The 139,662-nt window shown below is 48.6% G+C and overlaps 5 protein-coding genes and 2 long non-coding RNA genes across 30 annotated transcripts in view; 3 read left to right on the top strand and 4 right to left on the bottom strand.

Moving 5' to 3' along the window:
• The window catches only part of Fads2 (fatty acid desaturase 2), a 38,739-nt gene extending 2,573 nt beyond the window's left edge, over nucleotides 1-36,166 (top strand). The window contains exons 2-12 of the mRNA NM_019699.2: nucleotides 7,080-7,190; nucleotides 9,826-10,023; nucleotides 10,128-10,229; nucleotides 16,241-16,366; nucleotides 28,307-28,367; nucleotides 28,583-28,659; nucleotides 32,319-32,416; nucleotides 32,583-32,679; nucleotides 33,250-33,329; nucleotides 34,120-34,245; nucleotides 34,617-36,166. Coding sequence (NP_062673.1) covers nucleotides 7,080-7,190; nucleotides 9,826-10,023; nucleotides 10,128-10,229; nucleotides 16,241-16,366; nucleotides 28,307-28,367; nucleotides 28,583-28,659; nucleotides 32,319-32,416; nucleotides 32,583-32,679; nucleotides 33,250-33,329; nucleotides 34,120-34,245; nucleotides 34,617-34,668 — 1,128 coding nt within the window. The 3' untranslated portion in view covers nucleotides 34,669-36,166. The remainder of the gene's footprint in view (nucleotides 1-7,079; nucleotides 7,191-9,825; nucleotides 10,024-10,127; nucleotides 10,230-16,240; nucleotides 16,367-28,306; nucleotides 28,368-28,582; nucleotides 28,660-32,318; nucleotides 32,417-32,582; nucleotides 32,680-33,249; nucleotides 33,330-34,119; nucleotides 34,246-34,616) is intronic.
• A 2,651-nt stretch (nucleotides 36,167-38,817) lies between these two features.
• On the bottom strand, nucleotides 38,818-58,076 carry Fads3 (fatty acid desaturase 3). 3 transcript variants are annotated; one of them, XR_003952799.1, is made up of 12 exons: nucleotides 56,975-58,076; nucleotides 46,619-46,729; nucleotides 45,898-46,095; nucleotides 44,810-44,911; nucleotides 44,582-44,704; nucleotides 44,265-44,493; nucleotides 43,748-43,824; nucleotides 43,237-43,334; nucleotides 42,844-42,940; nucleotides 42,635-42,714; nucleotides 42,381-42,506; nucleotides 38,818-41,046 (listed from the first exon to the last, which is right to left on the bottom strand). XR_003952799.1 is itself a non-coding variant. In NM_021890.3 (12 exons), exons 1-12 carry the CDS (start codon nucleotides 57,197-57,199, stop codon nucleotides 40,995-40,997), a joined length of 1,350 nt encoding a protein of 449 aa, NP_068690.3. In that variant the 5' UTR covers nucleotides 57,200-57,383; the 3' UTR covers nucleotides 39,260-40,994. The 3 variants fall into 3 exon arrangements, 1 of the variants encoding a protein (NP_068690.3); XR_003952800.1 differs by having other exon boundaries at nucleotides 44,265-44,384; NM_021890.3 differs by having other exon boundaries at nucleotides 39,260-41,046; nucleotides 44,265-44,325; nucleotides 56,975-57,383.
• On the top strand, nucleotides 51,008-52,667 carry Gm29917. Of its 4 annotated transcripts, none has more exons than XR_386545.3 (2): nucleotides 51,008-51,680; nucleotides 51,997-52,667. It is a non-coding gene; the product is annotated as a predicted gene, 29917 (long non-coding RNA). The 4 variants fall into 4 exon arrangements; XR_386546.3 differs by having other exon boundaries at nucleotides 51,008-51,754; nucleotides 52,114-52,667; XR_386544.3 differs by having other exon boundaries at nucleotides 51,008-51,754.
• A 2,474-nt stretch (nucleotides 58,077-60,550) lies between the features above and the next one.
• Nucleotides 60,551-97,262, bottom strand: Rab3il1 (RAB3A interacting protein (rabin3)-like 1). 18 transcript variants are annotated; one of them, NM_001378857.1, is made up of 14 exons: nucleotides 96,714-97,206; nucleotides 86,274-86,348; nucleotides 84,980-85,051; nucleotides 83,888-84,049; nucleotides 83,646-83,700; nucleotides 72,146-72,401; nucleotides 71,452-71,547; nucleotides 71,294-71,371; nucleotides 70,428-70,646; nucleotides 68,653-68,781; nucleotides 68,450-68,562; nucleotides 66,479-66,578; nucleotides 65,121-65,187; nucleotides 63,475-64,474 (listed from the first exon to the last, which is right to left on the bottom strand). In NM_001378857.1, the coding sequence occupies exons 6-14, from the start codon at nucleotides 72,203-72,205 to the stop codon at nucleotides 64,392-64,394; spliced, it is 945 nt and encodes a 314-aa protein (NP_001365786.1). In that variant the 5' UTR covers nucleotides 72,206-72,401; nucleotides 83,646-83,700; nucleotides 83,888-84,049; nucleotides 84,980-85,051; nucleotides 86,274-86,348; nucleotides 96,714-97,206; the 3' UTR covers nucleotides 63,475-64,391. The 18 variants fall into 18 exon arrangements, 15 of the variants coding, with proteins under 15 accessions (NP_001334358.1, NP_001334359.1, NP_653121.1 ...); NM_001347429.1 differs by lacking the exon at nucleotides 86,274-86,348 and having other exon boundaries at nucleotides 63,344-64,474; nucleotides 96,714-97,262; XM_030251119.1 differs by lacking the exons at nucleotides 83,646-83,700; nucleotides 86,274-86,348 and adding an exon at nucleotides 69,311-69,457 and having other exon boundaries at nucleotides 63,470-64,474; nucleotides 96,714-97,257.
• A 35-nt stretch (nucleotides 97,263-97,297) lies between these two features.
• Best1 (bestrophin 1) lies at nucleotides 97,298-113,759 on the top strand. Its single transcript, NM_011913.2, has 12 exons — nucleotides 97,298-97,473; nucleotides 101,717-101,904; nucleotides 105,609-105,703; nucleotides 105,932-106,165; nucleotides 106,720-106,874; nucleotides 107,217-107,294; nucleotides 108,305-108,457; nucleotides 109,249-109,329; nucleotides 109,658-109,809; nucleotides 111,937-112,280; nucleotides 112,560-112,734; nucleotides 113,509-113,759. Exons 2-12 carry the CDS (start codon nucleotides 101,753-101,755, stop codon nucleotides 113,543-113,545), a joined length of 1,656 nt encoding a protein of 551 aa, NP_036043.2. The 5' UTR covers nucleotides 97,298-97,473; nucleotides 101,717-101,752; the 3' UTR covers nucleotides 113,546-113,759.
• A 60-nt stretch (nucleotides 113,760-113,819) lies between these two features.
• On the bottom strand, nucleotides 113,820-118,331 carry Fth1 (ferritin heavy polypeptide 1). Of its 2 annotated transcripts, NR_073181.1 has the most exons (5): nucleotides 118,041-118,331; nucleotides 115,948-116,563; nucleotides 114,604-114,750; nucleotides 114,246-114,371; nucleotides 113,820-114,150 (listed from the first exon to the last, which is right to left on the bottom strand). NR_073181.1 is itself a non-coding variant. In NM_010239.2 (4 exons), the coding sequence occupies exons 1-4, from the start codon at nucleotides 116,059-116,061 to the stop codon at nucleotides 113,989-113,991; spliced, it is 549 nt and encodes a 182-aa protein (NP_034369.1). In that variant the 5' UTR covers nucleotides 116,062-116,285; the 3' UTR covers nucleotides 113,820-113,988. The 2 variants fall into 2 exon arrangements, 1 of the variants encoding a protein (NP_034369.1); NM_010239.2 differs by lacking the exon at nucleotides 118,041-118,331 and having other exon boundaries at nucleotides 115,948-116,285.
• An 8,994-nt stretch (nucleotides 118,332-127,325) lies between these two features.
• On the bottom strand, nucleotides 127,326-128,214 carry Gm41806. The gene is made up of 2 exons (XR_877718.2): nucleotides 128,163-128,214; nucleotides 127,326-127,722 (listed from the first exon to the last, which is right to left on the bottom strand). It is a non-coding gene; the product is annotated as a predicted gene, 41806 (long non-coding RNA).
• Nucleotides 128,215-139,662: the final 11,448 nt, after the last annotated feature.

Genomic DNA, 139,662 nt, shown 5'->3' with positions numbered 1-139,662 from the left:
ATCTTCAAAGGGAGCTCCACGAGATGTGGGGACCCCTCCCCAGGCTGTTTCTCAGGGAACTTTGCCGCTTAGGGGTCTTGCCTTCTTGAGAAGGGTGATGAGAATGGACTGTCAGGTTTGGGGACGGACTGTTCAGCAGATAGAGGCTGGATCCCTAGAGCCCTTTCATTTGTTACCACTCAAAGGATATCTGTGATATGCTGACAAGAGGCTGGAAGGTGAGGCCAGAAGCCAAGGAGGCCCATTTTGAGGTCAATCTAGGATATCAGTCAAGAATTTTCTGTTCCTGAAGGAAGAAAAAAAAAAAAAACCTCAGAAGTGCTCACTTCTTCTCTAGAAGGATGGAGCTGTTGTTACTTGATCCTTCTGTAGTCAGACCCTGGCCTCACTTGTACTAAAAGCCACCTAAGTGGCATGTGCTCAGAGTCCCAGATACGCAGAAGACTGGAGCAAGAGGATTATTTGAATCCTAAGTTTTGAGGCCAGCCTGGTACCCTAGTGAGATTCCATTGCTGAAAATAAACAGTGTGAGTTTTGCAGTTCACAAACCCATGAGATTGGTATATACTATCTCATTTAATTCCCAGGTTAGCCTTGCCGCTGTCCTGTCCTGAGGCTCAGAAATCCTGGTCAGGTGGTGTTCAGTCATAGTCGGGATCTGCTGGCAGCACTCGCTGCAGCCTTACCTTCCTCTCTCCATCTCCCTCTTCTTATTTTTCTATATCTTTAGTCATTTCCTGCTGGTCCCCCCAGAGCTTTTTCTGTCTTAGATTTGCTGTAGGCACAAAGAACTGTCACCCATGCCCCAAGCCAGTGTTTGCACTTTTCTCGGGAGTCTAGGCAGTACAAAATGAGCCCACTTGTGACTTTTCATCTTCAGCAAGAGCTCATGAAACATTCATTGAGCGTCTCCATGGCTCTGAGCTGGGCTCGCATCAGGGCCTCAACACAAAGATGAATAATTCACAGACAGTGGCCTCCTCTACTGGACTGTTCCTCCTTAGTTTTCCTTGCTTCAACCTGGATTCTCCACCTCCAGACTCCCGCCTGTTCTCCAGCCTATCCGGTTTTGTCTATGCTTTTTGGCCCATCTGCCTTTCTTTCTTACCTCTTAGAATCAAAAAAAATAAAAAAGACAAAGGGGACCAGAGGTGGGTTCCATCTTTGAGCTGCTCCTATAATGTTTCCGTGAATAAGCAGCAATTGAAGAAATGGAATTGTTGGAATTGTGTCCCTGTAGACAGAGCAGGAGCATCGGTATTTTCTAGGCCTGAAGGGCAGCGCCCCCCCCCCCCCCTGCCGAGTGAGAGCCATCTGATTCCTGCCCATCATAGTTTGGTGAGAGACAACCTCCATACCCAGCCCCAGCATCTCCTGTAACGGCTCTAATAAAATGCAAATGGCGTTGGATTGTGGAGATGGCTTAGGGCTTAGTAGTTATGCTTGTTAGTGAGAGTGAAACTCAGATCCCATAACATACCGGATGGGGTAGTAGCTGACTTGCAATTCTAGCCCCTGAGTGCAGAGGGGTAGGATCCCCAGAACAAGCTGGCTAGCAAGACTAAGCATGCCGGTGAACTCTGAGTTTGACTGTGAAGCCTGCCTTGATGGATAAAGTGGAGAAGCAATCGAAGATGATTCTCAACATCAATTCTGTGGGCCTCCGCACGCATGCACAAGTATGCACATGCACACGTGCAAAAACATTTACGCACATGTCCATGAAAACGGAAAGGGGAGAAATGGCATCATGCTCTCAGGCCCAGTCTGCCTCTGTGGGGATTTACTTCCTGTGCAGCCAGGGAAGTCCACACATCCCGTGCTAGCCAAGGAGTTCACGGGCCACAGAGTACTCCTCAGCCTCTTCTCCTTGGAGGGGGCAGGACCAGTGGACTTTCTGCTCTGTCTGTACCTATGTGCTGCTAAAAGTAACTCAGAAGTCAGTATCTTCCGTGGCTGCCATCTTTTTAATCTCTACCTATAAATCCCCAGGTCCCTCCTGATTCTCTTCCTGCTTTGAGCAATCGTCAAAGAATCGTGGATTGCTGCATGGATCATCATGCATCCTTATTTATTGAGCCTGGATTTCTTAAATCCTGGGCTAAATTCCCAGATGTGGAAAGTTAACTTATGGCTTTGCTGTGCAAGAGAGCCTGGGCACAGTCAGAAACAGGTTTTGGTACCCTAGGGTCTGTGCAAGGGCAGAACAGTGAGTTCTGCCCAGAGGTGGCAGGGGCAGGGAAGCTGTGCCTAGAGAAGTCACCACCATGACAGCTGAGAACAAACAGTGCTTACGGGTCTGGGCCTGACCCCACTGGGTACCTGCTCAGGTCCCCTGCACCTGTTTGCCACCTCTTTCCCCATGTCTTGGCTTGCTTCCTAGAAAGACTTTGGCTTCTCTCCCTGTCAGAGAAAGAGAGCCTGCTTCTAACTCTTGTTCCAAAATCATCATTTGGGTTGGCCCAGTCTTGCCTTGTACTAAGGCCTACTCTGCAACCTGACATCCCTGTAGCCAGACAGCACTTCGGAGTTAATAGTGTTCAGGTGCAGCTATGACCCCTTGAAGCAGTGACAAGTGAAGTGAACAATTCCCCAAGAAGAGAAAGTTCATTTCAAGGGAGGTCTTCGTCTTAACAGCAGAAAAATTGATGGTCAGCCATCTAGCCCAGGCTCTGCCCACTCAGTTCCTGGGGTGTGACCATGGACAAGTGAGGTTACCAACCTAGGTCTCTTCTTATCAATGAAGCAGGACCTGAAAAGCTAGGGTGGTATAGTGCTTGTTAGCTTGTGAAAGCTCAGGGTTCCATTCCTAGTACTGCGCAAAAGAAAGGCAACAACAAAACGACTCACCTCCCAGAGCTGGGAAAACAGGCTGATGACACAGGCCACCCGCCTGGCTTGCTGTCTCACCTGTGCAGTGTGACAGCTGCCAGAAAACCAGCCAGAAGTGTGAGTGCCTATAGTGATGAAGAGCTCCATGTTCCAGAAGTATTGATCGGGTTGTATAAAATGACAGACAGCAGAGTCTATACTGGACGGCAGGATGGAAACATATCCTGGATTAGAGGGTTCACAGCCACTGGGCCCTGGGTTTCTCTGAGCCTTGTCTTGTGAAGCAGGTGTGGTCACCACAGGCTAGATGCGATCCTTTCATCTCTAGGTGTCAGGTGATAGGATTTACGATGAATATGCCACCCAATTTGTGCAGTTTTGTGTGTTTGTTTTTTGAGACTGGATTTCATGTTTGAGGCTGGCCTCAAACTCACCTTGTAGCTGAGAACAGCTTAAATTTCTGACCCTTCTGTTTCTACCCCCACACCTGTCTTATGCCATGCTGGGGATTAACCCACACACAGCATCAGGCACACCAGGCAATTTCTGTCCCAAAGTTTGTGATATGCGCGTGTGTATGTTCAAATGTGCTATGTTCACATGTATGTATGACTGCATGTGTGTGCATGTACTTGTAGAGGCCAGAAGTTGGTATCCAATACCTCCCACTATCTCTGTGTACTTTATTTACTGAGGCAGGATGTCTGTCGCTCTTAACCGGGATCTTGATGAATCAATCGGCTAGTCTAACTCGCCAGATTGCTATAGGGATCCACCTTGGTGCTGGTTTTACAGACAGGTTGAATTTTATGTGCATGTTGGGGGTTCCAATGCCAGCCCTTATATTTGCATGGCAAGCACTTAGTCCACGGAGCCGTCTCCCTGACCTCCTGGTTTGTGATCCTGACATGAGTATGAAGAGGAGCGATCAGCAGTGTCCCTGAGAAGCCTAAGGCTAGAAAGGGCTGTTTTCAGACCCGTGGCTGAGAAAAAAAATTCCTTGAAGGTAACATTGAAGCAGGCGCCACATCTCTAGCACAGGTGTGGGAAGAAACTTGATGTATTAAAGAGCCCGTTCTGGAAGCTAATAAGTCAGCCAGGACAGTAAGCTGGTTCCAAGGAGCAGCTGATAAGAGGCACAAAGGAAAGCCACTCCCTGAGGCAGTTGGACTGGATGGCAGTCTGGCTGCACTCCCTAGCCTTCAGAACCTCACTGCCTGGGGACTTTGAAGAGATGAAGGGCTTTGCCTGGCCTGTGACTGTGTGCCTCACCTGATTTCAGGGAGCTGAGGTTGTCCCAGAGACCTGTGCAAATGGCTGAGGAGTGACAGGGCTCTCATTTTGCCATTAGCTGGGGGCATCCAGGACGGGTGTGTGCGTGAGAGTGATCTGAAAGAGCTAAGGTGAATAAGGCACTTGCTAGCCTCCACCAAACAAGTGGAGAGGAAATTTATAGGGAGCTTCTTGTCTGTGGGGAGGGGACCCTGCCATTGGCAGCTCTTGCTGGACTTTCTTCTGAGTTTTGCTTTGTGTGTGTGTGGTGTTGGTGTTGTTGTGTAAAGAAGCCTGAGCCTGGGGCTCACAGAACTGATCCTTCCTCCTCACAGTCTTCCTGAGCCTCCTTGGACAACAGGCTTCTCTCTATGAAAAGACCCTTGGTTTTGATCTGACCCTGTGATTTAATCTCACCTTTTCCATTCAGCCAGGGGAGATTCTGTTTGTACTAAACTCTGCCCATTGTTCTCTTGTACAAAATGTTACTTTGCAGGTTCATATACAATGGCCTTGCTGGGGTTATCAGAGATGTGAACCTCTTTCCAAATGTAAAGGTTGAAAGATAAAGAAATACTGTCTCTTCTGAACCAGGAGTCACTAATAGTAATGTTTAATCTCATTTGCTTTCTCTGTATGTGAAGACAGTTTTCTTTTGAAATTAAGTTGTTTGATAGTGCATGCCATCAATCCCAGCACTCAGAAGGTCGAGGCAAGAGGATCAGCGTTTCCAGGCCAACCTTGGCTACATCAGTTTGAGGCCAGTATGAGTGACATGATGCACTGTCTCAAAAGAGCAAACCAGGGTAGGCAAGACGAATCATCAGTTGAGCCACTTGATGCCAAGCCTGATGACCTGACTTCAGTCCCTGGGACCCATGTGGCAGTAGGAGAGAATGCACAACTCACACATTGTCCTCTGACTTCCACATCTGCTGGGTATGCATGCACACACACATACACGCACACAAACACAATACATACATACATACATACATACATACATACATACAAAAAAAGTTTTAAAGTAAAACAGGCTGAGAGAGAGGGTTCAGTAGTTAAGAGCACTGTCGGGTCTTCCAGAGGACCTGAGTTCAATTCCCAGCACCCATTTGGTGGCCAAGAACCATCTGTAACTGCAGTTTCAAGGAATCTGATGCTCTCTTCTGACCTTCTTTGCCCCAGGCACACACATGGTGTACATACGTACATGCAGGCAAAATGCTCATACACATAAAAGAAATGAATCTATTTTTAAAGTAAAACAGCGAAAAGTTGCAGCATCTTCTCCCAGGAATAAGAGTGCTCTGTGATAACCGTAATACCTCTATCACATTAGAGGCCAGAGCTGAAGTTCGTCCTGCAAACCGTTTGCCTAGCATGCTCCTCAATTTAGTCCCCAGCAGTGCATAAACCAGACATGGTGATGCATGCCTGCGATCCAAGCACTTGGGATGTTGAAGCAGGGGGATTAAAGTTCAACTCTTTGACCACATATGTTTGATGACATATGAACCTACGGGTCAGTCTGATTGATAAGAGGCCCTGCTCTTAAAAAATTAATAATCCCAGTTGGATCAAAAGCCCAATGCCCATTTTGATTTTGACATCTACCTCTCAAAACTCGTGTGTACCTTTTCTATTTCCTCCAAACAGGAACCTTTCCAGTGAAAGGGTGTGGTTTATATGTCTGCATTCAGAGGCGTGTCCCCACACTCACACCTCTCTCTGCCTCGTTATGTTGATTTCTCTGGTGGTTTTTCCTGGTACCATATGGCTTGTTCAGCTCAATCTTTCAGTGCTTCATTTTGGATGAGGTGGTGGGAGGCGGAATAATGTGAAGCTTCCAATTATACATCCTGGGGACCTGGTGCAGACCACCTCGGAGAGATGCTTGAATTTGTAGAGACAATTTTTGTTATATATGTACTGTGTAGAAAAGCTGGTAGAAATACTATAATATTAGCATTGACGGTCTTCCCATGTGATGATTGTCTTTAAAAAAAAACATTTATTTATTACTATATGTAAATACACTGTAGCTGTCTTCAGGCACACCAGAGGAGCGACAGATCTCATTACGGATGGTTGTGAGCCACTATGTGAGTGCTGAGATTTGAACTCAGGACCTCTGGAAGAGCAGTCGGTGCTTTTAACCACTGAGCCATCTCTCCAGCCCCTATTTGTCTTTTTTTATTCTTCGGTGCATTTCTAATGTTGCCAGAATTAAGTATGTTTCCACTTCATCTCCGGAATGAGAGCGATTAAAATGCAAAACATCATAGTAATGTTACGGAAGGTTTGCAAACTAGTGAAAATAAAGTAAGGTGCAACCCGTGTCTTCAGTAAGAGTTTTAATCCATGACACCCTGTGCCAGATTTTCCAGGAATTCTTTTACATAATTCCATGCTATTTTTTTCCTCTTGTTGTTTCATGTCATCTAAGCATATTTTCCATGCTGCGGTCATTTTCTAGGTGTTAGGGACCAAGCTGGGTGCCTCACACATGCCGGGCAAGTGTTTTTTTTATCACTGAGTTAAACCCCTTCACTGAGTCTTTATCTCTTCCCTGATAATTGTGGCCTTGTGGAAGAGGACATCTCTGGGGTGGTAGGTAGTGTAGTTTGTGCGCTATGAAAGACACTCAGCTCAGGAGCAGGACAGGGCTGTCTTCTCTGAGTCCTGTGCCTATCTGCTCTCCCTGGAGACCCCTCTGTCCACAAACCCTTGACCAGCTCAGTAGGCCTGGCGCCAGTACAGAGGCTCAGGGTGGTTACCGTTTGCTGCTGGAGTCCTGCACTAGGAATATGTCCTGGGGTGGAGTCTGGAGTAAGCATTTGCCACTGGGTGGTGGGAAGCCCCACTTGCTGTCTGAGCAGAGACTAGAGCTGCTGCTAAATGCCCTCTCCCCTAGAATGGGAGAAACCAGCAGAGGTTTGAGGTTCAGCCTTACAAACTGCTTCTCTGTTTCCCAGGATGCCTTCCGTGCCTTCCATCTGGACCTGGACTTCGTGGGCAAGTTCTTGAAGCCCCTGCTGATTGGTGAGCTGGCCCCAGAGGAGCCCAGCCTGGACCGTGGCAAAAGCGTGAGTGGGACTTGTAACATTGATGAGGTGGGATGAGGCGGGATGGTAGGGGTCAGGGCTGTGGCAGGAGAGTCCTTGAGCCAGTCCAGGAGGAAGCCCTAAGGAACTAGGTCAGGGAGGACCTCAGAGCATCCCCTGAGAGCCACCAGCTGGGTGACAGTAGCACCCCCTCTCTCCCAACTGGTCCTTTTGCTCCTCTTATTTTCACAAAGTTGTCAAATGTCAGTGTGCTACCATCTAAGAAAGGGCAGAAACAGCAAGGCAGTATCAACTGTTGATAAGTGTGGCTGCTTTGGAACGAATCGCTTTGAGAAAGAGTGGCCATTTGTCACTGAGTCAGGCACCCCACTAAGTGCTGCGCTTCAAAGGTCTGCAAAGAGAACTTCCAGGCTGAGTGGTGAAGCAGCCTGTGTACCAGACCTGGCTTGCATGATGGAGTTGTGTAGAACAGCTTGCTTTAGAGTTTCTCTGACCTTGGAGAGCCCTTCCCTTCCCCTTCACCCAATGCTTACCTTTCCCTACCAGAGTCACCCTTCTAGTGGAGCCTAGGCATCTCCTGGCCCTAAGCAAGGCTGAGAGTACCCATCCTGGCATCCTGAGCCCGTTGGCATCTTGGAGGGTGGAGTGGTTAAGTCCTAGGAGACACACTATGGTATCAGAGCTGAGGTATTTTCCCCTTTAACAGGCATACTATGTGTGCCAGCAAGAGACGGTGGGCCGCCATCACCCTTGCCTGTCCTAGAAAGATGGCACTTCTGCCTGCCATCCAGAGCAGAGAAGCTTCCTGGGGGAAACCAGACCAGGCCAGTCCCTCTTGCTCCCTGTCTGAGCTGGAGTAATACTTTATTAGCTTCTACCTCAGGACCTCAACAAAGCTAGGCAGGACAGAGGCATTTTCCTGGCCTGGATTCTTGGCTGGTCCTCCATCGAGGACAGTCTGCCTCCCTGGCTGCTGTGCTCGGCACTCAGAGGCCTCTGAGTTGGACCCTGTCTGCGCCTGCACAGTCAGGTGGGAAAAGACGAAAGGGCTCTCTCCCGAGGTGTGGTGTTCAGTGGAACGCACAGCACTCGCACTGTTGCCAAACCATCCCTACCACCCAGTTCTAGAACGTTGACATCATCTCCAACTGACGTTCTGTGCCCTTCCCACCATCTCCTCACTCCCTTCGGCCCCTGCCAACTACCGTTCTACTGACTCTAAGCATTTAACTCCGCCAGGCACCTCATAAGAAATCATACTGCATTTATTATCCTTTACAAAATTTTATTAGAGAATATTTTTACCGTTTTGGTTTTCTTTGTTGTTTTGATATAGGGTCTCATGTAGCTCAGGCTAGCCTTTAACTCCCAATCCTGCTTTCACCCTCTCAAGTGTGGGACTGCAGGTGTGCACTGCCTCATCTGGCAGCTTGTATATACTGATTATACAGAATAATGGGTTTCATTCCAACAGCTTCATGCAAGCTTTTGTCCTTTTATAACTGGCCTATTTCATTTAGCATAAACCTTACCCATTTTAGAACACACAGTGTACTGACATGCCAAACTTTCCTTTGTTTTTAAGGCTGAACAGTCTGTCATATATGTAGACCACAATCAGGCATAGTCAACCTGCAGCCTAACACAAAATTGTAAACTTACTAAAACATTAGTGTGTGTGTGAGAGAGAGAGGCGGGGAGGAGAGAGAGGGAGAGAGAGAGAGAGAGAACATGTACATGTGGGTGTCCATGGAGACCCAAAGAGGGCATCAGGCCCCGGAGCTAGAATTATAGGCAGCTGTGAGTGGCCCTACATGGGTGCCGGGAACAGCACCAGCCCCCTATAAGAGCTGCACTCACTCTTAACCACGGAGCCATTTCTCTGGTTCCGAGTCCTTTGTAAATAATGCCCCTGAGAACATTGATGGAGAAGGTACATGCTACTTATTATTAATTATAGCAATTATCACTACAGTTATAGGAGGCCATTTCCACACATACATACTTGTATATACACAGTGTACTTAGGTCTTATCCCATATCCCTCCACTCTCTTCCTAAGCCCTCCTTTAGTCCCTTACATTTTTTAAGCTTTATTTTTATTTTCTGTGTTTGAATGTAATGCCTGCATGTATGTCTTTGCATCACATGCATCCAGTGCCCTTGGAAGCACAGAAAAGGGTGTTGTATGCCCCTGTGACTAGAGTTATAGACAGTTGAGAGCCACCATCGGGATGCTGGGAATCAAACCCTGGTCCTATGGAAGAGCAGCCAGTGCTCTTAACTGCTGAGTCATCTCTCTAGCCCTGTTAGTTCTGTTTGTCGCCATACAGCTTCACTTCTACGTTAGCGTCACCTGTACATAAAAGATGTCATATGTGCATGAAGTCTCGAATCCACAAGGGAACTGAGAGAAAGCACAAGCTAGTTGCCTTTCTGAGACTGACTTAATTCACTCAGTGTGATTCAGGTCCGACTCTTCTGCCACTCACCCTGATGCATTATGGCTGTGGTAATGGTAACCACTGCAGGACCTAGTAGCTGGGCTCACACAGAGTTCAAGGTGCTTGCCACAGCTGTAGTGTGTACCGTGCTCGATCACATGTCCCCTTGGAAGGTCTCGGGGCTCATTGTCTTCTGTGCCCTTGCTCAACAGTCTCAGATCACCGAGGACTTCAGGGCCCTGAAGAAGACTGCTGAGGACATGAACCTCTTCAAAACCAACCACCTGTTCTTCTTTCTCCTCCTGTCCCACATCATCGTCATGGAAAGCCTTGCCTGGTTCATCCTCTCGTACTTCGGCACTGGCTGGATTCCTACCCTCGTCACAGCCTTTGTCCTCGCTACCTCTCAGGTGAGGCCTGACATCCCTGAGCATCATTTGAACATCCCCACCTCTCAGATCCCTCCTGGCTGTTTGCTGATGCTGCAGTGACATTCACAGCCCTCTTTCCCTAGGCCCAAGCTGGATGGCTGCAACATGACTATGGCCACCTTTCTGTCTATAAGAAATCCATATGGAACCACGTTGTCCACAAGTTTGTCATTGGCCACTTAAAGGTAGGTGTTGGGGCTAAGGGGGATGGCTTGGGCAGTAAATCTCTTGGGAGAACCTGAGTTTGATACCCACAGCATGTGTACCAATGCTGGCCATGCTTGGAACCCCAGCACTGGGGAGGCACTCACAGGGGGAGCCGTGGGGTTCAATGGCCATGCAGTTTGGACTACTTGCTGAGCTCCGAGCCCTGTCTCAAAGTAGGTGGATAGTGTTCCTGAGGATGCTACCTAAGATTGTCCAGTCTCCGTGTGCATGTGCATACACTCAAGCCTCCCCTCAAACATGTAGCCACATGTGCACACATGTGGACTTGGGAGAGGACTTGGGGCTGGAGAGATAGCTCAGTGGTCACGAACAATAAAAGAAGGAAAGAAAAGGAAGGAAAGGGAAGGGAAGGAAAGGAGAGTCTGAGGGATGGTGTGTGTGTGTGTGTGTGTGTGTGTGTGTGTGTATCAGCAGCAGCCTGAGTGACCATCCCATTAGAATGTCTCTCTGTAAATAGAAAATATCCCATGTTTAAAATGTATGTAACTTCATACACCAAACCTCACGGCTTAGCAACAGAAGACAGTATAGGGTGACAGTTGGTTAATGGCTGTGGCTTGCTGCTTCAGAATCCAAGGCCATTATAAATCAGGAATGGCAAATCACCTCTACTGTCATTTTAGTAGTGACATCACATTAGGTAATACTTAATTAAACCAAAGGGCAAGTTGATTAAAATGCTCACGAGGCCATGACCCATGGAGAGAAGTGTTAAAGTTAGGCGAGTCCGTAAAGCCAACCTTGCCGGTGACCTTGAGCTGAGCTGACTGGTGCCCCTCTACTTGGAAAAGCAACATAGGAGAAGGAAGACTTCTTTCAGTAGCTTGTGGTTTCAAAAGTGTCACTCCATAGTCCCCAGCTCTGTTAATTCTGGGCCCATGGTAACCCTGCTGGTAGAAGCATGTGGCAGAAGCCACTTAGCTCAAGGCAAGCAGGAAGGAGCCAGGGAGGAAGAAAGGGTCCAGGGTGCAGACCGAACTTTCCAAGGTATCCCTCCTTGCACTGAATACTTCTTCCCACCATCTGCTGAAGCAGTGTCGTCCGTGTGGGACTGCGGATTCAACCCGCAAGTTCGTGGTGATGTGCCATATTCCAACCGTAACATACTCTCTCAAGCAAACCCTAGTGCTTCCCACAGTCAGTGCTATTGCTTCCTCAGAAACGCTGGGTCCCTAATATTACCCACCTGCCCTCAGCTGGGGAAGGGTCCTGTTTCCAGGTTAAAAATCTCCACTCTGTGCCCCCCCCCCCCACTGCACCCTTGGCTGGCCAGCTGTGGGTTGGATTATGGGTGAGCCAGCGATGAGTTCCCAGCTAACAGTTTACCTGGACCTGAGCCTCGAAGGCTGGGAACCTGGACTCTTCCCAGAACCTCAAGAGGGGAAACACACAGTGCATTGTTTCATTCTGCACTGCACTCTGTGGCTTAAAATCCTCCTCTCCGTAGGAAAGAAACATTTTACTCACTACCCCTGTGCTCCCCAGGCCATAGACAAAGATAGACTGTGTTCTGTTTCCAGGTCCTGGCAGGGTCCTGAGGGCCTTTTCTGCTCAAGGTCTTGTGTCCTTGATGGACAGCTTGAAACATGGCTCTTATATCAGACAAACAAGGGCAGGACAGAGGGCTGGCTTCCTTATAGAAACCTTTGCTGGTAAAATTGGAACGCTGGGAACTGGGGATGTAGCTCAGTTGGTAGAATGCTTGTTGAGTATCTTGAAGCCCTGGGTTCATTCCCAGCACCATATAAACTGGGTGTGGTGCACACAGATGATCCCAGCACCCAGGATCTGGGGAAGGAAGGTCAGAAGCTGGAAGCCATACTATGCTACATAACAAGTTTAGGGCCAGCCTGGGCTAAATGAGACCCTCTCTCAAAAAACAAACATGCACTCCTATATCTATAATATGTGGTGGTGTTCTCTCTCTCTCTCTCTCTCTCTCTCTAACCTCCCCAACACCACCACATAGGTCAGATTGGCCTCAAATTCATGGAGGCCCACCTGCCTGCCTCTGTTTCCCGAGTTCTGGGATTCACTGCACACATTGCCATGCCCAGCCTTGACATATCATTTCTTAAATGAGCAATCCTTTTAACTCCAGGACACCAAAATATAAAATGTTCAAAAATTGAAGTCTGTTAAAAGTATTTTATTTATATCAAAACAAAAAAAATTATGCCTTTCCTTTATTAAGAAAAAAAAAACTTGGTGATGCTGAGGATTGAAGGAAGCCAGGGCCTTGCTCATGCTGGGTAGGTGCTCTACCACCAAGCTATGACTCCAATCCTTTGGCCAGACCTCCATTTAGATATAAGATAAAGTAATTGAAAATATCTAAGTGTCTCACTTGAAAACAAGATGAACGCCAGCGTGGATGTTGAAAGGATCATAGGTGCATCTGCTGGAGTGCATGATGTTTCTCATGCCCCAGGCCATGCTATGACTGCCCAGCTCTGCTGGCTGCAGCTCTGCTAAGGAGACTTCTTGCCAGGTGTGCTGCTGCTGCACTCCGTGACCCAGTGCTAGGATATGAGAGGCCAAGGCAGCCTGGCCCAGATAGTCACATCCTCTCTCGGCTCACCACCGTCTCCCCTGGGCCCAGCCCAGCAGGCTTGGAGCAGATACCATTCATTCAGTCTTCATTCTGAGAACACGGAAGGCTGATCGTTGCTCCTCCGGTAGATGAGGCACCGTTGTGCCATGGAGGAGGAATTGCTGATTGGTAGGGCTTTGCCTAGTGACGAAGACAGCATAAACCACCAAAATATCCTGGTGCCTAGTCCAAAGTTTGTGTCCCATCTCCATGACTTTCACTCCTCATCTCACAAATATCTCTAGGTTGGTGGGCTGTCCGCTGGCTTGTTAACATCCTCGTTCCTCAGTGTCGCTGTCGGGGACTTTTCCTTCTGATGCTTTTCTTGGCAATTGTGTTCCTTCTGGCTTTCGGATGTAAACACATCATTTGACTCCGTAAGCCTGGGACCTTTCCCACACTCTGACATGCTGCTCTTTGCTGTGAGGGATTTTGAAGCCTGCTGCACACAGGGGCCAGAGGTCGCTGCAGAGACCACAGCTGTTCCTAACTATCTCCATCCATGCTCTCCAAAACACTCCACAAGTGAGAAGCTTGTTTTGAGCAAATAGACCTGCTCACAGATGGTCAGAGCCGGCCATGGGCCACCGTTTCACCTGCTGAAGGGGAAGAAAAGACCTGAGTCTTGCTTGGACCACTTAGCAACTTTGTTGAGTGACACACCTCTGGGGAAGGCTTTGAGAACAAGTGATAGAGTAGTAGCCTGTGGCATTCCAATTAATACAAAGATCCCCTTTTCCTGTATCGTGGGACCACAGTGTCATCTAAATATTGGCTTTTCCCTGGCTATCAGACCACATTTATTGGAAGGGGCTCAGGGCAGGCAAGAACTATATCAACTGAGATACACTCCCCCCAACTCCCCCAACACTTAGGATCCCCTCCACACTCAACTATTCTCTCTCTCTTCTTTCTTTTTCTTTTCTTCCCTCCTTTCTTTGTAGGCTTATGTTAACTTTTCAGCATTGTGACTTGTAGGAAATACTAGATTTTATCGGGCATTTTCTCCCATGTGTAGGAGACGCCATTCATACTCACCCTCTACCACCTCCTAGTGTTGGCTTCTCTTCTCCTTCCGGTCTCACTCCTTCCCAGATGGTCTCACTTTACCTTAATATCTTTATTTTAAAATCTGGAGTCCATGTCTGAGAGAAAAATGTGTGGCTTATTTCACTTACATGATCTCTGTTTTTGTTCCTTTTCCTGAAAATGACATAATTTCATTCTTCAGGACTGAATCATACTCTGTTGAGTATATATCATATTTTCCTTTATCCATTCACCCACTGAAAGGTGCCCGGGCAGACTCCGTAACTCATACTTATTTATTTGAACCCCCGATCTTCCTGTCTCTCCCTTTCAAGTTCTGGGTTTACAGGGGTTCTTGGCTGTTCCTAGTAGCGCTTCAATGAACACGAGTATCATGTGCTGATATTTATCTCAGGAATGGTAGCGTTGGATCATGTAGTACTTTTTATTTTAGTTTTTTTTTTTCGAATCTTTATGCTCTTTTCTCTACTGGCTAGACTAACCTACATTCCCACCCCCACCCTAACACACACCTTCATGAGAATTTGTTGTTTGTTTTCTTTTTCTCATTAGTTTATTTATTCACTTTACATCCAAGTATGCATCCCTCCTCCGCCTACTCCCTCCCCCCACTGCTCCTTCCCCCATTCCCTCCTCCCCTTTTCCTCTGAGAAGCCAGAGGCTCCCCTGGTATCACTTCACCCTGGCACATCAAGTCACTGCAGGGCTAGGTCTGTCCTCTCCCACCGAAGCCAGACAAGGCGGCCTGGTTAGGGGAAGGGGATTCACAGACCTGCAACAGATTCAGGGACAGCCCACACACCAGTTGTTGGGGACCCACATGAAGACCAAGTGGCACACCTGCCATATCTGTGCAAGAGGCTGTTGTTTGTCTCCTTGATGGTGACTATTTTGGCAGGGATGAGATGGAGTCTCAGAATAGTGGTGACTTGCGTTTCCTCTGTTGCTGAGGATGGTGAGTGTTTTTTCCATAGATGGGCCGTTTATACTTGCTTCTCTGACAACAGACTCATAAATTCATCTGTCTACCTATTGAATGGATTATTCTCTTGATGTCTCATATTGTAGCCTTTTTATGCATTCTGGCTGTAACTTCTGTCTGATGAATAGCCAACAAAGGTTGTCTCCCATTCTGTCTCGTTCTTGCCAAGCCCCTTCAGAAAAATAGACTTTGAAGTGTTTCCCTGTATTTTCCTCTGGCAGTTTCAGGTGATACACAAAGGCCTTTGATCCTTGGGAAACATTTGGATAAAATAGTGGTGTTGATATATATATAAGATACACGGAGGGCCATTTGCCCATTTCAAGCTTGCAGAAGATTCCATTAACACCTCTGGCCTACAATTTTAGAGCATCGTTATCACCCACAGCTTAAACCCCCACAAATCATAGCCACTTAGCCGCGTACCCCAGTCCTGTCTCCTCTTCACTGCTCACTGACCAGGGATACCTGGGCCACCAACTGTGTCTTCCACCGGGCTTCACATCACTGAGATCATGAGGAGTAGAATTTTGTGGTTTTTTTTGCTTTTTCTTTTCTCAGCTTCTTTTGCTTTGTGTGGTGTTTCTAGGATCATCTGTGCTTATATCGTGTGTTAGGGGCCTATTGTCTTCTGACAGAAAAGCTTTTTTACATTTATTTATGTATTTATTATTTAGGGGAAGGGGCACCATAGCATGTATGTAGAGGTCCAAGGACAACTTTCAGGGGTCCGTTCTCTCTTTTTACCATGAGTCAGTCCCAGGGATTGAACCCAGGGTGTCAGGCTTTGTGGCAGGCACCTTTACTCACTGAGCCCTCTTACTGACCCAGTCCATTCCTTTTTATAGTTTGCCTAAACCATTCTGTTGTAAGGATATCACATTGTATTTTTGGTTCGTGGACATTTGAGTTGTTCCTGTCCTGACTATTTTTGAGAATTCTTCTTTGAGTGTGTGTGTATGTGTCTGTGTGTGTGTGTGTGTGTGTGTGTGTGTGTGTGTGTGTGTGTAAATACCCTAGTTTCCTTGGCCCACAAGTCAGGAAGGAAATTGCTGGCCCCTGGTAGAGATTACTTCACTCTTTCTGAAGTGCTTTCTCCTTGGTCAGTCCTGGGAAAACTGAGGCTGGAGAAGTGACTGGACTTCTTTCAGAACTGAACAGTACTCTGGGCTCAGAAGTGTGTGGCAGAGTTATAGTCTGAGTTCCAGGGACTCCAGGCACAAACCCCATGTGTGATGGGGAAGCTGGCTATTGGTGGTGTGGGTACCAGGACCTGGTTCCCATCAGGGCCCATCACTGGGTCACTGGTCTCTGTGGCTCTCCTAACTCCTCTCCCCTTACAGGGTGCCTCAGCCAACTGGTGGAACCACCGACATTTCCAACACCATGCCAAGCCCAACATCTTCCACAAGGACCCGGACATAAAGAGCCTGCATGTGTTTGTCCTTGGCGAGTGGCAGCCCCTTGAGGTATGAATCGTGTTGATTAGGAGGTGTCATGGGAGGAGGGAAGGAGTCCTGTAGGCTCAGCATGCCACTGGGATGTCAGCACCTTCTGCCACCCAGAAGAATCCTTTCCTAGTCGTCTCAAGTTATCCCAGCTGCAATCTACATAGAGTGCCTTTCCTCCAGAGTACTGGACACAGCCTCTGAGCCTCTCAGCATGTCCCTCCGGCCCACAGGAAAGTGGGTCAAATGTTTCAGGAAGGCAAAATTCTAGGCCTCCAGGATAGGTCTAATGGGCCAGCTCATGTGGAGGAAGCATTATCTGGAGAGCAGCAGCCTGTTTAAGCAGATGAGAAAGCAAGGCTCGAACAGACAGGAAGTGATAGTATGAAGGTCTGGTCATTTACCAGTTAGGCCAGGACAAGCCTTCAGATCTTTGGCTGCTAGGACACTTCCTTCTATTTACCCACACTTTCTCTAGTATCATTTTACTTTTTATTATAAATATAGGACCTACTTGGTACAAACATTGACGCAGTATAGAAATATATACTTAGTGTCTTAACCTCTCAACATCAGGGTTTATGGACCCAAGAGTAAGTAACCACTGTTAATGAGACGCCAGATAGCTTTGTAAGTGCCTGCCGCCAAGCCTTGACTTCAGCCCTCAAAACCTTCTGTTTGCAAGTGAACATGCATATATCATGTTTTTAAAAAACTATACAAAACAAAAACACTAGAAATGAAGCACACCTTCTATTCTGCAGCTCTCTGCTTCTCTTAATGCAGACCTTGTTCCACAAGTCCAGGAAGACTGAGTCATCTTCTTGGGGACTGTACAGTATTCTACCTGTTTGTATCTTACAGCATGACATTATTTCATTTGACAGTGCTACTGATTTTAATTTCCCTCTTTGGGGGAAATGGGTTCAGACTCAGTGCCTGTCACGTGGTAAGCACATGTTCTACCACTGAGTCCTGTCACTCTCCCCCTCTGATGCTCCATACCATCACTTAGTAAAAGTACACGCAGCCAGGCATGGTAATAGGACATAGAGGCAGGAGGATTTCAAATTCTAGCTTAACTTGGGTCTAGATAATGAGACTCTTTTCAAAGTCAAATGTCAAAAACAAAATAAAGGACCAAGCAGGGTGGCTGCCAGGGCTGATAATCTGAGTTTCATCCCTAGGACCCACATGATGATGGAAGGAAAGAAGCAAACCCCCTAAATTATCCTCCAACCTCTGCACATGCACTATGCACTGTGACACACACACACACACACACACACACACACACACAAATGAGGGGTTAAAAATATTAATTTTAAAAAATACTAATTTTAAAAATATATAGTATGGCTGGAGAGGCGGCTCAGAACTTAAGAATACTGGCCTCTCTTTTAGAGGGTCCCGGTTTGATTCTCAGTGCCTGCACAAAGCAGCTCACAACCATTGGCAGCTCTAGTCCCAGAGGGTCCTACACCCTTTCTGGGCTCTCCAGGCATTCGAGTAGTGCACAGGCACACACACAGGCAAAAAAATATCTAAACACATTAGATTAATCAATCAATCAATCAATAAGCAAACAAACAACTCTATAAGCAAGTTAAATAAAGCACCCTCATTGCATTTAAAGAATGTGTTCAGTCCAGGCATGGTTGTATATGTCTCTAATCTCAGACATCAGGACACTGGGAAGAATTACTGTGAATTTGATGCCAGCCTGGTCTGCATAACAAGATATTGTCTTTTAAAGAGGCTACAGGGGAATTTTTAAAAATTAGAGCCTTTATATTAGGGTTTAATTTATAAAAAGTAAGAGAAAAAAGCTACCCGTGTGTGTGTGTGTGTGTCTGTGTCTGTGTCTGTGTCTGTGTGTGTCTGTGTCTGTGTGTCTGTGTCTGTGTGTGCGCGCATGCGTGTTGGATGGAGATAATATGCTGAGGATGAACACAAGACAAGCTGTAGATGTAGCTCAGTGGCAAAGTCCTTGCGCAGCATGCTCAAGGCCTTGGGTTCAATGCCAGTATTGTGAAGGAAAATTACAGCGCTGGGCAGAGCAGAGCCCTCAACAAGCAGATATGAGAGAATACAAACTTACTCTCAATCAACAGGGTCATAGAAAGAGTACCCTAGCTGTGTTGGCATCCAAGACTTATGACATAGACAAAAGAGAGTCTGTCCCCCTCGATTCTGGTTTGCAGCCCTGTCTGATCCAAGGTGCACAGGACCTCAGCCTCAGTTCTGAACTTTGGCTAGGCAGGGATTTTATTTTCTGCCCAACACCTGTCTCTGTTTCTCTTCTGGGAAATGGCTTGTTAGCTTTGGTTAGAAGTGTTTGGATAGTAGCATTGATTACTTAGAAGTCTTTTGATAGCAAGGACAAAGACTTCCTTAATGCCTGTAGTAAAGCTGTTGGTTCTCACCACACAGCCCTGAGTTTCTAACAAGTAAAGGAAAGCCAGGCTTCCCAGCTCTGTAGACCAGCTGCACAGTACCTGATGAATTCTGTCCCATCCCACTTCTCCAATGCTGGGATGTTGGCTTTTGGAGGGAGATTGTGGGAGGTTGCTGATCCAAATGGCAGTGGCATTTGAAGATGGCGGCTAGCATCACCATAGAAAGTCTCTCTCGGGCATTCAGACGATCACAAGAGAAACCCCATGTTTCCTGGGTTTCTGGTTTAACTTTGTGCAAGTGCCCAAGAGACCATGCTGGCTGAAAGGAGCCCTGGTCTCTACTTGAAGTGACAGTCCAGCCCATCTCAAGAGAGCCCCAATCATCCCAACAGGAATTGATTCCTGACAAGGCCTTTATCTCAGTGTAGATGACCAGAGCAGACCAGCCACAAGGGCATTTGACTCACAGAAATGTTAAGAGCAGACTTCCACCATCTGGTCATATTTATGATTTCTGGGAGGGCGTTCTGAGTTTGTTTTATGTGGCAGTATGCATTCAGTTTCTTTTCGGTTTAGCAAAGTTCTCCATACAGAGTATTTTCAGTGTTTTATGGCTTCACACCTCAGCTTTTAACCTGGGGTGGGGGTGGGGCAGTTTTTACACGGATGCATTTAATTGGCATGTGGTCCATGTGTTCGGGTGTGGGCCCCAGCATGAGGTCAGAGGACTACTTGTAGGAGTCTGTTCTGTTCTCTGCGTTGGTTCTGGGGATGTAATGAAGTTATCAGTCCTCGCAGCAACTTCCTTTAGCCTCTGAGCCATCTCAGTGGCCCTCAGTTTGTAATTTTTCCCCAGTAGGATTTGGGTGTGAAACAGTCTGCTTTTACATTCTCTGGAGTCGGTCAGTGCCCTCAGCCACTAAGGGGCTTCATTGCCCTTCCCAAACAGTAGCTTGAGCTCTCTTGTACCCCAGTGTCTGCTCTAGACTGTTGATCCTCTCTCAGGAGGCAGGCTGTGCGGCCTGGACAGAGCTTTCTGCTGTGCTTAGTACTTCATGCATGCTCCTCTTTCAATGTGCATGTTGCCTTTCAATATCCAAGCTTCTCCAGTATTCAGGATGCAGTTGATGGCTGGCTCATTGTGCCTACGTGGAAGACAATCAATCAACCATACTCGTTTACAGATAAGGAGGCCAATGTCTCTCTACTGGTACCACTGTGTCGTTTCTGCTTGGGGTCTCAGCCCTAGGTGTGAACTCTCAGCCTAGTTAAACTGTGGTGTGTGCAACAATCTTGTTCGCTTCCCCAGCCCTTTGCTATGTCACTATCCTCAGAGTCTAGCCAGTGTGCTCCTAGAAGTGCTAGCAGCTTACCTGCCTGAGGGCTTCCTTCTCCACTCACCTAGGAAACACATTGCTTTCTCCTTATCTCCCTGTGTCTAGCAGACCTTCAGTCCCTACTGCAGTTCCTAGGACATACGTGGCTCTCTTCGTGGAGACTTGGATGAGCATCTAGCATCCTGCCAGTGCCTGCTCAGGCCATGTGGCTCACTGCTCTGTATATGCCTTTGTCAGTTCCCAGTGGCAGCAACCGACCTTGTGGCAACTCCTGCCAAACTGCCCCTCGGCCCTAGACAGACAAAGGAGGCCCTTGTCACTCCTCAGACACTTCATTTCAGACCTGAAACACGACCTTGCCTGGGTCTGATGTATCATTTATTTTTCTTCTTGCTGCCACAAAATGCCTGATTTAAAGAAGGAAGGGTTATTAGGACTTAGAGTTAAAGGCGATACCCTCCATGGCAGTAAGAGGAGGCGTGGCGGTAGGGAAGGCGTGGCGGTAGGGAGCTGGCCCTTCACTGCATCTGCAGTCGGGCACAGAGGAGGATGCTCAGCTCAGCTTTGCTCTGCTTGCTTTCTCCATTTTATCCAGCTTAGGACCCCAGCATGAGGAATAACACTGCCTACAGTTAGTGTAGGTCAGTCCACCTCAGTCCACCTCATCAAGATAATCCCTCACCATGTTTCTTGGTGAGTCTAGGGAGCCTGTCAAGTTAATAATCAGTAGTAACTGTCGCAGTGCCATCTCTTAATGCCCAAACACACCCCTTTTTATGTTGCAACCCCCGCCCCCTGCTTGTTCTTGTTGTCTCATGGCATCTCACAGGCAAAATGTGTTCAGTCCAACTTCAACAGTTTCCATTGTCTTAACAGTTTCAATACTGTTCATAAGTATAAGTGCAGGAGCTGGTTAAAATGGACTGTTGCTCTTCTAGAAGACCTAGTTCCTAGCTGAGTTCAGATCCTAGCCAGCCATGTTGGGCAGCTCACAGCTGTCTGTAACTCCAGCTCCAGAGGATCTGACACCCTCTTCTGGCCTCCATGGGTATCTTCACTTACACATGTGCACATATACACATACATAAATATGAAAAATGCATCCTTTTCTAAAGTGTAAGTGCACTCGTCTCATCTGAGACTCGGGCCGCCTCTTCACTGTGAACACCTGTAACATCAAAGCCCAAGTTCCATGCTCCTAACATAAACCGGCACAGAGCAAATACCCACATCCCCAGAGGATGGGCACAGCAACAGGGCAGAACTGTGATACCCAGCATGGCAAACACCAAAATCTAAAGCTCCGTTGGTAGCATCTGGGGATTGTGACAGAATCGTCTGGGCTTGGAGGACTTAGGTAGCCTTGCCACTGCAGCAATGTTGCCTGGAAACCTCCCAGCCTCTCTCTTGAGCTGGCTCGCCTTGTACATTCAGTTTCCCTCTGAGGGTATCACAGCTACAGTCTCAGCCCCTGTCACTATCACAACCCCTGTTACAGTCACAGCCCCTGTCATAGCCACAGGCACAACCCCTGTGAACAGTCACAACCACAGTCACAGTCCCTGTCATAATCACAGCCACAGTCACAGCCCATGTCACAGTCACAGTCAGTCACAGTCACAGCCCCGGTCACAGTCACAGCCCCTGTCATAGTCACAGCCACAGTCACAGCCCCTGTTATAGTCACAGTCCCTGTCATAATCACAGCCACAGTCACAGCCCATGTCACAGTCACAGTCAGTCACAGTCACAGCCCCGGTCACAGTCACAGCCCCTGTCATAGTCACAGCCACAGTCACAGCCCCTGTCATAGCCACAGGCACAACCCCTCTGAACAGTCACAACCACAGTCACAGCCACTGTCACAGTCACAGCCCCTGTCATAGTCACAGCCACTGTCACAGCCCATGTCACAGTCACAGCCCCTGTCACAGCCAAAGTCTCTGGTTACAGTCTCAGCCTCTGTATTAGGTTGAGAGTCAGCTACAACCTTTTCTTTGTTTGAGATGCACATTTCTAATACCCCCTCCCCCATCACTCTTTTTGCTCTAGATCTGGATAAGAACAGTAAGAACCATGCCACAGACAGTCACCAGAGACTTCCTCCACCAAACACATTAATTAACCCATTTTTTTTTTAATGCAGCGTCACACAAGTTCTCAGAACACGGGCAGAATGTGCTCAGGTTCTTCGCCAGAAGATCACACGAGCAGACTATAACCCAGTTACTTTAGGAGTCCTTGCTTGTTCTGAAACCTCGTGAGCCATCCCTCCCACTCCTCACTCCTTTCAGCCTCCCGATCTTCCCAGCAGAACAGCCTAGTAAGCCCAGCCTACAGCAGTTCAGGGCTTCTTAAGCTTACAGATCCAAACTCCACATTCCTCCCAAAAGCCAGTCCCAAGCATCACCAGCCACCTGGTCAGGATTATGACACAACGGCTATACTTCTTGGTACTAATTTTATATATTAAGAACTTTTCTCAGTGCTACAAAAGCAAAAACCTAACATGAAGCCATCGAAGGAAGAAAGGATTTCTTCTGGCTTAGAGTTCCAGGGGAGTCATTTCACTATTGTAGAGAAGGCATGGCAGAGGAAACGGGAGACTGGCGGTCCTCATTGCTTACATAGTCATGAGGTGGAAATGGACGCTATGCTCAGCTTGCTTTCTGTTTTATATTCAGCATAAGGGTTGGTGCCACCCACATGTAAGTGGGGTCTTCACCTCAATTAACCTAATCTAAATAATCTCTCACAGGCATACAGAGAAAGTGGTTCCAGATCTTGTCAAGTTCACACTCATTACTAACTACCACACATGGCCTGCGGCTGGTGAAGAAGCTAGTCACACTGGCTACCAGGGCTGGCAACACTTCCTGCCCACTGCTCTTGCCTGTTCCCCAGCCGTGGGCTTCAGCTGTCCCCGTTCAATAGCAATTCTGTGTGTGCCACCATCTCCCTCTTGGGCTCTGGCTACAAGCCACACTTGACTAGTTGGTGAAGGTACCATTTGTCCTTCTGGCCCCCTCCCCTCTAATTGTGCTGTCTCCCAAACTTACTTCCTGGGTTAGACAGGAAAGGGGATGAGCAGAGGCCTCTGTTCCCCACATTTTGGCCTGGCAGCCCCCAGCGAGAAGGAAGAGTAACTTGTTGAGTGAGTCTGTGGACCTGCACCCCAAGGAGTATCAGGCATTCACCTCACTTACTCCTTATTTAACCTGAGAGGCAGAAGCTGCCATCAACATTTTGTAACTAGAACCACTAGGGCAGAAAGGAAATGACATACTCAAAGTCATGGTAGAACTACCATCCAGGCCACCAGCTTGCCAGCCCTTGGAAATATCTCTGTTGGTTAAGTCCAGCTTTCTGAAAAGAAGCCAAGTGTGCACCCTCCTAGCTCTGCATTCTAAAACACTTCTCTCCATCCTTTCTTCAATCTCATGACTTAACAAGCTATTGGCCAAGTAAAACAAGCTTCAGAGTCATCAGAGGGCAAGGCCTGGTGTCCCTAAGACCAGGTTGTGCTTTGTGGGCCATATCTGTTTCTTTTCTCATTGCTTTGACTGAAAAGAAGCAACTTGGTGGAGGGAGAGTTTCTTTGGCTTACAGTTCAAGGGGAGCCAGTCAGGAATCAGAGGGAGGGATAAAAGTTGGTGTTCACATTGCTTTCTTCTTCTTCTTTTTTTTTCATTTTAAGACCCTAAGCCATGTCATGGTGCCACCTGCATTTAAGGTGAATCTTCCAACCTCAATGAACTCAACCTAGAATCACCCAGGAAGTTGACAATCAGTATTAACCATGCAAATGAGTTTTAGATAAGAGAGTTGGTTCAGCCATACCCTAACACACCTCTCTGTAGCTGTCCTTCAGAGGACATTGAGTGGCCACACATGCAGTGCTATGTCAGCGCGTCATTTTGTGCATGAAGATGAAACTGGAATTGACATTCTCTCACCATCCATCCAGTGGGCTCTTAGAATCCCTATGAAGTACACATCATACCTCCACTTTGCAGCAAGGAACTCAAAGGTCAGGGAGGTTAAGCAGTTTGGTTTAATGGAGAATTGTTTCCAGTGCTGAGTTCCTGTAACCCTAAGGTTGAGCATCCATAGGGGCTGGCACTGAGACCTGCCACTGCCTGGGGTGGCCTGGCCATGTAGGTGGGTCAGTCTGGGATGCTGAAAAGCACATGTGGGAACCAACAATGCTTACCAACTGGAGGCAGCCCTACAGTCTCAGCCATCCTCCACAGTGATCATCAACCAGTGGAAACAATACTTGCTACAGAAACACAGCCTTCAAATGGTCTCCCCTGACAACTCCCTCCAGTGGTCCTTTAAGGGGGCCTTCTGACGTCTGCTGGTCTGAAGATTCTTCTTGATGCTCAGACTCTGTCTTAGTTAGGGTTACTATTGCTGTGATGAAGCACCATGACCATGAAGCACCATTGACCATGAAGCACCATGACCATGAAGCACCATGACCATGAAGCACCATGACCATGAAGCACCATGACCATGAAGCACCATGACCATGAAGCACCATGACCATGAAGCACCATGACCATGAAGCACCATGACCATGAAGCACCATGACCAAGTCGGGGAGGAAAGGATTTATTTGACTTAACTTCCACATCATAGTTCATCACTGAAAGAAGTCAGGACAGGAATTCGAGCAGCACAAGAACCTGGGGCAGGAGCTGAGGCCCAGAGGCCATGAAGCAGTGCTGCTTACCGGCTTGCCCTTCGTGGCTTGCTCGGTCTGCTTTCTTACAGAACCCAGGACCACCTGCCCAGGCATGGCACCACCCACAACAGGCTGGGGCCCCCGACATCCATCACCAATTAAGAAAATACCCTGCTGGCCTGTTGATAGGCCAATATTACTGAGGCATCTTCTCAATGAGACCCCCTCCTTTGCAGTGATTCTGGCTCGTGTCAAGTTGACATAAAACTAGCTAGCACAGTCTTAAGCAGGAACAGATAAACTGTGAGCTTGAATTTGATGGGAAAGGGAGGCTACGAGGACTAGGAATCCTGTATTCCAAGGCTAGGCCTGCATGCCAGTTCCTTGGCTTCTGGGAGGTGGTCAGAGCAGGACCCAGGGCCTGTCTACACATTTGCCTAGGCTGCTGCTCTCCCCACTCATTGGGCACTTTAGGCGTGTGTGTCTATCTTTCCTCTGTGCCAGCATTTCACATCTCCTCTCTTTACTGTAAAACCATCAAAGGCCCCTCTGAGGCTTCCCTGGCTCTGACCTCTCCAAGGCTAACCTCAGGTCTGACCCTAATGACAGACTTAGTGTACATGACATACTTTCTGGGAAATCATGAGATCCTTGCCAAGGCACAGGAGGCCTCAAAGAACAAAGGAATCATTTCTGGTTGTTCTTCAGCAGGCGTGTGAGCATAGCCACTGGCACCAAGATGCACATTCTGGGGACAGGCTGGACTTTGTTCCTGCCCACACTCCTTGCTTTGTGGGAACCCATGGACCTCTGTGATTCTGACATACACGTCCCACTCCATGTTCTCACTTGGAGGTCAGAAGTGTCAGCCTAGGAGACATCCAAATTTTCTTCCTTCTGTCACTAATTTTGCTCTGCTGACCCTAGAGAGTACGAAGGAACAGCGATGACATAAATCTTTGGGTCTGGAGAGGGAAGGGTAGCATTGTCCCGGAGTCAGCTTGTCATTATGTCCAAGTTCCCATTGGCAACACTTAACTACTAAATGACTTGCAAGCTGAGCATGCTCAGAAAGGCCTGGGAACCTGCATGGGCTCTGTGTTGGCAAGAAGCAGCGTTTAAGAAGTTTGGATCTGTTGACTCCAAACATGGGCTTATTGTAGCTGGTCTGTGCTGCTTTGTGGGTTCTTCTTTCTTCCACCTTTTTCTCCAAACCCCTAAGCCTAGATAGGAGAATTAAAAAGGATAGAGACAAAAGAAAAGAGCTCTCTGACTAAAGTCAGGGATTGGAAAGCAGGCAATGGTATTGCTCGGCTACTTCCTGCTGGTTGGGTGCATTGAGTTCCTTGGGGCAAGTCTGATCTTTGCCATCAGGATATCTAACTTCTTGTTGTTTCTTCTTTGCATACGATTACTTAATGAATGGTGGCCACCAATGACCACCACCAACCAACCAACAATCTACCCTACATCTCAGGGCCCTAGCATTTATACATACCCTCTGAAAAGTCTCCAGAATTCCAAATGTCCCACAATTGCAGAAACTATCTGCAGCTGGCAAAAATCACACCCTTGCTAGAGCACGAGGCAAATCATAGTCAGCTGCTGTGTACAGTCTGAAGCAGCCCAATATCTCACACCTGGAATTAAAATGAAAACCTAATCTTATAATATTTCGGGGGGCGGTTGTTTTTTTGTTGTTGTTGTTTTTGTTTTAGATTTAGATTTATTTTATTTTTATTTTGTGTATATGAGTACACTGTAGCTATCTCCAGACACACCAGAAGAGGGCATCGGATCCCATTACAGATGGTTGTGAGCCACCATGTGGTTGTTGAGAATTGATTTCAGGACGTCTGGAAGAGCAATCAGTGCTCTCAACTGCTGAGCCATCTCTCCAGCCCTATTGCTGTGCTGTTGGTTTAAACAAAACAAAATTCCAAAATTGTCACTACAGCTTACCCTCCCCGCCCCACCCCCACCCAGCACTGCAAGGAGCAGAGCAGGTGCTTCCTGAGCCACAGCTGGTGGCTGCGCTGCTTGCTCCCTGGGGATTGGGCCCTGGGATGAAAAGGTGTCTGCTGCTGCTGCTGCTTTCATTCATTTCATGCAAATTATCTAAATAACTGTTTTGCCTGCTCGTGTGTCTGTGCACTGGATGAGTGCAGCGTGCCCACAGAGGTCAGAAGAGGTCATCAGAGCCCTTGGAACTAGAGTTATAGTTGCTTATGAGTCACCATGTTGGTGCTGGAAACCAAGCCTGGGTCCTCTGGAAGAATAAGTGCTCTAAACAGATGATCTGTCTCTCCAGCCCTGTATGGCCTCTTCTGTCCATTTGGCTTCCTCATGTGTCAAGAACCACTGGGGAAAGGTGATTAGCCCATAGAAATGACACAAGATCTCACAGACTAGATGTTCCCAGGACGGTGACTGTTAAGGATTCCTGGTCCTTGTTTGGGTTCTCTTAACTGTTAACAGTCTCCAGGGAGCACCTCCATGGAGACCTGGGAGCCTCTGTTATTCCCAAAAGGAATAAAGATGGCGCCAGAAGCTCCCCATGGGGTGCCTAGGCTTGTGTAAGCATTTTTATTGTTTATGCCCCCAAGGGCTAGGTCTAGTGTGGCTCAGTGGTAGAGGACTTGCTTACCATGGGTTAGGCCCTGGAGTCCATCCGCAGTACTCCCAATAAAACCACAGCAGAAGAAAACAACACAAAGCAGGCATACTTCTCACGGCCTTGGGTAGTGATTAACTGTGAACCTGAACTTCAGCCACCAACCTGAAGGCTGGCCAAGGTTTTGGCCTCACAGAGCTGGCAGGAACGAACTTATTTTGAATAGAAGCTTCTGCCTGATCCCTTTGGCTTGCGGACTATTGAACAATAGTCCCCTGAGAAATTGGAAATTCCCCAGGAATTGCATGCTGGGAGAAGGAAAAGCTGACGCCTAGTGCCAGCCAGAGGCACAGCTTGTCTCCCAGAAAGAGATCTCCCACAATTCTGAGAACTTGTCAGAATACCTTACACGAAAGACTGGAACAAAGACAGATGGGTCGGTGATGAGCAGAGCCACACGTGACCAGGTCTGCTTAGTCCTATATACCTCTTGCTTTTGATTTAAACCAAAACCTCATTTTAGGACCCCCCCCCCCCAGAAAAAATGGGTGAGGGTGTGGTGGTGACAGGGTTTACTTAATCCCTATTTTTTCTTCACAATGTGACCACATTGACTAAATATCTTTTCTCTGTTTTTTTGTTTTGTTTTGTTTTCTGTTAGGCATTTATTAATTGGTCCACTGAGGGCAGGTAGCTGAGCATAGGTCACTGGGCTGCCAAGGCCAGGGGTCTGATCCAAACTCTAATAAAAATGCTAGCATGAGCAGCCAAGCCCAAGGAAATTGGCAGCTGCTAGCCTTGTTGGACCCAGTTACAGGTAGATTGGAAAGAGACAAGGTCTCTGCTGAGAAGGTCGATGCATAAAGTGGGCTGGAGGTAGGGGACCAGATTCTGGTGTTCACTGTCTCTCTTTTTCCTCAGTATGGCAAGAAGAAGCTGAAATACCTGCCCTACAACCACCAGCATGAATACTTCTTCCTGAGTGAGTATGGTTGCCTGAGGGCCCCAACCCTGCTCTCACCACAGCATGCCCATCTGGCTCACTTCCTCTCATACCCTTTTCAAACTGAGAAAATGATTGCAAACCTATTCAAGAGAGGGGAGCCAGCAGTCAGCTTGTGGAAACACCTCTGGGCCCAGTTAAGCATCGTCTAGGCTCCCAGGCTCCTCTCTGACAGGCACATGTTCTCTCTTCAGTCGGACCGCCGCTGCTCATCCCTATGTACTTCCAGTACCAGATCATCATGACAATGATCAGCCGCAGGGACTGGGTGGTAAGTCAGGAAGTGACGGCTGGTGGTGGGGTAGCGTGACTAGGGCACTTTGCCCCTGCCTGTGGATCCCCAGACAGCTCCCCTAAAGTGTAGCTGCTTTGTCACTCTTGGGAAGAAACGGTCTCTGAGGCCACCAGAGCCAAGAAGGCCATAGCATGTCAGGTCTAAAGACACCTGGCAACCATTGCCCTTGCAGAGTTCCTTAGAAAGTTCCTGAAGGCAGTGTGACAAGAGGCTAACCTAGCCCACCAGTAGTGGATAACCTTAGCAATAGAAACATATTTTCTTTCTCACTCTCACAAAGTCTAAAATCAGTTGCCATCGGGCTGGGGGGTAAGGTGGAGGGGTCCAGGTCCCTGTCCTTGACTGGTAGGTGACCAGGTTCTCTTTGTCTCTCTTTACATCATCTTCCCTCTGGGCCTGTCCACATCTGTGTTCAGATGTCCCCCTGTTTTTCTAATGTGTATGTGTGTGTGTCTATGGTTGCATGTAAATTTGTAGGTGTGCTTACATGTGTGTGCATGTGGAGGCCAGATGACTGTCTTAGTTACTCTTCTATTGCTGTGAAGAGACACCATGACCAAGGTGACTTGTAAAAGAAGGAGTTTATTGAGGGATTACAGTTTCAGAGAGTGAGAGTCCACGACCACCATGGCAGGGAAGATGGCTGCAGGAAGGCAAGCTGGAGCTGAAGCTCAGAGCTCACATCTTGAGACACAACTGTGAAGCAGGGTGCTAATTGGGAATGATATGAACCTTTGAAAGCTCAAAGCCCACCCACAGTGACACAGCCCCTCCAAAAACACCACATCTCCTGATCCTTCCCAAACAGTTACACAAGCTAGGGACCAAGCATTCCACTAGAGGGGCCTATGTGAGAGCATCCTCATTCAAACCACAAGAATGTCAGGTGTCACCTCTTTTGAGATACGGTCTCTCACTAGCCTGGAGTTTAGAGATTAGGTTAGACTATCCAGCAAGGCCCAGGATCTGCCTGACTGTCCCTCCCCAACACCAAGATCACAAGTGTGTGCCATTGTGCCTAGCTTTTGTATGGAGGTTTTGGGTATTAAAGTTGCAAGCACTTTATCAATTGAGCTGAACCCCTAGTTTGTCCCTTTCTTATAGGATGACACTAGTCCTGCTGCATTAGGACCTATCCGAATGAGCTGTCTTAATGAGTTCTATTAGCAAGGACTGTGCTTTCAAAGATGTTGTCATTTGCTGGAGGTTAGATGTCACTGTATGAGTTGGGAAGGTATGTCAGAGTTTTAAAAGAGCAGAAATGATAAAACGAACACACACACACACACACACACACACACACACACACGATTACTAGAGTAGCTTACAGACAGTGGTCAGAATAGCACAATGGCTGTCTCTGACAGAAAAGCCAGAGATCTGCATGTCTCAGAAGTCCCAATTTGATGCTAGAGTCCCAGAGGATTCCTAGAGAGTAGGCTCTAACACCGATGAAGGAATGCCACAGCAACAAGGTGGATGAACTTGCCAGCAAGAGTGAGGGCACGCATCGAAAAGCAAAAGCTTCATTCTTCTGTGATTCTTTTAGTTTATTCCAGATGTAGTCAAGTTGACAACCAAGATTAGCCATCACAGAGGGCATGCTTCTACCCAAAACAGCAGGCTTAGAGGTACCTCCATGGAGGGAGGCAGGCTGTGTATAGGTTTGAGAAGGTAAACTTGGGTTTACATAGAAGTACAGTTGTGGTTTTTGTACACCTCATGGTAGAGTAAGCTCTAAGGAATACTCACCATGAGCAAAGAGTTGTCTATGATGAAAACATGGTCCCTGCCCTCAGAAGAGAACGGACAAGTGCATAGGCCCTTAGTGGATGTTCTTAGCCTTTTAAAGCCCCATCAAAGGCTAGGTGTGATAGCACACACCTTTAATCCTTCACCTCTTGGGCTCTCCATACTTTTATTTACTTAATTTTGAGGTGGGCTCTCATTATGTTGCCCAGGCTACCCTTGAACTCAGTCTTCCTGCCTCTATTTCCCAAGCCGTGTGTGTGTGTGTGTGTGTGTGTGTACCACATCCTATGCATATCCACACAATATACACACATACATACTTATGCAATAGATTAAAGTGGGACTGGGCATGTGGCTTAGTGGCAGAGTGCTTGCCAGCATGCATGAGACCTTGAGTTCAAACTCAGCACCAAAATAAAAAATAAAAAAGAAGGAAAAAGGAGAGAAAGTAAGGATGATCAAAGGACAAGTAGAACTGCTGTGCCTGCTTCACTTGTCCCCGACAGCCACCTAAATCTGAGTACGTCGTATTCAGCCACTCCTGGCTGTTGTAACTGCTCCTACACTGGCCCTCCCAAGGTGCCCACCCCCTTTCTTACTTAGCTGGCAGCACTCTGACAACCTGGAATGACGCCAAGGACCTGCTTCAATTTCTTGCATCCAAGCAAGCACTGAACAAGGGCCACCCTTGTCCCCTAAATCGTTCTGGAATTTGCCATGTCTTCACTAATGTGATCTTGGTTTTGTTCTTCATTTTCTATCTGAACTAAGACACCGGTGTGCCCGATTCTGTTGTCATTTTAAGATCTTTTGTTTTGTTTTTAAGTTCATGTGTATGTGTTTTGTCTACATGTGCACTGTCTGGTGCCCACAGAGGCCAGCATATGGCACTAGGTCACCTGGAAGTAAAATTACAGATGGCCATGAGCCTCCGTGTGGGTTCTGGGAATCGAACCTGTGTCCTCTGGAAGAGTAGCCAGTGCTCTTAACCACTGAACCATCTCACCAGCACCTCTGTGTGGGGTCTCCCTTGCCTCAAAGAGGTGGGTCCTTGATGAAATAAGCTTCTGCATAAGCATGGCTGCTTATGAGCACTCCTGACTGCAGAAAGTTTGTGTAAAGGTCTAGAGAGAGGAGCAGAGAGCTTAGGCAAGAGGACCTGTGGGGCCTGTAGCCTGTGGCCTATGGCCACTTGGCTTATAGGGGAGGGGGTTGTAGCAAAGAGTTGGGATCTGCTACAGGTCATCAGTTGCCCTGGATGCATGAGGACCATCAGGTGGAGAGCAAAGGGAGGCTCTTGCTGTGGCCCAGCCAAGACACACAGCTTGAGTAGCAGAGGAAATGGAGGCATGTGGATTTCTCAGCAGAATGACTGCTTGTGAGGCTGTGACAGAGGGCAGAGGCTTCCTAGGGGAGTCATTCAAGCTTGGGACCTTGCTACCAAAGAGAAGCAGACAAAGTGATGAGAGGAGAGGGGCCAAGAAGAGAATCTAACCTGAGAAGAGACCTAGTCTGGGTCGCTGACAGGGCTGGGGTATGTCCAGAAAGGAAGGAAGTCCAGGTGCCCGAATAGGGGCAAGGCAAGGATGACCAGTGACCTGGCCACATGTTAGAGGCTCACATCAGAATCCTCTGGACCTACTGGCTACCTGCTAGTCAAGATCCCATTTCTTTCCTGAAACTCACATCCAAACTCGATGCAAAGAGGTGGTTGAGGCAACTGTATGACTGGGCACAGTGTCCAACTTCCTAGCAGTCTGCTGTGGTTTCTTATGAACACCTGTGACAAGCAGTGTCAGCTGTGTATATACATGCCCCTGTGGTCAGCTGCACCATGCCAAGGAGGGTGGGGCAGGTTAAGTCTAATCTTATTTACCCTACAGGACTTGGCTTGGGCCATCAGCTACTATATGCGTTTCTTCTACACCTACATCCCTTTCTACGGCATCTTGGGAGCCCTGGTTTTCCTCAACTTTATCAGGTACCCCAACTTTGCTGGTTCACCCTGTGCTTTTGAGAGCACTGGCTTTGCCGGGGCTGTGATGTGAACCCTGAACCAGCCATGGGGGTAGGGTAGGTACAGTGGCTTTTTGTGGCTGCCTATCTCCCACCCTGAGGCTTCGGCACTGAGCTCTGCTGTCTTCTAGGTTCCTGGAGAGCCACTGGTTTGTGTGGGTCACACAGATGAACCACCTTGTCATGGAGATTGATCTTGATCACTACCGGGACTGGTTCAGCAGCCAGGTGAGGGGAGGCAGAGGTAGTCACGGGGGCCCTGGAAAGCTGTCCCATGTCCTTGCCTGCACCCTGCCTCTGTGGACCCAGGGCTATACAAACCTTCCCTAGGGCTACTTGGTGCCTGTTGGCAGCCTCAGAGCAAGAAAGGATGGTAGGAAGATTGGGGACGCAGCTCAGTTGGTGTGGCAGCCTCAGTTAAGCAAGAAAGGAGGGTAGAAGGTTGGGGACGCAGCTCAGTTGGTGTTTGCCTAGCATGCATAAAATCCTGGGTCTTATCTCTGGCACCCAATATACTCAATGTGGCGACCCATAATATAATCTTAGTACTTGGGAGGTGGAGACAGGAAGATCAGGAGTCCAAGGCCAGGATAAGTTAAAAACAACACAGAAGGAAATATGGAAGGAGTGATAAGAATCTACCAGAGGAAACTTGGGGAGTCTGGGAGGGTGAGGCTAGAATGGTATGACCTAGAGAGAGGCCCTAAAACCCTGGTTAAGGTGACCTTTATGGGGTAAGTCCAGGTCCTTTGGTTTTGTTCTTACACACCAGCCACTGATGCCCTGTCCCCTCTGCAGCTGGCAGCCACCTGCAATGTGGAGCAGTCCTTCTTCAATGACTGGTTCAGCGGGCACCTCAATTTCCAGATTGAGCACCAGTGAGTACAGCCCAGCAATGTTGGGGGTGTGGGGGGAAGAGGGGAGACAAGGAGCGGGAGGGCAGTGGCCACTAACCCACAGGCCAAGGGTGCCATGAGGTTTATCTTCTCTTCTTGGCAAAACCACCACCACCCCACCCTAGAGCACAGCTGGGCAGGAGAGGGGCTCTGGGATCAGCGTGCCCTGGAGGCATTGCTGTCCAGGCTCTGTGCCACATGGGCCATCCTGGGGACTGCACTCCTTCACGTGTGGCCTCTTTGCAGATATAGAAAGCTTACAAGACTATCCTGCAGACCTATAAGGGGCCTGGTTATTGGCTGGGAAACTGAGGACCAGCTAGATAGCATATCTGGTACACAGGGGCCCAAAGGGTCCCTGCTGCCTGCTGCCTCTTCCTGTATCTCTCATCTTTTCTTATTCTTCTCATCTTCCATCCGTTTCTTTCATTTCCTTTTTTTTTTTTTTTTGGCTTAGTGTTGAACTTACATAGGTCTTCTGCCTTGGCCTCCCACATGATGAGGCCAGGGGCGTGAGCCCTGATACCCTTTTTCTTTTTGTTTTTTAACATAAGACTCTTGTGTTTGGCTGTTCAATTCGGCTTTCTGCAGTGCCCCTGTTCATAAATTGCCCCTCTACACACCACCAGTAACATCTTCAGGCAGTTGGCAGGAGCCACAGTCTAGTCCTGGTTTAAGATAGGACCTCAGCCCTGCCTGCCTCCCTGGGTTGGAGAGGAGGTGGAGAACATGGGTCTTGGGTTGCACTCACTCTGCCCACCTGCTCCCCCAGCCTCTTCCCCACTATGCCACGTCACAACCTGCACAAGATTGCCCCACTGGTGAAGTCTCTCTGCGCCAAGCATGGCATTGAATACCAGGAGAAGCCGTTGCTGAGGGCCCTGATCGACATTGTGAGGTGAGGGGTGAGCTCCACAAGGGCTGAAGCTCTGGAGCACTGGAAGGGGCCAGAGATGAGGTGGGGCTGAGGAGGTGAGAGGCACATGGCTGGCCTTACTCACAGTAGGGACTCTAGCTCACAGTGGGGATTCCTGTCTACCCAGGGCTAGAAGAGGACCTCCCCTCTCTCCTTTCCCAGGGGTTTCTCTGGGGTGTATTAGTCAGTAGCCCACAGCTCCTGTGGTATCCTGTGGTAAGTGGTGAGCCCTAGTCAGTAGCTGAGAGGAAGCACCTGCCGCCCCAACATGACTTCCCACAAGTCTCACTGCCTGGAGGCCGAGGTTCCTTCCATCTGGTTCCTGAGCCCTGCCCCCCTCTCTCTATTTGCAGTTCACTGAAGAAGTCTGGGGAGCTGTGGCTGGATGCTTACCTCCATAAATGAAGCTGCCGTCCTCCGGGCACCCTCGGGAAAGGGGCACTGTTGGGTGACAGCCAGAGGGAGGGGAGGGCTTTTGTTCTGAAGGGTTCTCATGAGACTGAAGTGTCTGCTGCCTCACATTCCCCGGGCTTGCATCCTTTCTTGTTATTCCTCTTCCCTCACCCCTACCTACTCCATTCTCATGGAGTTCCCCCTTTGTCAGCCCTGACCCCATCCCCTCTGCCTCCCAGTCCCTTCTCCCAGAGAGCCGGAGAGGTGGTTGTCTCAGGTGGTTACGCGTCTGCCTTTAACTTCTGCACCTAAAGATTCCTGGTATGAGATTCTGCTCCTGGCAGCCTAGTCCCCACCCCCTTCTGTCCCACAGACACTCTGGGGGCCTGTGGAACAGGAGTCCAGGACTTGGCTCTACACTCCCTGTCAGCATTATGGTGTAGTCATTTGGGTGAAGACATGCTTCGTTCTGAGTGTCTTTCCCATGGCTGGGATTGGTACTTGAGGCTTCTTTCCAGCTGCCAAGGACCACCTTAGACTTTGAGGACCAAGGAAAAGTTCTCTCATGCCCACCATCACAACTCCAGACCATAGGGTTTGTACAGGTTCTATTTCATCATCTACCCAACTCCAGAAACCAAAGGGAGTGTTCCTTGTGCGGGCTCAGGAGAGGCAGTAGCCAGGTTGAAGGAGGGACTGACCAGCCTGGAACTTTAACCTCTCCCACTACAGTCAGGTGCTTCTGAGTTAAAAGGCCCAAGATTCTAGAAGGATCAGATCTTTTTCCAGATCCTCTGGCCAGTTCCAGATGCTTGGTCTAGAGAATGTGGACCTTGCAGGAGAGCCCCTGAGCAGCTCTCCCCAGGATAGAGCTGCCAATCTAGCCAGCACTTGGCTTCTTTTTGGCTCATCCCTGTCTTTACAGATGTTTGTTTGCTTGTTTGTTTTAGCTGTTGTGTTAACATTTCCTACAGAATTCTTCTTAATAGGAGAGTAGCAGAGGGCTGGCTGGGTCTTAGGACAATCCATCTTTACTAGATGTCCCTTGCCCTTCAGGTAGAGCTAGGCTTCGCCTTCAAGGCCACAGTATACGCTGTGGCTTGAGGTTGCTGCTATCAGAAAGGCAGGAAAAACAGGGTAGGGTGTGAGGTCTCAGGAGGGCTGTTGGGGGTACCCAGTGAGGCTCAAGCAGGAGTGTAGAGGGAAGAGGAGGCTGAGGGCATGAGGGAAATGTGAGGGCAGGTGGGAGGGGGGACGTCGGCTATAGCAGGAGGGGACCCACGCTATGTCATTCTGAGGTCTAACTGGACTAACCAACCAATATGTAAACTGGAGGAAAAGGCTGGGCCTGCACAGGGCAAGCCCTCTAGGACTCCATGAGCCAAGAGAGACCAGTTGGTATTGTTCCACAGAGGCAGAGAACCCATAGGAGATGGCAGTCATTTGTATCATCTTGTTCCCCGCCTCTACTTTTTTGGGAAATAAAAAAAAAAAAGTAATTTTATTCTCACTTGCCTGTAGTTCAGCAAGATCAATGGATGGCTAGTGTTCCTGTATGCTGATGTCACAGGTGTGGTAATGCAGGGTCTGGGAGGAAGGGCGGTGCTGCCCCACAAGAGCAGGGCCTGACTGTTAAGGCGAGTGGTGAACAGAACCCTCCCTGGTCCTCTCTCTAAGAGGACGGTGACGGGTCTGGAGACTGAGGCTTTTATTTTGTGTTGCTGTGCCCATGTGGAGTCTCTACAGCCTAGGGAAGGTCTATATCGTTCCAGCCCTGGTTACAGTTCCTACGCCCTGGTCTGACCTCCAGCCTGGGAAGCCAGAGTCATCTGCACCTGAGGTACCTGCCCAATTCACCTTGCAATTGGACCCATGCTGCATCCATCTCGGAACAGGCTCAAAGGGCCATGTCACTCCAGAGGTGTCAGAAGAGCCATCAGGCATGGGGTGGCCAATACTCCCGAGGTTTCTGTTGGCCTTGTAGCTGCTCCCAGCAAGGTTGGGGAGTGCTCCAGCAAAGATCTCATCTCCATAGGTGACCAGAACCTATCCATATAAGTATGGAGGGATAGTAGGAAGTCTGTGGGGGGTGATTCCCAGTGACCACACTGTAACTAGTACAAGGCTTGGGATGGCAGACATTGTCACTGATCCTCTGAGTGGCCCTGCGTGAGTCTTCCTCCACCTCATCTCCAGGGTACTCACTGCCACAGTTTCCTCCTTGAGGAAAAGAAATCATGGGATAGAATGCCTCCAAGGCTGATTTCTGTCAGTCTCCAAGAGCCTTGGCTTCACCTGACTGATAAGCCCCCTGGAGACTTTGGTGATGGCAGACTTGTTTGAACACACCTTCAGAACTTACCTATGTTTGTCTTCCACTTGCTGCTTGGGCAGGACCTGGCCCCCCAATACCCAGAATGCCTCAGGCCAAACCCTGCCAACTGTGAATGTGGGGTCTATGGCAGCTGACACCCAGAGATCTGGGGAGTGGGAGGGTGACTGAAGGGAACCCGGCAGGGATAGGTGTCTCAGATGTGAAGGTAAATTTAGGCTCACATCCATGAGCTTGTGTTTTCTCATATACACTCCTAGCTTCTGCCTTGAGCGCTACCTAAGGTCCAGAGCAGAAGACATACATCCCTGCTCTCTACATGAATAGCTCCTCTCTTGTTACAGTGCTCAACTGAGGCTATTGGCCAATATCCCCAAAGTTGTGGGGTGGGTTCTGTCCCCTAACAAGTCATGGACTTCTCTAATATTTAAAAGCCCAGCCTAATGAAACCCTAACATCTCACAGGCCAAGAAGCTGACACCAGAGAGGGGAAGATACTCACCCTGAGGCAGCACAGTGTCAGCAGAAGAATCAGAGCATACATGGGGAATACCAGTTGGCTGGGCCATCTCTTCCCCTTTACCCCATCATACCAAATGTCATATTGTACGGGAGGCTGGCCCCAGGGGTAGAGGCAGGCAGTGGGGCAGTTAGTTCAGGTGAAAGAGATGATCAGGAATGAGGTGCTATTGAAAACAAAACCCCTACTATCTTTGAGGTAGTATGAGCTTATGCCAGACAGCAGACTCAGAGGCTTCTCTGGGGCTGTTGGAGCAGCCTGAACATCTGTGCGTGTCTATCTGTGTGTATAACTGGAAGCCCAGAGGTTTCTGTACGTGTCTGTCTGTGTGTATAGCTGGAGGAGCCCTCGGGGCCACTGGGAGGGAGGAGAAGGCCTCAGGCAAGAAGGTCATGGAACAGAAGGAGATTACAGCCACTTGGGAAACCATACCTTGGGCCTCTTGCGGCTCAGCTGGCTTGGAAAGTACTGTTCAGAGGACAGCTGCTGCTGTGAGATAGATCACACAGCAGTGGGTCCCAGCAGGTCATCTGGTGACCTGCGAATGGGCTGGAGGAAAAGACTTGCTGTACGATCTGGACACTGGTGTTCTTTTGACTGACAGGACTGCGCATTTCTAGGCAGACTGGGTTCACAGATAAATGAAACATAAAATTGCCCAGTGTCTCAGGACTTCACAGTGGCTCCACTGCCTCCTGCCAGAATCAAGCCTTTTTCTTTTTTTCTTTCTTTTTTTTGGGGGTGGGGGGGTGGGGGTGGGGTGGGGACTTGGAAGGCACTTAATTGGGTTTTGCTTCAAACCATTTGGTTCAAGAGCTAATAATGCCTAAAGGGAGCTAGTAACAGGAAACAGGGCTTGGAAAGTACTGGTGTCTTTAAGAACACAGTATGTTTTAAGGACAAAGTATGTTTACACATCGTTCTTTCGCAAGGCCTTTATCTCCCCACCGCCAGCCGCACCCACAAAGGCAGAGGCTGGTTCGTGGGAGCTGGCCACTGGAGTCTCTTAGCTATTGGTTGACCGAAAGGACAAACAAGCCGTGACTTCCCTCTGGAACCTTTCTTTCTGGATTCAGGACTGTTGGACAGAAAATAGAAAGGGAGACAGTGGGGTCTTTCAAAGGTACTACCATGGCCTTTTCCTGTCCTCTTGATAAGTGTGGTCTGTGATCTCTACAGGAAGACGGACTCAGGTGAGTGGAGGTGACCCACTGCCAGGAGCTATAGCATAGATGACAGGGGAAGGTGGGACAAAAATGACCTATCAGTAATGGGCTCTGGGTAGAAGGAAGAGACCTAAAGGCAGGGGTCTCTGCAGGGTATTTTATTGGATAACTCTGGATTTGGAGGGAAAGAGCACATTCCCCATGGCTACCACTAGGGGCAGCATGAAACACAGTCCAAGCTGCAGTCAGTCATGTGGATACCCGTGGATGGTGCTGCAGGCTGGGTGATTTCCTCTGAGCAAGACACATCTCTAAGCACGTCAGAGACACCAACAGAAATCTGACTTTGCCAGAGTGGAGACCAAGTGCTTTCAGACAGTATGCTGAGGGAATGCCATATCTATGTGGGACTAGGATCATCAAAGTTTGGATAGGAAAGGGGACTTCTGCAGGGAACGGAAGTACAGAAAGATGGTGTGATACACTCTGGGTATAAGAAATTTGCTTTTGAGGCAAGAAGTAGTGGTGTGTGTGTGTTAGAGCTTGACTCGGCGAACACATGCTAGAAGACTTCCTACTGAGTTACATCCCCAGACCCTTAAAATATTTATTATCATCTCAAACAGGATTTTAATAAGTCGCCTTGGCTGCCTTTGAACTTGTGATCCTTCTGTTAAGTACCTTGGACTACAAGTATATATAACAGGGCTTAGAAGTAGCTTTCAAGGGATCTTCAGCCCTTACCTGAGGAAGAAAATAAAGTCCAGAGAAAGCAAAGGGCTTGTCTCAGAGAACAAAACAGTTTAGCCCAGAGGCATGGGGTCATACGCATAAAGCTTTTAAATACATTTCTGCCTTTTGGCGCAAGCCTTTCTAGGGCATCCTTTTTATTTCTCATCGCGTTGAAAGCGACACTTTGGATTTACTTTGGATTTAAGAGCTTGAATTCCTTCCTTGAGGTCAAGCAGCCTTAAGTCCTAGCAGACACGTGACTTAGCCCCATCCACCTAATCCCAGGGAAGGGAGAGCTGAATGGAACAGAGCAAGGGAGGTACCCAGACGCGATGGGACCTCTCCTTCCCTCGCTTTATCCAGGAGGCTTCACTGGTACTCCCCTAGGCAAGGAGGCCACAGGGAGTGGAGAGAGGGTGGGGTAGTCCCCACAGCTGGTGATGAGGCCTCAGCTCCTACAGGAGATGCCCAGTTTAGCATTTCTGCTGGGATTGCTACAGCCTAAAGCTTCTGAGACCTCTTTAAAGATCTGTAGCCCAGCTTGGAGCCATGGGGTGTCGGTGCTGGGGCTGACAGAGTCCACTGTCCCCTCTCCTCTCTCACCAAACTTGGGTTTAGGACAGTAGTAGAGTACTTGCCTAGCATGCCTACAGCACTGAGTTGGATGTAAAGCACTAGGGAAGGGGTGCCTTCCCAGATTGCAGTGCTTAGCTTGAAGGGAGCATCCTTAACACTTTGGGGAGAGAATCAAGATAAAGCAAAACTTCTGCCTTGAGCTGTTCAAAGGTTGATAGTGCAGTCAACTGTCAACTGTACCCATTGTCCAGATGAAGATCCTGAGGCCAAGTGAGAGGTTAGTTCCTGCTCAAGAAATAGTCCTTATATTTAAAGGACTTAGGGACAGAATGGCCACACTTGAGTCACTGCATATTCAGCACAACTGTTATGCAATACCCAGTGTAGCAGAGCTCCCACTACTGGGCTCTCCTGCATAGAGGGCTGTAGAAAGCCAGTATAGATATATAGGCTTTCCCATCCCATAATCCAGAGGCTCCTGCAGATGTGATCCTTAACCATAGGCTCTTGAGTACATAACTCCCCCCGGGATGCTGCTCAGTGTAGGAACAAACCATGGGGTAGAGTAGCTGTTGCCTCCATGACCCAGAGCACCCAGGGTGGAGAGGAACTCCTTACATTCCATCCCAGCTCCACAATGATGGCCCTTCCACCAAGTCTGAAGCAGATTTGGCTCCAAAATTCATGAAAGTCCAACACTTGGCTCCATGTGTCTGGGTTGCTTTTTATATAAAAATAACAAGTTTTCCTTCCAGTTCTTGCTCTAGGAAAACATGCTATGCTCACCGTGTCATTTTAAGTATGTTCCCTCCACCCTGGTCCTGTTGGACATGTGCCATGGCCATAGGATTGCTGACCAGAAAATGCTGAGGACTGAGGAAAGCCAGCAGGACCAGGCGGGCAGACAGGCTGCCCCAGCAGGGGGTGAGGATGACTGTCAATCTTGCCCAGTGACTCGGTGACTGCTGGAGTCTGGACCCTTACCCCTTCACCACCCATAAGGGTGCTGCCTTCATTGATGGAGGTATGCATCCAGCCAGATGTCGCCAGACTTCTTCAGGGACCTGAGAGGTGGGGATGGGGATCAGAGACTCAACTGGGAGGTATTAGTATCCCCCTGTGTCCCATAAGGAGTGTTAGAGTGAAGACATTCTTGTGAGTCCCCCGCCCCGCGCGCCCCCCTCCCTGCTCGGGACAGGCAGCTGTGTGAGGCCAGGTACTCATTAACCAGAGTGGAATCTGGACTGCAACAAGGAGGTGAGTGGCAGGTGGCCAAGTCCAGTTGTGAGCCTCAGTGGGCCTGGCCATCGTTCACCCTGTTGCCTCTCCCTGTTGGACTCTGCAACCCAAAAATGTGGGACACAGAAGCTGCTCCATCAGGATGCCAAAGACAAGTACTGAGGCCAGGAAAAGAACACTATATAGGTGTCTGCAGGTCGAGTATCCAACCTCTGTTCCCACTTCCAAGGCTACTTCTGGGAACTGAGCCCGGACAAGTACAGGCACTTTAGCTTTACCATTTCTGCTTTCACCCTTGCTCAGAATGCATGTCCATTTAGGGCATCTTTGCCACATTTGAAAGCCAGGTGGTCTCTCCTCCACTTAGTGGCCCTCCCACAAATCAGCACACTCCTGTCCCAGGGCCTCTATCTGGAATACTCTTCAGCTAGGTGCCCTCTACCCAGTGGCCAGTTGTCTCCCTGCTTCTCGCCTCTGCTTACACATCACCTTTGCCATACTTTACACCTGCTATGCCATAAACAATACCACACTCTACCTGCCCTCTGCATCCCCTCTCCTGCCTCCAGACTAGGTTTTCATTCTCATTGTGTTATTAAAAAGGTTCTCACGCTCTGTCATGTGCTCCTTGGCTAACCACTAACATTCCTTCTCGTCCCACTCAATGTGTGTTTATGTGTGTTTGTCTCTCACTCAACCTAAAGCTCACTGGCCAGTAAGTCCCAGGAATCCCTATTTCTGCCTTCCGGTCCTGGGATGACAGTACTGGCACATGCCACCATTCCTGGATTTTTACATGGGTGCTGGGGATTCGAACTCAGGTCCTCATCAATTACAAGGAAAGCACTTTACCCACTGACCCCTCTCCCCAGCCCTACAGTGCTTGCTTTCTGTTTCAACTAGAACATAGGCTCCAGCTCCCAGGACACAGGAACATCTCAGACTGTCTGACTCACTGCCATATTTGTAAAACTGCATGAGTAAGTCCTCCATGCTGTGGGGAAAGGAGAGCACTGGCTAATCAGGAAAGCTCTAGGAAGTCAGTTCTTAGGAAGGGCCCCCTCTGAGGGCAGGCGTACAGAAGATCAGTACAGGAGTAAGCATGGAGCCTTCGAAGAGACTAGTACATGCAGCCTGAGGGGCCCAGGTACAGCCTTACCCGATGATATCCACCAGAGCGGTGAGGAAAGGCTTCACCTCGTAGTGTAGGCCGTGCTTGGCGCAGAACGCCTTGACCAGGGGGGCCACCCTCCGGTAGTTGTGCCTTGGCATCGTGGGGAAGAGGCTGGAAAGGCAGGCAGATCTGAGTAGGGAGCTGAACCATGCCTCACCTCATCTTCCAGGGATCCCTCAGAGGGGAGTCCTGAGCCCTGGCTTTGGTCTCACCCAGCAAGCCCTCCAGGCCACACTCACTGGTGCTCAATCTGGAAATTGAGGTGCCCGCTGAACCAGTCAATGAAGAGCGAAGGTTCCACATTGCAGGTGGCTGCCAGCTGCAGGGTCAGGAGAGGTGCAAGGGAGAGACGCTGGCTTAGAACCTTGACCCCACCACCTGGCAGCCTCAGCAGGGCCTGGTCCCTCCCCGGCTAGCATATCCTCCCACCAGGCTCTCCAGTTCCTACCTGAGAGCTTGCCCAGTCCCGATGCTTTTCATGGCCAATCTCCTTGGGGATGTGGTTCATCTGCGTGATCCACACGAACCAGTGGCTCTCCAGCACCCTGTGAGGAAGGCTTCAGTACTACAGCGTCCTTAGTTAGGCTAAGCCCATGCCAACCTTTCTCAAGAGGGTCACCCACAGAGCCGCGGCCAAGCCGAGCTTGTTTCCTCAGACCTGCCAGCCCCAGGGTCTGGCCGCTCTGCTAGTGTTTGATTATGTACAGCAGGCACCTGAAGAGGTGGTGCTGCCACCCATCCTGCAGAGGGACAACAGACTGAACAAGGAGGGCTGTGGTCGAGGTCCCCTGCCACCTGTGTGAGACCTCCCAACTCCCCGTCACTCTGAGTCTGGGCATACCTGACAGCAACAAAGAGGAGCAGTGTCCCAGTGGCACCATAGAAGGGAGAGTAGGACAAGAAAAAGCGGGAGTAGAAACTGGCAGCCCACAGCAAGTCCTGCGAGGAGGATAGAGGCAGTGTTGAGTAGCCTCCATGGGCTGGGGACCTGGGAGGCAGGAGGAAGGGCTGGGCTCATTCAACTCATTTGCTTCAGGGTTCTGCCCCTCAATGGGCTTCTGCTACTATGGCTGAGTAAAAGAACAGGGGTCCACACCTTATCACCAGGTAGGACTGACCGTGGCAGTGACCTTGAAGGGTGCATTAGGGTAGCCTGTGCCTGGGACACAGATGCTTGTCAGTCAATCCAGTGATTCTACCCAGGGGGGGCCAGGAGGGCTCTTCCACAGTGCATACAAATCACATCAATGCACACACATACACTCATTCACCCTCAGGGATGGAGAGTGCTCTCGCCTGAAGCACTCTCCCAGAAAGCTACATGCCTGGGGTCCTGAGCAGTACCTACTCACCGTCCACTGCATGCACACCAGCATGTACGCCAGATTTTCAACTTCAAAGTTCACCAAGGTGAGCAGCGGAGGGCCAACTGCAAGAAGGGAACACAAGGGCATGGGGGAACAGGGATGGGTTACCCAAGTGGTGTGGGTGGAGAAGAGGAGGAACACCCATAGGTTATAAGTGCTCACCTCACACTGAGCTGAGCTCACAGCTCCCACAAGGCCCTATTCATATTCAGTCCCTTGCTGCCTGGCTCTTGGCCATCTCCCACCTCCCTTGTCCCTTGTGTAGGTAAGGAACCAGCCTTACACATTCCTGCCCTTGAGCCTACCCTGTCCCTGTTTGCAGAGGCAATTACAAAATACTCTAGGACTCCGGACAACCCTGACTTGAGGGCAGAGGGACTCTAGGGAGGGTGGGAAAGAGGACAACCAGAGCAGCAGGTGGCTGAGAGCCTTCAGGTAGGCAGCATAGGCTGAGGTGTAAGCCCTGCCACGTTCCCACCCCAAAGGGCCAGTAGGTACTCACTCAGGAAGAAGTATAGATGCTGGTGGTTGTAGGGCAGGTATCTGCGTTTCTTCTTGCCATACTGTGGAGACAGGCGTCGGCTGGGGAGAACAGCTCTCCAGGCCAAGATCAGGGGGCTGGCTGAGGCCAAGGTCAAAGGCAACTCTAGATTCTAGCCCCTGAGCCACTCATCCCCAGGTGGCTAGGAGGTGGGGGAAGGACTGGAACTGGAGCTAGAAGGTACGGTAAGCTGGGGGGCAAGCATGAGGTCTTAGTCCCTGCCAAGACCCCTTAGCTGCAGGCCTCTCTTGAGAAAACTCATGTCCCATCCCACCTACCTCCACAGATGACTCCCCCAGGAGGAAGACAGGTGCGACAGTCACATCTGGGTCTTTGTGGAAGATGTTGGGTTTGGCATGGTGCTGGAAGTGGCGGAAATTCCACCAGTGGGCGGAAAAGCCCTGTGGGGAGAAGGAAGCTCAGGGGCAGAGTTAGGCTGGGCTCCAACTTGGTACCCGCACACTTGAACAGACCCAGCACAGATGCCCGCCCCGCTCCACACTCACTTTCAACTGCCCCATCACGAACTGCTGGGCCACATGGTTCCACCTGGACTTAGTGAAGATGGAAGCATGACCTAGATCATGTTGCAGACACCAGCACTGGGCCTGGGGAGAGGGGTAGGTTAAGAGTGGAGGCAGAAGCCAGTCACTTCTGGCACCAGAGGTCAACCCACTACTAGTGATCCACCTACTACTGATGCTTTACTGAAACCAGCTGCCTCTTTAACTGGACCAACGCAATTGAGTTTGGCGGTGTGCCTGCATACCGATGTCAGAGCTCTGAAACATCATACCGCTGAATAATGGCTTCAGAAGCAAACTTTCTGTTCTTCTCATAGTGTCCTGTCTCCTGCTCCCCTGGATCCCCCAAGGCAAATGACAGAACCTAGAATTCTCTACCCTACCTGAAGCAGGCCATAGACACAAGGGCTCTTCTTCCTCAAGGCCTAAAATCACTGCTCTAATTTTCCCTTTTACCTTGGCGCTGACCGTGAAGAAGGGCTATCTCATCTGATAAGAGCTTATCAGACCCATTTCAAAAAGTGTTCCATCCCACACCTGGGAAGGAAGAAGGCCTCAGAAAGAGGTCAGGAAGACTCTGAGCAGTCAGCCTTGCCAGGATTCTGAGCCAGTCTGTTTCCACTGGCTCAGACCCTTTCATTCTGTTTCCATCTCACAGACCTTCTGTGTCTGCTCCCATTCCTACAGATTGTTCCTGCTTTATAAGAGCATACATGCTAAAGAAATAATAATAGATGACTCACTCTGACCTTTTGTTCTTTAATCTGAAGGCTTCTGTGTCACACGAGACTATGATCAGATAAATTTTTCAGTTTTTCTCTTGCTAATCTGTCTTTTGTCATAGCAGTGTTAACCATGACCTTCATGATAGGCAGGGTCATCCTTTTCTTCACCTACACAAGTTGTGTCACACATAGGGCTGGGCTGTGGTGTTCTAGATCTGGTGTTTCTTAAGGGCCTCTGGCATTTCATTTTCTCATTCATCCATTTACCAATCCATTCTTTCATCCTTAAGAAAACTGCCCTGAGTTTCCACATGTTCTGGACCCCCGCATCTGCTGCATAGTTACCTGAGAGATGGCCAGGATCAGGGCAGCAAGGATACTGGACACCCAGCCAGGGCCCAAGAGGTAGATGATAAGCCAGGCCAACAACTCCATAGCCAGGATGTGGCCCAGCAGGAGTGCAAAGAAAGTGGTATCAGCTTCAAACAGCTTCATGTCTTCAGCTGCCTGGCGCAAGGCTCGGAAGTCCTCGATCAGCTGGGCCTGTGGCAGGGAAGCAGTCCAGCAGATGAGGAAGCAGGGACTGCTGTAGTCCCCAGAAGTTTACCATTGCATCCTTAAGTCATCCCACTTCCCACTGCTGGGTGATAGATGGAGAAACAATAACACCAGACAGGGTATGCTATGTATGGCCTGGGGAACTAGCTTGTAGCTAAGTCTCTCCCTGGCCCCAAAGATGTGGGGTGGGTAATAAGCAGAGAAAATCAGAGCCAATAGAGGAAACTTTTAAGACTCAAAAATATCCTCATTGTAGAACTGGAGGCAGGAGGAAGTTTCCACTGCATCTGGAGCAGAAAGAGACCTCACTGGAGACCCACAGCAAGTTCTCCTAGCTAAGTCAGATTTAGAATCCTTACTTAAACAGAACATTGCTATGAATTCACTTTTGATGTGGCCTCAAAGGGGGATACAGACCCAGCCCCACCCTGCACCCCCCAATAGTAATACAGAACAAGATGCTACTGTCAACAGGCAATGTCCCCAAGCCCTCCAGTTGTCCCCTCACATTCTGAGCTCCATCCTGGCTGGGTTCCTCTGGGGCTAGCTCTCCAATCAACAGGGGTTTCAGGAACTTGCGCACAAAATGGAGATCTTGGTGGAAGGCGTGGAAGGCATCCTGAAGGGGAACAGACAGTCAGCGGACAGCGTATGTAGCACCCAGGGAGAACCAATAGGAACAGAGTGAAGAAGCCACGGAGGGGCTGGAGAGACGACACAGTGGATCAGAGAGCATCTGTTGCTCTTGCAGAAGACCTAGGTTAAATCCCCAGCATCCATATGTAACCACTAGTAACCACTAGTAACTCCTGTTTCAGGGGATCCAATGCCCTCTTCTCACCTCTGTGGGCACTAAGCATGCATGTGTTACACACACACACAAACGTTGGATAAATCTAAATTTTAAAACTAAAAAAAGAAAAACGGGAGGTCGGAGGGGACTGTCAATAGACAGAACAGATAGAACGTCAATGAGATGTTGGGCAGTCATAGATACAAGACAAGGAGAGTGAGCCTTACCTACGAGCCCTCTCTAGTCATAGATACAAGACAAGGAGAGTGAGCCTTACCTACGAGCCCTCTCTAGTCATAGATACAAGACCAGGAGAGTGAGCCTTACCTACGAGCCCTCTCTAGTCATAGATACAAGACCAGGAGAGTGAGCCTTACCTACGAGCCCTCTCTAGTCATAGATACAAGACCAGGAGAGTGAGCCTTACCTACGAGCCCTCTCTAGTCCTCCCTGGCCCAAGGACCCTGTTTAACACCACCCACTCATTTACCATGCCCTGTCTGCTTCATCAAATACTGGTTTCTCCTCTCAATATGCCTGAAAGAACTCCAGAAAGACTGGGTCCATCCATGAACAGGCTTAGCCCTTCTGAAGAGCTTTCTGTGTGCCATAGCCTTTTTACAACATATAAAACAAGATTTGGCTCACAGATGTTAACTTTATTCAGTTCTCGTCACCATAACAGTGGGCAGAATGTGTGTGTGTGTGTGTGTGTGTGTGTGTGTGTGTGTGCAGACTTGCCATTGGAGACCTCAGAGCCACTTGGGGTGGGTCAGTGGTGGTCTGTACACATTGAGGTCTTGGGTTTATGCAAGGAAGGTATTTAAGCAGTCACACTTACTTGATTTGACATTTATCTTTGGAAACGGGGTCTCCTGTAGTCCTGGATGGCCTCTAAGCCACTAAGTAGCTCAAGAGAGAATGACTTTGAACTGATCCTCCTGTCTCAATCTCCCCAGTGCTGGAACTACAAGCATGCACCACCACACCCACCCAGTTCACATGAGTACTCAAGAGAACACAGAACCTCCATGAGTGATAGCTAAGCACTCTACCAGCTGAGATACATTCTCAGCAGATAGCATGATTTCCTCTAAATACAGAGAAGCCTGAAACTTTCTATAATAATTGGTCAGGGGTAAGGAGAAATACAGGAATCAGGCAAGAGAGAGAGAGAGAGAGAGAGACAGACAGAGAGAGACAGAGAGAGAGAGAGACAGAGAGAGAGAGAGAGAGAGAGAGAGAGAGAGAGAGAGAGAGAGAGAGAGAGAGAACGGCTGAATAGGAGAAGGTGGCCAGGCTCCCTGTCCTTCCTGTTTCAGGCTTGTTCCTGTACCTTACTTACACCATTTATTGTTTGTATATGATATCACACCTTGCCCATTTATTGGTCACAGCTGCTCTTCTGACTTTTACTGTTGCGATTTCAAAAGCTGAGCAGGTGACTGGATGGCATTGTCCCCATGGCCCTGGGAAAGGAGATCAAGGGTCCTTCCAAGATGCTAAAAGGAAATACCTTTGCAGAAGTCTGACAAAGAACAGCAGCCTCCTATTGTCTTGTGCCAGCTTGTGTAAGTTGAAACAGAAATGACCTTGCTAACTACAGTCACCCCACTGTAGTCACCAAACTAATAGTTACCCTGACCATTGTACACTGGAGACGGGTGTTGAAACCACTGGCCCCAGGAACAGAGCTCTTATTAAGTGTCGATTAAAAATAAAAGGCTGAAAAGATGGCTCAATTGGAAGAACACTTGCTGGGAAAGCATGTAACCTGAGTTCAAATCCTTATCACCCAGATAGAAATCTGAGCATAACTGTGTAAGTGTGTAACTCAGCCCTGGGGCAGAAGTTGGGGGAGGACAGAAACAGGAGGATGGCTCAACGAGACAGATGAAAGAACAGGATGTTCAATGTCCTCCTCTGGCCTCTACACACGTGGGTGCTCATATACCCACACGCATACAACACACACACACACACACACACACACACACACACACAGAGGGGGAAGAAAGTAATAAAAATAATTTAAAAATAACATGAAGCTGAAAATGACTGTAACCCCCATAGTTACTGCCGGGACATTTCTGAGGAGTCCTTGGAGGGAGAATACTATTTAGAGGCTAAATCTAGTCTACTCTAGGGTCACTGTCCCAAGGCAAGGGCTGGGGTTCTAGGAGGGTGTGGCTTCCAAAATAACTCAGGCTGCCTGGTTCCCTGGGGCTCACCAAGCAATGAGAGTTATAAAAGCATAGCCCTCATTTCCTCTGGAGATGAAGGAGGGGCAGGGACACAGGAAGAGGGCAGAGAGATGGGAAAATGGGGTTTCACAGGAAGCTGCCTGGGCCCAGGCTCACTGGGGATTGGTCTTGGGGTTCTGCTGAGCCCATTTCCATGTGACCTTGAGTTATTTCATCCTCCTGCAGTGGCCTCTACTTCCTGACTTCAGGACCCTTCTGAAACAGGACTGCTCAGCACAAACTTTATTGCTATCTTTGTTTCTAAGACAGGGTCACAGATAGCCAGGGTGGCCTTGAAATAAATAACGTAGCAGGGGATGAATCTGAGCTCCTGATTCATCCGTCTCTGAGGGCTGGGATTATAGGTGTACACCATCACTATCGGTTTGAAGCCAAGGAAGCTGTGCGTGCGAGGCAGCTACTGAGCTACATCCTCAGCCTTTTTTTTATTATTATTGTTGGTGTCGTCGTCGTCATCATCATCATCTGTAAAGCACACCTCAGTTTACCACTCTTAGGTGGTGTACTGAACATTACAAGACCTTCCTGCTGATGCGTGTCCATCTATCTTCAGAATTGTCTCCTCTTCCCCAGGTGAAATGCTATACCCATTAAACTCCTTCTTCTCCTTCCACCTGGCTCTAGCCTTGTTCCAGGAACCTTACTTAAATGGAGTCAGACAGCATCTGTCCCTTAGTGATTAGCCTATTTCACATAGCATAATACTCTCAAGGTTCTTCCTTGCTGTATCAAGTGCCAGAATTCCCTAAAGCTGGTGGCGATTTGAAACTTCCCCATCTGGGCAAGGAGCCTGGGGCATGGAAAGACAGACAGACAGACAGATTCTCTCTCTCTCCCTCCCTCCCTCCTCTCCCCAACCTCTCACACACACAGAACCACCCACTACATAAACAAGAAAGATTCAGACTCTTAGAAATGTGCCTAGGGTCATGGCCCATATGAACACCATGTGAAAGATACAGTCTCCTGTACAGGTGCGCACAGGTGTGCACAGTAGGGAAGTAAGCAGAGCCAGGCTCTCCCAAGGGTGTTCCAGTCAGCTCAACCCACTAAAATGATAGGGCAGGTATGAGTCCCTTGGGACCAGGTCTGAAATTTCCATAGTGGGTGATCAGGGGACAAGAAGGTGGCCCTAGGCCCTTGGACAGAAGGCTAGGGCCTTGGGACTGGGTGGGCACAGAGACTATGTTATCAGAAAGCACCCACAAGGTGGTCCCTGGACTCAGAGTACCAGCAAGGGACAACCTTTATGTTGTGGTGAGCCCCAACCATAAAATTATTTTCACTGCTACTTCATAACTGTAATTTTGCTGCTGTTATGAATCATAATGTAAATATCTGTTTTCCTGGTTTATGTAACCCCTGTGAAAGGGTTATTTTTCTCCCCCAAAAGGATCACGACCCACAAGTTGAGAACCTCTGGACTAGTCCTTTCTAAGATCAAGGACTAAAAGTGAGGGAAGGGAAGACTCAGAAAGGTTAAGGGGTATGTGTGTCAAACTTTGTGATCGCGCCCAACACACACATTTTAGAAGAGTCAAAATGAATGAAATTGAAAATCATTAAGTCTCAGATAAGAGTGGGTAGAAAGTGCTGGAGTCAAAAGGCAGGCCATACGGCTAGAGAGATGACTCAGTGATTAAGAACAATGGCTTGTTTTGCAGAGGATCCAGGTTGAGTTTCCAGCACCTACATGTGGTGGCTCACAAGTATCAGTAACTACAGTTCCAAAGAATTCAACACCTTCTTCTGACCCCTGCACACATGTGCACATGTAAGTACCAGGCATACATGTGATGTACATATATACGCAGGCAAAATACCTGTACACATAATTTTTTAATCTAAGAAAAAAATAAAACAAAACAAGCAAAAAGGCATAGCAACCCCAAGTTCCCAGTGGCCCCTGCAGACTCTGTTTCCACATATACCTGGCTTGGAGCAAGTTTTCAGGTGCAGATGATAGTAAGTAGACAAGAGCCAGCCCTCCCCACCTCCCAGGGCAGGGCTGTGAACTAATTTTCAGGTGAGCATGGGTGAGCCTGCTTGAGACACCTGTCCCCAGTGGAAGAGTTTGCAGTGACAGAGCTGGAGTTTGAACTTGAATCTGCTCTCTGTGGTACCCATACACCCTCAGAATATGGAAACCTCAAAGTCCAGACCACCGGCGCCTGTGGCCTGACCCCAGCCTTACTATGAGCTCCATGTAGCAGCTGACTGGGGTCTGGGGAGGTGGGGTACAGTCTGGAGCCAGCCCTCCTGCAGAGATGAAACTGTGATTCCATTTAGGAGCCCCAGACAGGCTTGCTCCCCTCTTCCCTCCACATCTTCTTAATAAGATGGAAAATGTTAACCTAGGTCTCACAGGATAGCTGCTGGGAGAACTGATTTGGCCAGGAAGGCACTTGGAAGGAGCCTAACAGCTAACATGAGCCCCACTGACCAGCTTTCCCTTGTGCCCCAGGGCCCTGCTATGCACCTGCTGCTGCTGCTGCTGCTGCTGCTGCTGGCAGGTATGAGTGGAGAAGTGAAACTGCGATGTGTTTGGTCAAGACATAGCCAAATCTCAGGCTAAGGAACAGGAAGGGTGAGGTTTGGGGGAGACAGCCTCCTTCTACCCCAGGCACGAGAGAGGAGGCAGGAAGTTCTGGTTTCTGGCCAAAGAATCGAGACTATTCCAGACCAGCCAGGAAGGTGGGGGAGCAGGGAGGGGTGGTGGAGCCCTGATGATCTAGGCTTACACTTGCTGCCCATCCACACCTTTACTAGAGGTGGGCATAGGGTCTCCAAGGACGCCTCTAAAATATCTCTGCCTCTGTCGCTCTCCAGATAGAGGACAGACAGGAAGAGCCAAGGCTCTGCAGTCAATTGCTCCTTGCCACCCTCTCCCCAGCATTGCCTTCAAGAGGCCCAGTGAGGAAACATTATCTGTAACCCTCCTTACAGATGGAAAAACCGAGGCAAAGACAAGGAAGAAAGGACACAGCTCTGTAACCAGGACCCATGGCTCTAGTCCATGTAGCAAAACCCAGCCCAAAGGAAGCTGCCTGTCCCAGACCCCTTGGCATCCCTGCTGTCCTGGTGAAGGGAAGGAATATGTTTGATCTGCCAGCCAGAACCCGTGGCCTCAGAGATGTTGCTGGCTCAGCAAAGACCTGAAAATGACCCGGCCTTCTGGCACATGGTCCTCTCTTTACCACTGAACTCTGGCTTTCCCACTGGCTCTTTTATCAGAAACCCAAAGGCAGCCAGGGAAGCCTTCCCTTGCAGGAAAGGAGCTGGGAGGCTGCCTGATACTCTGAGGTCACCCTCATTCCCACCTCTGCACACTACATTCCTGCCGGTCCCAGTCCTGACTCCTACCCACAGGGAGAGAGTGGGCACTTTGGCCTGCAGAAGACACCTGTAAAACAATACGACCCGAGTCAGGTGTGGTGGCTTGTACCTGTCATCTCAGTACTCAGGAGGGAGATGGCAATTAAACTCTGCGTTTAAGACCAGCTTGGTGTATATAATGACTTCAAAGCCAGAGCAGTGTATATACTGAGTTCTAGGCCAGCCAGAGACACGTAATGAGATTCTGTCTCAGAAGAAAACAAAACAAAACAAATGCCCACTCAGACTCCAGAAAATGACTACTCGCTGAAGTCGGACTTTCAAAGCAGCCAGTGTGGTTGGCAAGGACAGGGTGTGAGCATTGGTTCTGGGTGGTTGAGGCCATCCTGCCTCCCAAGTCTCAGAGCTTGGTTCATAATTCTGGTCCCTCTCAGTTCCCATCCAGACACACACCCTCCCTCCTAAGCCCGGAGCTGAAGGCCTTTTTTTAGGGTGCTGTGACACTGCTTATCTTCTGCACCAAACTCTTTATCTACACAACAGACAGGACTCAACCTCACAAGGTTGTTAGAAGAATTAAGTAAATTAGTATATCGAAAATTCTCAGAACACAGCCTAATTAAAAACTGTTGGCTGAAATTACTATGGCATAGCCTCTGATGGTGGTGCTAGCCACCCCTACTTCTAGCTCAGGTCATTCCCAAGGGGCCACAGAAGGTGAATGCCAGGGGGCTCAAATCTGCTGGGTTTTGGATTCTTTTAGGGCTGACAGTGCTTCAACCTAATCGGCACCATGGACTTCTGGGAAATTTCTCCCTTTCTGCATAAGCACACCAGTTGAGAACAGGGTTTCATTACTCATGGTAACCAGCCACCCAGGTGCCCATCACCGTTTCCTACAGTGAACCCAAATGAAAGCATTCTTACCCCTGTCACACTGGTGTGTGTGTGTGTGTGTGTGTAAGACAAGTTAGCTCCTTCCCTTGGTAACACAGAGAAAACCGCAGCATTTTGAGCTTTTGATAAGGGATCTCACATAGTCCAGGATGGCTTCAAATCCATGTGTAACTGAGGACGCTATGCAACTCTGCATGATCCTGCTTCCACTTCCCAGGTACTGCGCCATAATGCCGGGCTCAATGGGTTGTTTTGCTCCTTTGTTAAAACTTGAACCCAGGGCCTTGAGCCAGCTACTCTACTACTTAGCCATATCCTCAGCTTACGGAGCTAATTCTAATGTCCCCTACTAGTGTCCCTATTAGTATTCACATATCTCAGACCTTACACCCTGACTACATTCAAGCGTAACTAGAGCCAAGTTACACTGTTACTTGTTCTGAACTTTCTCCCCAAGGAGAGGGCAGGTCCCCATCTTGCTTACCTTAACTTGTTTACCTTACCTTAAAGCCTTTGCACTTCTAAAAGGTGATTTTATTTGCATGTGAATATGTGTGTGTTGGGGGGAATACGTCCGCATAAATGACAGTGCACACAGAGGTCAGAGATGGTGGCTTTCCTGAAGCCTGAGTTACAAGGGGTTGTGACCCACCCACCAGTTCCATAGGTGCTGGGAACGGAACTCAGATACTCTGTAAGAGCAGCACCTAACCTCCCAACCTCTGAGCCATTTCTCTAGCCCCAACGATCCTTTTATTTGAAGACAAAGTCCTATGTGTCCCAGGCTGGGCTCAACCTTGAGCTCGCCATCCTCTGTGTCTACCTCATAATTGCAGGGGTTACAAGTGGATGCCACCACAACCACATTTATGCAGCATTAGAGATGGAACCTAGGGCATCATGAACACTAGGCAAGCAGTCTACCAACTAAGTTCCAACCCGCCCTTTTGAGATCCTTTTAAACATACATCAGACCCCTTTGGTTTCCCTGCTCTGCCCTCCCGGGATCTCCTCCTTCTTTAGAATAAACCAAAGTCCTAAAAACAAAAATATCTGGTGAGCTTGGCATGTCTGCTTTCTGACTTCCCCTCCCTGTGGCTGCTCTCTAGCACAGCCATGCTCTGTTCCTTAGGTATGGGTGGCATGGTCCCACCTCCGAGCCTTGGCTCTAGCTGATGCATCTGTTGCACACTCCTTCCCTGAAAATGTTTTGTTCACAGCTGCATCTGCAGAGGCAGGGGGTGAGGAGCACACAGGAGATATTCATGGGTGGGTTCAGGGAGTCCCATTACTGAGGAACCAACGTGGGGCAGAGTGTGGCTGTGCATTCAAATCCCACACCTGCCACTGTTTCAAGTTTCACTGTTTCTTTGAATCTCTTTTCTCATCTGTAAAGTGGGATAACAGTAGTAAACTGCCTCGCTGGTTGGTATCCTGAGGATTAAGAAACAGTATCAATAGCAAGCATTGATTTAGAATCTAGCACATAGTAGGTGGTTGGTATGTGACTCTCACATATTTATGACCAGCAGGGGCTAGACCTCTCTGGCTGCCTCTTCTCATCTCAGGGTTGCCTGTGACTCTTAGACAAACCTGGCCCAGGGCCCAGAGTACTCTCCCTAGGGCACAGGCTCTGTATCCCAGGATGGCCACAAGCTGACTTCATGGCACAAGAACTCTGGGAATTTCCTGGCAGGAAAGCTTCTGTTGCCTGGACATGAGAACAGCTGATGGGTGGCTGGGCTGATGCAAGTGGGCAGCCACATCTCACCCCTAACCTGAGCTTCAGATTCTGGGATGGGATACCTGGCATCTAGACTTGACCACATGGGGCACTGGATTGGTTCAACTCCTAGTATTCCTTGTGGGTCCATCACTGACAAAGGCTAGGGCCTTCTGAACCTAGACCCCTCCCGGCCCTGAGACCTGAGTACACCAGGTATTTTTAGCAACTCTACCCCAACGTCTGGGGCCTATAGCAATCTTTTCCTATTACTGGCAGGGTCAGAGACAAGCTCTCCCAGAAAAGGCTTGGGAGTGCTATGACTGTCCCACTGCACTCTCCAGTCTGCATACATATAGTCTAAAGAGCAGCTACTGAACAAACATCTACAACACAGCAGCATGGTGGAGAAGGTGTGGTCTTGCCCTTGGCTGGCTTGCTATATAGCCTAGCTCTCCCCACCCGTCCAATGACAAAGCTAAGGTTCAGAGGAATTACCTCTGAGTGCCTTCAATGGCAGAGCTAGAACCCTACTACAAGATGTAGAGTGATGTTTTCTTTACAGACCTTACTGGCTGTGAATCAAAATGGTGGCTGGAGCAAAACCATTAGATGGAGGTCTCGGGGCACTGAGCTAAATATAAAGTTAGAAATCCCATGTAGGAGGGGCCTCCTGGCTGGCCCTGAGCAAGAAAAAGCAGTCAGTGCTCTCTGTTGTCCTCCTCTCCTGCCCAGCATTCTGTCCTACGCTACAACACGATCCTCACAGGACTGCCAGGGCTCAGTGGGAGGGGCTGTGGCACCTCATGCCCATCATGCTCTGGTAGAAAGAAGGAAGGCTCACACACACACACACACACACACACACACACACACACACTGGCCCACAGGTTGATGATTTTCAGGAATTGTCTCATTCTTATCCCTCTCAGTTGCCTGGAGTGAATCCGGGAGGAGAGGGACAATGACAGTCCTGGGACACAGAGAACCTCCTCTGCTGCCACCAAGTTCTTCCACTAGAGAATCATTCCCTCCAGTCTTAAAGACCTTCCGGGTACCCAATGTGACTAACCTACAATTTTGGATAGTCGAGGGCAGAGCACCATGGCCTCAACCTTTGTCCATGGAGTGGGACTGAAGGAGGAAGGGTCTGGGAAATTGCTTCACCACTGGGCTCTAGCCAGATAGTCCTTCAGGCCAGTTCCATCCCTTCTTGTCTAGACACGGACTGAGAATGGGAAGCCAGAGTCCCCAGGGGCTAGTCGGTGACTGGGGTGACTGTGCTTCCCGTGGAGGCCCACCCAGCCTGGCAAAGTCTTCCCACGTGTAGCTGCCAGCCCAGCAGAGGTGAGTCACTGGCCCTCAGAACAGTCTACACAAGTGCTGGATAAGCCACAGACCTCCAGGCCCTGCCCAAGCTCTGCTGCCCAGCCCCCAGTTTCTGATGGCACGTCCCTATCGCTAGGGACCCAGCCCTGCCCCAGGCTCTTGGAAGCACCAGAAAATAGTCTGTGACACTCAGAGCAGAAAAGAAACCCTCAGTACAACAGTGAGGGTACTTACCTGGGGCAGAATCTGCCCCTCACGGCACACCCACCTCTGGGGGCCCATTCTTCCCTGAGATCTATTTATTCCACAGACTGACCCAAACAGCCCATCCTCCGTGAAAGAAAGAGACCTCCTTCCCTCAGGCTCCATCTCAACTCTGGAGCCAGGGAAGGGGTCAAAGGTCAGAAAGAGCAAAAAGGATGCTAAGGTCCGCAGGTGGAATGAGACGCCAAGCCTATGAACAACGTCTCCCTCTCCACCGCTAGTGCCAGGCTCCACCCCGCCGGCTGTGGGTTAGCTTACCGTGGCGTCCTCCGCACCGTGGTGGCCGATGAGGCGGCTACCCCCTGGGTGCCGCTGTGCCCAGCGGCTGATGTCGTAGACACGGCGCTCGATGACCAGCCACTTGTCGCCTGGTAGGTCATGCTGGCGGATCTGCTCCCAGCGGAAGATGGGTAGGGGCGCCCCCAGCGGTGCGGGCCCCTCCCGCGGCCCGGGTCCCCCTCCGGGCTCCCCGACACCGCCCATTGCCGCTGTACACAAGTCCTCCGGACCCCGGTACGTGACCAAGGTCTAAGAGAGACACTGAGGGAGGCGAGGTGGCAATCAGGGGTCTTCCTCCGCCCGCCCCACCGGCCCCGCCCTGCCGCTGCGGCCGCCGTAAGAGCGTGCGCCTGCCCGGCTCTCCGCGCAGGGAACTTTTCCCTCCCTTATAACCGCGCTGACAGCGCTCGCCTCGCCCGCCCCTCGTCCCGGCCCCCGCGCTGGCCAGTCCCGCTCTCGCTCCAATCCAGGCGCGGCGCCTCCACATCTATTGGCTGCCCGGGGAGGGCGGTGTCGCGAAGGGGCTTGCCCCACCCTCGAGGGCCTGGGGCCACCACGCCCGGCACTGCCCCCGGGGCACTGCCCCCCCCCCCCCCCAGTTTCTCGGACTCTCGGCTCAACTGAGAAGGCGGGGGATGGGGACCCAGCGCGCACGGGAGTCCTGCAGGCCGCTGCGCCCAGGCACACCCGCAGGGGCCCGAAATGAGCCCAAGTCTGAGCCCTGAAAGGCTGAGAAATGTAGTTAGGGACGTCACCGGTCTTTAACCAGGCATCCCAGGTAGCTAGAAATGAGGACACTACCTTGGGGTGACTGTCAACAGCCACCAAACAATGGACCTCATCCCCCAGTAAACCCTCAATATCCACGCGAGGAAGCCATCTAAAGCAATCTGCAGGAGCAGATGGCCTCTCCTCCTGGCTGTACGCAGGATTGGGGATGCCCAGGTTGGCCACTGGAGGAGGAGCAGAGGACACTGCTGCGTGGAGGTCTGCCGTTCAGGAGATGAAAGAATGGTCCAGTCTGCAATGGGTGGCTTGCTTGTCACCACCTCCCAGTTCTCCCCATTCATGGTGTCACATTTTTGACTTATTAAATTCAAATCCTCTTGAGAGTGTAACTACGTTCCCAATTGTACGATGTTTCTTTGAGACAGACATCAGTTCCTTAAAAGTTAAAAGCTTTCACAACTGGCAAACTTGAAGGTCCATCAGAATTTCCTTGAGGGCTAGTTAAAACAGACTCCCGCACACCACCCTAGTGTGACTCAGGGCAGAAAGGTGAGGCAGACCTGTTTGTTGGGAGCAAATCTTTTCAGAACCTTAAAGTGTATTTTTTCCAATGTGCAAACATTTCCTCTTGGTCTACCTAAGGATTTGTAGGTGACCTGACCTCTAAGGCACCCCTGTGGATAACAAAACCAACCTGTGTTTCTTGCCTACAAAAAACCAGTATATGCATGTAACCTTCACATATCCCCTCATACACTTTAAGTCAGCTCTGAATTCTTAATAATGTCTAATGTGATGTAAATGCTCTATAAATAATTGTTCACTGCATTGTTTAGGGAACAATAAGACTAAAAAAGGCTGAAAGCATTCACTCCAGATGCAACTATTACAGGCCTAAATACACAGGACAAGGAGGAAAGCAGAGGCGAGCAATACTCTAAAGAATGTTGGTTAGATACCTGGGACCTGTGAGATGAGGAGAGGTGACATCAGGGGCAGCCTACGTACACACTGCCTCCATGGAGAGTGAGGAGGGTGTCACAGTCCAGTCTTACATTTGGGAAACTTCCAGAATTCTTTTCTGAACATGTCCAATCTACTCCTGTTCCATCTTAGGCTGCAGAACTCAGAGAGAAGGAAAATCCATGACGTGTATCACAGGCAGACCAGAGCTTGAAGAAAGGAGCCTCTTGGTTCTCTCTAGTTTGAGGAACTCTTGCTTTGCTTAGCCAGGACCAACGAGCCCAAGATATTGCCACAAACAGGAGCTGTTCAATCCCTTTCTATGAAGGCTCTTCAAAATCCTGGAACATGTTTTCTTCTTCACACCTGGGGATACAGGAGCCCTGGCCAAAGAGGATGGCAGGTACTGCTGCCCCCACATGGTCACAGTGAGGACTGGGATAGAGAAAGCCTATGCTTCCCAGGGAATACACCTATTGTATCCAAACTTGGATGCTCATAGGGTGTGGCCTTGATTCATTCTCACACCTCTCGCTCAGTAAGATGTGGCTGGCTCAAGAGCCATTCAAGGGCTCCTTCCCTGGGATCTTGGCCTCAGGTATGGGAGGCAGTTAGGGGTGGACACCAAAGTGGAGGCTGGGCAGACTTGGGAGATAAACCAAGGATAGGCCCTAACTATGCTGCCTTCTCTGGCCATTTCAGTCCAGCATGGAGTCTACAGGTGGTAGACTTTCCACCTGTATCTAGATGTGTGTTTCCATAAAGCATAAACTATGAGTAACTTCTCTCCACTTCCCACACAAAGAGCTTCCCACTTTAGTTCTCTGTAGGTCTTAGGGTCATCTCTAGATGTCTCTCTCTCTCTCCCCCCCCCCCCCATCTCTGACCCCAGAGAACTTGCAACTTGTAGGGAGTCAGAGGAACTTGAGTCTCCATTGTCCATCCCCAAATCCCCAAAGCTGGGCAGCTGAGGCCTCTCAGACCACTTGGAAAGGGAGAGGCATCACTCGACATTCCTGAGCTGCCATTGGATCACTGCCAGGGTGTGCGAGTGTAGGAGGCAGAGGGAAGCCAGCCAAATGAAGTGCTTTGGGGCAGGGGGCGAGCTTGAGGTTTGAGAGTCCCCTGGAATGCCTTGAATACAGCCCCTTACCTCTGTCCCAGCTGGATTCTTTACTGTTGTAAGCTTCCACCCAGGCCTCTGGTTGGATGCCTTGAAATCACCACCCCCTACAGAGCCACCAGCTACTGTCCTGGAGCCAAGATATGTTTGTACAGTGCCAGGGAGGCTCAACAAGCTGGATATGCAAGCAGTGGCTTTAGGAAAAAGCTCTGAAGCCACCAAGAAAGAGCAGTCCTGGAGCTCAGGCAGCAAAAGCACAAAAAAAAAAGGGGGGGGGGCACAAGTCAGAGCTCTAGGGTTTGGCTTGAGTCACAGACCTTATCATGAGCTTGGTTATTAGTCCGGGGTACAACTCTTCTGAGAAAGGAGGGGCAGAGGCCATGGGCACCACAGGATTATGTAAAGGCTATTTGAAACTATTTAGGCCAGCAACGACAAGCCTATCGGCAACTATGGTGGAACACAGACCCTTGGTAAGAGCAGGACACACAGAAATGTGCAGTGAAGGTGAGAAGACTGTAAAGCACTACTCAGGACACAGATCAAAGTCCAGGGAGCAAATACCTCATGTCTCTTAGAATAGTTACTACCAAAACCAGTAAAACAATTTTGGCCAGGAGGCAGAAAAGTTGGAACCCTGGAGTATTGTTGGTAGAACTATAAAATGGTATAGCCATCATGGAAAAAGTACGGAGGGTCCTCTAAAAATACAAAAACAAGAACAAAAAAAATCCCTAATATATGAGCAAATTTACTAACGGTAATTTATTCAAAGGACTCTATGCAGGGTCTCCAAGAGATATTTGCATATACATTAACAGGTACCAGTAACCCGTGTGTGTCTCCAATTAATGGATAAACACAGTGGGCTGTTACACATACATCAGAATATTACCAAGTCTTAAAAGGAAATCCTGTCATCTTACAACATGGATGGATATTGACATTGCATTAAGTGAAACAAGCCAGTCACTAGAAGATGAGTATGCTGCTTCCATTTACAGCAAATCTCTAGAGGAATCAGATTCACGGAGGCAGAAGGTGGAATGCTGATGTCCACAGTCTAGGGGCAGGAGAAATAGGGAATTAGTCAATGGGCATAGTGTTTGTTTTGCAAGATGCAAAATGTTTGTAGCTTGGTTTCATGGCAGTATGAATGTGCCTAGCACAAGTATAATTCTACACTTTAAAATGTGTAAGATTACATGTTAGGTTTTTATTTTTTTAAAAAATAAGTATGGCAGAGATTGCTTCGTGGGTAAAGCACCTCCTGTGAAAGTCTGATGACCTGAGTCCAGAACTGCAGAAATCTTATAAAGCTTGATCCGGTAGTCCATGCCTGTAATCCCTATGCTCCTAGTGGGAAGGTGGGAGGCAGAGATGGCACAGTTCCCAGAAGCTAGCCTGACCTATGCTTCAAGGGTCAATGAGAGAGACTTCCTCAAACAAGGGGGAAGATGAGGACCAAGACAATATAAGAGTTGTCTTCTGCCTTGTGAACCATGGCACATGTGCATTCACACATGCACAGCTCACAAACACCAAATGCATGCATTGTATGAATGAGTGAATGAGGGAAGATTGTTTGTGTCTGTGTGGGAAGAATAATAATCCCAATTCATAACTGAGAAAAGCAACTTGCTCCAAGGTCACAGCCCTGGCAGGATTCAAATCAGGGCAGGTTTGGCAGATGGTGAAGTGAGATATCTCAGGTGCTGCACCAAGATGGTAAAGTGAGACATCTCAGGGTCCTGCACCAGGTAAATGTGCTTAGTCAGGTTTAATACCTCCATGCCTAGAAGCCAGACTCAGGACTAGCCAAGGAGAGCTCAGATGATTTCTATGTGCCAAGACTTCAAACCCAAATGGGTTATCTAGAAAATTTAAGAACATCTGGTGTGGCAGTTAACCTCTCAAGTCACCCCCAAGAGTCGAAGCCCTGAGCTACTTCCAGGGTACAGCAGAGGAACCTAGGTTACAATTCGATCCCAGTCTCTGTTTCTTTTGTTTTGTGTGTGTGGTTCTGGGACCAAACCTCAGACCTTGAATTAAGCACTCTAGCACTGATCTACACTCACACCCTTCTGCATCAATTAAAGAGGTGAAAAACCTACATTCACTGAAAGTGTTCAGTATAAAAACACAAAAACCAACCAACCAACCAACCAACCAACAAAAAACCACCAAGAGGTAGGTTAATACTACAGGTTCCAGACACTTAGGACCCCTTTGTGACTTTTTTTTTCCTGGAGCAGGAGACTGAACCAGCTAGGGCCTTGTACTTGCTAGGCAAGCCTCTACCACTGAGGTAAATAAACCCAACCTCAGGACCTCTTTGTGTTCTCCAGTGCCTCTATCCATTTACATGAGGGATAATAGCATGTTTTAACATTGCTAAGAGACTGGAATAATGGGTTCACAGAGAGGGCTGCGAGCTATGACTAGTGCTTAGATATTAATTGCTACTAGCAGGGTGTGGCTGTGTTGATGGCCCCACCTGGCATCAGATCATGGACAATGCTCTGTAGAAGCAGGACAAGTCAGGGGAGTAAGGTCCTCTGTGGGCCTCTGGGTGTTTCCTGGTGGCTTTGTGGTCCTGCATATGGCTGGGCCCAGAACCCAGAAGTTAAGACTGATTAAAGTGCTCAGGCTTTCATCCACTCTTGTCTCCAGGTGAACAAGGGTTTGACATAGCAGGGGATGCCATGGGATTCCACACAGCACACCACGTCCTTCCCTGACATCCTTTGGCTTTTACTTCCCTCCATCCAGTAACCTGGATGCAGATATATTACTGGTATGCATGCTGTGGCCAATGTCCAGCAGAGAAAACCCCAGTATTAGTTAGTGAATGAGTGGAGACGACAGGGTCTGGTCAGTGACCAGGTGTCTATGGGGGCTGGGGACACAGCAAAGGATTCTAGTCATAGTGGAGCAGGGAGGAGATATAAGAACAGAGGGGTAATGGAGGCAGCAGAGTCCTGGGAACAAGCTACTTGCCGGAGAACATGTGAAGGCGGCAGAGGACCTTGACAAAGCTCTGGCCAGCCCCCCAGCTGACCTACCATCTGAGTACACCTGGGCCTCAGGCCAATAGAGAAATCTCTGTGGGCTACTGACAACCTCTGCCCCAGCCCAGAATCTGCTGCACCTTCCTAACAGAAAGCACAAAGCCCTACTGGCTGGGCAGAGGCAAGAACCACAAGACATCTCTCTCCTCATTCCTACTCTGAGGTCTCTCAGGATCCCGGTTGCCCCGCACCTCCACTTGTGCCTGCCATGCCTGGCACTTCTGTCGTCCCCATCTGTCCTATGACAGGTGGCATCGATCAGCCCCAGGAAGCCTGGGTGTTTTGACTCCAGGCTTCTAGTAGACTTGGGGTCATCTCTACGGGCTTTGGGGGGATTCACAGATCAGAGCTGAACTCTCAGGAGAGTGGTCAACTCATTCCAATCCCTCATAGCTCCGTGAAAAGCTAAGGACAACTTCAACAGTCTTCCCTACAGCAAGAAAGTGGTGGTAGCCATGGGGGTAGCTTCAGGATTTGGGTTTAATCCCAAGCACGAGGCCAGTTAGGAAAGGATTTGATTTCATTCCTTCAGATGCCCAAGCCCTGGCCAGAGCCCCAGGGCACAGGAGTGAAGGCCACTGCCGCCTAGCCCCTACCAACAAAGCCTTCCTTTATTAAATAGAGATCGCGTTACATTCCATTGGAAGGAAATAGGGGCGTGGTGAAGGATATGTCCAGGTTGGATTCCCCCCGAGCCCAGTTCCCAGTGGGCTATGATGGATAAGGCAGGGTCCATGTCCTGCTTGGCCCAGCCTCTCCATCCCGTCCTACATCCAGGGCCCCTGAAGTCTGGATGGCTGCCCAGGGTTACGTCCTGAGGCTCCCCTGGTGGCACACTTTAGGAAGAAAGGGCCCAGACTTCCTGGCAACTTCAGGAACAGGGCCTCCTGGAGATGGTGTTGAAGTGGAGAGGAAGGGGAGAGGGAGGCCTCCATGCAGAAGAATGGAGGAGGGATCTTGGACTCACCTTCAGAGCACTTCGGGGCAGTTATCTCTCCACCTTGTTCAGATTGGAGACATTTGCCCTACCACTGGGGCAGTCTAATGAGGCCACTTGGAAACAGAGTGAGAAATGGCCACAAGGGGGTGCTGGTGTCCCAGGGCTGGAAATCCAGCCACCCTAGAGCAGCCCCTTTCTGAAGATGTGGCAGCAAGAGAGCATTGGTAAGCAGCAGGGGATTGTGTGAGGGTACTGGCTACTCAAGGGTCCTCTCCCCAGGGCTGAGCTCCTTGCTCCGAGCACCTTGGTCTTTGGTGCTTTCTTGAGATTCTCTTGTTGGCTACAGAGCTCAGTGGGCAAGAGGGTCATCTGATGAAGTCCAGGCCAGGCTGTCCTTTTGTCTGTCTCAGGACGGATGGGTGGTACGGGCTCAGAACTGTCTCTACAGCCTGGTTGTTTATCTGTCCTTTCAGCTTCTGGCTCAGAGCTGGCTCCAGGATTTCTTGTCTGTCTGTCCCAAGGCAGCTGTTTGCTCTAGCTCAGAGCTTACTTCAGGCCTGGGGCCATGCCCTAGGCCTCCTGGGGGAAGAAGCCAAGCTTGGCTAGTGACATGCCCTTCCGAAGCCTCATGATCTCCCAGAACATCGGCTCAGCTGCAGACAGAGAGAAGAGTTCATGGTCCCTTCACACAACTGCCCTGGCCGCCTCTCCAGTTTTGGGCAGGGCAGTGATGTGGAGACCCCTCAGCCTGGTCAGACATTCATGCACTGCACACAATTGTTTTCATAATAGGCTTAACTACACTTCTCCAGTTGCAAATGTTTTCCCACCCTGACCCCAGAGCAGTGAGCAGGGCCCAGGACGCCAGTCCCTGTGTCTGGAGAAGGGCCCTTTAAGCAAGGACTCAGGAGGCAGGAGAGCCATTTCTGGGGGCATGAAGAAGTAGGCAAGAGTCACAGGAGAGACCCATCATAAAGAACTTTGAATGTCAAAGCTAGTAACAGGAATGCTGTCTTTGTTGCCATAGAGAGATTTCTATGCAGAAGAAAAGGCAGCATGGCCAGTGATGTGGAAGGTTCGCTCTCCAGTGACACAGAACCCAGCACCAAGGAGGATCAGGTTAACTTTGTTAACCTACAGTGTTCCCCTTTTTTGGTCTTCTACTGGAGGAACCAACCCTAGATTCCTGCCTCTGCTGCTGCTTTCAAGTAGACTTGGAAGGCCAATTCTGCCAGCCCCATTCTGCCCTGTCTCTCCCTTGGGCACTATTGCTTGAAAAGACCACTAGGGGGCACTCACCATCCTGCCGAACCAGACCTTGCTGGATGTAGCGAATATAGGTGAAGAAGTTGCATACTGCGGTGATCTGTGGGCAGAATGGAGAGGGTGTGACCCACCAGGATTCCCCATACTCTAGGGGACCCCTCTGAAAGCCATAACAATAAGTCCCAGGTACCTGGCAGAGCTAAGGAATACTCTCTGACTTTAGGAGAGTTCGGCTTCCCAGGTTTAATTAGCAACAGCAAGACTCCCACTGTTCCTAAGAATACCTGCCACAGCTGCCTGTTGGCAGTGCAGTCAGTGAGACACAGACACTCACCGTGCCCATTTTACCTGTGATAAAGACTGTCAAGCGTGGCGTGAGAAAGTGGCCAAGCTGGCAGATGGAATCAGGCAGCCTGCACTAACAGCCAAGCTCTGCCCTCTGTGGACCTGCTCCTTTGGAGCAAGAAGGTCTGGGCCTGCCAGACATAAACTAGGTGCCGTGTGTAATTCCAGGGAAAGCAATTACAGTCACTTCCCTGAGCTGCCTTGGTCCATACTTGAGGACCAAGAATGGCTAGAGAGGCCTGTTGCCAAGCTCTAGTGACCCTTCACTGGCATAGCCACAAAAACTCCGCTCTTGTTATCCTGCCCAGCGGCCATCCCCAGGCCTGGCCCCCCTCTCCCAGATTCTGAGGGTTTAGGCTACATTGAGCCCATGGGCCCATTTTGTGGAGGGAATGCAAGCCAGCTCTTTGGCTAGGATGAAGGTAGCTCTGTGCTTGGGACTCTTTCTGGATCTAGCTGAAGCTAAGGCCAATTTTGGCTTGCCCCCCTTTCCCTGCCCTCATCCTGCTTCCCTCCCTCCACCAGGAAGTTCCAGAAATGTCCATGCAGGCTCTACATCTAAAGAACCAGTGAGGATGGAAGGCAGCAGGCAGCCAGACCCACAGGAGCCCCTACCCAGGGTTCTCAGGTAGGAAAGCCCTACATGTGAGGCACCCAGAGACTGGTGAGTGAAAGAAGAGGGGTGGTCCTATTGCTAGTGGAACTCACCAGGAAGCCAGAGAGGATACAGAGAGCTGGAACTGGGGGAAGGCTGCCCAAGCAGGGTAGTGTGGGAAAGGAGAGGAACACTAGCCAGGTGTGGCCAAACCTGGTGCTGGGAAGGAGAAGCAAGGCTGGGGGGTGGGGTGGGGGAGAAGGCTGGCACAACATAGTCAGTAGCTGGCAGCAGACAGAGTGGTAGAGTTTCTCCCCTGGGCTGTGTTCTCTGTCGACACCTCAGTGTCTCTAAGCAAGGATCACATACCAAACCATTAGACCCTCCTCAGCCCCAGTCTCTTCCACTACACAGCTTTGCCCAGCACAAAGGTGAAGGATGGCTGACTCACCCTGGCCCGGGAGGACGGTGAGATGTAATAGTGGCTGTCAGAGTCCCCCAGGCGGATTCGATGGTGGCAGGTACGTGCCAGGCCACTCAGGGCACATGTGCTGTGGAGAACAGAGGAAGTGTAAGGTGCTCAATGAGGGTCACAGATGCAGGGAATGTGCCCTAGTTAGAGGATGCATGGAGAGTGAGCACAGCACAGCAGACAGGCAGGCAGGAAGGCCTGGCCTCCCCGCTCCCATCTTCCAAAGGAGCCTAGGGTCAAATAAAGAGGTGGGGAAGGGCAAAAGTCTTCAGGATAAACCTTAAATGCAGCTGGAGCCATGCTCAGACCCCGTTCCTTTCCCCACATAGGCAGAGGAGCTTGGTCAACCTTATGCCAGGTATACGAGAGCCCCACCCTCCACTGCCTCGAACCCCCCCACACCTCATTACTGGGGTCTTTATGCCCAATCACCTCTTTCTCTAACTGAATTCTGGTCTGGCTGCCTCTCACATCCCCACACCAGACTTTCATCTAGCCCTGTATTGCTCACCAAGCCTCACAAGAATCCCTTTCCCATGTCATCACCTCTCCCCGCAGTCAAGCCGAGGAAACCCACTTAGCACCAAGAGCCCATCTTCCAGATTCCTGCTCCCAAACCTTGCTCCTCCACAGGCCCCGCCTCCGTGATGAACTCTCCTGGCTCCCACCCCTACACCTGAACTTGGTCACCATGTCCCCAGACTACTCAGCCCTTTCGCTTGGATTTCCTCAGCTCTTTCCAACCACTCTCTCTTTTCCCTCACTCCTTTCTTCTCTACATTATAGCCAGGCGCTTCTCCAAAGGCCACATCAAACCCATCATCTTTCCCCGTGGCTTCCAGATCACCCAGGAAGTAGTTACAGAATCCCAAGGGAAGGAACAATTAATAGTGTTTGTCGTCTCCTCCTTGACTGTAAGGCTGAATGGAACAGAGAACTCTCTTTTAAGGACGAATTAGCTGGTACCCCCTAATATACCACCCTAGTAAGTTGGTGCCCTGCCTTGCAGAGGCTCTTCATACTCTGACATCAAGCAACCCTCTCAGACTCAGCCCCAGATCTCTGCTCCATGGCTATGCCCTGACTCTGAAGTAGTGCAAACTCTAGTTCCCTGGTCTTCACTCATTCTTTTCCCTCTGCGTAAAAAGCTGACTCAAATGTTCCCTCGGTGTGGCCAGGCTTCCTTTGTGGAACCAGCCCCACTGAACAAGCTCTGGAATGCCACCTTAACTTCTTAGTTCTGCTGCTACCTCTGCTCAGGGCTGGCTGAGCAGTATGCAGGCTAAGACCCCAGGGCTGTTATTTATTGGCAGGGGATAGAGCCAGCCACTAGCAATCACATATTTGCCAATCAGAGCCCAGTATCTCTCTGGGACAGAAGAGGAGAGAGAGGGAGCAAGGATGACTGGCTACAGCTAGAAAAAAACACCCCAGCTGGCAGCAGGAATCTTTGTCAAAGATAATTCCTGGTCCTACATGGAGACAGTGGTGACTGCTCCTCCCTTGTGGTTTATTATGTTTATTTTTTTAAGCAGGGTTTTATGTAGGCCAGGCTTTTCTTGAATTTGCTATGTAACCAAGAATGACCTTCAACTTCTGACCTCCCTGCCTCGACCTCCCAAGTCCTGGATCACAGGTGTATGCCACCATACTTGGTTTTACATGGTGCTGGGGACAGATTCATGGTTTTGTGCATGCTAGTCAAGGACTTTACTGAACTATATCCCCCAGACCCATGCCCATCTCTTGGGAGTCCCTAGGTTAGGTCATGAATCCCGGGAGACAGTCAGTCACCCTGAATGTTATAGTCCCTGCCCACCCTGAGGCTCTATATCCATCTAGGAGGCCCAAGACTCAGGCTCATATCCCAGTCCCCCCCAGGGTGCTACCCAAGGCTCCATGCTGGACTTTCCCATGTGGGCAGGAAGGGACCCAGCACACTAAGCTTACTTGGTGTTGTTACACTCAACAGTGGGCACCTTCACAGCGGGCAGTGTCTGTGAAGCCACAGGCTCAATGGTGAGTGTGTTGTCCTCCACAGCAGTCCGAACCAGAGCTGAGAGCTGTGACAAATCAGGGAAGAGCATTGAGATGCTGGGTGACAGGGAACTACTGGGCTGGATCCCCAGCTAACCACTGTCAGCCCACCTCACCTCCTGCACTGTGAAGTCAAGGCAAGGGCCCACGTCCTCCCGGTACACCCTTTCTAGGAAGGGGCAGCTCTTATCCAGGGTAGGTGAAGCTCTCCAAGCTTGGAACTCTGCAAACAGCGTCGTATCCACCTAGAGGAGAGGGGAGCCAAGTGGGGGCAGTCAGGGATGAGAGTGAGCACACCAGAGAAAGCAGAGCTGATGGAGAGAAGAGCAGGGAGATGCAGGAGGCCTCAGTGGACCATCAGGCCTGCCCTCAGCAGCCATGCAGGGAGCAGAGTCCAGGCAAAGAAGAGGTCCTGTCTGCCCTTTGCACCAAAGAATTAAGAACAACACAGTTTGTGTCTGGGTGCACATTAAGTTTCTTGGCACGGCAATTTTACAGACTTGGATCCAAGGCCTTGGCCTGAATGCTGCTACTGACTCCTTTTGGAAGAAACATCAAGAGCAAGCCTGTGAGAACCTGTGGGTCCCCATAGGAACCCGCAGGTTTCCCTCTATGTCCAGGATACACATATAGGTACATGCACACAGGAGAGAACATTTCACAGGTTTCCCTGCTGCCCACTGGAAGGGGCAACAATGGCCTGCCCTGGGCTGCATGCACAGTGAGTGAAGCCCAGAGGGGGAGAGAGAGGGTGGCCCCTAAAGGAGCCATTACCTGTCGGGAAAAGGAGAGAGAGGTATCGGAGTTGGGGGTCGTGGGCGGCTCCCTAGATAGGAGCTGCCAGGTCGGCTCGTAGGTGAGGTGGATGGCCTTGCTGGGGATCACGCACAGGAGCAGGGAGAGTAGAGGGGGCAGCCCAGGCTGGGCCAGGGGATGGGTGGACAGATGGATAGACAAACAGACAAACAGAGACAGACAGGAGGAAGGAGGAGATGTCAGTGTCCGGTGGGAAGCGCGGTGCTCAGAAGGGGACTGAAAGGACTTGCACTTCCTTCCTAGAAGCTCAGGGGACGGATGAAGAAAGTTCTGAGCTAGGGTGGGCTTGAGCAAGAGTCCAGGAAGCTAAATCTCACCCATGTCTCCCCGGTAACCCTCTGATACTAAAAAGGCTGGCTTTTTATCCTCACCCTAAGGGAGGCATGGTATGTGGCGTGTGAAGTGATGGAAATTCTACCCAATGGCCTATGGTCATGTCAGTCCAGCCTGGACCAAGCCTCTCACCCTGCATTTCCTGTTGAGGCAGGAGAGAGACATTTGTCTAAGGCCGTAGCTGCTTCAGCACGTGTCACAGTGTGGTCTTAGACCTTAAGACTGTAATCACGGGCTAGTGAAATGGCTCAGCGGCTAAGAGCACTGACTGCTCTTCCAGAGGTCCTGAGTTCAATTCTCAGCAACCACATGGTGGCTCACAACCATCTGTAACGGGATCTGATGCCCTCTTCTGGTGTTTCTGAAGTCAGCAACAGTGTATTCACACATAAAAATAAATAAATAAATCTTAAAAAAACAAAAACAAAAACAAAAAAAGACTGTAGTCACAAAACACCAGGTAGCCCCAGTGCACCTATCACTCAACACAGAAAATGCACCTCTGAAGAGATGTCCTGAGAGAGGACCTTCAGGTCCTAACAGCCTCAAGTTCAAAGATTATCACCTCCTGCTTGGTATCAGCCTACCCAGCCTTCGTGGTTCCAGGGAACCCTGAAGCCCAGCGAGGAGAGAAAGAGGTTCCACAGGAGGGGTCAGGATAGCTTTTTCAGGACGCTGACTTGGCTGGTTTACATGATCAACCCTCCCGATTGTGAGCCCACTATTGCAGCCTGTGCCTCACCTCCTTGCCTTCTTTGTCAGGGGTAGGGATATGCCCTGCAGTGGGGCACACAACAGGGCAGAGGGAGCTGCTGGTGCTCTTTTGACGTGAGTGGCCCTTTCGGGGTCCAGCTTTGGTGGGGCTCAGCAGCTGTGGGTGGAGCTCACGGTTGGGAGAGGCTGGTGTGGATGTGATGACCAATGTCTTCAAGGCTGTCACCTCTGCCTGTAGCATGTCGATCTGTCCCAGACAAGATGACCATCAACCCCAACATGGGGTTAATGTCACCATGGCTACCACAGCCTGGCAGCCAAGCATCCCCAGCAGTACCTAACCTGTCTCCTTACCCTTGGAACAACCTCTAAGATTATCTATTCTAGAGATAGGGCACCCAAGGCTGACAGGAGACATGACCTGCCTCAGGTCACATTGTGAGACTCTGCTGAAGGCGGCATCTGGGAACTTCCTAGGGTTCCCACTAAGTATTCATGGGTCCCCAGAAGCCATGAAAAGCAGCCCCAGCTTCACATTTACTGGTTGGCAGATGTTCTAAGAGAGGAAACTCCCTGCCTGTGTTCTACTGCCACGGCTGACATTTCTGCTTTGGAGGCAGGAGACGCTATAATAACCACTGGGTCCTCCTGGATCCAGAGGACCCTAGAAAAGTCTCCGTGGTGCAACGAGAGTACTGATGGAGTCTGGTGCATGGGCTACTTAAATTTCAGACCCACCCTACCTGTCCCAGACTTGGGTTCTCCTGTTTTTGATGTCTGGTAGGTTTGGTAGCAGAGTCTGTTGCATGCCCTTGCTAGGTGAGGGTAGTACCCCCTAGCACGGGCTATGCCAGGAGCCATGGGCTGGCCTAGGCACACAGGGATGGGTCTCACCTTGCCCCAAGCCTCCTTCAACTGCTTTTCCGATGTCGCCTGCTTCATGTTGGCTTCCCGAACCATCTTGTGAGCTTCCTAGAAGAGCAGCATCTCTGCATGAGCGGTCACCAGAGCCCGGACACATGGGCCACCCGTTCCCAGGCTGCCCAGCGTACCTCAAACAGGCTGGCTGTCAGCTCCTCAAGCTCCTGCTCCAGCTGTGCACGTACTTTGCAAAGCCGTTCACACTCTTCATCCTTTAGCTTCAGCTCCTGGGTACAGGCAGGAAGCTGTTAGCCTGCCCTAACCATACTCTGTTTCCCCAGCCACCAGCTCTGGGTATCTGACATTCAGTGGTAGCCCATGTGGTAGTGGTAGCCCATGCATGAGGCTAAAAGCCTAGCCTGACAGCCCATCCCAGCTGGAGCAGATTCCTAGGTAAGTCTGGATGTGTGAAAGTCATTTTAGACTCTGAGACTTCAGTGATGGACTGTGTTCCTAGCATGCTTAGCTCTGGGTTGAACCAGCCTTTTCCTTTGAGTTCTCAGGACTCCAGCACGGGCCTGGCATGTGTGTTTTGTTTTGTTTTGTTTTGTTTTGTTTTGTTTTGTTTTGTTGGTTTTTTCGAGACAAGGTTTCTCTGTATAGCCCTGGCTGTCCTGGAACTCACTTTGTAGACCAGGCTGGCCTCGAACTCAGAAATCTGCCTGCCTCTGCCTCCCAAGTGCTGGGATTAAAGGTGTGCACCACCACGCCCAGTGCATGTGGCTTTGACAAGTGATTTCTCCTCTCCCTTCCTTCCACAGCTTTCTGGGCTCACTCAGTGCAGCTGCTCTTCCTCAGCCCCCAACCCTCTCCTGGAGCACCCACCTTCTGGGCTTTGTATAGCTCCTCCTTTAGGAACTCGGAGCCCTTCTCTCGGATCTCCATGGAGGAACTGCGCAGGCGTGACACATCCAGTGGAGCAGGTGCCGGGTGTTCCTCACCCTGGGCCTCCTCCCAGGAAGTGGAGGCTTCTACCAGGCCTCCTGAGGACTCCCTGTTACTTTTGCTGGGGCCTAGGTTTTTCCAGGGGACTGGGATAGCAGAGAGGCCCACAGGGAGGCCCTCGTCTTGTTGGGGTTGGCTGCAAAACAAACAAGGGCATGAGCACACACAGGATGGGGACTCAAGACCTGCAGAACTGAGCCCAGGGACCAACCCTAGGTGACATACCTGTCACATAAGCCTCAGTCTGCCCGTCTGTAAAATAGAGCCACTGCAAGCTGTAACTGAACTGTCACAAGAGCAGAATGACCAAGCAGGAACTTTCTTAGGGGACGAGGCAGGACTCATGCACCTTTGTCACCCACCATCCCCAACCTAGGGCACTGGGCAGTGCTTGGTACGCAGCAGGCAACCACCACCAAGTGCAAACTCAATTCACATTTGTTGAGCTGACAAATGAATATAAATGTATCAATCCTTACACCATAGATAGGATTGTCCCAGTGCTTGTCACTTCCAAGAGTTGAAAGGGATGGGCAGAAACCCTTCAAACGTTATCAATGCCATGGTATCGTTACTGGGAATGGTAATATGATAGAAGTCCACAAAGGCAGACCAGAGAGGAAGCACCAGGCCTCAGCAGGCAGGAAGAGTCTACAAATAGTCCAGGCATAATAGACCCACTTCCTGCCACCCCTGGATTTTTTTGAGTGAGGAGCAAAATTCAGCTCTCCCTGGCCTTCTGTGTGACCAAAGACAAACATGCCCTCTTCTGGAAGCCTCAGGACCCTCCCCTTGCTGAAGCCCCTAAAATAACTGGGGGGGGGGGTGGGTTGTATCCTTAACCAACTCCCACCTCCAAGCTACAACACCCCCTAGAAAGCAGACCCTGGAGAAGGGAGAGAGGGAAGTCTGGCCAGTGGCCGTTTGTGCAGAGACAGCACCTCTGGCTTTGCTTGCTCAGCAAAATCTGGGGCTCCTGAGCCAGCAGCCTCAGAGCAGCGGTGGCTTGGCGGGTTGGGGAGAGGGGGGGCTGGGCTGACTGATAACTGTCGGGAAGTGAGGAGGAGGGGCTCAGTCAAGCCGGCATTAGAAGAACACAAGGCCAATGAGACTGGGTCTTGGAATAACTGAGAGGAAATGCTGGGGATTGCCCCTCTCTCTTTTCCTCAAGCCCCTGAGAAGTTCACCAAAGAACCTCTGAGCCTCAGTTTCCCTCTGAGTAACAACAAAGAATCTGAGCTCTCAGAAACTACAGCAGTGAGCCCACGGCCAACTCCTTTAACACGACCCTGGCCACTACCCAACCCAGCCTTCTCTTTGCCCTGGAACAGGCCCAACGTGTAGCCTTGAGGCTCCTGGAACTGGGCCCTGCTTGGCAGGGACTGAGCCTCATTGAATGAATATAAGGTAAGGGCAGAGATTCACCATTCCACCAGTGCATGTGAGACAGACAGACTTTCCTAATACCATTGCTTTTGTTTTTGTTTTGGGGGCAGGGTCTTGCTGGCACAGGGTTCTTGAGGTCTGAGGCCCCTCACAGTGCTGGGGCAGCTGTATGAGATGAGAACTCTGCCCAGGGACTGGGCGTTTTCTCTGTGTGTCAGCGTCTATGTGTTTGCGTTGGTACACCCATGTCTACGCACATGGATGTGGAGGTTGGAGGCCAAGCTTGGGAGGCTGCTTCTTTGAAATTATCACAAGGTCTCTTACTGGGATCTGGGGTTGGCCGATTTGCTTCCGTTGCATGGATAAGGAGCCTAAGGGATTTTCTTGTCCCTCCCCCCCCCCCCCCGACTGTGATGACAAGAGTGTGCCACCGTGCCGGGCTCAAACTTAGGTCTTCATGCATGCATAGCAAGCACTTTATCAACTAAGCTAGCTCCCCAGTTGGCTTACTCATGTGTCTTGTGTGTGTGTGTGTGTGTGTGTGTGTGTGTGTGTGTGTGTGTAAGATTTATTTGTACTCATGTACACACATATGTGTCTTTCCACGGTACTCATAGGGACCAGAAGTAAGTATTAGATCCCCTGGTGGTAGAGCATCAAGCAGTGGGTGCTGGGAACTTGGGTCCTCTGATAGAGCAGTAAGTGCTCTTAATGACTGAGCGTGCTCTCCCTCCCCCAGCCCCACATATTATATATATAATATATATATATTCTTTACACAGTAATTGTAGTCTTTCCCCCATACTACAGATAGGGGTGCAAGCCCAGAGAGAGGAGGGGACTTCCATGGAGTTCCCATAACTGGTCAGGGGTAGTGTGGAGACAGGCAGCCAGGTCTTCAGCCCCCACCCGCCACCCGCTACTGGTCAAGTGGCCTGGTATGGGGTGAGTATTGGAATCAGCACATATGCTTGATGATCAAGGGTTTCTGGGCCCAGGGCAGCTCCATAGCTATGAGTTACAGCAGAGAAGCCTTACCCAGTCCAGCTCAAATTGGACTCTTGCTAAGCCAGAAAACACCCTGCCTAGATTGCCTGGTGGGGTGAGGGGGGGGGGAGGAGGGCACTGTGGCCAAGATCATGGCCATGCTTTGTCTTGGGAATGCCTGAAGCTCCTGCAATCTGTTCTCCCCATAGATAGATAAAGAAACCATGAGGCAGAGGGAGGTTATCAAAACCAAATAGGAACTCACTTGCTACAGTGCTGGGTGAATAGAGATCAACTCTGACTGGGCAGAGACGCCCAAAATGCTCGCCCTGACTCTGGGTCCTGAAGTTGAACCTACAGGCAGGCGCTTGTGTCCTGGCAAGGGATACAGAGGCAGGAGGGGAAGAAGGGTAGAACTGTGTGTGTGTTTAGCAACAACTCTAGTCGGCAGATCCTCTTCCCTTTGAGGGCAGTTCTGGTGATTCATAAAGAATCAGAGAAGAAGGAAAGGGTTCCCTGGGTCCAACAGAGCCAGACTCTCTGACCGTCCACACACTTCAGCCTGAAAATATGCCCGTGAACCCTTCTTCTTCGGGTCTCCACCAAGTAGGAACCTGAGATCCCTGCACCTCCTCAGTGCAGATGCTGTGGGAATATAATCTTTTGTGAGGAGCATACTATGGGATGGGAACCAATCGTCTAGGGGTGAGAGATATTAAGAGTCAAGGTCAGAAGCAGATGGCGTGGCCAACATCCCCCATCCTGAAGCTAGCTTAGGAGCCAAGGGCCCCCACGTACAGGAAGCCCTCTCCTGGGTTACTTCCCCAGGAAGCATAGTGCAGTGGCTGCAATCCGCAGTCCACCAGCCCGTCCTGTAGAGGCAGCAGGAATGTTTGTCTCTACCTCTCAAAGCATAACTAAAGGAGCAATCCTGAACCCTGTGGCCTGTCGGCCACTCAGATGCTCAAAACCCCTCTCATCAGGAATTCCTGGCCAGAGCTAAATAGGGGTCTCTCTAGACCCTCTGAGCTTCCCAGTCTGGCAAGCCAGCCTGCTCTGGGCTCCTCAGCAAGCAGGCATGGCCCTCTACCTCTACTTTCTACAGTTAATCCCTTCTCTCTTGCCACAATGGTTCACTAAATAAACAGCAGAGGGGGCCCTGAGCACAGCTCTGGAGCAGGGAAAGGACTGGCTGGGAGCCTCTGGTGCCTGGGGAAGCTTCAGAAATCTTGCCTGGAACTCACTCTCTCTCAGAAGGGCAGTGCTATGGTGCAGGGAGTGGATTCAGACCCATTTAGGAGACTAAGTAAGAATGACAGACATATGACTCGATTCTCAGGTGGCAACAAGGTACCAGCAAAGGTTTTGTAATGGTTCTCTATAAGCAGCCCACATGCCAGCAAGCCAGCATGTGCACAGGGGTTCCAGGCTCCTGGTTCAAGTTCAGGCCAGCTCACCCACCACTTCCAACACCATGGGTGTCATGACAGTCACACAGTGAGATGGGCATCCCAGAATGAGGCAGGGTTAGTATACAAAGCAAGGAGGTGACAGGACTAGAACTGACACCACCCCCGCCCCCAGACTGCAGGCACAGCACAAACAGCATGTGACTTGCCCCCCAGAAGCGGGAATGAATGGAGGTTTCAGAGAAGTGAGGCAGGATGCACATGGGGTTTGAGGAAGTTGGAGACAGTGCCCAAGTAAGGGAGGAGTGGTGAAGGGTGATGCCCAGGGCTTCCTTGCCTGCTGGGCAGGACTTAGCTGAGGGAGGACACACAGGCAGACAACACACTGTAGGGGGTCCATGAGCATGGGTAGGAGTGGAGCGGGAGTTGGGTAGAAGAGAAGGTAAAATATGCAGTACGGTAATTGATTAACTAAGCTAATTTAAAACCGAGGGAAAGGTGAATGAGAATTGTGGGATGGGAATGAGGAAGTGGGAAGGGGTCTTCCAGGAAGCGAAAGGGGGTAGCTCAGGCTTTTGGGAAGTAGAGTGCTGTGGGTGGTTAAAGGGAAAAGGCAGGACCGTAGCAGCTGTTGGGAGGCATCATTGGGAACAGCCAGAATTGAGCCTGGGCTTAGGGGTGGGTGGCAGAGGGGGACCCTGAGATCAGAGACACATCTCATCTCTTTGGTAGTAGGTTCAAGAGTTGGGTCAGAACCCAATGAGTCAAGGCAAAGAGACACAAAGGGCAGGAAGAAGATGGGCCTAAGCCACTGTGACAGAGGGGAGTTGGCACATGGGGGTGGGGTTGCAAGAGCAGCAGCAGGGCCTAGTAGGAGGAAGAGATCAAGAGACTAAGTAGGTGGCCAGGCCAGATTCTTCCTGCCACTGCCACTGCCACTGCCCCCACCCCAGGCCAAACTAGCTCAGTCTAGGAGGGGACACAGCCTTCTGTCTCTCCACTAACCAGGCCTAGATAAGAGAGAATCGTATGCTCTACTGGTACAGGCTTTTGAGGGGCTCCCTATACATTTAGTCCAAGATATCATCTCTCTCTCTCTCTCTCTCTCTCTCTCTCTCTCTCTCACACACACACACACACACACACACACCTTTGACATTTATAGCATGCACCTAGTGAACACCTACTTGGCCAGCTTCCACACCCTGATCCTTCCATAGGTGCAAGGAAGATTTCAGGAGCCACCATGGCATCCCCTCCTCACCATCTATTTTGCTTTGTACCCTCCCCTCCTCATTTCCCAAGGTTTTCCGAGGATACATCCAGTTCCCAGGCCTGGAGAGGCAGGGCTCTACTGAGGGTATCTGGTCAGATCCTACACACAAAAGTACAGGGTAAGGAAGAGAAGGCAAGATACTTCCATCTGTTGAAGGGCCAGGGTTGAGTGGGGAGAGCATCTGCCTGATCCTGGGGCCCTCAGTCCCCTGACTTAGGTCTCATGGCAGAAGCTCTTGGGGCAGTGAAGGCCCAAAACAGGTAAGTGACTTGCTCAAGACTGCAGAGCCCAGACACCTGCAACTGTGGAACTCCCTAGTCGCTGGCCAGGGGTAAAGGCATGGCCTTTAACTCCTGGGAGGCAGGGTGATCTCCATTAGAATTTGGGTCTCCCTAGAGATATGTATGATTTGTCCTATCCAGGAAGTGGAGAAACTGAGACCAGCTGGTCACACCAATGTCGTGTGGCTGCCCAGTGGGACAGAACCAGTGCAGAACTCAGTCTCTGGACTCTGCCAACGAACCATAATGTTCCCAGGACTGTGTTAGGTTCAGAATTCTCAAAATATCATCCTCACTCCATCACCTAGAGTGGGCTTGGCCCCCAAGACCACAGGCCTATGAAACTGTAAGAAATGGTGGAGGGGAAGCCCAGTCTGTCTGTCTGTCTGTTTGGGGCAGTGGAGCCCCTGAAAGTGAGGTTAGATAGCTAGGCATAGCAGTGCAGCATCCAGGAGGCTAAGCCAAGAGGATTAAAAATTCTAGGTGAGGACCAGTGAGATGGCTAAGCGAGGAAAGGGGTTTGCTGTATAAGCTCGGGGGCCTCATTTTGATCCCTAAAACCCACATAAAAAGTAGTAGGAGAGTACCAACTGCACAAAGTTGTCCTCTGACTTCAACATGTGTGTGATGACACATGTGCTCTCTCCCCTCAACTTACACACACACACACACACACACACACACACACCATACTAATAAAAATTTCTTTAAAAAGAATTCCAGGGGCTGGCGAGATGGCTTAGTGGTTAAGAGCACCCGACTGCTCTTCTGAAGGTCCAGAGTTCAAATCCCAGCAACCACATGGTGGCTCACAACCATCTGTAATGAGATCTGACTCCCTCTTCTGGAGTGTCTGAAGATAGCTACAGTGTACTTACATATAATAAATAAATAAATCTTTAAAAAAAAAAAAAAAAAGAATTCCAGGTCAGCCTAATCTATATGGTAAGAACCTGTGTCCAAAATAAAGCAAACCAAAATGACGCTAAGGTTGGTTACACAGCCCCGCTGCCCGAGTCCTTGCGCAGAGCACAAAGCTCTAGATTCCATTCTCAGCACTCCTAAGCCAGGCATTGTGGCACATGCCTGTCGTGCCAGTACTTGGGAGATGGAGAGAGGGACTCATCCTTGGCTAAATGGGGAGTTTGAGGCCAACCTAGGCTACATGAGACCCTGTACCCACTTCCCCTACTCCAAAAATCAGACTCGTGTTGCCATTAATTCAGAGTTCAAGGTTTACCCTCAGAAGGATCTCTACTCCTGGCTCCTACAGGGCCCAGTCACTTCTGCTTATCGCCATTTAGGACTCTGCCATAAACAAAACACCATAGCTCAGTTCAATTTACAGTAGGAAGCCAACCTCCAGAAACCCCAGAATGGCCGGGCTCCAAGCTTTCCTGGGCTAGGATACATACCTCCTAGGATATACCTCTTAGAGCTGACATGACCCGGAGCATGGTCCCTCTCACCTTCTGCAGGGAGTGGAGTGCTCCAAGGCCCCTAAGTCCCCAGAACATTCTAGACACTCAGACTCGGATCCCTATGTCCAAGGGCTGGGAAGACGGCTCAGTGGGTAAGAAGGCTCTCTGTGTAAGCCTGAGGACCCAAGTTCAGATCCCAGTGTGGTCATCATATGCACCAGCAAGCTCAGCACTGCGAGGGGACACAGCACCGTGAGAATCACTGGCATATACTCGCCACCAGCTTGGCTCAACAAGTTCCAGGTTCAGTGAGAGACCTGGGAATACAGAGAGAGACAGGACACCTGACATCTCCTCTGACCCTCCTCCTCCCCCAAAGTGCTCAAGCTGGCTCCAACCCAGAGAAGGGGGTGTTGTTACCCTGAGGGCCATACAGCAATTGTCTCGGTCCACCCAGCAGAAAGGCTCACAGCTTCCTTCAGACCAGGCTGCTCCTCAAACACACAGCCCCAGGCACATGCATTCCTCCAAGCACAATTGCCTCCACCAGAGGCAGGCACCAGGAACCCACCCAAAACACTTCCCAAGCCTAGCTAGCCTCCTTCCCTGGAGCAACTCTCCAAGAAACACAGGCTGACTTCTGCTCCCTCTAAAAGATCAAGCCAGCCCACACCCCACAGGAGCTCAGTTCTAGTGCCCTGGCCGTGTCGAAGCTGCATGGTTCCCCTAGCATTTCGACTCCAATCAGCTGGGGTCCGTGAGAGTAAATAGATCTCACCTGTTCCCCTCCCCAGGGCTCTCCTCCTTCCGCCTATCCTCTGCCTATCCTGAAACAGTCCTTAGCAGGAACAACCGCAAGACCTAGTCTTTGCAGTCCTGGAAGGAGGAGGCGTTTGTCTATTTAGACAAGAAAGAACATCAACCTATGTGAACAGGGAGCAAGGTCTCCTCCTATTAGACTGGCCAAGAACAGGAGTCAGCTTCAAGAACCGATGGCCCTAACAGATGGAAGTGAGGATGAGGGGTGGGAAAGGGGTTCACCCAGGACTCAGGGTCTGTGCCTATCTCCCTCCAGACTGTGGGAAGGTACCACCCACCTCACATCTTGAATCAGAAGGTTCTAGTCAACTAGCTAGGGATGGACCTTGGAGAGACACAGCTAGCTTTCTCAACTGCACTGCTTCTCCAGAGTTCATGGGTGTGCTCTCCTTTAAATACGTGCCCCAGATTTACTTTTGAGGTATGCATACTACTATGCACCACCCCCACTACCACTTCTCTCATGCACTCCACTGGAGCTAGGAGTTGGAGGGGGTCACCCTTCTCACCCTGGGGCAACTCAGATCGGTCCTGCCAAGGTCCTTTCAGCTCTCGGGCTGCAGTGTGTCCTCATGCTACAATGCACCTCGCTGCTGCAGGCAGGGCTGAGAGTACAGATTATCTCCCAAGTGGGGTGCAAACAACAGCAGTGAGCCCCTGTTCACCCATCCCAGGAGGCCAGCACGGCCCAGACGGAGCGCAGAGCCACCGGCGTGCAGGGACCTACCCGCTCCACATCCCAGCGTCTCCGCCGTAGCCGCGTCCTCGCGCGCCGCCAACTCTGCCGGGGGCCCCAGAGCTGCCCTGCCGCCTGTCAATCGCTCCACCGCCAGTCTGTCCCGCTGGCCGCCCTGGGTTTGCGGCTCCGCCCCACCGGAGCCCTTCCCCTGCCCTGGGCGGGTCACGTGTCTGAGAGGCGGGCCCCAGGCCACGTGCCCGGTCCCGCCCCTTTGCCGGCCCAGCCCTGTCCCTCTTGCTGCCTGGGGACAATGACCCGCCAGAGTGAACGGGACTGGTTCCATCATCTTGCATCCAGAGCTGGCCTCCGCCTTTCCCTATCACTTTCTGCCTTGCACTTTTGGTCCACCCTTGTTTGAGAACCTACAATGGCTCTCGGGGGTGGTCTCAGCTCTGTTTCTCGCTCAGATTGTCACTCAAAGTGGACAAACAGCTCCTGTACCCTCATTCAGACTTCTAGCCCTGTTACCGGTCTCTGGAGCTCTTAGATGGCATCAATCCCTGATTGACACTGGGCTTCTGGGAAGGGGGCGGGGCAGACCCTGAACAAGTTATCATTCGTTGAGCAGTTTAAGCTAAGAGAGCGCTACCTTGGCCCAATCTTACCAGCTCTACTTCCAGGTCCCTCCTCTTGCATCTCTGAATACTCTGTTCGTCCCTGCCTTTCAAGCCATCCTAAGCACAGGAGACGTCTCTGCCAACTTCGCTAGCACCTGTCTGTCCCAGGTACTTAAAAAAAGATTTGTAAAAAGCTTAGTCACCTGTCCCTCAGTTCCTATGCCCTCCTTTTATCCTGGCTCTAACCACTGACCTGAATGAAGTTCAGCCTCAGATCAGGATCCAATAAGTAGAGCCCATAGTCAACCTCTCCTTGAGTACTGCTAGACCAGCTCCCACAGGCAGCGTCTACAGTGCTCCCTGGGCTTGTAAGAACACATTTCACTCATCCATCTACACAACAGCCGCCCCTTCTGAACTGCTAAGGACCACGTGAAACGAAGAAATTCTCCAGGCTGGAACCCCAGCCTCCCTCTCTCCTTTCCCTTAGCCCCCTCTTCTCTGAGGGTGTTGGTCATGTACCACCTAGATTGGTCTCCAGCTTCTGGGCTGAACTAATACTTTCTCCTCAGCTCCCTCAGTGACTACGACCACACGCTTGGCTTATGGAATTCCAGTATGGTAAATGGTAGGAGAATGGGAGACCTGCTTTAAAGGACCTCTACTGCCAGAACCTTGACTTGCCTAGGACCCATCTTCACCAACTAATAGTGGCTCTTTTCAAAACAGAAAAGCCAGGGTGTGGTGGCACACACCTTTAATCCCAGCATTCTGGAGGCAAAGACAGGCAAGATCTCTGAGTTCAAGGCCAGCCTGCTCTACAATGTGAGTTCCAGGACAGCTAGGACTGTTACACAGAAAAACTCTGTCTCAAAAAGCCAAAAAAACAAACCAAAATAAAACCCTGCAACAACAAAAGAACCCCCCCCCCCAAACAACACAACACAACACAACACAGAAAAAGAGTTAGGCTGGAGATGGCTCAGCCAGAAAGGGTATGCATTGCACTTACAGAGGACCCACGTGTGGTTCCCAGCACCCATATCAGGCAATTCAAAACTCTGACTCCAGCTACAGGGGAATCCTATGCCCTCTTCTTCCCTCTTTTGGCCTCTGTGGGCACCTGCATGAGTGTGTAGAAATCCACAAATGAACATACACACGTAATAAAGTATTCTAAAGAAAGACAAGATGCTCCTATCTCAGCTTATAGGAACAAAGACTTGGTGAGTGGAATCCACGTCTTTGCCCATGGTTGGCATCTTCTCCATGGAGAACCTAGACAGCTCTCCATAGCATCCTTTTCATCTGACAGAATCTCTCAGCCCAGGTCTTCTACGTCCTTCCCTCACTATAGGGTGATATTTACCAGGCTTCTCCTGAGCAAGGACCAACCCTTGGGCTATGTTCCTCCACCCAATCCAGCCCAGCTTAGGGTCTGGCCAAAGCAGATATCAACATATTTGTGTTGACTTGAGCCCTTCACCTAAGCCTGAAGCAAATGCTCTTTTCCTGTTCCTTGCTCTGGTCACCATCTAGGGGAAGGAGGAAAAGACGACACAAAAAGAGTCCAGGACAGGGCCTTTGCCTTCCGAGTGTTTAAAAGCCAGGGCAAAGATAAATTCTGTCAATGGAATTAGTGAGAGACAAAGAGGATGTGTCAGCAAAGGGGAAGGTTCCCGGGGAAGAGGCCTCATCCTAGGAGCCCTTGAGGCCTCCAAGGACAAGTGTGTGGTTGCCACCCTAAGAGCATTGACCATTGACGTGCAATTACTAACCAAAAATATCTTGTCATTTGTGCATCTAGACTCTGTGAACTTCCAAGCTCTGGGCTTCCTCTCAGCAGCACAGGGAGCCCTGCTGGGCCACTGGAAGGGGATGGCCTCAGAGAAGTTAAAGAACCTGCCTTATGTCACAGGAGCCAGGGGAGGGGAGGTGGAATCTCTTTACAGAAGCTTTCCCTAGGGACAACCCAGAGCCACTGGTGCTGGTGGAAGCTATGTCTGGGTACAGCCAGCCCTCAGAAGGTTACTGAATACCTACAAGGTGCCAGGCCCAGCCAGTAGGGAGGAAAAAAATTAAAGATATATTTATAGTTACTGATCACCAAAAGCCTCATCGTCCTTCCTTCCACACCACCGCCTCCTGTCAACCCTCCCCTCCCCCAGCTCGCTACCGTTAGTCACAGACACTAGGATGAGGCTGAAGGCATATGGGACTTGAATCTGAACCAGTCTCAGATTCTGAAGTTACATCTGTTTCTAGCTGTGGCCTAGGATTGAGTGGCCTGCTGTCTCTGACCTTCAGTTTCTACCTTAGTCAAGACCTCAAGTTGGACCAGACAATCAGGGTTCCTTTCTGAGTGCCCACTTGTGAGAAGCTTCCTGAATTTCTTCCCAACTCAAAACCACCCCTTGTTCCAAGCCAGCTTCTGACCCCCATGTCCCTGCAGAGTGTCAAGACTCATCCCCCACCTCCCCTCAGTGTCCCACGACCTCAGCTCACCTGTGTGCATCCCAGGTCTCCTCTCTAAAGTTCCTCTCAGGTACAGGACCCACACCTGATGGAGCATAGCGGACAGTGCCTGAGCTCATGGCCAAGAACACTGGGCATGACCCTCGGGCAGGGCACTTCCTGGGCTCCTCAGAGGCGTCCATGCCTGGGGCCAGGCTGAGGTCCCTTTGGAGACCACCAGGAGGTCGAGCGCAGAGCCTGCCTCCACACCAGGCAGAGCCTCACACACTAACCTTTGCTATCTCTCAGGAGCAGGAGCACAGCGGCCGGGCGGGGCCTCCCAGACAGGCTTCTATCTTCTTAAACCCTTAATTATTAACTCCTGAGGCTCAGCGGGCTGCGGAAGACATGGGCCTCCTTCCTGGGCTGTGGGCTATGAGCTGGACAAGATATACCTGAGAACAGGAGAGAAGCTACCGCACATGCCGATGCCCTGAGCTTCAACAAGATCGCTGGAGAGACTGCCTATCTCTGGTAGTCTTAGGATGAAACACTAGGCCTGTCCAGCCTAGTTGTAAGCTGGTTATTTGCTTTTGTACAGATACTCAGTAGCTAGTCCCTTAAGCCCATCAACTACTATCACCAAAGGACAATTCAACATCACTTCAGCCATTCTGTGCCTCAGTTTCCCCAACCATAAAATGGATTCTTAGCCTCTGAAGCACATCTAACTGTCACCACCCAGGTACACCTCAAATTGCCTTTTCTTTCCAAACATTGTTCCCCACATTTTCTTTTTTCCTGAGCAGGGTAGTTGTAGTAGCGAGGGGGATTGAAGCCAGAGCCTTGTGTATGCAAGATAGATAACTACTGAGTCACCACACACCCAATTCTCACACTAACTTCAACTTCTATCCCATTTTGTGCCTTCAAAAAAGAAAAGATTTCCTCCTTGGCTGTGTGACCTTGGACAAGTCACTTAACCTCTCTGGGGCCCTCATCTATAAAATAGGAACTATTCTCCCTTATGGAAGACAGCAACCTTCACGGAAGGTCTGTCTGCCCTGATGTCACCTCCTAACCTCCTTCTCCTCCTCTACTTTCACTATTGTTTCTGGTCAGCCTTTGGGTCCTTCTGAGCCCCTCCCCACCAGCACCACACCCCTCCCAGCCCGCCGGCCAGGCCAGCGGATAACAGTATCTCTGCTGAGCTCCAGGCTGTGAAGCCTGCTTAGCCTAATGCAAGCCAGATGCTGTCAGAGGGTTTCCTGGCTGTGAATTTTCCATGGCCTGCTCCCACCCCCTTCCTGTTTTTGCTCCTCGATCATCCCCTACTAAATTCTCTAGTGCCCCCACCTTCCTCTGCAGGGCAACCAAGGGCTCACCTGGAAACCATTAGCAGAAAACAGGATGTGCAGAAAGGGAGTGTATCTCCTACCACCCTGACGCAACCAGACCTGGAGGGTAGTAAAAGGCATTGGGGGGTGCTCAGTGGGGAAACTGAGTCACAAGTGCTGAGAAACACACACACACACACACACACACACACACACACACACACACACACACACTGAGCTACTTTCTGGGCATTTGCTTAGAAGGGAAGATCTGTGAAGACCTTTGCTAGGCAATAAGGGGTCAACCCTGGTCTCTTGCAAATCAGGAAACTGAGGCTTGAAGAGTCATTCAGGGTCACTGATGAGGGCACTGGGAGACAGTTGGGAGTGAGACAGCTGGCAACAGAGCTGTTGTCTAGTGTCTCTCTTGGGGCTTGCTATTCATACTCATCCCTGCCTGCCCTCCCCCCATTGCTTGAGGTTGAGCCTGGAGTCTTGTCACGAGGAGGAGACTCCCAAGGCGAGAGGTAGCTGCCCAGACCTGGCTGGGCAGGCTCTGAGGTAGATGAATCTACTTTTGCAGGCGCTCCACAGGATGACCTTGAGCAAGCAGGCCCCAGACAATGTGAGCAAAGGGGACTACTTTGTCCTCCTTGTCCTATGATCCTTTCCAGGCAGCCAGGGTTTAAAAACCCACCTACTCCCCCAGCAAGGTCTCCCTCATTTCCAAGAAAACAACACAACCTCTGGGCTCCTGACCCGCTCCTCTGGCTGCCCCTCCCTCCGCCAGCTGTGCAGTGTTTGGACAACTGGATGGAATGTTCTGCTGCCAGAATTCTCCCTGGATCCCTGAGCTCAGATTTCACCAGGGAGGGAGATGCTGGCTCCAGGGAGGGAAAGGGAAGAGACTGGGACGTTCAAACACGGGCCTGGATACCCCACTCCCTGTGTCCCCCGGGCCTGACAGAGAAGATTGCCCGCAGCTCCTGTTCCATGGGGCTCTGAAGTCTGGCCAGGATTCTACAGAAAGGCTGGATGGCTGGTGGGGGCAGCTGTATGGTGTCAAACACTTAGTCAGGCCAATGATGAAGTCAGACCCTGGGGACAGTCTGGGCTCAGGCAGGGCTGGGTGAGGAACAGCTCTTGGAGAATTCTAAGAATGTGAAGATCATGCTAGCATAGATCTTTCTGTCCCACAGACTCCATTTTATTGCTAGGACAGTTGGGGTGCTAGGGGCAGGTGTGTTTGTCTAAATGGACACAGCATGCTGACTTAAACTTAAAAATAAACCAGATCTCCGGATGCTAAACTCACACTTCTTGTGCTCCAGGGAGTCCTTACCCTCAGCCTTGGAGTCACATTATCTTTGCTCTTCCTCAAAAGACTCAGTCGAGATAGCCTTTGGTATATGGTGATCTGTATATGGTCACAAAACAATAGAGGGCCAGAGTGGCCTCTGAGAGTGTGCCACCAGCTGCTTTATAGACTCAGAGAGAGGCTTGGAGAGTCAGGACACCCCCTCCTATCTACTACTCTGTGGTTCAGGCTGTGTCCCCTCCCGAGTACTCCCCACCCTCAGGACCTCAAGAGAAGATTCTTTTCTCTGGCTTTGAAAGCACATAAGCTCCAGACCCAACTATAGCAATGGTTGTTTTTTTTTTTTTTTAAAGAATCATTTATTTATTTTATGTATGTGAGCACACTGTAGCTGTCTCCAGACACACCAGAAGAGGGCAGGCATCAGATCTCATTGCGGATGGTTGTGAGCCACCATGTGGTTGCTGGGATTTGAACTCAGGACCTCTGGGAGAACAATCAGTGCTCTCAACCGCTGAGCCATCTCTCCAGCCCAGCGATGGTTGTTTGAGACTCAGTTTACCCATGTTAAAATGGAGTAGGGTTACCTTTCATTTAAGTCAGTGGTTCTCCAAGTTCCTAATGCTGTGACACTTTAATACAGTTCCTCATGGTGGGGTGACCCCCAACCATAAAATTATTTCATTGCTACTTTATAACTATAATTTTGCTACTATAATGAGTCATAATGTAAATATCTGCTATACAGGATATCTGATAGTCTACCTCTGTGGGGTCTCAACCCACAGATTGAGAACTGCTTATCTAGTTCCTCATTGTATTGGGGTTGCTGATGTCTGGGGGGCATTGGGTGTTGGTGAACTTCTTTGGAAATTAAATTTAGAGACTGAAGAAGCCACTGTAGCTCAGGCAGAGAGAGGGGGGGATTATTATTTTAGGCCAAATAGGTGTGTGAAAATGTATCTAGGTGCCCCTGGGCTGGTTTGGAGAGAGGAAACCTGTTTGGTCACTCAAATCTGCCCAGCGGGAAAGCTCAGCCACCTGATGAGTTTGAGAGCCATTCAGACCTTCAGGGACCAACACAAGTATGAGAAAATATGACTGTAGTGGAAGAGTCCATATGAAGGAATGTGGGGCTCAGCTCTGACCTGCTAACATAGGATGCCACACCCATTTATATGGTCCTTGTTACCTTCTGTTCCTATTTTTATTTTATTTTTGTTTTTCTTTTCTTTTTTTGTTTTTGTTTGTTTGTTTGTTTGTTTGTTTTTTGAGACAGGGTTTCTCTGTGTAGTCTTGACTGTCCTGGAACTCACTCTGTAGACCAGGCTGGCCTCCAACTCAGAAATTCGCCTGCCTCTGCCTCCCAAGTGCTGGGATTAAAGGTGTGAGCCACCACTGCCCGGCTTATTTTTGTTTTTCAAGACAGGGTTTCTCTATGTAGCCCTAGCTATCCTAGAACTCACTCTATGGATTAAACTGGCCTCAAACTCACAGATATCCACACACCTCTGCCTCCTTAATGCTGGGATTAAAGGTGTGTACCATCACACCTGACTAAGGTCTTAAAGAGGGGAACTGGGGTCTAGGGGCTTAGGCCTGTGGCATAGCACCTGCCTAGCAAGCATAAGACCCAGGTTTCATCTTTTACAGGAGAAGGAGGTTGGGATGAAGATACCGGGGAGCCTAAAGGATATGGCCAATAGCAAATGAGTGGAGACACTTGGGTCTGACTTCCAATATCACTTTCTCATCTTTCCCCTGCTCACCTTCCAAAAAGAGGGATCAGTGAGGTTTGTGTGCTTTTTAAAGAAGTCTTACGGAGCCTAGGCTAGCCTCCAACTAGCTAGGTAGTTGAGGATGACCTTGAATTCCTGCAGTGCTGGGGTCGCAGCAGGCACGTGCCACCAAATCCAGTTTGTGTGTGCTGAGAATTTAATTTAGGGATTCATGGATGTTGGGTGAGCCCTGTCTGGTTTTGCTTTGTTCTCACATTATTTAGTTTGGAAGGGGCATGCAGAGGCCATGTGTCAGAACTACTTGCAAAACTCGGCTCTCCTCTTCCACCTGAGGGCCCCAGGGATTGAACTAAGGTTGTCAGGCTTATCAGCAAGCACCCTTAACCCACCAAGCCATCTCATCCACCCAAATTTCTTGTTTTTCTGTAACAGGGTCTCACTATGAAACCTGGCTGGCCTGGACCTCAGGGCAACACTCCTGACTCTGGCTCCCAAGCACTGAAAACGAGGGCTTTTGGAATCAGTGGAACTTGAGAAATTTGCAATAGTTAAAGTAGAAGTGGGGCATTTTAGGGAGCGGGAGCAGCAGGCTTGGGAGTGGCCAAAGCAGACACGTCCAGAGAGAGGCAGATCCTTCAACCTCCTGGGAGCTTGGGGATGAATAGGGCATCATCCAGAAAAGGCAGAAAGGGCTGGGAAGAGAGCTCAAGGCTTGGAGTCTCAGAGACCAAGCTAGACAATGTGGAGTTCATTCTAAATGCTCTAGGAGCATTGTTAACATTTGTTTCATTCCTTCATCCATCCATTTATCCACTCATTCATTCATTCTATTAGCAAGGTGAGCGGAGTAGGGCTGGCAGCTGAAAATACTCATCAAATCTCCAGGGAGGATGACTTGGCCAGTCTTGAAGCACTGGCCAGGATAGAAACGGAAGATAATCAACCAATCTGTTTATGTAAACACTGAAAACTTTTCCAAGCCCTCTCCCTTACCCTCATCACCCATGGCAAAAATTATAAGGCAAATAATCTAGAAGAGCATGCTCAGCCAATGGCAAAGGGGCCACATCTTTAACATATCAAGAATTCATAAGAATTAACAAGAGAACACTGGGAGCCCAGCAGATACCCATTTGGCCATTTAATTGCACTTGATATGGGGGGTGTGGAATGTCAATGATCAAGGCATTATCTCTCCATTCATGAAGTTCAGCTTGGGAGGTGGTGGTGTGTAGGGGATGAGATTCAGACAGCGGAATCTGACACTGAGTGGAAGGCACCCAAATAAGGGAAGTATGGGATACTCTGGAAACTCACCCAGCAATTCGTAGCCTGGACCTATGATCCTAGGCGAGCGGGTGGGAGAGAGAAGGGAATCATTGAAAGATGTGGGCTAAAGTGAGAATTAGGGACCAGATCATGGGGGTGGCAGGAAGCTTTGAATCCTGAGTCTAGAGTCTGCATATAAGGACAAGGAAGTCATGAGCAGATGGCTGATGTGACTGAATTTCCATGTCAAAGGGGTGGTTCTAAGGGCCAAGTACGGTGAAGTAGTCCTGTAATCCCAGCACTTGGGAGGTAGCGGCAGGAAGATCAGGAGGTCTTCAAGATTAGCTTTGGCTTATAGTGAGCCTAAGGTCAGCCCGAGCTTCATAAAATAGTCTCAAAACCCAGGAAGACTCCTAGGTGCATTTAGACACGGGGGCATTTCTGCTCCTCACGATGTGCTGGACTTGAAGCAATGAGGAACCCTTCTGTTACTGAAAATGAATACCCTAAGCCAGGCATGGGAGGGTTCATCTGTGATTCCAACTACTTGAGACAAGAGGATGACTTAAGTCCAGCATTGAAGAGCAGCTTGGGCAACATAATGTGACTCTATACAAACAAATCCTAGGGAGACGCCATGATTCTTTGAGGCCTTGTTGGCTGCCAAGATCTCTTTCCTTACAAAGGAGATTAAGGACAAAGCAGGACGACCAGCAGAGAGGGTGGGGGCTGACTGTGGAGCAACTACATGAACCTAGGAAAGCCAAAATATTTATGTTGGTGACATCCTATGACAGAACTGTGTGAGTCTATGGAGGAAAGTATCTGACTCTATTCCTGCAGGACTCCCACTAGTCAACATTGACCAAGGAGCTGTCAATCAGAGATCACCAGCACAAAAAAAAAAAAAATGCTAGTTACAATGAGTGAGATTCCAAAGAAGTAACCTACAACCTACAAATAGATTTGACCATCCTAGGGCTCCAGATAGTAGACTCCTTTATGCAAAGCAGGAAGTTTAAGGTTAATAAGCAGCATGAGATCATTAAGGAGAACAGAAAAAAAAATTCAATGGCCAAATGAATATGTTTTCAAACTAAGGGGTTACATAACAAATTAGACCCAGCAAGAGAGAGAACTGAATCTCTGGAGGATACATACAAATGTAAGGGCCAGGGGGAGCGAGGGAGGAGTGATGTGAACCTCTGTCTTCTGGACATGACACGGTTGTTGTGCCCATCAACTACCCAGGAGCAGGCCCTTCAACACTTCATCTTGGACGGTGGAAGTACTTATGAGGTCCCACCTGTCCCTGCTGGGCTACTGGCAGCTGAGACTTGCTGGGGGAGAAGGAAATGATTTTCTTCAGTAGTGTAGGCACTGATAAGTAGCTCTTAGTCCAGTAAATAACTGCCCACCAGTGCTCGTGCAAGCAACCCGAACTATACACAGTGGGTCACACATAAAAAAGAAGACATGGAAGTTGCATAGCAACTTGCTGAGAAGAAGAGAGGAGGGGCATGAAAGAGGTGAATGAGGTGAAACGGGCTGAAATTCGTTATATACATGATATATATTATATATCATATACATGTAAAAATTTAAAAAATAAAAATAGAAGTTAAATTCATTGGATAAATAATATAGTTCTAAATTAATAGATACCTAATGAAATATTTAAAGCAAGAGCTGTAAGAGCTGCAAGGAGCAGCTAGATAAAAGCTGCCATCAGGGGGATGAGACTAATAGATAGAACCGGGAAGCAGAACATTGGATTTGGCAGTAGCAGACCTCTGCATTGGCAGTAAAGCGTAGAGCACTGGTTCCAAACAAACTGGGAAGCAATTGCATCCCTGGGTCTGTTCCCATCGTACCACCAGGCAGTTCACCTTTCTGAATCCTACCTAAAACTAGAAATTACTCTCTGGAGATGGTAAATTGAAGGTTCTTTGGATCAGTAGCAGCTGCCTGAGGGAGTTTAGAAATTGCAAATGCTGAACACTGAGATCCAACCCCCAACACACATACACACACACACACACACACACACACACACACACGCGTGCGCGCGCGTGCCTCTTGACAGTCAGACCTTTACTCTCCACACATCTGGCTTTGGGATTCTGGCCAGCCTGAGAAATAGGTCTAAGACTACTGTAACTGTCCAGCTAAGGAAAGTGTAGGTAAAGGAAACTTGACCATCACTCTTAGCAGCATCCCATCCATGTTTTCTTTTGTTTTGAGATGAGCTCTCATGTAGCCCATGCTGACCTCAAATTCACTATGGAGCCAAAGACCTTGGATTCCTAAACTTCCTGCTTTTACCTCCCAAGTGCATCATCGTGCCCAGCTTCCATCTTGTTTTATTTCTGAGACATGAGACAGGGTCTTGGGTTTTGCTAAGTAGACCAAGCCAGACCTAAAGTTTCCACTCTACTCTTTCTGCTCATTAAAAGTCCTTTCTTTTATTTAACTTTAAACTCATTCTTATAACTGGGAGCAGTGGCGCAGATCTTTAATCCCAGCACTCTGGAGGCAGAGGCAGGCGGATCTTTAATTTTGAGGCTAGCCTGGTTTACAGAGGGAGTTCCAGGACAGCCAGGGTTACACAGAGAAACTCTGCCTTGAAAATAAAACAAATCAAAACAAATCAAATTCATATTACATTTATTTATTGGGGAGGATTCATGTGTGCCATGGACACATATGGGAGGACAACATATGGGAGTTGGTTCTTTCTTTTCCATGTGGGTCCCAGGAATTTAACTCACGTCATCAGGCTTGGCAGAAAGTGCCTTTACCCACTGAGCCATCTTGCCAGCCCTGCTTCTAGAGTTCTTGGCTATACACAAGGAAACTGAAGATCATCAACTAACTGAGCAAAGCCTCCTAATATGAAGGAAACTGAATCCAGTAAGTAAAACCAAACCAAGACAAAACAAAAACATGGCAGAAGACTGTGGGCTACATAGGATTGTCTCAAAGCACACAAAAGAGGTGCAGAAGACCTGGTTCTGCACCAACCAGTGGGAAGACAAGTGCTCACCACTGCTTGCTCCCTAATGTGTTCTAGGATTGCTTCTGGGGATCCAGCTCAAGTTCTTCCACTTGCAAGGCAAGTGCTTCACTGACTGAGTCGTCTTCCCAACCAGTCTCCTGTTTAACACATAATGCTGATTAGAGGGTGAAATCTTTATGTGGTTGTATGTGCTTTTGAGTTATCTACACATGTGCTGTAGTTTGGCTCTGATGTGTCCACCCAAAGGCTCATGTGTTCAAGGAATGGGCCCTAGCTTAGCGTCAGAAACTTTTTCATATTTTATTTATTCATTTACTTATTTTTTTTTGAGGCAGGTTCTTATGGAACCCAAAGTAGCTTTGAACTCCAAAGTAGCTAAAGATGAACTTAAGCCAGGGGTGGTGGTGCATGCCTTTGATCTCAGCACTCAGGAGTCCAAGGCAGGTGGATCTCTGAGCTCCAGGCCAGCTCTACATAGTCAGAAATAAGTAAAAGATAAAGACAGTAAAGGTGATCCCCAGGACAACTATTAAGAGAATTCAGGGATCAAAACAAAAACGAGAACAAATATGGTCGGCTGGGTACTATCAGAGAGGGGCACAGGCATGGTGTTGCATGCCTAGACTCCTAGCATTTGGAATGCAGGTGAGAGAAGACTGCAAGTTCTAGACCTGGGCTATATAGCAGGTCCCAGGCCAACCCATATACATACAGCGGCTCTATTTCAAAATACCAAGTCCCACTCCCAACAAGAACTGGAGATGTAGCTCAGTGATAGAATGTCTGCTTGGCATTTGGAAGACCTTAGGGAGGCAACACGTGCACATGCTCACGTAACACAAAATAAAACAGCACCCAAAGCTGGGCGGTAGTGGCGCACGCCTTTAATCCCAGCACTTGGGAGGCAGAGGCAGGTGGATTTCTGAGTTCAAGGCCAGCCTGGTCTACAAAGTGAGTTCCAGGACAGCCAGAGATATACAGAGAAACCCTGTCTTGGGGGGAAAAAAACACCCAAAAACCCGTTATAGCTAATAGATACATTCAGTGAAGTGACCAGATATAAAAGCAAGCAAGCAGCTGGGCGTGGTGGTGCACGCCTTTAATCCCAGCACTCGGGAGGCAGAGGCAGTCGGATTTCTGAGTTCGAGGCCAGCCTGGTCTACAGAGTGAGTTCCAGGACAGCCAGAGCTAAAAGAGAAACCCTGTCTCAAAAAAAAAAAAAAAAAAAAAAAAAGCAAGCAAGCAAACAAAAATCAGTCTTTGCACACCTTTAATCCCAGCACTTGAGAAGCAGAGGCAGGTGAATCTATGAGTTTAAGGCCAGCCTGGTCTACACAAAGAAACCCTGTTTTAATGAGGGGGTGGGGGAGGAGGAAAGCAAAAGAAGAAAAAAAAATCAGTTGTTGCTTTGAGTGGTGGCACAAGGGAAGAGGATCACAAGTTCAAGGCCAGCCTGGCCTACATACCTTGTCTTATGACACCAAGGGTTTGTGATACTGCACAGTGGTGCATAGTTTGGCTAGTGTGCACAAGGCCTTGTACACCAAAAACATGACACCAACAGATAAGGATGGCTACACAGCACTTACATTTCTATCTTCTATCAAGACTCCAAAAGTGAAGTCAATGAAAACAGTTCTAGTTGCAGCACAAGAGAGAGAGAGAGAGGGAGAGAGAGAGAGAGAGGATATTTTTAACCAAAGATGGTCTATAAGACTTGCACACACTGTATTGAGCATGGAGCTTCAGGCCTTTAATAACCAGCACTTGGGAGGCAAAGGCAGGCAAGATCTCTGTGGGTTTGGCGCCAGCCTGATCTAACTAGTTTGAGGATAGCAGGTTTATGTAGAGAGACTCTGTCTTAAAACAATCAACAACAAGAGCAAACGAGCAAACAAACAAAAAACCTTGCACACTGAAAACTACAAACTTGCAGAATGAAATTAAAAGAGAGCTAAGGTATTGAACAGATTCACATCCAGGAAGAATGATACCATACACACGATAGGGTGTCCTACGGAATCAAAACCAGCCTGTCACACTCGCAACTGGCATTCTTCAGAAATGGCAAGACGGTCCTAAAATTCATAAGGAATGTCAAGGCACCTTGCAATGGTTTGCTATAATTGCCAACTTGACACAGTCTTGAATCACGTGGGAAGAGAGTGTCAGGTTGATCCGTGGCCATGCCTGTGGGGGTCTCTTGGTTATATTAGTTGATATGGGAAGACCCAGGCTGAAAATGGGAGCTCTCATTTTCTGGGTTTGGAATCTGAACTGCATAAGAGCTGAGAAAGAGCGGAGCAGTTGCCATGGTCATCCGTTTTTTTTCTCTGCTCCTGGCTATAGATATGACTGGCTGCTTCAAATTCTGACTGCCTTGACTTCCCTGAAATGATGGGTTTTATTCCAGGTCATACTGTGACCTGGAATCATAAGTCAGACAAGGCCTCCTCCCCAGAAGGGCTCTTGTCAGGTGTTTCAGCACAGCATCAGAAATGAACCAAAACCACAGCCTAAAAACCTAAGTCCAAAAACACACACTTCTGTTTTACTTTTGCTTATTTGCTTGTGTGTGTGCTTGTGTATGCAGTGGGGGGTGGGGGAGGGGAAGATTGGTGCACATGTACCATGGAGCACATGTAGAATCAGAGGACAAATTGTGGGAGTAACTTCTCTCCTTCCACTTGTGGATTCTGAGGATTGAATTGAGGTCATCTTACTCACCAAGCCTACCTCCCACTTTCTGATTCCAAAGCAGTATGCCTACCCACTGCCTTCCGCTGTATAAACCAGGGCCTGCTGGTGCATGCCTGTCATTCTATGAGGCAAGCTGGCTAAGCTAGACTAGGACTAGGCAGAATTGGTGAGCTCTGGGTTCAGCAAGAGATCTTGTCTCAATTAATGAAGTAGAGCCACTGAGGAAGACACTGACATTGACCTAGGGCTTCAATATGAATGCACACATATGTACTCATATACATATTACACATATATACACACACAAAAAAAAAACCAAATCAAAACAAGTGTAGTATTGGCCTCAGGACAGACACAGAGGTCAATGGAATTGAGCAGACTCTCCAGAAATAGATACATCTGTCACAAATTGATCTTTAACAATGATGCCAAACCCATTCAATGAAGGAAACAAACAGCACATGGGCAGCTGGGTACCCATATGTCTCAGTGGCCTTGGACCTTTACCTCACACTCTCCACAAAAAGGAATCCAAAATATATCAGATCTTAACTGTATCAGCAAAAATCATAAAATTCTCAGAATAGATTCAGCCAGGTCAAAATTCATGAACATTAAAGTTTTATGTGTTCAAGAACATTCTCAACTAAGTATAAAGAGGTCTGGGTGTCGCTCAGTTGGTAGAGTGCTTGCCTGGCATGCAAGAAACCTTGGTTCAATCCCCAGCACTGCATAAGTTGGGCCTGCAATCTTAACACTTAGGAAACGGGCAAAGGATAATTAGGGGTTCAAGGTCATCTTCAGATACACATCAGGTTCAAGGCCTGTGTCAACAGCAAACAAACAAAAGAACGCAGTGCTTTTGAAATGAAAACAGTAATGGACTTTTCTCTCTCTCACCATCGCCCGAAGCCAACCTCTCAACCCAGGTTGTACACCTGACTCAGATGTAGATAACAGTGCTTGCGGTCAAGGCTTAGTTTGATTCGTGAGACCCACAAGCTGGAAGGAGAGAACCAACTCCTGAAAGTTGTCCTCTGACCTCCGAATGTGTACTGTGGTATTCAAGCACACACACACACACACACACACACACACACACACACACCAATAAGTAAACAAAACTAAAAAAAAAAAAATGAAATGCAGATTATGACTGAGGAGGTCTGGGGTGGAAGCCTCAGATCCTTGCATCTCTAACAATCTGTTGTATAGTGTGTGTGTGTGTGTGCTCAGGGGCCTCAGTGTGTGTGTGTGTGTGTTGTATAGTGTGTGTGCGTGCTAAGGGGCCTCAGTGTAAGAGTCCATGTTCTAAGAGGAAATAGACAGGCAAAGCAATTCACTGAGGCTGAGGAGCCCACAGAGAAAAAGGCTTTTGCTGCTTGATATCCCCCAAGGAACTTGGACTATGTAGTAGGTCTTTGTATCAAGAATTCAGTCAACTGTGGCTCACCAGTTAAGAGCAATGGCTCTTCTTCCGGAGGACCTGACTTTGATCTCCAGCACCCACATGTTGACTCACAACCATCTGAAACTCAAGTCTCAAGGGATACTGTGCCCTCTTCTGGCTGCATCAGGTACCAGGCATGCATATGTTATACAGATAAACACCTATACACATAAGACCAAAAACTAAATACATACATACATACATACATACATACATACATACAAACAAATAAATTCACTGAACAGATGGGGATTTGGTGAGAGGTAAGGGTAGGGTCAGGTCCTCACCTGGCTGGTAGCTGCAGGGTGGAGTCCATGAAGCACCACACGACTAGAGATCCTAGCTTTCCCCCAGGTTGTGCTGAGTTCTCACCATGTGTCTCTTTCTGGGTTGGTTCTGGTCTATTCTGTATTATTTCATTGCTATCTGTGGGATATGGCTTGGTGGTGCTGGGACTTGTCTCCCAGCCTTTCCCTGTCTCACCTTATCCCTGTTGCCCCTCTGAAAAGGTCAGAGGTTATTATGCCAGTCTCCCAGAGCTTTAGCAATGAGAGCTGCTTCGTGTCAGGAAAGAGGTATTGACTGTCTTCCTTCCTGTCCCTGGAGTGGCACTATATGTCCTCTGCCTCCCTGTCCAGCTGTGTTAATCCACCTCTTGGTTTCTTCCCTGTTTATTCTGTGATTGGCCCAGAGGAGGAGAGTGGGCTAGCAGGCACCCTATGCAGAACCTGGAGACAGCAGCCAGGTCTGCCAGGCCCAGCCCAGGGCCTACTGCTTACTGCCCTCTGCCAAGTCTGGTCCTCTTCTACCTGCCTGGCAAAGGTCAGGCCCTCTGTGATGCTCTTGTTGCCATGGCGATCTTAGATGAGGAGGCTGTAATGTTCTGGGTCCAGAACCTTCACCCATCAGCCCTATGTGCTCTGCTTGCTCCCTGACATGACTCTCTACCAGAGGGCTAGAGAGCATGGGCTCTGCTACCATCAAAGTCTTCTCTGCACACCCTTCATTCCTCAGACCTCCCTTCAAACCCTACAGAAACCCTAACAGGTAAGCCTCAGGCCCCAGGTAACCCTCCTCCAGGGCAGAGGTCATGGTTCGTGGTAGAAAGGGCCCAGGACCCAAACTTAGAAGACTTTAGGTCCCGGGTCCTAGTCCTGGTTCATTGGTAGTGATGTGGCCTTGGCCAAAAGGTCTGCCTTGAGCACCAGTGTCACCTGAGTGTTTTACACTCAACAGTCCCTCGGCAATGCCTCAGTGACTTGCCGTGGGCTGTTCTTATGTGCTTACATCTTCTCGGCTCAGTGAGCTTCTACTCCTGCTTCAAACACCAACTCCAGAGCTCCCACTCTGTAGGCTTCCCTGGCCTCTCAGACACTCTCACTCCCATTCTCTGCTGGAGGTTTTAAATATTTTTTTTTAGAGTCTCTCAACTCTTGTCTTCTTAGAGGCAGGAGTTAGAACAGATTCTACCCTGGTATCAGAGATGTTTTGTTGAATAACTTCTTGTGGGATGGAAAGGGAGAGTGGTCTTGGCTGCGCTGGGCACTCTCCTTGTAGGAGGTTATTCTGGGGTCCTGTATCCAGGTATGTCTTGGGCTTTACTGTATACCTGAGGCCTGTCTGGTTGACTGGAGACACATTTGTGTTTGAGGCCCGTGGGACACCATGTCTTATGTTTGAATGTGCTTAGAGTTGTGTGGGTCTAGGAGCAGATTGTTCACAGTGTCTCTGGAGACATCTTGAGACTGGAAGAAGCAGAGAGCAGCACTAGCAAGTGAAGAACTGGTTAACGGTGAAGAACTGGGCTTCACAGAAAACCAAAGAAGTTCTCCAGCACTTCCCAGCTCTTCTAAAATACTATGTAGCTACTGGTAATGGTCAAGGAGATAACGGCGACTTCCAAAGACAACTTTGATGATCACTGACACCTGAACAACTGGACTAGGCTTCCCTGGCAAGAACTAAGTCAATGGTGACCTCTAGTGACCAACATAAGGGATGCAGGAGTCCATTAAGGCAGTGTTTAAGGCAGTGTTTACAGGTGTTTTGTTTTGAACTACTCTGCTAGAAACATATTCAACTTTAATTAAATATATATTTATTGGACTGGGATTTATCTCAGTGGGAGGAGTTCTTGCCTGGTGTGCATGAAACCCTGCACTGGATCCCCAGCACTTATCTGTTGGATATGGTGGCTCACATCTGTAATCTCAGCTCTCAGGAAGTACAGAGAGAAGTGTTAGAATTTCATGGTCCTGGGCTACATAGAAAGTTCAAAGCTATCCTGAGCTACATGAGAACACACCTCAATGTAGACTCTGTGTGTGTGTGTGTGTGTGTGTGTGTGTGTGTGTGTGTGAGAGAGAGAGAGAGAGAGAGAGAGAGAGAGAGAGAGAGAGAACACCTATTAGATAGCAAGCTCTCTTGTGAAGGTCAGTATGTATTGAAGAAAAGAGGAGAAACAGGTAGGAGCCCACAGAGATTCTCGGTCCAGCTGTACATTACAATGGAAAACCCGCACCTGGGCAAGTTGGGTCTGCCCCTGCCCAGTGGGGCGCAGGCAGCACTGGGTCTGCCCCTGCCCAGTGGGGCGCAGGCAGCACTGGGTCTGCCCCTGCCCAGTGGGGCGCAGGCAGCATTGGGTTTGACTTTGCAGATCCTCCCCAGGCCTGCCGTGTCTATCACTCTCACTCTCATCTTGCAGTAAGTGAGCCAGCACTTATTCTCACCCTCTTTTCAGATGAAAAGACATTCACAACTGTCCTGTCCCTTCTCTGTCCAATTAAGGACAGGGACAGAGTGGCAGGGAGGGGTGGGTACTTTTCATCCTCCAAGATTGCCCCCAATCTCAGCAGACTCTCAGGATAACACCAGCTTTATTGTTCACTATGATTAGAAACGTAGTCAAGGTCATGGTGAAACAATCCCCCCTCCCTTCTGAACAGAGTTAAACAGGCAAAAACCTGTGTGTCAGAATCACCTGCAAGCTCAGTTTCCTTAGGGAGTGTCTGAAGGGGTGTGGGAGCGGGAGAGGAAGTAGAGAGTAGGAGGGTGGATTCACTTTAAGGCTCAGGATCATAATGTAAATTGGGACTCCCAGAAGCGTGGTTCCCAAGACCACCCAAACCACAGACGCCTACAGCACTTGATAAAAACGCAACGTTTCCAAGGACACAGCATCAGGCTCCTAAGGTCTGGAGAAGCTGCGTATTTGGTAACTGTCTTGGCAACTGTCTCAGTCAGTGAAGACTTGCTGTCCATGCTCTTCATGTACAGTGGCTTGTTGGCAAACTCTCATCTTAGCCTGGTGCTCAGAAGAACCTACAGAAAGGACTGGCACACTAAGGTTGCCTGAGCTGCTGAGATGCCACCCAGCTCCCTCTGGATGCTTGGGCATGTGTCTTTGTTTTTCTCAGGCTGTCTGGGATTAGGCCGTTTAAATAGCATCAAGCCCCGTTGCCTTCCTGCTCCCCTTTTCTTTTTCTGACTTTGAAGTACCTACTAGTAGGCCCTGCCAACTAAACAAGCCACCACAACCTATGATGTCACCAGCGGCCAATCAGAGCTTCTCACCAATATATGCATTGATGTTACTTTTAACTGTGCTGACATTCCAGAGCAACACATCCTTTTCAGACGAGGACGCTGTGGCTCAGTCACAGCTAGCACACAGGTCGCTAGAAGCCAGTGGCATGTGTCAATTGTTCCAGAGCGGTCCCCAGAGACCTGGACAAAGTCTCCTTCTTCCCCTGAGCTCTTGATACCTTAGATGGAGCTCAATCTTGCCCCAGATCTTCTCTGAAAGACTTCAAGGGTCAGGACGCAGTGGCGGCGACACAGATTTATTTATTTATTTATTTATTTATTTATTTATTTATTTATTTATTTATTTATCGAGACAGGGTTTCTCTGTGTAGCCCTGGCTGTCCTGGAACTCACTTTGTAGACCAGGCTGGCCTTGAACTCAGAAATTCACCTGCCTCTGCCTCCCAAGCGCTAGGATTAAGGACGTGCGGCACCACCACCTGGCACAGATTTCTTGATCTAAACTTAGAGCCATGGAAGAGGGGCTATGGCACCTAATTCCAGCCTAATAAGTCAACACTCCCCAGGAAAGAATTAGAGGAACGCTGGCCAGGCTGTGCTGGCTGCTGATTTTGAGCAGATGACAGGAGGGGCTGAGACAATGGCTTCTTTGTAGAACCTTTTGCTTAGAAAGTCAGGTGATAACTCAGCACTATCTAGGTGGGCAGTGCCAGCCTCCAAGTATGGGCAAGGGTACCTGCCCCAGGGTCTCAGAAAGTCCCATCAACATAGTGGCCAGAGCTTTTATGGGGTTACCTGAACTGCTGGAACCCTGTGTGAGCAGGGGCTGCCCCAGGTGGACAGGGCCGGGGCTTTGGGGGCTTTTAGGAGTGGTCACCTGTGCTTATGTATGCAGTTGTGATGGGCACACATCGGGAGCACATGTGGGAGATGTGGGCTCTGTATGTCTGTGCAAAGACCCCGAGGTAGGAATGAACTTTGTGTGCAGGCACAGAGACAACAGCTGGTTTGTGGTGGCACTGGAATGGTGGGAATGGGTTAGTTGATCACTGGTTTAATCCGTTTTTATTGAGCAACTATGCTGAGAACACACTAAGAGCTTTTGGGGGGAGAAGAGAACAAAGGGTAAGCAGGAGTGCCCGGTGGCACACGGATTCAAGTAGAAACAATGCACCATGTAGAAGGATCAAGCACACGGGGAAGATGCTGCTGGTGACAACTGAGGCATGACTTCCAGTAGGATGGCTGGGGACCTTTTTCCTAGGAGATGACCTAATGTGGAGGGGGGCCATGGACTGACCTCAGGAAAAGCATCCATCACCCCCCACCCGCCCCCAGGTGGGTGGATAGCCTTGGAGGTCACCATTCAGTAACTATCAGAAGGGCATTCCCTCTTGCCAGGCTGGGCGGGGGAGGGGATGGGCACATGGCGGTGAGCACAGCTTGCCTAAATCACGGAGCTACTCACTCCAGTACGATTGAGGAAACCGAGAAAATGGGTTGGGAGCTCATGCTGCCTGGCTCTGAAGCCCTGAGCTCTGTGTGACTGTTGCTACTGCCCTTGCAGCTGCCTTTTGCCATCACACAAAATCAAGAATGTGTGGCAATTCACAGACCTGCCTTCTGTGTCTCAGGCTAGAAAATAGAGGCCCAGGGTAGGGTAGGACTAAACTCATGCAAGTCCAAGATCAGAACCTAGTCTTTGACTCCTATCCATTCCCACATCACTCTGCCTGCTCACCAGGACCCAAGCCCACCTACTGCTGCCCAGTGCCAAGCCATGACTATCACCTACACAAACAAAGTAGCCAATGCCCGCCTCGGTTCGTTCTCGTCCCTCCTCCTGTGCTGGCGAGGCAGCATCTACAAGCTGCTGTATGGAGAATTCCTTGTCTTCATATTCCTCTACTATTCCATCCGTGGACTCTACAGGTAAGAGGGTCGGGAGCTCATGGGGGAGGGGCCTCCAAGCATGTAAGTGGAGTGGAGATAAGAGTGAGGGAGGAGCACGGAGCTGAGCAGGAGAGGGTCTGATGTTCCAGCTCCCTTATAAGACTGAGCTGAACTCCTGGCCAGGCCTGGTCATTGGAGAGGAGGCTAGGGAGAAAAACAAAAGACCTGGAGCTTGTCTTGCAGCTCAGAGAAATAGCATTTGCCTGGCATGTGTGTCATCCCCAGGTCAATCCCCAATACACACACACCATACACACACACACCACACAAACACACACACACACATACACACCACATACACCACACACACACACCACACACACACACACACACACACCCCACACACACACAAACACACACACACCACACACACACACACATACACCACACACACACACATACACACACACCACACACACACACCACCACATACACCACACACACACACACACACACCACATACACCACACACACACACACCACACACACACACACACACCACATACACCACACACACACACACCACATACACCACACACACACACACACACACACCACACACACACACACACACACACACCACACACACACACCACACACACACACCACATACACCACACACACACTCACACCATACACACACACACACACACACCACATACACCACACACACACACACACACACACACACACACACACACAAATCAGACTGGGAAGATACTTTAATCCAGGCCAGAGGAGACTCTGGAACTCTTTCTCTGTAACCCAGGGAGGGATGTGGACCTCTGGCCTGAGCAAGTCCAACTGGGCTGATCTCGTTTTATTTAGGCACTCAGACACCCACAATGCAGTTTCATATGTTTATTTCAGTAAAAATGTATTTATAAAGAATAAAATGTCAGATGGGTATGATCGTGGACTATCTGATAACATTTTAAGTGAAAATCACTGGCTGAAAAAAAAGAAATCACGGAGCTGGGCGTGGTGGCGCACGCCTTTAATCCCAGCACTGGGGAGGCAGAGGAAGGCGGATTTATGAGTTTGAGGCCAGCCTGATCTACAAAGTGAGTTCCAGGATAGCCAGGGCTATACAGAGAAACCCGTCTCGAAAAAACAAACAAACAAACAAACAAAAACACAAAAAAAAACCCACGGGCTTCTGAGATGGTTCAGTTCTGTGGAGGCACCTGCATGTGGGCTGGACAATCTGAGTTTAATCTCCAGGATCTACAAATTACAAGAGAACATCAATTCCCACAAGTTGTCCTCTTATCTCCACACATGTGCCATGTATTTGCACACCCATGTTTTTTTCTCTCTGTCTCTGTCTCTCTGTCTCTCTCTTTCTGTCTTTGTCTCTCTCTCTCTCTCTCTCACTCACTCACTCACACACACACACACACACACACACACACACGCATACTCAAGAAATAGATACATAAATAAAAGTTTACAAAACAATCATACCTACTATGCATTAAAAATATTAAATATCTACAATTCTGGAGTATGTTCTAATAATAGCACACTGGTATCTGGCACTTTAAAAATTAGAATTTATGCCGGGCAGCAGTGGCGCAGGCCTTTAATCCCTGCACTTGGGAGGCAGAGGCAGGTGGATTTCTGAGTTCCAGGACAGCCAGGACTACACAGAGAAACCCTATCTCGAAAAACATAAACAAACAAACAAAAAAACCCACAAAAAATTTAGAACTTAATTAATTACATTGTCTGTTTTTAGATTTTTAATTTTTATTTTACATGTATGAGTGTTTTCCCTGCGTTTATGTCTGTGTACCCTGTATGTGCCTGGTGCCTGTGAAGGTCAGAAGGAGGCACTGGGTCCTCTAGAACTGGAGTTATACACGGCCTGTGATGTCACATGGGTTCTGGGAACTGAACTCTTTGCCAGAGTGACAAGTACTCTTAACCAGGGAGCCATTTCCCCAGCCCCAATTAAGTAATTCTTGGGGACAAGTCTTGGTAAGTAGCCCTGCCTGTCCTAGAACTCCCTATGCAGACAAAGCTGGCCTCAAACTTGCAGTGAGGTGCTCTTCTTGTCTTCTGCCTCCCAAGTGCTAGGATCACAGGCAGGAGCCACTATGCCAAGTCAGGACTTTATTTTATTTTTAAGACAAGATCTTTCTATGTAGTCTTGCCTGTCCTGGAACTCTCTGTATAGATCAGTCTTACCTCAAACTCACAGAGAACTGCCTGCCTCTGTCCCTCTGTCCCTCTGTCCCTCTGTCCCTCTGCCCCTCTGTCCCTCTGTCCCTCTGCCCCTTTGCCCCTCTGTTTCAGCCTCTGTGATTAATGCCTGGCTAGAGGTTATTTTTTAAGAACATGTTTGCATAAAAATTAAACAGCTGATTAAACACTTGAGAGATTTCTCATCTGTGCCCATTCCAGCCTCTGCTTTAAGTGAAGCACAAATGCACGCTGGCATGTTTGTTGCTGCAGTCAGTGAGCTTGCCTTGTCACACCACTGTCACTAGAACGTCATAGTTGCCACCAGGGTTCATTCATGGTGTCCTACACCCTGTGGGTTTGTACAGATGCATCTTACATGATATGTAGTACTATTAAAATACCATCAAGAGCCACTCCATGGCCCTAAAACTCGATGCTCAGCCTAGCCATCCCTCTCGGTGTGTGTGTGTGTGTGTGTGTGTGTGTGTGTGTGTGTGTGTGTGTGTGAGAGAGAGAGAGAGAGAGAGAGAGAGAGAGAGAGAGACTGTGCCTGGGTTCATTCCCACATGTGGTGTAGAGACTGAACCTATGAACTTACATGTGATAGGCAAGCACTATTCCACTAAGCTACAAAGCCCTCTACCATATAAATAAATAAATTTATATACAAATAAATATATAACAAATTATACATATGTGTGCATATATATATATATATATATATAGAGAGAGAGAGAGAGAGAGAGAGAGAGAGAGAACCAAGCACTTGTTTGGTGGAGCACCCCTTTAGTCCTAGGACTCAGGAGGCAGAGGTAGGCAGATCTCTCTGAGTTTACAAAGTGAATTCCAGGATAGCCAGGGCTGTTATACAGAAAAATCCTGTCTCAAGAAACTAAATCAAATCACCAAAACACTCTTTGTTTCTACCTGCTTTTATTTATTTGTTAAGATTTATTTTTATGTGTATGAGTGCTTTGCCTGTATGTATGTATGTATGTATGTATGTACGTATGTGTACTTGTGTGTATTGCTCAAGGAGGCCAGAAGGGGATATCAGACACACACGGTCCAGAACTGAACTTAATTTGGTTCTAAGTGCCATGTGGGTGCTAGGAAACTCAATCTGGGTCTTCCACAAGAACAACAAGTGCTCCAAACCACTGTCCCTTGGCTTGTTTAAAAGTGAAGAACTGGGTATGTATCTTAGTGGTGAAGTGTTTTTCCAACATGAGCAACAGCTGGGTTCCATTCCCAGTGTGGCAGTGGCAACAATAGACCGATAAACACACACACACACACACACACACACACACACACACACACACGCTAGAAGTGACCCGTTCCAAGAACCTATCTCAGTCAGAGAGTGACCCTGGGCCAGACCAGTGAAAGGGTAAACACCCAGATGCCCAGTTCATCCTACCTCCACCCTCCCCAGTCGGAAGTAGGGACACATTCTTAGCCATTTCCTCTCAATGCCTCACCCACGCCAGAATGGTTCTCTCGAGTGATCAGCAGCTGTTGTTTGAGAAGCTGGCTCTGTACTGCGACAGCTACATTCAGCTCATCCCTATATCCTTCGTTCTGGGTGAGCGCCCCCTTGCGGCTGTTCGGGGTCCGGTGGCCTCTCCCTAGCTCCTGTTACACAATGGGCGGACCTCCACCAGGGGCGGAGAGTGGGGTGAGGGGGGCCAGTGGCCTTAAGGGCTGGCCCACACACATCAGGAAGACGGAGAAAGCAAGGGTTCACCGGGCGCTAGTCTCTGGCCACAGCCTGGCCCCTCCCCGCTTGTACCTCCTCCTTCCTCCTCCCCAGGTTTCTATGTTACATTGGTGGTGAGCCGCTGGTGGAGCCAGTACGAGAACTTGCCGTGGCCCGACCGCCTCATGATCCAGGTGTCTAGCTTCGTGGAGGGCAAGGATGAGGAAGGCCGTTTGCTGCGGCGCACGCTCATCCGCTACGCCATCCTGGGCCAAGTGCTCATCCTGCGCAGCATCAGCACCTCGGTCTACAAGCGCTTTCCCACTCTTCACCACCTGGTGCTAGCAGGTTGGCAGTATCTGGAGTGGGTGGGCCCGCAGGGCCAAGCCTAACCGGAGACGGGGCCTGAGACTTGACAAGGTGCTGGGTGGAGCCAGAGTCCCCTGGGCTTGAAGAGGGTGAAGTGGGGCAGGGCCCGTGGGGTCAGACTGGGGACAGAATTGGGCAGGTCAGAATCAGGTGCTCAGAGTAGGGCAAGGCCAGAGTAAACCAAAAAGGGAGGGATTTGAGAAAGGGTCAAGCACCCTTCAGGGATAAGGGAAGATGTGTGGGTTTGGGAACTGATGGGTCTGATCTCCGTTTTCCTGGCTGGATGGCTTGACACGCGTCCCTAGCTTCCCCTTGATTTGGCCAGGGCCTGACTCTGGCTAATAACAAAGCCCCCCTCTCCTCCCACCTCCTGCCCCATGGGATCCAGAAGAGCACCCAACTGGGACTCAATAATTTTGTGCGTTGAAGCAAACATGGTAAAAGAGCCCTAGGGGACTGGGCTGGCTGGGTTTCCTGGTGCAGCCCACTTCTTCTTTAGAGTTACCTGTTGCCTTGTCCACTCTGCCCGGCAGGTTTTATGACCCATGGGGAACATAAGCAGTTGCAGAAGTTGGGCCTACCACACAACACATTCTGGGTGCCCTGGGTGTGGTTTGCCAACTTGTCAATGAAGGCCTATCTTGGAGGTCGAATCCGGGACACCGTCCTGCTCCAGAGCCTGATGAATGTGAGCCCACACATGGGATGCAGTGGGAAGGGTTGTGGCTTCCTTTAAAGAGAAGGCTGGAGGGTCTTCCCACACTGCCCGTCCTGGTAGTATATGATATTTCAAACAAGATTCTACAGCCCACGGTGGCTCCTCTCCAAAACTCCCTACTGCCTCCTCTCTGAGTGAGCCTATGATGTCCTGGCTCCTTTTTGTTAGATGAAGCCACTGAGACACAGGTCTAGGGAGCTGCATATGGCCACACAGCCAAAGCTGCTCCATTAGTGCCATTGCATTGTATCTGGGGAAGAGCAGTGGGAGGGTTCTGCGGTCGGCACCTCATCCCCCTTTCCCGCCCATCAGGAGGTGTGTACTTTGCGTACTCAGTGTGGACAGCTGTATGCCTACGACTGGATAAGTATCCCATTGGTGTACACACAGGTAAGAACTGTGGGAAACTGCAGCTGTAAAGATGCAGAAAGCACTCTTCCCTAGAGACTGAATACAATCTCACAGGCCTGGACTTGGAAGATTCTGTGCTCCTGCCTGGTCCAGCCAGCAGGGGGAGTGCTATCGTCTTGGTCTTAAAGGGGAGCTGGCGATGGAGGGGTAGAGCTCATTGGGTGGTGCTTGCCATGCATGCATGATTCCCTGGGTTTGATCTTCGCCATTGCATGAAACTGGTCATGGTGCCACACACCTTTACTTCTACCCCCCTGGATCTAGTGGCCTGAGTGTTGTGTTTTAGAAAAAGATAAGGAGAGAAGGAATATGTTCTATGGATGTGTAGTCAGGTGTGGGGGAAGGGGGTGCCTCCATGGGCCCATGCTGAGGCATCCCTTCCCCATGAGGGACCAGCCACACAACGATGGTATAGTATAGAATAGAGTTATTCAGGGCATGGGGAGGGGAGTTAAGAGGGTAGGAGAGAGAGAGAGAGAGAGAGAGAGAGAGAGAGAGAGAGAGAGGAAGAAGAGGAGGAGGGAGGAAGGCCAGCTATGAGTACTCAGAGAGAGAGGGGAAAGGGGGATGGGGAGAGAGGGGAAGGGGCAATAGGACAGAGTGGGAGCAAGAAGACAAGAGAACAATAGAGAGAGGAGGGGGCAAGCAGCCCCTTTTATAGTGAGTCAGGTACAACTGGCTGTTGCCAGGTAACTTTGGGGTAGAGCTTAGACAAAATGCTAACACAGACAAAGGATCAGAGGTTCACTGTCATCCTTGGTTATATAGTGAGTTTCATACCAGCCTGGGCTACATGAGACCTTGTCTCAAAAAGTAAAAGTAAACAAACAAAATACACACACACACACACACACACACACACACAAAGAAGGGTAAACAGAGACCCAGTCACAAAAGTGTGGAGGTCAGAACAAGGCTGTAGACACAAAAGCTTTCGACCATGGTCCCTGCTTAGCCCTTTCTGCTACACGTGCCTTTTCTCCTTCCAGGTGGTGACAGTGGCAGTATACAGCTTTTTCCTTGCATGCTTGATCGGGAGGCAGTTTCTGAACCCAAACAAGGACTACCCAGGCCATGAGATGGATCTGGTTGTGCCTGTCTTCACAATCCTGCAATTCTTATTCTACATGGGCTGGCTGAAGGTGAGACTCACTGCATACTACCCTCCCCCATAGCGTGGGCATGGCCAAGGGGTCATGGCCAGCAGCCACTTGGGAGAGAGACAGGCAGCTGCAAAGTATCTGGTTGCGTATATCACACATGCATGAGCATACATACAGAAACTATTCTGTCCCCCCACACACCACACCACACACACACACACACACACACACACACACACACACGAGAGAGAGAGAGAGAGAGAGAGACACTCTAGTTTCAATATACCCTCTCCCAGTTCCCTTTGCTTTCTAAAGACTCCACTAAATTATACTTTGATGACTGAAATTATCTGAGGGTACCTCACTAACTATCAGGATGTTGCCTGGACCCACAAAACAGATATCACCTCTGTGGAGCTTTGCTTGAGTATTTTAGATATCAGTGTCCAGGAAACTCCCCTCCTGGCCACTCTAGTTCAGCCCAGCCTCAGCATTTATCTCTAACCTCACAAAACAACAGATACATGCATATTGGAAGATAGATAGGTGAACAAAAATTTACATGGGTGAGATCAAGGTAATGACTCTGCTGTGTGACATAGGAGGGGACAGTTTGGTCTTCAGGGACAGGCGGGCTCATGAGGGAGAGGCAGAAGAGTAGTATGTGGGCACCCCATTGGGAGTGGCTAGGGCCCAATACCGTGGCCATGAAAACAATTGTTAAGGAGGAAGGGCATCATGAGGGGGGCCAAAATGGGAGGACCCAAGGCTTGGGGCTGCAAAGCAGAGTAACAAAGTTCTCAGAGCGTCACTCCTCTCCCCACCTCTAGGTGGCAGAACAGCTCATCAACCCCTTCGGGGAGGACGATGATGATTTTGAGACTAACTGGATCATTGACAGAAACCTGCAGGTATAAGGGGGTGTGCAGAGACTGTGTCGTATACCCTTCTCAAAGAGGGGTCCAAAGAGGGGACCCAGCAGTTTCTCAGGGAGACCACACAGTGAAGTGTCTTCCCCTCCTCTAACGTCAGCACCTTTCTCAGCCAGTCATTCACTCACAGGATTCTCACCTCGACTTTGGAGACTGCATCAAGCATCAGTGTCTTTAGTGACACGGGAGGGGAAACTGGGGTGCAGAGGGAATTAACGGACAGTTCCTGAGGCATCCATCGGGCAGGCTCATGGTCCTGCCTGAGCTGTCCAGTCTATTGGCTACCACTTCGGTCCTTGGCAACCAGGTGTCCCTGTTGTCCGTGGATGGGATGCACCAGAACTTGCCTCCCATGGAACGTGACATGTACTGGAACGAGGCAGCGCCTCAGCCGCCCTACACAGCTGCTTCTGCCAGGTCTCGCCGGCATTCCTTCATGGGCTCCACCTTCAACATCAGGTAGACAGTGCCAGGGGACTGGGTGGGAAGTTTTTTAAGTGTAAGCAATTTGGAACAGCTCTTATTACTACACTGGGTGCCCAGTAAGGGCTAGCCAGTGGACTGTGCTCTTCACAGACATTAATTTTTTCCCCTCCCAATAACCTTTGTTTGCTGTGTCTACTCTTCAGACAATTAAGTACAGGTTCATAGGGACTAATAAAGTTGCCCAGCCCAAAGGCACATAAGTGACAAAGGACACATCTGAGCCAGCTATCTGGTTCTAGCCCCACATGCTTCCTACTTATTTTTGATTGGTTTTCTTGAGTCTCACATAGTCCGGGATGGCTTCAAACTCACTATGCTGGGGAGTGAGAGGCAGGCACTGTTGCTTTGGCTTTGGTGTTTTGCTTTGTTTGAGACAAGTCCATTACTATGTAGTTCGGGCTGCCTTGGAATCCCTGACTAGCCCAGGCTGGCCTTAAATTCACATCCAGTGCTAGGAATACAGGTGGGAACCATCACTATGTGCGATACTTTTTTTTTTTTTTAAAGACAGGCTTCTCCACATAGTCCTGAATGTCCTGGAGCTCACTAGGTAGACCAGGCTGGCCTTGAACTCACAGAAATCCTCCTGCCTCTACCTCCCTTAAATCCTGAGATTAAAAACAGGCTGTGTTCCACCACACCCAGCTACCTCCATACTCTCCACTACGCTGTTAGACCCTCCAGTCCAATCTCTCCTGTGTACAGACCAGAGAGACTTTTCCAGGGGTAGTCAGCGATTGATGATGCCATGAGATGCCAAGGCTGGCTTTCTAGCTCTGACCAGAGAAAGTAACCTTTGCGTGGACATGGAATTCTAGGAAGCCTGGGGTGCAGGAGGAACAGTATTTGTAAGGGAGTCCCAATAGGAGAGAGGGCCTCCTGAATAGATTGTCCTACAAAGACCTCCTTACACCCACAGCAGCCGAAATTTCCTCTGTACAATCCCATTTCATCCAAATTCCCCCTAGATACAGTAGGCCGGATGGGCCTTCCCACACAGTCCTCTGGCTGACAGAGGTAAGCAGGCTCTGGAGTGTCTAATGTATTTGTACACTGTACTAGACCGCTCGCTTTCTGCTCTTTTATGAGCCAAAGAGTTCATTAAGCTGAAACAAGAAATAGGAACATTTTGGAAGATGTTTTTGAACCTGTTTCATCTGAACATCACACACACACACACACACACACACACACACACACACACACACACACTGAACCTAGTGTGGCACTGGGTGCAGGTCCTGCATTCAGGGAATGTGCAAGCTAGTAGTGGAGTAGGCTGTAACTCATGGCCAAAGACTGGGCAGACACAGAACAGAAGTTGCCTTTGGCCAAGAGGTGACCCCCTCCTTGGCCTGCAAGTAGATCTTAGAGCCAGGGGAGTTTTGGATGTGGGCAAGGGGCCCACCCTGAGGAAACTTTTTCTTACAGATTAAAGGTCCTGGGGCCTCAGGAAGTCTGCTGCCAGGAAGCCAAAGGCCTTTTAGTGTATGTTACTCCCCAGTGGGTAACATAAGTTCTTTGTTCCTGCTCGGCCTTATCCGAACAGGCTTCACCAGGAGTAGAAATTCCCATTGCCCGGAGGGAGATGTTCAGGAAGGTTGCCTGATAAAGATTAGACTGTGGATTCAGGGATTTAGTGTGGGTTAAAGCAGGAGTGCCTGAGCTTGCCCTCCAGAACAGATGGTGTCATTTGACACCATACACTTGTAACCGCAGTGCTAAAGCAGACTCAGAGAGTTGCCTGGAGATGGCCGGCCAGATAATCTAGCCTAATTTGTGAGCTTCAGGCCAGTAGGAGACCCTGCCTGTCCCAAAGAAAGTGGATGACTTTCTGAGGACACAAATGGAGATTGTCCTCTGGCCTTCACACAGGCATACACAGGTGCATCACACACCTACGAACACCAACTCTGTAATCCTAGACTGGAAAGTTGAATGTTATCAGTGAGCGAGAATCTAAGGTAAATTGGGCCTTGATGGACTCCCTGGGAAGTGTAGGATCCATCAGAAGAGGTAAAGCCTTGGTCCTGGGCAGACATTTGCTTCCTTCTTTTCTTTGTCCACTTACTCAATCTTACACATCTCTTTTCCTTCCAGCCTAAAGAAAGAAGACTTAGAGCTTTGGTCAAAAGAGGAGGCTGACACGGATAAGAAAGAGAGTGGCTATAGCAGCACCATAGGCTGCTTCTTAGGACTGCAACCCAAAAACTACCATCTTCCCTTGAAAGACTTAAAGACCAAACTATTGTGTTCTAAGAACCCCCTCCTCGAAGGCCAGTGTAAGGATGCCAACCAGAAAAACCAGAAAGATGTCTGGAAATTTAAGGGTCTGGACTTCTTGAAATGTGTTCCAAGGTTTAAGAGGAGAGGCTCCCATTGTGGCCCACAGGCACCCAGCAGCCACCCTACTGAGCAGTCAGCACCCTCCAGTTCAGACACAGGTATGGACACTTAAACACAAAAGCCTAACACCCATGACTTCTGAGACCAAGAAGAACACTTTGTTTTCAAGGCTTATTTTTATTATTATTTTTTTTATGTATGTGTGACTTTGTGAGTATATGCTGCATATACTGGTACCCTGTAGTTATAAACACTTGTGAGCTGCCTGATGTGGGTGCTGGAAATCAAACTCAAGCCCTCTGGAAGAGCAGGAAGTACTCTTTGACTGTTGGCACATCTCTACAGCCCTACCAAGAACACTGTTAAATTGTTCCTAGGTGATGGGCCTTCCACAGATTACCAAGAAATCTGTCACATGAAAAAGAAAACTGTGGAGTTTAACTTGAACATTCCAGAGAGCCCCACAGAACATCTTCAACAGCGCCGTTTGGACCAGATGTCAACCAATATACAGGCTCTAATGAAGGAGCATGCAGAGTCCTATCCCTACAGGTCTGTCCACCCAAAGAGCTGCATTCCCTGTGCCTGCCATTTCAGTTCTGAGTCTACCCAACAAATCCCCAGTTCATTACTACTGACCTGTGGGGGAAACTTGTGTTCCTACACTAGCTGAGGGTTAATGCCAACTACCTAGGAAAGAACCCTGTGATAGAGGCCTTTTGTTCACTCCACCTAAGGGCTTGATATGAGCAACAAACTTCTAGCAAGTGCAATACTAACAGAATGCTGAAATGATGTCTCTTGGGAAGTAATGAGGTGGTTCTTGCAGGGATGGTTGGCTAGCCTCTTGCAGGTAGCCTTGAGACAGAACTGAGACTCTAGCTAGTGTAGCTCAAGGGCCAGCCTCACTATTTGTTAGATGGCAAATGAACACTTGTCTTTACCTGAGCTCTTCCCACCTCACTTCAGGCATTGGCCACGGTCTTCTGGGATACCTTCTTGGGTCTGAGGCCTTGCTTAATACTTCCAAAAAGCATAACCCACAAGCCTAATGTCATTTCTCTTTTACATTTCTTGGGACACCTTTGCCCAATTAACAAACATTCCACACCTCTCACCTTGATCACACATCCTGAGTGTTAACTTCCCACTTCCATATTCCCAGTTTCATCTGTGTCCAGAACATCTTTTTCGTAAGTGGAAGGGCAACAATTTCCAGCTTGCTTCTAGTACTAGACATTAACATTTACAGACCATCCCAGTGTGTTTTAAACCTGCTTCCACCTTTGTCCTCAGTCAACTCATGCTATGAATACTCTCCCACAGGGATGAAGCTGGCACCAAACCTGTTCTCTATGAGTGATGCCTCACAGCCTGGCCCTGACTTGCAAGGATGCCCAGCAGGGCACTGACCCAGTCAAAGGCACACAAGCAGCGACACCCAGGAGTGTGTTCCCACGACAGTCTAGCATGTAACTCAGAACCAAGAGTACTTAATAGTCCTGCCTGAAAACACCTGTATTTTACGATCTTTCCCAAACTAAGGAGTTTAATAAACGTGAATATTCTTTTAGGTGTTTCAGTGTGATTAGTATAACTGGCGGTGAAGCAACTGGAAGCTGGAATGCTTATCCTCAATCACAAAGAAAAGAAGCTGGGTACCAAAATTCTTTATTTGAAGAAATGGTACAAATTAAAGAACTTAAGCAGATGTTTTGGTGCAACTTATAGAAAAGATGAAGGCAGCCTGACATGCATGCACTGCCTCAGTGACCAGTAAAGTCACGTGGCTTTGGGGAAGTCAGCTTAGCTCTCATCACCGTGTCCCAGGGTGTGCTTGTCAAAGAGATATTCTGCCATGCCAGCTTCAGGGGCACCCATCTTGCGTAAGTTGGTCACGTGGTCACCCAGTTCTTTAATGGATTTCACCTGTTCACTCAGATAATACGTCTCAATGAAGTCACATAACTAGGAAAGAGAACATGGGACAAAGTTACTGGTCAGCTCTCCCAAGTCCTGCGGCAAATCATCTCCTCCACTCATCCCACGTTTCCGATACTCACGTGGGGATCATTCTTGTCAGTAGCCAGTTTGTGCAGTTCCAGTAGTGACTGATTCACACTCTTTTCCAAGTGCAGTGCACACTCCATTGCATTCAGCCCGCTCTCCCAGTCATCACGGTCTGGTTTCTGAATGAAACATCGGGTCAAGTCATCTACCAATCAACCCAAGCCAGGAAACACCTCACACTGAGCCATCATGCTCTGGGCAAAGGATTGCCCTCAATTTCCTCTAAGCTTTCACCGCAGGATGCTCGACAACTGCCATTTGCCAACAACACAAGGACAGAAGCCTCAGTGCACCATCATTTCCTGAATAAAGTCTAACCGCTCATTTAGGGCACCCCTAGGATCTACTTACCTTTATATCCTGCAGGAAGATTCGGCCACCTCGCTGGTTCTGCAGCTTCATCAGTTTCTCGGCATGCTCCCTCTCCTCATGAGATTGGTGGAGAAAGTATTTGGCAAAGTTCTTCAGAGCCACATCATCTCGGTCAAAATAACAAGACTGAAAGTGGAAAGGGTACATGTTACTGATCTCCACTGCAAGGCACCGCAATGGCTGTATGCAAAGGCTGTGAGCCATCCTACTCGGCCTTTTAAAAGTTCAGTAAGGATGGGAAGGCAAACCTTGGGACTTGGCTTTATCAAGTGTTCTACGGCTCGGTATTAGTGCAGAGAAAAAAATTTAAGCCAAGCCCAAATCTACTTGTCTAAGAGGTAGGGTGCTAGAGTATCCTGCATTGGGAGGCCATTTTTCTCCTCCTTCACCAATCATGTAAAAAGTAGCTAACACAAGGTCACAAGGCTTCCAGCTCTACAAACAACCACTGATTTATAAAATTAATGCATCATGCCCTGTTAACAATTGAGGGCATTGCATTTTAGCACAAATATATTAGGAGAAGCTTTGATTTTCAGTTTTAAGCACTCAGTGTATTCATATTCCAGGAATGACAGCCACAGAAGTTGGACCTGTTTCAAAGTCCAGGCCTTCCCCAAACCTGTTTTTCAGAAACTATTACATGGAAAACTTCCTTGTCCAGCAATTGATAGCAGGCTTTTCCCAACAAGTATGTACCTACCACTTGTTAGTAAGCCACACTCATGCAAAATAAGAAAAATACAGTAACATGATGCCTTGTAAATGCAAGGTCGGGGTGACACTGATAACTACAGAAGGGGAGATTCCTAGCGATAAGTTTCAATGCAAGTGAGGCTCTGTGATAAGCAGAGAGGTGGAGGCGGCTGCTTTGAAGGGGACAAGAGTAAGCTCACAAGAGATAAGCCTCTTTACACCAGGCCCCAAGGCTGCCACTCGACACCATGACCAAGCAGACCCGCCATACTCCAGGAGGAACTGGAGCAGGATGCATAACCAAACAGAGAAGCTTGTAGGCCACGTGATCGGAGGGGACGAGCGTGCAGAAAATGCACCTAACTGCAGGGTTGATTGGCCAGGCTGACAGTCGTACTGCCCTAAGGCTTCAAAAAAAAGTGGTGTAATGACATGCCTGATCTATGCAGGAGCCACAAGGTGCTATGTGCTCAGACTTGCCACGGCAGGGCTGCCTGCCTTAGGAAAGAACCCCGAACAAACTCCATTTTCCAGAAGGGCGCTGGAAGGCGGGGAAGCCCGCAGCAGGCCACGCCCCGACCCACCCTCCGCCGGCTCCCCAAGTGGCCCTGAGGAGGCCGCACTCACCATAGACAGATAGACGTAGGAGGCATACAACTCCAGGTTGATCTGGCGGTTGATGGCAGCCTCCGCGTCCTGGTGGTAGTTCTGGCGCACTTGCGAGGGAGACGCGGTGGTCATGGTGGCGGCGGGGCGAGGCGCGGTGGCGACGCTGGAGCGGCGGAACGACGAAGTTGCAAAGGGCTCAGGCTCGAAGCGGCCGGCGGGGGTCGGAGGGGTCGAGCACCGGGTTCCGTTCAAGCACTGTTGAAGCAGGAAACCGCGGCGACTCTGGGCGAGAACGTCTGGCGCAGGAGGGGACAGCGGGCCGCACTTATAGCGGGATCCTGCGTCAGGCGAGCGCTGGCCAATCAGCGCAGCGGGCCGCGCCGCCCCGCCTCTTCCTGTGGGCGTGTTGCCCAAACCCGCAGGGCGCGGGCGGGGAGGAGCCTGTGTGAGTGTGAGGCGACGCAAGGGGCTCTGAGCTTCTGCAAGAGCGGTGCCTGGCAACAAGCGCGCTGTTTCTGTGGCCCGGGGCGGGCGTAGTTGGATCTAGCCGTACTGCAGAGGCATCTGGGTCCCAGATGGGCACAGAGGGTACCGATGAGGATGATTTTCAATTCTCACAGGATATCCCTAAACTCTAGGCAAAGTGCGTGTTGTTAGTCGTGACATACACCAGACAGCGACTTCGTCTTACAAATAGGAAAATGGAAGCGTGGCGCTGTAAATGGCGAACGACATATAAGTTGGACTGGGAAAGAGCGGCTTTCCCTCCTTCAGAATCTGTGGAGAGAAGCTCAGAGGAGGAGTAGGGGAACTATTGGCGAGGAGGTTAGGGTCTACCCTGTTCTTCTGACTCAAGCAACCCCGGCTTTTTGCTAAGGCAAACATGGCTCTGAGAACAGTTGAAAAAACAAAGGCTAAGAAGGCGCATTTCTCCTTAGAGCAGGACAACAGCCGTCTGTCTATAGGGCAATCCTGGGGCCAAACCATTTAGGTTTCTGAGAAAGCCCCTGGTGATGCTTGAAATTAAGAGACGTCTCTGGATTAGAAAAGTAAAGAAGTGACCTACGTGTGTCTGTTTCAAAATGGTCTCCTTTATCTTTCTCAGTAACCTTTGGGTTTGTCCTTGGAGTGAAGTTGATGCTTGCAGAATGGCAGGTGACAGGTGCAGGAAACTGCAGAGGGACAAGCCAACTGTGTCTATCTTGTAGCTGTGGCCCAGCTTCAAAATGGGTGCGAATTCTTGGATAGCAAGCAGAACTAGAGATTAGCCACTGCGTCTTGCTAGGCCCTGCCATCCACATCCACTTGTGCTCAGCCTTGTCTAGTCTTTAACACAGGTGGAGAACCAGCAGATGCTGTTCATATTCTCAAAACTGGAAGTTGGACTTCGATTTTGTTGTTATTGTTTTGAAGCAAGATTGACAAAGTTACTGGATCAGTAACCCAGACTGGCCAGGGACTCTCTGTGTAAGCCAGGCTGGTTCGTCAGAGAGCTGGGATTATAACCCTCTTCCCCCCTTTTAAGGTACGTCTACTGAAATACATTACTAGTACTTAGTCTTTTAAAACTACACGTTATATATGTTCTTTTCAGGAAAGATTTCAGTGGTAATCTAGCTGCAGGATGCTTCTGGATAAATATCCTGGAGTCAGACTTCAGGACGATGGCCCTAGGAGACTGATGCTGAGCTAAAGTTGATGAACAAATTCCCTTTGGAAAGTGGAGGAGGGAGGTGGGGAAAGGAGTTCTAAGTAGAGGGAATAGCAAATGGGCAGGCATGGGAATGCTTCCCTTGTTCAAGGAACCTTAAGGAAAGTGTGTTTGTTGGCCCGAAAAACGAAGTGCATGTTGGGGAGAGCTGGAAAGAACATAGTCAGACTGGCGAGCCATAAAAAGTCATTAAACTTTACCCTGTAGGTAATATGGATATATCATATCCATTTGATTTTAGGAACATTACTGTAAATCAATACAAAACTGGTAGGAGTCCAGCCTAGTCATTGTCACATGTAGAATGCATGCAATTTTTTTCTAAGGGTAACCACCATCAGAAAAATATGATGGAAGACCAGCAAGAGGGTGATGGTAGTGAGCAAATATTTTCACTTACCTTAGCAGCAGAGACTCAAGTAGCAAGTAATAAGATCACCAATACCACGAAACAAAGCCAAGCAAGTATTGGGGAAAGGAGGTGCTATCTTCCTGAAGGGTCGGTCATCTTCCATACTACAAATGTCAGCTCTAACCCTGTAACTCAACAGAGTCAGAGATGTGAAAATACAGTGTCTCTTTGGCAGGTCGTGATTCTGAGGTTCATATGGAGCCAGTGGACTAGCTTGTAAACCCTGAAGAAAACAAAGGTCGGGAGGGAAGGTTGGCTGGAGATAGCTATCATATCATCAAATGTGGGATGCATATGCACAGATACATATATATTACAATAAAGTATGACTTTGGTACTGACAGGAAGATGAGAGAAAAATCAAAATACTCCCACCCACATATGTGTGGGAACTCGATATAAACTAAAGGCATGCATTTCAAATTAGGGAAGGAAGAATGGGTTTAGCCGATAATATCCACACAATTGTCATGTGGCTAAAATGAATAACTCCGTATTTAAAAATACCTCCCAGGTGAATTAAAAATACAACTCTTAAAGTTGAAATCTATACAGTTTTAAGAAGACTATAAAGATTATCCAAATTTGGAATAGGGAATATTCTTTTGAGTTTCAAAAGTTGGCAGGTTTGGCCACTTAAAAATTAAGGTGGCACATGCCTTTAAACCCAGCACTTGGGAGTCAGAGGCAGGCAAATTTCTGAGTTTGAGGCCAGCCTGATCTACAAAGTGAGTTCTAGGACAGCCAGGGCTATACAGAGAACCCCTGTCTCAACAAAACAAAACAAAACAAAAAAAACAAAAAAACCAAACAAAAAAAAAAAAAAAGAAAAGAAAAGGGTTTATATGGAAGATATTTTTAAACAAGGTTAACATAGAAACAATGTGTTGGGCTGCTGGTATGTGTTGCCCATAGCAAGGATGAAGATCAAGAGCCAGAAAGTTTATGCACAATTATATATTTTTTCAGTCTTGAGGATGAAACCTAGGGCGTGGGCATTCTAAGTAGGCTCTCTTCCATTGAGATACTTCTGTTTAGTTTAGTTCTTTCCTTTCTTTTTATTTAAAGATGGGATCTCACTGTGCTGTCTAGGCTAATCCTGAAAGCATATTCTCAAATGATCTAGTGCTCAGACTCCATTGTATCACTGTACCAGGCTATGTGATAGCCGCATTAATCACACCTTTTTATAGGGACTACTTGGTTGGCTTCCCTACTACTGTAGGTAGAAAGCTCTAGGTAGGAAGGTATTTCTAGCACACGCAGTCCATTGCAAGATGCTTGGTATTTGTTGCTTGAATAAGATGAATGCATTTTATGTGGAGTTTGGATTCGAGTGAAGCAAGAGGGCTGGGTACCAGTTGGGAGACAGCTGCCTTGCTTTTTTTAATGAGCATGGGAGAAAGAAAGCTGAAGAGAGATACGGAGAAAACAGGGCAGACAGGATGAGGTGAGTGGTTAAATATTGTGGGAGGTGGGGAGTGGGTACCAGGCCCCTCCAGTTTTCAGGCCTGGGTAGCTGGACTTGCCTCTGCTTTGCCTCTGCTTAGGTACCAGAGAATGCAGAGGAAACACAAGTTTGAGGGAAGGCTGTTGGGAAAGGTCAGCTTGTTTTGAACTGGATGTGTGGGTCTCTAAGACTGCCCAGTGAACAGAAACAATATAAAGTTAGATTCACTGAAAGGAAGTTGAGCTGCCACATTAAGTAGGTTTTGTTAATCAGTATTGGTTCCATGCTTGTTAAATACATCCCTAGCTGTAGTAAACAGCGGAGCAAACCAGGGGACAGCATGTCCTGTGGAAGGTCACTGAGGGAGGAGGGCTTGAAGGGAAATGGAAAGAATGCGAGTGAGTACCCTTGCTTGGGTCTAGTTCCCACCTTTTGGGAGTAGTGGGTGCCAAGCCACCAGTCCAGATTCTTCTGAAGATGTGGCCAGGTCTTTGGACCTTTGTTGACCATACTTCTGCCTCTCCAACCCCCATGTTGCCTCCACTCCTCGTGACTTTGAGGAGGGAGTTTGGCTGGCTGCCTGGAACAAGTTGAACAGCAGCCACCCAGGGCCAGGAGCCACAGAGCAAATGCAGGCCAGGAGAGAGGCAGGCCCCTCTGTTCTGTACAATACTAGCTCATTCCAGAGGAGGAAGAGGAGGTGTGTGTGTGTGTGTGTGTGTGTGTGTGTGTGTGTGTGTGTGTGTGTGTGAGATCTTGTGGAAAATTGTTGTTCCACCGTGACTCAGCATTCTGCTCCTTTGGAGGGGTTGGGCTCCAAAAGTGCTTTGTCATGGAGGGGGTAGGGCAGTCTGGAAGGCCTGGAGGGCTGTGGTTTTGTGGTTAGCGGGAGGGTGGACAGGAAGGGCTGGAGGGGAAGGAAGGATGAGAGCTCCTGACTTCCCCATGGCACTCAGAAGCCGGACCGGTAATAAAGAGGTCTTGATCACCCTGCCAGGCTTTGAATATTTTTACCAGAAAGGCTCTTGTAGGGATGTCTCAGCAAATATTGGGTCTCTATCCTTTCCAGTGATTTGTCCCTCTGCAGTTACAGTTGCCAAAGACTCCACATCCACTATTTGGTACAGTAGGGTCCAAGGGACACCAGAGTTTACAAATCACAATATTTTGTAGGGCAGAGGGGACGACCCAAAGGTAAGAATTCCTCGAGGGAAATAGCCATGGACTGAAATTGTGGAGCAGAGTGTGCAATGGAACACCAGGGCAACCGTGAAACATCACGTGATCATTAATTGTATGGTGCGTGCCAGACAGTGCGTATGGAATAATGTTAACCGAGAAAGCTGAGTCCAAGATAGTTCCTGCAAGTCAGTTACAGAGAAGGAACATCACAGGCCTGGAAACAGATGAAGGCTGGGTGAAAATGGGTAAAGACTCTGAAAATGAAACAGCCAGTGTTGCAAAAGGATGGGATTCCCCGAGAAGTGTGCTGGAAATTCTGATATTTGCAAGTGTACCACTCAACCAGATTGTGGCACATTCTAGACGAAGCTACTGTGATTCGGAAATGATCCTTAAATGATTTCTTGAAAACTCAGACCATGTAGACTTAAAAGTCTAGATACCCAGAATCCCTCACTTCTAGACTATTAAAGGTTGAGATTCATAGCCTGGAATGTTAGAGGACACTGTAATAAATGGAAGCCCTGTCTCCCCCTTAAAATAAATAAATAAATAAATAAATACATAAATACATAAATACATAAATACATAAATAAATAAATAAATAAATAAATAAATAAATAAATAAATTCAGGGCTGGCAGGGTGGTTTAGCAGGCTAAGGTGCTTGCTGCCAAGCCTGCTGGCTTGAGTTCTATCTCCAATTTACATGCTAGAAGGAATAAACCTATTACTTCCAAGTTGCATGCCTTCCCTGCTAAATATACAATTTAAAAAATAGTGAAGGAAGTATCTAGAGTACTCATGAATGAAATTCTCAAAAATAAATAAATAAATAAATAAAAGACAGTAGTTCAGGCCTCTGCGCCTCTGGGAACCTTCAGTGCGGCCGAGGCACGGGAATGCTTCACATCTGCCAGTGAGCTTATCGCTCCGTCCCTGGCTGTTTGTTTGCTTGGTCACCTTCCGTCTGGACTTTGACTACCTTCTTGAACCGTGTCCCCAGACAGTAACACTGCTGGAGGCCCTTCTTTCCCGTCCAGTGAGTTGCAGCTTGTTAATTTTCCTCTAGTCATCCTACCCTGTGGAATGTCTGGTCGCTACTTTGGCCTGTTGGCCCTTGGGGGCTTGAAATCTTGTCTCTGCTAGAGCCCTACTCTGTCCTTCCCGGTATCTCTTGAATATCTGCGCTCATCCCAGAAGCTTCCATTCAGCCTCCCTGAGATTTGGTTCTTGTATTGAGGTAGAGTATTTGAACCCAGTCTCCCCTATACTTCTACCTGCCCTGAACACTTGTTGATGCTAACGCACCTCTCCTCATAGAGCCAAAATGAGAGTGGTAACTGGTAATGTAAATTTAGGTTACCCTAATTATGACATTCCAGCGTGGTAGCAATTTTGTGAAGCAGTCATAATAACAGAACAAGTAAAAGCGATAAATCAAACTTTTCCAGTATATTCATAGGGACTACAGATAGGTGAGTTATAGCAAAAAAAGAGAAAGCTTCGTTACAGGCCTCAGGAGTTCTCCCATGATGCTATTTGCTTTTGAGATGGAGGAAGCTAGGGGTTTGTACATGTGTTCCAAAGGATTTACCTAATTGTCCCAAGGTTGTTAAGCCAAAGGTGTACAATTAATGGCATTTAAAAGATAGCTCAAGATAATGTGCAGTGAGACTCTAGACTTGCAACACTCCAGTCCAGAACCGTTGACCTTCTAATCAGTCAGTCAGCCTTAATAAGCACAGCTTCCTTATGGATGCTTTTTTTTTTCTCAGTTTCCTCTACACCACAGTTCATGTCACATACCATCAGCTGTTACCTAGCCACATGCTGTACCCCCTTGACCTATTCTAGGCTCATCCTGGCCCACTCTGTCCCACTCTGAGACCCAGATCAGCAGAAGTGACAGCCAGCAGTTTCGGTAGTGGGAAGAGGGGAAGCCCTGACAAAGACCTCAGCAGCCTGGAAATACTTCCTTGAGGAAATGGGGGTTTGGGATGCCTTGGTCTGTCACCTAGGAGATGCTCATCCATTCAGGAAAGGCTATACAAATCCAGCGCCTTAATCGATGGTCAAGTTGAGGAGTTGAAGGGATGAACACAGAAGCTCTTTGGGAATCTAGTTGTCTAGGGACAGGAGGTGGATACAAAGGCAAGCATAGTACTGACCAAGTGGGACGTCAACAGAAGGTTTCACAGGTGAATGAATACCCAGGTGATCTTCTTCGCCCCGACAAAGGTCCCTTTGGTGTCATCCTGAAGAGCTAGCATATCTAGGTGGGCCAGCAGTTATTCAGGAGACAGGAGTTTTTGAGTGTCACATGAAAGAATACGGATTGCACCGGGTTCACTAGATGTCCAATAGGGGTCTCAGTCATCGTGGGGCCACTCCCAGGTCCCTTCTATTCTACCCATCCTAATCTTACAAAAACAAACACAAGCATTTCCCTTCTCAGATTAAAACCCCTGCAGGGTTCTCCCCTGCCCCAGAGATGCATTGCAACCCCTTCCTCTCTGGGGACGGAGGCAAGCGAATATCATCTTTCTGCTGCTCACCCTAGACTGCCTGCCTCTGGTGTTTATTTCAGAGAAAACAACCTAGCCTTCAATAGCCGCCAGCCCAGTCAGCCTCTGTGGCTTTCCTTTTTGCCAAGGAGAGAATTTCTAGCTTTTCTGCCCCTCTAGCATCTCTACTACTCTGCCTTGCTAGAGGGACCTGCCCTTTGCCAGTTCTTAACATTGGAAGGAGACCTGCCCTGTTCGTCATGGCAGTACATTTCCTGCCCCTCACCTCAGAACTCAGCAATTATGGAGAAATATAGGTTGGCTTGTCCTTGGCCTTAGGTCACTGTTTACTGTTATTGAGGTGGCCAGTCACCCCACCTTCCCATCTTCATCTAATTAAGACCAGCTCTTTCTGCTCCCATACAGGAGACACACAGAACAGGCCAGTCTTTCTGGGGTTGAGGATCATGCCCCAGGACAGACCCCAGGCTGTTGTAAGGCAGGGCTCAGGGCCACCTGAGCTGTGAGGAGAGTGGAATGACACATGGTCACGGGTTCCACTGCTCTGAGGGCAAAGTCCCTTTGCTGTCCCATGCATGCAAACTGCTTTCTCAACTAGAGGAAGTCATGGGCTGTCACAGGCCAGGGGAGGAAGTAGAGGATTGCTGTAGCTAGTTCATGACTAGAAAACACCACATGCTTCCTGGTAATGGACTAGAACATTCTTGGGGTCCGAGTCACTCCAGGAGTGTGGTGCTGGGCACTCTGCCAGAGAGCTTACACAAAGCTGTTGACACCTTATGGCTGAAACTGACAACATCCCTGTTGAGTAGGCTGGGCAGGTCCAGTGCTGTAGGCAGAGTCCTGGCCTCAGATGAGGAAGCTGAGGCCTGAGAGGTGACTTGACCTGGCCTAAGGTTGCATAGCTAGAAGGAGACATAGTCTTGCCTGGATCTTGGGTCTTCACTGTGGTGAAATGTATGGGACACCTTGACGTAGCCATGGTGGTAACATCCTGAAACTCATGGCTTTGTCCAAAGGTGTGGAGGAAGATCCCCAGATCCTGTTGCCTGGAGACTTCTGAAATGTGATCATCTCTTGTTATTCACAGGAATCGTGATTTGGGCTGAGAACATTAGTTCTAGGGCCCAGTATATACTTCCCAAACTCAGTGCTCAATTCTTTTGTTTTTCTCCCTTCTTTACAGGATTTGAAATATTCTAGACTTGCCTTTCTATGTAGCCAGCAATGACCTGAACTTGTGTCTCTCTGTTTCTACCTCTTAAATGCCAAGATTATAGGCATGTGCCACCCAAAGTGTTTTTATGTAGGGCTGGCTTTGGAACCCTGGATTTTATGAATGTAAAGCAAGCTGTTTACCAACTGAGTACATTACCAGGCCTCAATTCAGAAACACTAAATGGCATAGTGCTTGTACGTAACTTAGGCAAATCTTCCCATGTATTCTCTGTGTGTGTATGTTTGTGTACATGTGTGCGTGCATGTGGAAGCCAGAGGTCAGCCCTCCATTGGCGTCTTCCTCTATCATGCTCCACTTTATTTTTGAGACAGGCTCTCATTGGACCTAGAGTTCACTGGTTTAGTTAGGCTGCTCAGTGAGCGCCAGATCTGCCTCTCTGCCCCTATGTGCAGCACAGGGTTATAGATGTAGAACAGTATGCTTGCATTTTTATATGGGCACTGAGGATTCAAACTCATGTCCTCATGCTTACTTGGCAGACAGTTATCCACTGGGTCATCTCTTCATCCCACCTCTTTTTAGAAAGATTAAAATAGGGCTGGTGAGATGGCTCAGCGGTTAAGAGCACCGACTGCTCTTCCAAAGGTCCTGAGTTCAAATCCAAACAACCACATGGTGGCTCACAACCATCCGTAACAAAATCTGATACTCTTCTTCTGGAGTGTCTGAAGACAGCTATAGTGTACTTACATATAATAAATAAATAAGTTAAAAAATAAATGTTTTAAAAAAAGATTAAAATATATCATTTCTCCCTCCTCCCTTTCTTGCCCCCCCCCCCACATCCCTCTCAACATTATGGCTCCTCTTCTCTATTGTTGTTACATATGTATCCAAATAAGTATATAAACATAACCTGCTGAGTTCCTTTCATGTTGCTCATGTGTATATGTTTTTAGGGCTGAACAATTGGTATTGGATCCATTTAGGGACTCATCCCTAATGGAAGACAAATTCTCTTATCAGAATTCTCCATTCTTTCTTAATTGCCCCTTTAGCTCTTCGTATAGGGGTGGGACCCCATGAGACATGCCCCATTTCTGTTGGCATGTCAACTTGTGTCATTGTTCAGGTTTTATTTAGGTAGCCATATTGTTGATATTTCATGGGTGTAGGCTCCTAGTTATAGCTAGAAGACACAGTGCAACAGAGTTTCTGGGTCTCTGGCAATTCAGTCTTTCTGTCCCCTCTTGTGTGATGTTTTCTGAGCCTTGGGTGTTAGAGTTGTATTACAGATGTATGGGTTGGGGCTGGGTGCCCTCAATCTCCTTTAAGACAGTGTCTCCCTTTAGGTCAGGCTGGTCTGGTATTTATTATGTTGCCTAGGCTGGGATCAGTTTTAGGGTAATCATTATGCTATGGGGTTACAGGTGGGCCTCTCTCACAGACTTGAAGTCATGTCTAGTTTACTTACAATACTGACTAGTTGGTAAAAGCTGTAGAAATAGCTGCTAATCTGTATTGTTTAAGAAAGGATGGCAAGGGGAGAGTGGTTTTCTAAGAGGAAGAGGCAAACATGGAGGACCTTCTGTATCTGTACCATAGATGCATAACAGTTCCTGTAGCCTGATCCTCAGTCAGTGGTGAGCCAGCGTCCTCTGGACATGCATCGAGACTTGGACTCAGAAGCTATGACTTCCAAGCTTGCTGTAACCCTGGCAACAGCAGAGCTGTAGCTGTAAGGGGTCATTTTCCAAATGAATTAGTGATTCGATTCCTAACTGGAGTTTGCTTGTTGGTGTTTTGTGACTCAGAACCCCCCACCCCACACCCACACCCCAGCCCCAGGATTTCAATTTGTAGTTTAGGCTGGCCTTGAACACCAGGTCCTCCTACTTTAGTGGGTGCTGGGGTATGTGCATCTGTAGGTCACTTTCATGGTCCTTTTCAATTTTTCTCTCTTGTTAAATTCTCCTCTCGTATATACAGTCCAGCTGCAGTTTCCTCTTCCTCCTTCCCCTCAGTCTCTTTCCCCCACCTCCCTTCTCCCCCAGATCCATCTCCTCTCTGCCTTCCCTCACAAAAGACCAGGCCTCCCAGAGACATCAAAAAATAGGACACAACAAGCCACAGTAAGACCAGGCACATACTATCACTCCAAGACTGAACAAGACAACCCAGTAGGAGGAAAAGGGTCTCACAAGCAGGTAAGAGTCAGGGACAGCTCACCCATCACCTTGTTCCCACCTCCAGGATTCCCACAAGAACACCAAACTTCTCAGCCATATTATATATACAGAGGGCTTAGGCCAGACTTCTACAGATTCCCTGATCTCTGCAAGCCACCAAAGGTCCCAGTCAATTGATTTTTGTAACCAGTGGTCTTGTGTTCTTTTGATATCCCTGACTCCTCTGGTTCCTCTGATTCTGCCCCCAATCTTTATTTATTTATTATTCATACTTACTTCTTTACTTGCTTTGTGTGTGTGTTCCATGTTGCATGTGCAGAGGTCAGAGAACTTTTGGGAGCTGTTTCTCTCCTTTCACCTTGTTGGGGTGTTTCTTGTTGATGCTGCTGCTGGGAATTCAAACTCACTGGACTATGAATTTCTGATATATATGTATATGTATATGATATATATGTATATACACACACATATATAATACATATGTAACATGTATATATGTATGTGTATAAATATGTATACATATATCTACATATATACCATATGTATATATGCGTATGTATATACATGCACATATATACACACGTGTATATGTATTTGTATATCTGTATGCTTACATACACTTATGTATGTTGTGTGCGTTTGGGTGCATACATGCCATGACATCATGTGTGGAGGACATCTTGTAAGTTTTGGTTCTCTCCTTCTACAATGTGGGTCTTGGGGAATTGAACTCAGGCAGTCTGGCTTGATGCTGGATTCCTTTACTTACTGAGCTGTCTTGCTGGCTCAGTTTTGTCTTTGCCACTACAAAAGAGTCTCATGGCAAGGCTCAGACAAGAAACTTGGTTTTGAGTTATCCACTGAGCTTAGTCTGTAGTTGGCAGGATTAATCAGTGACCAGGTAGCCCGAGATAGCTTGCTGTTCTGGTGACATTCCTGAGCAAGCCTGAGGAGACCTAAGGGGTGCACTACCATTAGGGACCAAGACTGGTTCTTCAGCCCTCCAGGGCACTCTGCAGTCTCGACTGGGAGGTCTCTTGTCAGTCACAGAAGAACAGTACAAGATTAGGCAGCTATAAGGTCTCTCTGAGGAGCTCATGGTCTTTCATTCCTGTACAAACATCTGGAAGCAGCTGGCATTTCTGAAAGAGAAGTACAACGGTAGGAGAGTTTAGGGTGATCTGTTATGAAGTCCATCACTACCAGTTTCCAGGCAGGGCCCTGAACCCAATCCCAACCTTCTCTCCACCCCCATCTCTTGTCTGAAGCTTGTAACTTAGGATCGGAGTCTTGTTGTCCTGAGTCAAACCCAAGATGCATTTTAGGACATCTTTCATGTTCTTTCCTTACCTATCTCTCTAGCTTTAGAGGAATGAATGATATTCTAACCACCTCTGAACATTCCCATCCCTTTTTAAAAAATCATGGAATTCAATTACTTGAAACTGAGTTGTTCTAATTATTCTGCTGCATGGTCACCAGTCCCACTGATTTCCCATCGTTGTGTGGATGGTTGTATTAGGTGAGTGGTAGAATTTAGTTTCCCCTTTTTCTGGAACTACTGATTTTTCCAGATCCTCACCTGCTTCCCAATAGCTACATCTCCTTCTAGATTCTACATCTAGATTTTTCTCCTGTGAACCATTTCCTCCTTTCTGCCTCTGCTGTGTTCTAGAATTAGAACTGCCTACCCCCACCCCCAGGCTCAGCAGAAGCCAGGCTTTCTCTTACTTGGGACAAAATTTTCTATCAAATTACATGTGTCATTGTGGTTGTAGTTTCTTGTGAGTTAGGATCTCATGTACCCCAGGATGGCCTTGATTTTACTATGTGATTGAACTATGTGCAGTATGAACTTACTCTCTGACTGAGACAGACTCCCTATCCTCCTGTCTCTACCCAGGAGCCACCTTCACACTCAGCTTCAATCAGCTTATCATTTAAATAATCTAAATGGCAGCTAATTCCTTCCTAGGTCAAGCCTGGAAGAAGGCCTCGAGGCTAATTTAAGACTTTTATTCTGTCATTTAGCTACCATTTTGTTTATTTTTGGAAACAGGAGCTCATGTATCCCATGCTAGCTTTGAACTTGTTATGAAGCTTAGGATGTCCTTGACCATGTGACACAATGCTCAGTTTGTGTGGTGCTTGGAATCCAGTTAGGCTTTGTGTGTGGGCTGGGCAAGCACTCTACTGGCATCCTCAGCCTCTCAACTAAAAATTAAAAAAAATTAAAGATTTAAAAAAAAAATTGTGAGTGTGTGTGTGTGTATGTGTGTGTGTGTGTGTGTGCGCACACACACACTGGATCATCACCAGCTGGAATAATAGGTAGTTGCGAGCCACTCAATGTAGTAACTTGGGGTCCTGGAAGAACAGTAGGCCTTCTTAACCACAGAGCCATCTCTTTAGCCTGCAATTAAAATGCTTGCTTGCTCCTTCCTTCCTTCCTTCCTTCCTTCCTTCCTTCCTTCCTTTTCTTCTTTCTTTTTTTCTCCCTTCCTCCCCTCCCTTCCCTTCCTTCTTCCTCCTCTTCCTTTTTGTTTGTTTGTTTTTTGAAACAGGAGCTCACTGTGTGGTTCTCACTGTCCTAGAATTTGTATAGACCAGGCTGGTCTTGAACTCATAAAGATCTACCTGCCTGTGTCTCCCTCCCAAGGGCTGGGATTGAAAGTGTGTGCCACTGCCCACGACTACCATTTTTTTTTCCGAGACAGGGTTTCTCTGTGTAGCCCTGGCTGTCTTGGAACTCCCTCTATAGACCAGGCTGGCCTCGAACTCAGAAATCTGCCTGCCTTTGCCTCCCAAGTGCTGGGATTAAAGGCTTGCGCCACTACCGCCTGGCCACAACTACCATGTTAAAGTGGCATTTTGTAGTTGACCTGCTGATACAGGCCTGTAATCTCAGCTATTTGTGAAGCTGAGGCAGGAGAATCAAAAGTTAAAGGTCTTCCAGGGTTACAAAGTAGGTTCAGGGGAGCTAGAGAGATGGCTCAGTGGTTAAGAGCACTGACTGCTCTTCCAAAGATCCTGAGTTTAATTCCCAGCAACTTCATGGTGGCTCGACAGTGTACTCACATACATAAAATAAATAAATAAACTTTTTTTTAAGTGCGTTCAGGGCTAGCCTGGGCAACTTAGGGAGACCGTGTTCCAAATTAGCAATAAGACAGACTGAGAATTTAAGTCTGTGGTGGACAGCTTGCCAAGAATGTGATTAGCCCTGAGCTCAACCCCCAGTACTAGAAAAAAGAAATAAGTTGGATGGAGTTGAGGACCTGAACTGTGCCTCCCAACACCTTGTTGTGATCAAACAAAAGAAACTGTTCTAAGTACTACCATTTTGTTTTCAAACTTCATTCAATCATAGGGAGAAACTAAATTCAAGCTTCCAGGTCCTAGGGGAGCTGGTGACAGCTCCATTGCTGAACAGCTTCTGTGGTAAACAGGTGTCTGATTCCAGCCGTCTCAAGGACAACTTCTTCATCTTGTCGTCAGGGTCAAACAAGTTCTTGTTCCCAGGCCTAGGAATGAACACCCATCTCACTTTTTCAAATGCTTTTTTTAAAATTGTTGTTAACTGATAAAGAACATAGAAATTACTGTAATCTAAACAAACATGCATACGTTATAAAAATATATAACCCAATTGCCTGTTATGTCCTAATTAACTACATACAAAGGACCGGCTACTTTGTCCCCATATCACTCTGAGCTCCAGACCTAATGGCTAAGATAATGAAGTAAGGACTTTGAAGCCAGGTGCCCTGGATACAATCCAGTCTCCGATAGGTTCTCCCATGCTTAACCCATAATGTCAAAATACAATGGGATAGCCTTGCAGCTCACCCCAGCTCACCCTTGCTTTATGTTCCCATCTGGCAAGGATCAGCCTCAGCTTGGAGAGGGGTTCCTGAGGAAGGGGTGTTTGGGAGCAGTAAAAGAAGGTCTCGAAGACAATTGTGGGGTGCAAGCTGACAGCTCTGTGTTCTGCTTCTGTTCTCTAGATAGCTTAGCTGATGAAAACTCAGTCTTTTATTTGCATATCAGTTCAATCATCCACCCAGGTTCCCTTCGGTTTATTCCATGAATCAGCATTTTATAACCTTAGCCCATTGATCTTTAGAAAAGGCAACAAGTACATTAAAAAAAAACAAAAACGGGCTGGTGAGATGGCTCAGTGGGTAAGAGCACCCGACTGCTCTTCCGAAGGTCAGGAGTTCAAATCCCAGCAACCACATGGTGGCTCACAACCATCCGTAACGAGATCTGACTCCCTCTTCTGGAGTGTCTGAGGACAGCTACAGTGTACTTTAAATAAATAAATAAATAAATCTTTAAAAAAAAAAAACAAAAAAACAAAAAAACAAAAAAAAAACAAAAACAAAAACAAAAAAACATGGCAACTCCTGGGCCTAAACTTGTTTTATCCCAGGCTGACCTTGGCCTCAGGAATCTGCCTGCCTCTGTATCTTTCTGACAAGCTGGCTTATAAGTGCACCTGCCTTTATTCTTTTAGGTTTGTGAAGCCCCTCATAGAATTCATATTTTGCATAGTTGAGAAATTATATATTTTTTTAACTTATACTTTTAGAGTTCTTTCCCACAGCCTTAAGAGCTGTCTTGAAGGTCACAGCAGTTACCATTTTTGCTGAGGAACACACACACCCTCAGGTCCCAGACTCGCACTATTTCTAATTATCACGGAGTCATTAACCTTGGGAGGGAAAGTATTTCCAGAAGAAAGAACATGAAGTGAAATATATACATTATTATTTAAACAAGCCTTAAGCCCAGCAACCTTCAGCACTTGTGGAGGCCCACTTCCTACTGGCTCTGCTCCGGGGGGTGGGAAACCATATTATACCACCATCTCTCCCAAGGTCATGCAGGACTCAGAACCCAGCCTTTAAAAATGTATAATCTCCTTTTGGGACACAGTTCAGATCCTGAACTGGCCACCTCCCTGAGTGCTCAGAAAATTTTAAGATTCCGTATCTGAAATGAGTTTTCTTGGCTTCCACCCTGAACCGAACAACCTGAGCCAGTTGTTTTTTGTTATATTCCTGCAAAGCCTGCCAGGGTGTTTTTCATGCTTCTAAAAGCCTGAACAAGGGGGACAGTTTCCCAATCTTTTGTTTCCTGAGCAAGGCAAGGCTGGGTCGGGGGGGCTGCAGAGGGAAGGAGAGAGAAAAAAGGGGAGGCAAGAAAGATGGATCCAGGTAAATGGTGTGGTTCATCGGTCACTTGGCAGCACACATGGTGCTGCATACTGCATTATACTTAGGTCTCTGAAGGATCGTTCATCTGACAGTGGGCCTGCTTTCCTATTACCTGGTGATCACTTACTTATTACACATGTGTGGTGATGCCCCTGAAACAGAGGTACTGCACTGACATTTATCTGAAAGTACAACCCATGCAATTATTCACAGTGTGTTATACTTGGTAAGAAATTTCTCTGTTCCTAGTTTAGCTTATTTCCTGTAGCAGCTTTCATACCATTCTTTTAGCCTGTTCTTTGTACTTGAGAAACAAAAATGGAAAACCAAGTTCACAGTAAAAAAAAAAAAAAAAAAAAAAAAAACAACCCACCAGGCTCTGCAGCCAGCAGCCTCACCCACTTCATGTTTACTGGATCTCTTAATAGCATGAAGGAGAAGGACTGAAAAGGAATGATTTAACAAGGTAGTCATTCAGTATATGTCTGCTAGTGAACTGTGCTGTGCCATCTGGGAACAATGACAAGCAAGCCTCCAGTTGCCTTCGGGATCTCCCAGCCCCATCTAACACACATTCTTTGCAAATGGTTTAATAACCACCTTGCCTGACACACCTGCTTGGTGCCAGTGTTGCTGTGGATCCAGGCTGTGGATCTCCCTGGTGTAACCTCTGAGCCAGAAAACAGCAATTAGCCACCACAAATGGAGTCTGATAAAGCACCATCCAGAAGTGGTTAGGGCAAATTCCAAACACGCAGGACATCTATAACCAGCTGGGGCCAGGTCATTAGGGAGTCTGTTAAGATGCCCTGCCCTGCTCTGCCCTGCCCTGCCCTGTCCTGCCTTGCCCCAGATGCCCCACTTCCCCATGCTGCCAGCTCCACAGCTGACCTCACTCTTCTGACAGTTGCTACCCAGCAACTCTCCCAGCAGCTACCACTGAGTCCAGGCACAGATGTCTGACAGGTGGCAGAGCAGGCACATGAGGTCTCATTCCTGGGCATCCTTTTTTCAGGTCTCATGAGTCCCTTAAGTTATCCACATCAGTCCCTGCTGTGTCCCACAGGTCCAGTGTGGCTATACCTCTGTCACTTTCTTTAAGTCTTTCTATCTTAAAACCGTACATTGTTTCATTTTTTTTTTTTTTTTAATTCTGGCTGAGCATGCTTGTGCATGCCTTTAATCCCAGCACTTGGGAGGCAGAGGTAGATGGATCTCTGAGTTTGAAGCCAGCCTGGTCTACAGAGTTAGTTCCAGGACAGTTAGGGCTGTTGAAACTCTGTCTCAAGAAACAAACAAACAAAAGCTGTGGAGATGTATGCATGTGGTGGTGGTGGTGGTGGTGGTGGTAGGATACAACTCTGAGCATGTGAGACAGGGTCTCTCTCTGAACCTAAAGCTCACAGTTTCACCTAGGCAGGCCAGGCAATGAGCTCCTAGGATCTGCCTATCTCTGTCCTGCAAATGCTGGGGTTACAGGAATACAGGGCCATTCTCAGCTTTTACACTAGTGTTGGAGTTCATACTCAGGGTCTTATGCTAGCACGGCAAGTGCTCCTTCCCACCAAGTCATCTTCCCAGTCCCCCCAACTGTTCCTTTCTATCCATCAAAGGTTTGCCCTTTCTTCAGACTCTGGTTTCCATGGGCAGCTGCCAGCTCTGGGGCAGGCAGATCTCTTGCTCTCCATTCTCCTGCTAACATCCCTACCTTCACCCTTTGCTAAGTGACAGTGGATACTTGAGTTTTTGCATTGTCATCCCTCCAATGCACAGGGACACAGAAGACACAGAGGAGAAGAGAGTGTAAGGGCTCGACTCCCCTCCCCTTATTTTCTAAGTAAGGTGGTTTTCTAGTATCCACAACAGTCAACTGTCATTACTATAATGAAGGATGCAAGGCAATTAACTTATAAAGAGAAAAAGGCTTTGTTGTTGATAGGACCATTCCATTCCATTCCATTTAAAGCGGCATTTAAAGACCACCAAGGAGCACTGGATGCATATATGTTATTTGTGTTACTCAAAAACTCTAGGTCTTTTTAGAGGGTGTAAGTAAGGCTTTTAAAATTTATTTATTTATTTGGGTGCTAAGGAGATGACTCAATGTGTCAAATGATGGCCACACAAGTGTGGGGACTGAGTTCAAATTCTTAGCACCTATGTAAAGAGTGGGTGGGACAGATTGTTTGTAATCCCAGCACCCGGAAGACAGAGGCAGAAAATTTCTGAAGTGAGCTGGCTAAGTAGCCAAATTGCCAAGCTCCTGGTTCAGAGAGAACCTGCCTCAATTTGTAAGGTGGAGAGTAATGCTTACATGACATAAGGGTCCATAACCTCAGCCTCTGTGGTAGGACTTATCTTGTGTGCCTTATCGGCTAAAGGATCCCCAGTTGCTAGTCTACTGGCTCTTTAAGAGAACTCTTTGATCCTTTGACCTTCGGGGACTTCTGGGAACAGGAGAGGATATAAACAACCAGCAGAGGCTGAGAGGAGGCGTAAGGTCCAGGTGGCAGAAGAGTAGCATCAGAGAAGACGGTTGGTGCAGGAAAAGAAAAGATTGAATAGGGCTGAAGAAGAAAAGACATCACAGAAAGGAGACTGAGCAGAGTGAAAGCAGGAGACTGCTGAGCCAGGAGAGGCTGAGCTGAGCCAGAGAAGAAATCGGTAGGAGGCAGCTGAGAGAGAACTGAGCTAAAAGAGTGAGAAGACAGTTGGTGACAGTTGATCCAGGAGAAGCCGAGCTGAGCAGAGAGGCTAGAACAGTTGTTATAGTGAGGAGCTGCTGGTATTGGGAAAACTGGGACGAGGAACTGTTCAAGCAGACTTGGGGGAACTGTGGGAGAAACATTTGAAGGGGCTGGGCTAGAAACTGGAGGAGGACTGGCAGGGAGTTAAGAGAACTGGTTACTGTTTGTAAGAAAAGGAGACACTAAAAGAAACATTTAAAACACATTTGACATCTTGCCTCCATGTGCACCCATACACACGTGTGCCCATACACATGTGAACATGCCTATGTAATGCCTGGGCACCACATATACATACAAAGAACTAGTTTATCTTGTCATTACTTGCGGTTCGGAGACGGCATTTTGCTATGTACCTCTGGTTCGGTTGCTACTCACTATGTAGCCAGGCTGTCCTCAGACTTAGGGCAGTCTGCCTGCTTCCATCCCCTAAGTGCTGGAGTTATAGGCACAAACCACTATGCCTGCTCAACATTTTTTAATCTCAAGATGAAAGCCAGGCAGTGGTGGCACATGCCTTTAATCCCGGCACTTGGGAGGCAGAGGCAGAGGCAAAGGTGGACAGATCTCTGAATTCAAGTCCAGCCAGATCTACAGAACTAGTTCAAGGACAGCTAAGGCTATACAGAGAAATCCTATCTCAAAAAATAAATTTATAGAATATAAACATAAATATAAAATAAAATGTATAGACCTGGGGTTTTACTAAGATTAGGGGCACAGATGGAGAAAGGTCTTTGTGCTCACTTGCACTAGAGGAACCTGGAGTGTCAAGCACTCAGAGCTGTTTGTAACATGTGTTATCTGCCCAAAAGGCTGGAGCACATATGTCCTTTAGCCTGGTGACTTTTGTCCTATCTGTGTGGCTAGAGACTGTTCCAGCACTGGATTCTCCCAGACCCTTACTATAAACTTATTTTTTCAGTCAGTCTATAGAGCCTACTCTTTTGGACTTTAAGAGTTTTGACGTAGTCACATCTGATCTGTATTTCGCTTAACTCATTCCCTAAGGAGCTCTATGTATGCTTCTTTTTGCACATGGGATTGAATTAATTATCACCAGAATAGTTTCCACCAAATTGTTCTGTGCCTAACTACATCTAAAATAAACTACTCAGGGTCAGACTCCCGAAGTTTGTACCAACACCAGCTACTGTGTTGAGCCAATCTGGCTTCTTTGCCTCCCATGGCTTGGCTTATTGCTCTGCTGGCCAAGAAGATTGAAAAGACAGGCCCCTTACATACACAGTTATAAATATATATTGGGTCTAAATGTCTTTCCCTCTTTCCTAAATCTCCATTTTTGAGGACAGCATCTTAAGTCCTAATCTTCATTTTTCTTTAACTTATGTTATTGAAGACAGCTTAACACTCTGTTAGTGTGCTGTTTGTCCTAGAGCAAACCTCACGAGGGATAAGAAATCACTTTGTGCTGAAGTCACTTTCAAGAGTTCCTCTGCATTTGTGTTCCCAGCTCAGCACACAGGGACAGTTTGCTTTCAAATTTTAGGAATTGATTTTGTGAAGTGAAGTCAGAAAAAAGTCGAAGCAGAGTTCTCAAGTCTGTAGGGATGAGTGAACTGATGAGAACATTTGGACTGTAGAGACTTAGACTGTGGCAAGCTCGTCCAGAGTTTGGTGCTCACAGTGCCCGTACGAGCTCCTCCTTGTAACTGTCAAGAGGGACACATTAGCAGACTTAGTTTTTGCCAACCCAAATCTAAGATTGTCATAGATAACATCTATAAAATTCACAGCAGGGTTTTCTTTGCTTGGCTATAACTCTTCCACCTGACATGCCCAGTACCATGTTTAGATAATGCTTGGTAAACTGTATGTAGTAGTGCACACCTTTAATCCCAGCACTCAGGAGGCAGAGGCAGCCATATCGCTGTGAGTTCTAGGCCAGGCTGGAGTTCTAAGACAGTTAAACACATAGTAAGCTCCTGTCTAATAAAGAAAAGAAAAGAAAAAAAAAAGAAAAGAAAAGAAGAGAAAAGAAGAGATGTGCTAGTCTCTTTTTGCATTATGTTATTATAAAGCCCCACATGACCATCAATGTCAGAAAATGTGATTTTGTAAAAACTGAATCCAGTTCTCAGGCCACGGACACTCCTATTTGGCTCAGAATAAATTATCTTTATTCCCTTTGAAGTGAGAATTGTGTTCTGAGTTTGGCTTTTCATTGTGGCTTTTTGGTGCTAGAAGAACTTGGGGTTTGACCATACTAAGCACATTCTATCACTGAACTACATCGCCAGCCTGGTGATTGCTTTTGAATTTTAATACAGGGCCAGCGAGATGCCTCAGTAGGTAAAGGTGCTTGCTGTTAACCCTGATGATCTGAATCTGACCCCCAGGACACACATGGTAGGAGAGAATCGCTCTGGAAAGTCGTCCTCTGACCCCCAGGACACACATGGTAGGAGAGAATCGCTCTTGGAAGTTGTCCTCTGACCACCACATGCATGCTATGACACAGGAGCCCACACACCTATACACGTGCAAGATAAATAAATGCAAATTTTAGTTTAATGTTATTAATTTAAAAAAAGATTTGTTCAGCCGGGTGGTGGTGGCCCATGCCTTTAATCCCAGCACTTGGGAGGCAGAGGCAGGCAGATTTCTGAGTTCGAGGCCAGCCTGATCTACAAAGTGAGTTCCAGGACAGCCAGGGCTATATAGAGAAACCCTGTCTCGAAAACAAAACAACAAAAAACAACAACAACAAAAAGATTTGTTTGTTCATTATATTTTATATGTATGAGTGTTTTACCTGCAGGTATGTATGTGCCTGGTGCTGGAGGACATCAGAAGATGCCCAGGGATTAGCACCCTGGGCACTGTCGTTATGGATGGTTGGGAATCACTATGCGGCTGTGAATTGAATCTGGGTCCTCTGCAAAAGCAACAAGTGATTTTAACCACTGAGCTATCTCTCCAGACCCTAATGTCATTTTGCAATCACCTAACTTTATAATTATGTACGACATATACATTCATATCGAATGTAAAAATAAGATACATTTAAAGGAATCTAGAGTCTCTTTCCTCTGCATTGCTCTATCTCAACCACCATGTTTATGAGGATGTCCATACCTATGCTTTCAAGTTTGCCTTCTGTCCCTTTCCTTTCTAGACAAGCCCTTGCTTCCGAGCATCTCTTGCACTCTTCTGCATCATGTTTTCTCCCTTTAACGAGATGCCCCCAGGACCACTCTATACTTGCTTATAGAGATCTTCCTAGTTCCTCCCATGGCCACAGAGTGGTCTGCTGGGCTATGTTCTGGTTTTACCCACGCTCTTATTCTGGACGTTTGGCTTCTTCCCAGGCCTTGGCTGACACTGAGAGCTTCAGTAAATAACCTTGTCCCAGGACTTGGTGTATTGTTTGCAAGGGATCTTTAGGATGGCTTCCTGGAAGTGGGGTGCAGATCAAAGAGCAAGCATACAGGCTGTTTTTGCTAAGCATTGCCAAGTTCCTTTCCATAGGGACAGGCGCCACCCTCATGCCCAGAGCCGTGTGTCACTATGCTGGCTTTCTCATAGCTGAAACAAGAGAGCATTTTGTTAAATCTTTGTATTTTGGCCAATCTGATCGGTGAGAAATAGTTCCTCAGGGCGCTTTGAATTTGTTTTACTATAAGCAAGATTGAGTGTCTTCTAGTGCAGTTTAGACTTTTGCCTCTTCCTTTTAACTACTGGTATCCTTAGTGTATTTTTTAACCAAGTCATTGACCTTTGAATCTATATTAGAAGCACCTTGTATACTAATAATATCAGTATATATGTACATTGAATGTATTTTATTTATTACTTATTTATTTATTGTGGTTTTCTGAGACAAGGTATAGCCCTGGCTGTCCTGGAACTTCAGAGATCTGTCTGCCTCTGCCTCCTGAGTCCTGAGATTAAAGGTATGACCCACCACCACCTGGACTGAGCATGTAAATTTTGTCTATAATATAAATAGAATGTTAGGCAGTTATTTGTTTTAATTTTCTCATTTACTCACATAAATTTTAAAGGTTTATTTTTATTTTCATTTTTGTGTATGTGTGTCTGAGTGTATGTCACATGTGTGTAGGGACCCCTGGAAGACAGAAGAGTGTCAGATTCCCTGCAGCTGGAGTTACGAGTGGTTGTGAGACGCCAGATGTGGGTCCTGGGAAGCAAACACGGATCCTCTGGAAGAGCTGCAGCACTCTTAGCCACTGAACCGCCTCTCCAGCTCATTCCTATATGATGGGTTTCAGAGTGCCCTCCCACCTGAGGGAACCTTGCTGTTCCAAATGCATATTAATCCACACTTAGCACAGAGAGTGTCTGGAAATTCACCTTTAGAATACAAGTTGTCAGGGAGGAGTACTGTCTGGGTAGAGGAGACCCTGTTCTGTCCCTGGGAAAGAGATGGCAGGGAACAAACATTACAAGCTTTACAGTGATTAATCGTCACCCATCCTTCCACTCATTGTAAGTCCATCGTGAGTGTGTAATCCAGTCCATGGCGAGCACAAAGGTCGTACTTTGTAGAGAGGAAACTCAAGGCACTGCCCTATCCCTTAGCCTGGGTGTGTGTGCTGGGGGATAAACACCAAAGCTCGAGCTCTGAGAACTGGGAACATCACACAGACACATCTGAACAGAGGCCTAAACCTTGCCTTGTGAGTCAGGCTGGGTGCATCTGTGTGGCTCAGTGGCCTCACTCCTCAACTCTGCTGGTTAAGAAGGAATTCAAGTTCTAGGACAAGGAGAGGCCCTGGGGAGCTGACTGCCAGGGTAATCTCAATTATATATTCAGTTGTCATCACTTTAAAAACAATACTGAGTATGGTTGTGCACACCCATAATCCTAATACTCACGAGGCCAAGGTTGAGGATATCAAGTTTGAAGCAAGGGAGGGAGGCTACATTGAAAGACGGAGTCTCAAAAGCCAGGGCTGTGTCTCGGTAGGTGAATTGACTTGTTGAGCAAGCCTGACCATCTGAGTTAGATCCCCTGGTACTCCAGAGCCTATGCGATCAAATAATTCCTGTGAGTTGTCGAAACTACCCAAAGTCTTATAAGTTAGGACATTGGGATGAATTTGTTGGGGACGTTTTGATGAATTGG

Source organism: Mus musculus, chromosome 19 (genome assembly GCF_000001635.26).
Source record: "Mus musculus strain C57BL/6J chromosome 19, GRCm38.p6 C57BL/6J".
Classification (NCBI taxonomy): Eukaryota; Metazoa; Chordata; class Mammalia; order Rodentia; family Muridae; genus Mus; species Mus musculus.
This window is presented reverse-complemented; position numbering and strand designations above follow the sequence as displayed.

What these genes read in the sequence shown, in the direction of transcription:
- Fads3 (NM_021890.3), bottom strand. Translation starts at nt 57,199, where the DNA reads ATGGGCGGTGTCGGGGAGCCCGGAGGGGGACCCGGGCCGCGGGAGGGG. An exon ending in AATTTCCAGATTGAGCACCA is followed by an intron (nt 42,507 to 42,634) that starts GTGAGTGTGGCC and finishes CTGCCTTTCCAG; the next exon opens with CCTCTTCCCCACGATGCCAA. An exon ending in GCTCTGGTGGATATCATCGG is followed by an intron (nt 41,047 to 42,380) that starts GTAAGGCTGTAC and finishes CCCACCTCTCAG; the next exon opens with GTCCCTGAAGAAGTCTGGCG.
- Rab3il1 (XM_006527412.1), bottom strand. Translation starts at nt 83,797, where the DNA reads ATGGACGCCTCTGAGGAGCCCAGGAAGTGCCCTGCCCGAGGGTCATGC. An exon ending in TGAAGGAGGCTTGGGGCAAG is followed by an intron (nt 70,647 to 71,293) that starts GTGAGACCCATC and finishes TGTCTGGGACAG; the next exon opens with ATCGACATGCTACAGGCAGA. An exon ending in CTCTCTCCTTTTCCCGACAG is followed by an intron (nt 68,782 to 69,310) that starts GTAATGGCTCCT and finishes CCTCTCCTCTAG; the next exon opens with GTGGATACGACGCTGTTTGC.
- Best1 (NM_011913.2), top strand. Translation starts at nt 101,753, where the DNA reads ATGACTATCACCTACACAAACAAAGTAGCCAATGCCCGCCTCGGTTCG. An exon ending in TCACCACCTGGTGCTAGCAG is followed by an intron (nt 106,166 to 106,719) that starts GTTGGCAGTATC and finishes TCTGCCCGGCAG; the next exon opens with GTTTTATGACCCATGGGGAA. An exon ending in GGCTCCACCTTCAACATCAG is followed by an intron (nt 109,810 to 111,936) that starts GTAGACAGTGCC and finishes TTTTCCTTCCAG; the next exon opens with CCTAAAGAAAGAAGACTTAG.
- Fth1 (NM_010239.2), bottom strand. Translation starts at nt 116,061, where the DNA reads ATGACCACCGCGTCTCCCTCGCAAGTGCGCCAGAACTACCACCAGGAC. An exon ending in CCTACGTCTATCTGTCTATG is followed by an intron (nt 114,751 to 115,947) that starts GTGAGTGCGGCC and finishes TTCCACTTTCAG; the next exon opens with TCTTGTTATTTTGACCGAGA. An exon ending in TCTTCCTGCAGGATATAAAG is followed by an intron (nt 114,372 to 114,603) that starts GTAAGTAGATCC and finishes TGTTTCATTCAG; the next exon opens with AAACCAGACCGTGATGACTG.